Source organism: Schistocerca cancellata, chromosome 1, assembly GCF_023864275.1.
Source record: "Schistocerca cancellata isolate TAMUIC-IGC-003103 chromosome 1, iqSchCanc2.1, whole genome shotgun sequence".
Classification (NCBI taxonomy): domain Eukaryota; kingdom Metazoa; phylum Arthropoda; class Insecta; order Orthoptera; family Acrididae; genus Schistocerca; species Schistocerca cancellata.
The window spans coordinates 1,075,824,271-1,075,968,449 of record NC_064626.1 but is presented as its reverse complement, the minus strand read 5'-3'; the positions used below and the strand labels follow the sequence as shown (position 1 = coordinate 1,075,968,449).

General features: G+C 43.0%; 1 protein-coding gene across 1 annotated transcript; it reads right to left on the bottom strand.

Moving 5' to 3' along the window:
- Positions 1–44,688: 44,688 nt before the first annotated feature.
- Positions 44,689–123,033, bottom strand: LOC126128290 (uncharacterized). The gene is made up of 3 exons (XM_049915151.1): positions 122,902–123,033; positions 67,429–67,692; positions 44,689–44,940 (listed from the first exon to the last, which is right to left on the bottom strand). The coding sequence occupies exons 1-3, from the start codon at positions 123,031–123,033 to the stop codon at positions 44,689–44,691; spliced, it is 648 nt and encodes a 215-aa protein (XP_049771108.1).
- Positions 123,034–144,179: the final 21,146 nt, after the last annotated feature.

Genomic DNA, 144,179 nt, shown 5'->3' with positions numbered 1-144,179 from the left:
ATATTTCATTGACTTTGCGTAAAATTTTGAGTAATGACATTGTTCAAAAGGCAGTGAACATGCCCCCAATTTAAGTAATTAATGTAGGTAATCAGTTTCCTTAATGTTTCTATATGTTTATATTTCAATTTTGATTTTTATAGGGAGTTAAACTGTACTCTTGCTTCCCTTTTTGTAATTAAATTTTTTTTGCATTCATTAACATTCATAAACAAAAAAATTAAGTAGAGGGTGATGTAGGGAAGCAGCCTACTCACGCTGTAATAAATTCACATCAGTTTCCATTGTGTGCCAGCCAGTCTGATGTAACTAGCTCTGACGTCATAAATGTTGCGCAATACCTTAAAAATCAAGCAAATGACCTAAAACTTTTCTAGCATGTCAGGAATAACACTAAATTAATGTGTGTTAAATATCAGTTCGATAACTTCAGCCATTTTCGAAATTTGGACGTTTTTCTGAAAAAATCATTGGCGCAACAGAAAAGAGCTAGAGACTTCAAAATTTGTATTTAGATTCATCTTTCATAATGATTTAATAAAAACAGTACTTTGGATTTCACAAAATAAGACTTTAGTGGAAATTCATGATTTTCTGGTTTTCGTCTCAAAACTGAAGGAAGCAAGATAGATTAAGTAGGCTAATAAATAAGGATAGGATGTTTAGATTTAAATAGGTTGGAGGTCCGCTATGACTATGAAGATGTGAAAAGTTTCTTTTGAATACCTATAAAATTATAGCGATAACGGATCTCAAAGGGGCCAGTTCAGAGCTCATCTGCTGCGTGCAGCGTAATTTAATTAATTCTCTCGCCCAAAATATTTAACTTAGCCACGTCAAAATTTTATTATCAATACTTACCTGCGTGCTGAATGCACGTTTAAATTAAGAGCTTCATCGGCCATCAGCAAAAGAAGCTATAAATTATTATGTAACTTGAAGTGGTGCGTAACTAGCCCAGCGGCTAGTCGGGAGAGCCGATTTGAGCAGGCGTTCCCTTCGCCGTCCGCACCGTGGATATATATATAAGAGCGCTGCGCGAGGAAGGAACGCCCCAGTTCTCTCCAGACGCTGAATAGTACGTCAGCTGTGTCGGGAGCCGCTTCACTCGGAAGCACTGCTACAAACAGCCTCGGGTGCCGTATTAAGTTACTAGAGATACGCGGAACCGTGAAAGCATTCCAAGTGAAGGATTAATTCTGAGATGATTTGCATTATCTAGCTTCAGTTTGCGTATTGTCGTATTTTCACGTGCCGTCGCGGGACAGACATTCTACCAATTATTTAGCGTGGCGTTTGATGAAATATTCTCATCAAATTTTGGCGAGCATTCTTTTAACATTTAATTCGGACATTTATAGTTGCATCAGCGCATTAGACTCTGAACTGCTCTGTTAGGTAGGTTGTAGGGATACTTGTGTTTGTTATCAGTGAATTTCAGAATATACTCAACTATTTTGGAAAATCGTTTTTGATTAGAAATCCCGAACAATCTCCTAATTCCTCAGAGCTATAAGCTGCAGCTATAATGGTATTCTCAGATGAAGTGGGCACTAGGAACTCTCATTTCAGGCTCCACGTTTTGTTAAATCACTTTCTGGGTGCTAAAAAGTAAATAGAGAGCCAGTGTTGAGAACGGCGAAAGACAGCATTAACAACATTCAAACATTTTGTAATTGCAAGCATTTATACAGCAAATTAAATATTATCGATTGTAAACCTCGCCGCCCCACAACAGGATTCGGCAAGAAATTAACATGCTAAAAGAATTTCTGTGGAGCCGCAAATATCCAAAGAAAGAAAGAAGGGGCATATGCAAACCATGGTAGAAAGTATACTAACATAGGGTGCAGAAGGTTGGACCCTGGGAGAGTGGCAGAGAAATAGAGTACAGGCAGCAGAGATGGGTGGAATAAAGAGGACAGCCAGGATATCGAGAACAGAGCGAAATTTGTAAGATGATGGATATGGAACAACCAGTCATGCAAAGAATTGAAAATAGAGCTCTTCCATGGTATGGCTACTTAAGTTGAATGGAGCAATCCGGGAATGGTCACCTCCAGGGAGGAAGAAGCGTCGACGGCCGAGATGAACATGGAGAGCAGGAGTAGTTGCAGTGATGAAGAACTGAAAGAGGAAGACTGCCATGATCGTGAAAATTGGTGAGTGGGAATACAGGCAACTGCTGAAGAATGGAGAAGCCCTTAAAAGCAAGTTCTTGTCCTTAGTATTTGCACATTTTATTTATTCCTTATCTTCCTTTACAACTTGAGCAATTATTTGTAGTACCCTTGTATATTTTTTGTGTCTTCCTCATCGCTGTAAGGCTTCATGCATTCTGAGAGGCAGAGAATTTTACTGTTTGTTATGTTGTACTAGGTACTTACTTTTTCTTTTTCGTGCTCGGAGCTGTCAACTCAGGTCGTTTCCGCTGCCGCGCGGCTCCTCTCAACTTGCGCAGTCATTGCCACTCCCATCATTTAAATAATTTAAAAAAAAGACTTTTAAATTTTAACTACTGCTTTCACCTGATGACGGTATATTGGACGTGAATGGCGGGGAGTGTCTACAGGGCAACGTTCAACGTTACTATGTTATAAATAGCGTGTATTGCTTGAGGCTTTTCTTTAAAGGCTGGAGACCCTTCACGCTCGCATCGGAATCGAGACGATCACAAAAGCTCTGCTGTCACCTCTGCGTTTGTTTTAATCTAGGAGATTACATAATTCGGGCCTGTGATATGTTCCATGCGTCTGGGTGGAATTACCCATTACCATTGAGGTGACAGAAAGTGGTGGCTCGTTTATATGGCCTAATGATCATGTCCACTGCTCGCGAAAAGCAGGAACTTAAGCTTCGAATTCCGATCTGGTACAAATTTTCAGTTCTCAAGCTATGTTCGTTGCATTCGAGGTTCAGTATGTCTGAACAGTTTGCACTGATATTTTTTCGTGTTAGTACATGTTCCTTGATTTCCTCGCCATCGATACTTTCACTTCATTTCAGTACATTTAACACTTTCGAGACGAGTCTCGACTACCATAGTTGGAACAGCTGGACTGCTGTTTCTAACACATTTTACGACAATCATAGCAATGTATCTGTAAATGCAATACGTTCGTGTGCTGCGCGCAGTGGCCGCACGGTTTGAGGCGCCATGTCACGGACTATGTGGCCTCTCCAACCGGAGATTCGAGTCCTCCCTCGGGCATGGGTGTATCTGTTGTTCTTAGCATAAGTTCGTTTAAGTTAGTTTAAGTAGTGTGTAAGACTAGGGGGGCGGGGGGTGACCTGAGCAGTTGCGTCCCTTAGAGATAAAAAAAAAAGTTCGTGTGATGTGTCATTAGAAACGAAGAAACTTTTAACTATTAGGAAAAGGTGGATTATGACATAGTAAAATTATGATATACAAAGAGTGTTACACATAATTTGCCTCAAAGTCGTATGTTTCGAAACATTCAGGCATACACGGAGCTAAATCATGATTTGGACACCACCAGGACGTTTCTTTTGGGTAGATTTTCCCTTGTAGATCTTACTGACAGGCGAAAGTAGTGTAGATGCAACGCCAAGCAACAACATACAAGGCGTGTATTCGACTACAGAAAGGTAACGATTCTAACTCTGTGTGGTAAGGCAATGCACAGACGCTTCCTTGTGCTGTCTACGTGGTTTCCGACAGAACGAAGGAAGTACAACGGCAGCTAGGAAGCTTTACGCACTGTACGAGCAAGACTAGGCGCCGCCTAACATCCGCCTAACATCCGCTGCACGAGTCCTACTCGGGTTCCATCGTGGAAGTGTTAATTCACTTCGTGTTATAAATTTTTCGAAGTCCCTAGAAAGTGTGTAATGCTCGGATGGCTCAAGCCCAATGTTCTGTTCATTTGTTGCCCCCCTAGTAATCTCATCCGTAACTTCCCTGGTAGGCATTATACTCTGAAGTCGCTGGTACCTGGAGAACCCGCAGGGTCGAAGACGCCAAGAGAAGCCGTACCGCGGCTATTAGTCAGCAAGCTAAGCTCAGCCGCGGTTTAACCGCGGTGCTACTCCGGTGTGGCTGAGTCCGAAAGCAGTAAAGGCACGCGCCTAAGAGCGCTCTAAACTTCTCCCCGCGAGCGTGCTAGAAATGTATGATTATGTGCTTTTAATGACTCGGGAGCGAGCAGAGCGGAGTGAGGAATAAAACACGCCGCGATAATCGCGCGGGATCGAGGTGCGAGCTGTGCCGTGCCTGCTCGTTATCTCCGCTGTGCGCCGGCTACCCATCCCGAGGGGTACCGCAGCCGCCCAGGGACCGCACAGTCTGCAAATTGCCGCCCGGTCGGGCGATACGGCCGCGCTAAATCCCAGCACAGCACTCCTGTTTCTTCTAAGTGCTGCTAGGAACACACATCGCGACTTCCAGGCCTATAGTACGCAAACACCACACTACGGCAAGCTTTGGTGCTGCTAACTGACACGACGAAATTCGCGGGAAGACGTGAAATGGACGGAACTCGCTGCTTTAATTCCAAAAATCTGCTGAACCGAGACAGTTATGTCACAGTCATGTGCAGGAAACAAGCAAAGATGAAACTCAAAGAGTTATTAAATCACTAACGGTGAAATAGCACCCGTGTGTATGACGGAACATCGTGTTGGCTAACTGAAGTCTTTGCATAATACGTTAGTTGTGTACACAGTCACCTGAGCAACATATCTTTCAACTGTGGTTTGTTTCCTAAGAGATTAAAGCACTCGTTAGTGAACTGTTCAATAAGAAGAGACGGAATGCTACCAGCGTTTTCTGAAGTTTTTGGGGAAGGAATATGTTAGAGAGCAGTGCACTTTTTAGGGCACGTAATTTGTTACCGTGCCCGCTATCTGGGTTCAGGAATGGGGTTGAGCTGTGCGCGGCTCGGTGTTCATTCCGTTTATTGTTTGTCATCTTCTCTTATCGTACTGCCGCCTCCTCTTCTTATTCCTTTTACTGGCCTCACTAACTTCCTGCCTTACCTGTCCGTGAGTGGCAGCAGCAGCGCTTATCGACAAGTGCTCTGTCGTACCATCTCTGGAGTGACCGATAGTATTTCCGGGTCGTCGTGTGTCGGGAGTTCAGTTGCGGACGCACCAGCAGTGGTAGTCAGTCGGGGGCCGGATCAGCACTGAAGTCGGGGACGGAGCGCCGATGAGGTGCGGTCAACCAGCGCTCGAAGACCGCTGGCAACATAAATGAACTGTCCGATGGAAGGAGATTGGAGCGGGACGACCGTTGCTTGGTCGTTCGGTTGGTCGTCTCATCGGGCGACGTGTATTTGGTCCTTTGACCGTTTCTGGGCCTCGTCAGTTGGTCATCTTGCCGGACGTCAGTAGGTTCCTTCCTCGTGCAGAGATGTCGTGGCCAATGGGCAAGAGTTACCTCTGCATGGTTGGGACCGAGCCAGTGTGCCAGTGTTGCGCTGGCTGCCTGTCTCGCGTAAACTGTTGTTAGAGTTTCCTCCCCAGGCCGACCCTTGGGACACTTCTGAGTGCCACTGTTTCTTGTTCGTGATTGTCATTTTATTTCGTTGCAGGTACTCTACCAGGCCTTCAGCCGTGTATTAATATTGTCTGTTTTATGTTTAGTATATGGCCTTCAGCCGACTTCATGACAACTATTTTAAGATTAGGCCTTCACCTGTGTTTTATTTAAAATTCTTGTTGCTCTGCATTTAGGCCTTCAGCCGTGTTTGTTTCAGAATCTATGGCTTTAATACGTAAATCGTTGTCTGTAAGGTTTCACTTTAATTATCTTGAATTCTTGAAATGGCCTTCAGCAGTGTTCTGTAAATGTCTATTTTAAGGTGGTCTTTAATTATTTTTGAGTAATTGTCTGGGCCTTCAGCGATAAAATCCTTCAAGTTTTCTTAAGATTTTTTGTTTTACTGTGTAAAAGCATATCTTTAAAGCTTCTCTTTTATTATGTAAAAAAAATTTTTTTTGCCTTCCAGCTTAAGAATTTATTTGAATTTTCCTTAATATGGCCTTCAGCTGAAAATTGTAAATGCTTGGTTCGTAAAGAATTTCCTTAGCTGATCTGAAATATTATTTTGGCCTTTAGCCGAGAAGATATTGCAATTTTACTTAAGTAAGGCCTTCAGCCGTTACTCTAAATCCTGGTGTTTTAAAAGCAATCATTTAAACTTATTCTGGAGAAGTTACTTGGGTCCTCGGCCGTGAATTGATCTTTGTTGCTTTAAAGAGAAAACTGTGCATTGGTTCGAGCAATAAGGTTGTATGTTCTTGTATAAGTAACAGTAATTTACCTTGGTCCGTTTCCGCAACCTGATCCGCTCTGTCCTGCGACAACCAGGATTTAAGGTCTATCTGAGGAAAAAGTAATTTATTCTTGTGTGTGTGAGGCACTAAAAGGGCTGCAGAATACGTTTCCTTTGATTATGTGGTCCATGCAATATTTTTGTATAAATTGGAGAAAAACTCACCAAAGATTCACTTCGCATTTGAAAGGTAAGAGCAAGTAGGTTGTTCTGCAGTGTCAACAAATGGGAAGCAGATTTGAACGTGATCTTAGTCACGTGAAAGTGCTATCTGGTTCTGTTGTGGATCCGTTGCTTTCTTCGATACAGAGATTGGAAAGAAATACAGAAACATTACGAGGAATTCATACTTGAGCATAAATGCAGAGGCTACCCAAGCCTACAGGTGACGCTGTCCTATTTGAGCACGGACGTCGATGTTGCAATGTCGGCAATACGTTGTACTTGTCAGTGGTGGTTATAACAGAGTTCTGTGTAGTTGTGAGTGCATTACGTCGTAACTAAGTGACTTCTAACAAGAGTAAATTGACGGCGCTCGTATGGTGTGTGCTTCCGTAGCCAAGGAACCGAAGTATTCGATATTTCAAGAGGCACCATATCGAAGTTTTATACAGCATACAGGGAAAGTGGAAAACATCATCCGCTAAGTCACAAACAGACGAAAGTGTGTGTTGAGTGATCGAGACAGACCGTCATTGAAGTCACTGCATACCTGAATGTCTCAAAACAACAGTAAAGATCTCCATAAACTGCAAAGGGCGAGCCAGAATTCCGAAACTACTCATCACTGACGCAAATGACCGAAGCAGGACAACGTGATATCGGAGACGCAACACGTGGACTATGGAGCAATGGAAGAAAGTCATTTGCTTGTATGAGTGTTCTTTCACTTTTTTTCTTTCCAACTTCTGGCCGAGTTTACTTTACAAGAGAGAAACATGGTGGGGATTTGGTGATGATTTGGACAGCCGTATTGTGATGTTCCATGGGCCCCAGTTACTCTGCAGGGTCGCGTTACTGGCAACTATTACTTGATCATATTGGCTGATCATCACCTGGTACAACAGTTGCTCCCCAATGGAGACAGTGTGTTCCCAGTCGACAAGAGCTCTGTTCACACAGCAAGCATCGTAGATGTCGGATTTTGTGAATAAAATTTCAGAAATGAAAAAGACTGATATATACTTTTTTATTGTAATGGCATGGTAATATTTTTTGGAAAGCCAAGCAAAGACACATTACAAATAAATAAAACATTTTTCTCCAGAAATAAAAAAAGAAAATGAAAAAGATTCAAGTACATTTTTTATTATAAAAATCTGAATAATTTTCTGCATTGTTTAGTCACTTAATGTTTTAAATAAGTACAGTCCGTTAACGCTAAAAACTATTTAATGTTCAAATCAGAAATGAGATACAAATGATACATTTCGTCCTAAGATCTACATTTGCTATATTTACAAGCCCCCCCGCGAGCCATGGACCTTGCCGTTGGTGGTTAGGCTCGAGTGCCTCAGAGATACAGATAGCCGTACCATAGGTGCAACCACGACGGAGGGGTATCTGCCGAGAGGCCAGACAAACGTGTGGTTCCTGAAGAGGGGCAGCAGCCCACTTGTAACACTAACCAAAACGGCCTTGCTGTGCTGGTACTGCGAACGGCTGAAAGCAAGGGGAAACTACGGCCGTAATTTTTCCCGAGGGCATGCAGCTTTACTGCATGGTTAATTGATGGCGTCCTCCTGGGTAAAATATTCCGGAGGTAAAATAGTCCCCCATTCGGATCTCCTGGCGGGGACTACTCAAGAGGACGTCGTTATCACGAGAAAGAAAACTGGCATTCTACGCGTCGGAGCGTGGAATGTCAGATCCCTTAATCGGGAAGGTAGGTTAGAAAATTTAAAAGAGAAATGGATAAGTTAAAGTTGGATATAGTGAGAATTAGTGAAGTTCGGTGGCAGGAGGAAAAAGACTTCTGGTCAGGTGAATACAGGGTTATAAATGCAAAATAAAATAGGGGTAATGCAGGAGTAGGTTTAATAATGAATAAAAAATAGGAGTGCGGGTAAGCTACTACAAACAGCATAGTGAACGCATTATTGTGGCCAAGATAGACACGAAGTCCACGCCTAACACAATAGTACAAGTTTATATGCCAACTAGCTCTGCAGATGACGAAGAAATTGATGAAATGTATGATGAGATAAAAGAAATTATTCAGATAGTGAAGGGAGACGAAACTTTAATACTCATGGGTGACTGGAATTCGATAGCAGGAAAAGAAAGAGAAGGAAATGTAGTAGGTGAATATGGATTGGGCGTAAGAAATGAAAGAGGAAGCCGCCTGATAGAATTTTGCACAGAGCATAACTTAATAATAGCTGACACTTGGTTCAAGAATCATGAAAGAAGGTTGTATACATGGAAGAAGCCTGGAAATACAAAAAAGTTTCGTATAGATTATATAATGGCAAGACAGAGATTTAGGAATCAGGTTTTAAATTGTAAGACATTTCCAGGGGCATATGTGGATTCTGAACACAATCTATTGGTTATTAACTGTATATTAAAACTGAAGAAACTGCAAAAAGGTGGGAATTTAAGGAGATGAGACCTGAATAAACTGACTAAACCAGACGTTGTACAGAGTTTCAGGGAGAGCATAAGCGAACAATTGACAAGAATGGAGGGAAGAAATAGAGTAAGAGAAGAATGGGTAGCTTTGAGGGATGAAGTAGTGAATGCAGCAGAGGATCAAGTAGGCAAAAAGACGAGGGCTAATAGACATCCTTGGGTAACAGAAGAAATATTGAATTTAATTGATGAAAGGAGGAAATATAAAAACGCAGTAAATGGAGCAGGCAAAAAGGAATACAAACGTCTCAAAAATGAGATCGACAGGAAGTGCAAGATGGCTAAGCAGGCATGGCTAGAGGACAAATGTGAGGATGTAGAGGATTATTTCACTAGGGGTAAGATAGATACTACCTACAGGAAAGTTATAAAGACCTTTGGAGATAAGAGAACCACTTGTATGAATACCAAGAGGTCACATGGAAACCCAGTTCTAAGCAAAGAAGGAAACGCAGAAATGTAGAAGTATATAGAGGGTCTATACCAGGGTGATGTACTTGAGGACAATATTATGGAAATGGAAGAGAATGTAGATGAAAACGAAATGGGAGATACGATACCGCGTGAAGAGTTTGACAGAGCACTGTAAGAACTGAGTCGAAACAAGGTTCCGGGGGAGAAGACAACATTCCATTAGAACTACTGACTGCCTTGGGAGAGCCAGTCCTGACGAAACTCTACCATCTGGTGAGGAAGATGCATGAGACAGGCGAAATACCCTCAGACTTCAAGAAGAATATAATAGTTCCAATCCCAAAGAAAGAGAGTGTTGACTGATGTGAAAATTACCGAACTACCAGTTTAATAAGTCACGGCTGCAAAATACTAACGTGAATTCTTTACAGACGAATGAAAAAACTGGTAGAAGCCGACCTCGGGGAAGATCAGATTGGATTCCGTAGAAATATGGGAACAAGTAAGGCAATACTGACCCTACGACTTATATTAGAAGAAAGATTAAGAAAAGCCAATCCTGCGTTTCTAGCATTTGTAGACTTAGAGAAAGCTTTTGACAATGTTGACTGGAATACTCTCTTTCAAATTCTGAAGGTGGCAGGGGTAAAATACAGGGAGCGAAAGGTTATTTACAATTTATACAGAAACCAGATGGCAGTTATAAGCGTCGAGGGACATGAAAGGGAAGCAGTGGTTGGGAAAGGAGTGAGACTGGGTTGTAGCCTGTCCCCGATGTTATTCAGTCTGTATATTGAGCAAGCAGTGAAGGAAACAAAAGAAAAATTCTGTGTAGGTATTAAAATCCATGGAGAAGAAATAAAAACTTTGAGGTTTGCCGATGACATTGTAATTCTGTCAGAGACAGCAAAGTACTTAGAAGAGCAATTAAATGGAATGGACAGTGTCTTGAAAGTTGGATATAAGATGAATATCAACAAAAGTAAAACGAGGGTAATGGAATGTAGTCGAATTAAGTCGGATGATGCTGAGGGAATTAGATTAGGAAAAGAGACACTTAAAGTAGTAAAAGAGTTTTGCTACTTGGGGAGCGAAATAACTGATGATCGTCGAAGTAGAGAGTATATAAAATGTAGACTGGCAATGGCAAGGAAAGCGTTTCTGAAGAAGAGAAATTTGTTAACATCGAGTATAGATTTAAGTGTCAGGAAGTCGTTTCTGAAAGTATTTGTATGGAGTGTAGCCATGTATGGAAGTGAAACATGGACGATAAATAGTTTATACAAGAAGAGAATAGAAGCTTTCGAAATGTGCTGCTACAGAAGAATGCTGAAGATTTGATGGATAGATCACATAACTAATGAGGAGGTATTGAACAGAATTGGGGAGACGAGGAGTTTGTGGCACAATTTTTCTAGAAGAAGGGATCAATTGGTTGGACGTGTTCTGAGCTATCAAGGGATCACCAATTTAGTACTGGAGGGCAGCGTGAAGGGTAAAAATCGTTGTGGGAGACCAAGAGATGAATACACTAAGCACATTCAGAAGGAAGAAGGTTGCAGTAAGTACTAGGAGATGAAGAAACTTGCAGAGGATAGGGTAGCATGGAGAGCTACATCAAACCAGTCTCAGGACTGAAGAGCACAACAACAACAACAACAACGATATTTACTAGAAGAATGAATTAATTGTAGCAGTTTATTGTTAGACAGAAATAATAATATTCACTTGTAAATAATAGATTTCAGCTATCAGTGGTCATTTTTAAATTTAAAAAAGGATGACTGATAGCTGAAATCTATTATCTACTGGTCAATATAACAGTCGCTAAATGCAACAGCCTTCTGAATGGAAGGTAACGTGATAAATAATAATATTCTGCCCGCATCTCGTGGTCGTGCGGTAGCGTTCTCGCTTCCCACGCCCGGGTTCCCGGGTTCGATTCCCGGCGGGGTCAGGGATTTTCTCTGCCTCGTGATGGCTGGGTGTTGTGTGCTGTCCTTAGGTTAGTTAGGTTTAAGTAGTTCTAAGTTCTAGGGGACTGATTACCGTAGCAGTTAAGTCCCATAGTGCTCAGAGCCATTTGAACCATTTGAATAATATTCTGAGCAAGACAGACTTAAAAGAATTTTGACAATAATAATAGCTGTCATTGTGTCCAAAATAGTACGGTGTTTCTCATCATGCCAGTACATATCAACAGGCTGAAAACCCTTTCTACTTCAACATTTATACCTGGAAGGCATTACGCAAGATTAATAATTTTTCATACATCATCTAAAGAAATATTTTTTCGCATTTTAAAACATATTTCACTGACTCTTCCTACAAGGGGCAGTTTCTTTGTTACTCAATATTTGTTGTGCTGTTCCATTAAGTTCTTAACGTGTTCATACTCATCGAATGATGAATTCCTATTCAAAGAGGACAGAGGAATATCACAATGAACATGAGTGCAGTGAGGCAGGTAGTCGCAACTAATTCAAGACAGATCCTGACCGTCTGAATACTGACCTGAACTCTCCCTTTTATGTAAGTCACTCAGTCATCAGAAAATGTTTGGAACGATTTTAGAAACTCTTGTTCACTAATAATTTTTTTTCTCTTTTTTAACATTTTGTGCTATTGTTATAAATCTGTAGATCCTTAACTCGCAGAGTTCTTTTAAGACCGTGGTTCTGACAGTAAATGTGTCAAAATTCTAGTAAATTTTGAACAGAATCACCACAACAGCAATTTGCAGACCACCTGCTGCTGATTTAATTTTGCTTGATGTTTGTGATAAACATTCCGTACATTCCATTACAATCCCCTCAAAAAAAAAAAAAAAAAAAAAAAAAATTAGCACTACTTTCAGAAAATGCCATTACTTCGCCTATGACATCTTTATGTGCCAAAATTTTCCCAATAATGAATCAGCTGTTTCGTTTGGAACGTAAGTAACACCCAGACTTTTGATTGTGATTTGATTCATCAGCCATTACAGAAATATATTTTGCTTTTTGCAATTCATTAGCTGTTACTGCAAGATGAGGGAGGAGGCGGAGGAGATTACTGTTTAACGTCCCGTCGACAAGGAGGTCATTAGGGACGGAGCAGAAGCTCGGATTAGGGAAGGATGGGGAAGGAAGTCGGCCATGCCCTTTCAAAGCAAGCATCCCGACTTTTGCCTGAATCGATTTAGGGAAATCACGAAAAACTTAAATCAGGATGGCCAGACGCGTGTTTGAACCGTCGTCCTTCCGAATGTGAGTCCAGCGTGCTAACCACTGTGCCACGTCGCTACTGCAAGAGCATAGGGGGTGGAGCAAACATATTAAAAACGATTGCGTCACTTTCAATTCTAGCACAACAACGTTTAGATCTGCCGAAAAGCTTACAACTCGGAAAAGTATTACAGTCGTTTGGTTGAAAGCTATGACTGCGGTAAACAGGATGATATGCAAACATACCTGTTTCAGCTGGAAGTTGTAATTCAGGCATTCCTAGAGTGTTTCTCTTAAATAATGAGTTCATATGTATGAATGCATGGTCTTGTGGCGATATGATTTAATAAAATTTTCTCAGTCTTCCAGCTGCGTCAGATGGTTAACATCCCACAAGTTTTACACTGAGCTCTCCACGGCCATTGGGAAGTGTTAAATGACTGCCGTGTTGCTGTGGCCTCATCACAGTATTGCATCACTGCTGTGTGTGACCCTCTCTGACGCTTTCTTCCTCAACAACTGCAAAAATATTTTTGTCCTACGTCCATCATGCTCGCTTCAACCTCGGAATGGCAGGGTTTCAGGCTGTGCTAAGCTGCAAACCGCCGTCCTTGGTGTTTTCAGATATTTTTATTTCTACCACTTTTTTATGGTCTTCTCCCAAAATCCCTTCATCTTCCAAATGACAGATGTTTCACCAAATAGGATTTTCTGTCGATTTTCCAAACTGTGTTCTGCACTTATAGTAGGGAATTCCGAGTGGGTATCTTTGAGTTTATCTGTGACAGTATTTTTTATCTGGTCTTTTTAGAATGTATTTTTTATGTTTCTCAGTGTTTGTTTGATGTGTTTCTAACCTCCACCTTCCTTTTCGCCTTTTTTTGTTGCTGATAGTGTTTTTTTTTATATAATCTGGAATCTTATTATGAACTAGACATTTTTTATTAAAATGTATATTAAGGACTGTCTTCTGCAGTTTCATTAAGGTGTACCAAACACGGCAAACACAAGAGCAGCATGTCCAAATTATGAATATTTCATAATGCAACTAGACTTACCCAGGAAGCTCCACAAAAATACAGGAATCTTGAGAAGACAACCCTTAACATACAGTTCAATAAAAATTGTCCCGCTCACAATACAATGCAAAATGTAATGTAATATAAAACGTTCTGTGAATAGCATGTCAACTGCACCAAGAAAAGTGAAAATGGAGGAAGAGGTCATGTGGTTAAAACAAGACATTAAGGTACTGCATCCTAAGAAACAGTTGCTCAACACTGATCTTCGCAAACCACATCTAGAACTTTGAAGAAATAACACACACACACACACACACACACACAGAGAGAGAGAGAGAGAGAGAGAGAGAGAGAGAGAGAGAGAGAGAGAGAGAGGGGGGGGGGGGGGAGAGAGAGAGAGAGAGAGAGAAGGCACACATACAAAGAATAAGAAACAAAACGAAAAACTTAACAATCATATGCAGCACAAGCACACCTGCTTAAAATAGTAATCATTCTCAATAAAATAATTTCCATGACAGAACCACCTACCTAATTGACGTAATCTCACCATACATGACAAGAGTCTACTAGGAAAGGCACCAAAACAGTAACAACATACATATATCACACAAAACAACAGAAGACCTTATAACAGATTCTAAACACATTATAAATGAGCAAGAAAGACTGAGCACACCAAATTTTAATGTGACCTTAACAACAGAATTAATAGCTGCCGAAACAACACAGATAATCAGAACACACAGATCCATCGTAATATCTGATAACAGGATACCAGAAGCAATCACATCTAAAGAGCCAAAACGCAAACTAAAACAAAGCAGGGCCACACTAACAAGAACAGACAAAGGAAATGTTGTGATACTTATGGATGAAAAGGAATACATTGATAAAACACTAGATTTTCTGAAGGTCAGCAATATCATCAAACTGACCAATGCCCCAACAACAAGGTACCAGAGAATCATTCAACAAACACAAAAATAAAACATACATTTTAAAAAAGCCAGATAAAAGGAAGTCACAGAAAGAACCAAAGGTACTATGTCAGATTTCCCTACCAAAAAGCACAAACAAAATATTGCAATAAAACGAATCATTAATTTCAAAAATGCTCCATCCTATCACCTAGCCTATTACACAGATTACTAAAGAAAGTATACACTTTTGAAAATAAAAGGAACTTTGAAAACTCAAAGGGATTAACATACAGAATAAAGAATGTAGACATACCAGACATAGCAAGCCTTAAATCATTTGATGTCACATAAATGTAAACTTGTCTTCCAATAGGTGAAAGAATCGGCATCATCACAGAAAGACTAAAGCAACGAAGAAAGTGCCTCATCAACAAATGACATACACACACAAAACAGCTACACAGTGAAATAAACAATTTACACCCAAGAATTCACTTCGTATTATAATCAGAGACAGATAATACACTAAATTTTCTGGATCTCACCATACAAAAAAATAAACAATAATCATGACTTCAAAATATCCAGGAAACCAACAACCCAAGCACCACCATTCACAATCTATAACGCCACCTGTTGCACACAAGCAAGCAAGCTTCGTATTCTTGCTTCACAGATTAAGCAGAATATCCATAAGCAAACAGAACACCCATAATCAAACTGAGCTACATTCAGGAACTGTACACAATAAGACAAATGACAGTGGAAATCGATTATGATACCCATATCATAGAGAAGCCAACCAGCAGATGTGTAAACCGAAAGGGAATAAACACCCCCCCCCCCACACACACACACACACGTAACACATACCCACACACACACACACACACACACACACAGAGAGAGAGAGAGAGAGAGAGAGATAGAGAGAGAGAGAGAGACAGACAGAGAGTGAAAGAGAGAGAGACAGAGGGAAAGTAAACAAAAATTCAAATTCCGAGTCAAATTCACTTAAGAACAAGTGAACGGCGACTGAGGTACGACACAGTAACAACATTTGCACTGTGGGTTGAAAAGTGAAAAGTGTTTGTTGCAGACAAAATTCTGATAATAGATATAGAATTTGTGGGTTCTTTTCAATAACTCACAGGCACACAAAAGAAAATCGATCTGCCAAAACAAAATGTAAGTAACAGGCAAATATATGCACGAAATCTTTTGGCGCAATAAAATTACGTTAAAAGATGAAGTGATGTGTTATCTCGCCAACCAGATTCACATTAACATCTTTTGGTTGAAGATGACATGTAACCACTGTATGTTAATGAACAAATGGTCCTACGGGAGTGTATAAAGTAAAGTTGAGGTAATGACAACTCAAACAAAAAGTTTTTGGGCCTAATTTTCGGAGAATAGTTATCATTCGAAACATGTTTATATTTCAGAGGTTTTAATAAATAAAACCTACTGATGATGGCACAGATATGCTGAAACGTATTTGGGTCACATGAAAGAACAGTGTTTTGCACAACAGGTGGCTTTCACATCTAATAAAGTGGTAAATTGTGCTTGTCTGCATCATCTTCGTTCTCAATAAACAGACAAAGTCACATTCCAGGACCAGCCAATGACTTTAAAGTCAAGACAAAAGTATTTTCAATTTGTTTCTTTAAGACTGGCGACCTGTTATTACTGTATGTTTATCAAGTATTTACGTAAAGTATGACTTTACACTTTACTGCGCCATTTCTGAATACTGACACTGTTGTTTAGTGGACAGCATAGAATTATCTTAAGGGTAACGTAAGGAAGCATTGCAAAGTTTGCGAAGCGTGCTGCTACAATGAACAGGCCTACACGCGTATTCCATTATTCGAATTTCATTTCACAATAAAGCACGGAACCCAAAGACGAGGGATATTCAGTGATGAGGCTTCGAAAATTTGAATCAGAAACGCATTTGATTCCATCGGAGGAGATGTACGCCGTGACTGGGGTACATTTCACAACAGGAAAAGGAATTCAGCAATCAGTCGCTAATCCAATCTGTATTTTATTGCAGATCTACGTCAAATACTGAATAGATATCTTCAGTGCGTTTAAACCGAGTCATACAAATTGTCAAGTTTGTGACAACACATGTTATGATATGATTTTAACGCATACGCGGCCAGAATCTGGCTAACTTGCGTTGTCACAATCTTGAGGAGCCTTTATGACTCAGTTAAAACGCACCGAAGATATCTATTCCAGTCTGAAATGTAGACCTACAATACAGGTTGTCTTTGAGACTGATTGCTGAATTCCTCATCGTTTTTTGATTTGAATTATAGCTTTTATCGCTATCTCTTACTAGGTGATAATTTTAGACATAAGATTTAAACACATCGCTTCTTGGAACTTCTCGTAAAAAATGAATAGCCGTTGGTGAATTCAGAGCAGCTGTTGAGGAAATAGTTCACTCAGAGGGCGTATTGTTATCGCTGCCGCTCTTCAACTGTTGCACGCCTTTTTCTTGAAAATGATGGATCGATACGACACTCCTATTCCGTTTGTCGGAAGCAAACGAGGAATTCTTAGAGGACAGTCATACTGCAATTTTGTCATCGCAATGGCTACTTTTATCGGTGTCTCAAGATTAATAAAAGGTCATTAGTGAGATCCGCGAACCCCAAACTTATTATTTTAGATAGAAATCCTAATATCATATTCTCATTCATATTATATATGTCGATCATTACCTGTGATATTGCCACTGTATGGTAAGTTGAGTTGATGGAAATACAAATTAGAGACTGCAGACTTTTAGTAAATTTTTCTTTCACTATTTACACCAACTACAAAATTTGTTACTATCCATCAGTTCTAAAAACACGTACACGCATTACAGTCAATATGACAATTCCCAGCCACGGAGACAAAACTTAACATAACAATACACGCAATAATTAAACTGTCTCCGAAAAGCAAAGGAAATATACAATATATGTGAAACAAAATAATTAGCGTATAATAACCATTACGTTCACCAGAGAAATATTATATATCCTGTACCAAATTTTTTTAAATGCTAATTGTGGGTTATCTCCATTAAACTCGAAGGCCTTGGACATGAACGCATTTTTTCCCTAAATTGCATTGTAAGATGACTGAGTCTTGGTAGTTATTCAACTAGAAGTATTATCAAAATTTAAATCTCTTTTCGTTTCTTTTTTTTTTTTTAATAGCTCACGGTCAGAAGACGGTAGTGGATGTGACACTACTGCAAAGCCACATTTGTGGATTTATGGATAACATGGTGGAGGATAATGGGAGGCGAATGTAACCTACCTTTTCCCGGCTGAGTTGGTGAAACTAAATCAGTGTGGTAAATGTCATGCTGGCGTTGAAGTGTGAATATACTTTTCCTTTCTTTGTATTTAGGTGCTATGTAACAAAACAGATGGGTAAGTATAGTGTTGAGTTAAGCGACCTTGGAGCCCAGTCGTGCAATGCAAGATCTATATGCTCCCCTACTGTCGCTCGACCGCTGAGGCAGCTCACTGTTAAGAAACGCTCTTACATGAAGATGTCATTGCGGACGAGTTCCGTACTGTTGAAACATGGAGCTGCCACCAAGGCTGACTTTTGGTTTCGATGATGATGATCATCATCATCATCATTTAAGACTGATTATGCCTTTCAGCGTTCAGTCTGGAGCATAGCCCCCCTTATACAGTTCCTCCATGATCCCCTATTCAGTGCTAACTTTGGTGCCTCTTCTGATGTTAAACCTATTACTTCAAAATCATTCTTAACCGAATCCAGGTACCTTCTCCTCGGTCTGCCCCGACTCCTCCTACCCTCTACTGCTCAATCCATGAGTCTCTTGGGTAACCCTGCTTCTCCCATGCGTGTAACATGACCCCACCATCTAAGCCTGTTCTCCCTGACTGCTACATCTATAGAGTTCATTCCCAGTTTTTCTTTGATTTCTTCATTGTGGACACCCTCCTGCCATTGTTCCCTTCTACTAGTACCTGCAATCATCCTAGCTACTTTCATATCCGTAACCTCAACCTTGTTGATAAGGTAGCCTGAATCCACCCAGCTTTCGCTCCCATACAACAAAGTTGGTCGAAAGATTGAACGGTGCACAGATAACTTAGTCTTGGTACTGACTTCCTTCTTGCAGAAGAGAGTAGATCGTAGCTGAGCGCTCACTGCATTAGCTTTGCTACACCTTCCTTCCAGTTCTTTCACTGTGTTGCCATCCTGTGAGAATATGCAACCTAAGTACTTGAAACCGTCCACCTGTTCTAACTTTGTTCCTCCTATTTGGCACTCCATCCGTTTATATTTCTATCCCACTGACATTACTTTCGTTTTGGAGATGCTAATCTTCATACCATAGTCCTTACATTTCTGATCTAGCTCTGAAATATTACTTTGCAAGCTTTCAATCGAATCTGCCATCACAACTAAGTCATCCACATATGCAAGACTGCTTATTTTGTGTTCACATATCTTAATCTCACCCCGCCAGTCTATTGTTTTCAACATATGATCCATAAATAATATGAACAACAGTGGAGACAAGTTGCAGCCTTGTCTTACCCCTGAAACTACTCTGAACCATGAACTCAATTTACCGTCAACTCTAACTGCTGCCTGACTGTCCATGTAAAGACCTTTAATTGCTTGCAAAAGTTTGCCTCCTATTCCATAATCTTGTAGAACAGACAATAACTTCCTCCTAGGAACCCGGTCATATGCCTTTTCTAGATCTATAAAGCATAGATACAATTCCCTGTTCCACTAATAACACTTCTCCATTATTTGCCCTAAGCTAAAGATCTGGTCCTGACAACCTCTAAGAGGCCTAAACCCACACTGATTTTCATCCAATTGGTCCTCAACTAATACTCGCACTTTCCTTTCAACAATACCTGAGAAGATTTTACCCACAACGCTGATTAAAGAGATACCTCTGTAGTTGTTACAATCTTTTCTGTTTCCATGTTTAAAGATTGGTGTGATTACTGCTTTTGTCCATTCTGATGGAACCTGTCCCGACTCCCAGGCCGTTTCAATTATCCTGTGTAGCCATTTAAGACCTGACATTCCACTGTATTTGATGAGTTCCGACTTAATATCATCCACCCCAGCCGCTTTATTGCACTGCAATCTATTGACCATTTTTTCCACTTCTTCAAATGTGATCCTATTTCCGTCATCATTCCTATCCAATTCTACCTCGACATCTGAAACATTACTGATCGCATTTTCACCTACATTGAGCAACTCTTCAAAATATTCCCTCCATCTGCCCAAGGCATCCACAGGATTCTCCAGCAGTTTTCCTGACCTGTCCAAAATACTTGTCATTTCCTTCTTACCTCCCTTTCGAAGACTGCTTATTACACTCCAGAATGGTTTTCCAGGAGCTTGACCCATAGTCTCCAACCTGTTTCCAAAGTCTTCCCACGATTTCTTCTTGGATGCTGCAATTATCTGTTTGGCTTTGTTTCTTTCTTCAACATAACTTTCCCTGTCTACCTGGGTTCTGGTATGTAGCCATTTTTGATACGCCTTCTTTTTCCTTTTACAGGCTGCCTTGACTGTATCATTCCACCAAGCTGTTTGCTTCATCCTACTTTTACACACTACTGTTCCAAGACATTCTTTAGCCACTTCTAGTACTGTGTCCCTGTACCTTGTCCATTTCTTTTCCAATGACTGTAATTGACTACATTCAACTAACTGGTACCTTTCTGAGATCGCTGTTATGTACTTGTGCCTGATTTCCTTATCCTGAAGTTTCTCCACTCTTATCCTCCTACATATGGACCTGACCTCCTGCACTTTCGGCCTCACAATCCCAATTTCACTGCAGATTAAATAATGATCAGTGTCATCAAAGAATCCCCGGAATACACGTGTGTGCCTCACAGCCTTCCTGAATTCCAGATCTGTTATTATATAGTCAATGACAGATCTGGTTCCCCTGCCTTCCCAAGTATACCGGTGAATGTTCTTATGTATAAAATAGGAGTTTGTGATTACTAAGCCCATACTGGCACAGAAATCCAAGAGTTGTTTCCCGTTCCTGTTGGCCTCCATATCCTCTCCAAATTTACCCATAACCTTTTCATACCCTTCTGTTCGATTTCCAGTCCTGGCGTTAACATCACCCATGAGCAGAACACTGTCCTTGTCCTTTACTCTAACAACTACATCACTGAGTGCTTCATAAAAACTATCCATCTTATCTTGATCTGTCCCTTCACAATGCGAATATACTGACACAATCCTAATTTTCTTGCTAGACACTGTCAAATCTATCCACATCAGTCGTTCGTTTACATACCTCATTGCAACTACGCTGGGTTCCATTTCTTTCCTGATGTAAAGCCCTACACCCCATTGTGCTATTCCTGCTTTGACTCCAGACAGGTAGACCTTGTATTCTCCCACTTCCTCTTCTTTCTCACCCCTTACCCGAATGTCACTAACAGCTAAAACGTCCAGCCCCATCTTACTTGCAGCCTCTGCCAGCTCTACCTTCTTCCCAGAGTAGCCCCCATTGATATTAATAGCTCCCCATCTCATTACCATTTGTTTGCCAAGTCGTATCTTAGGAGTCCCTGATTTGTCAGTTAGAGGTGGGACTCCGTCACCTCCAAAGGTCCGAGGCATTTTGCTCTGATTGTTGCCAGCATCATATTTAAAGTACCAGGGAAGCAGGTTGCTAGCCTTACTTGCCCCGAGTCCCATTGGGTTTTACCCCTAACGGCTGAGGGACTAACCGGTGGATTTGGTAGTCTTTGCCGTATGAGCACAAAGGTGACCACGACTCAGAATATGTCCGAGATGCCCAGCCTTATTCCGAAGTAACCGGTATGCCGACTGTCGGGACCACTAACTTGGCCACTCATACGTTGCCCGTGGTTCATGAACTAGGACATGACTACAGGAACCCACACCATGAACCACTTGGTTTCGATGCGCTAGTTAAAATTCAGCCCAAGTTTAGTCTTCATTAGTGTAGAGGACATAGTCTGGTGACTTCGGATTAATGCTTTTGAAACAATTTACACTGTAAGGTCCAAAAAGTCCACGAGCTTCATAATGCTATAGTAAAACGCCAGTTATACAGACATATTTACAAAATGATTTTACAATATTTAAGGCTACACGATACAATATGGCAATGGTCCTCCTTGTCAAGCAAGACTGAACTAGATCGTATCGTAGTCAGTTTATTTTCATTTCCTTATTCAGTTGTACTCAGTTTGTAGAGACTCAAAGATACACCAACCTGTCATATACAGTATTTTTTGGATTACACGAAATATTTCGGTTCTGTGTTTTGCTATATGGGGTATTGTGCATCCTTGTGTTGCTACAGAGTGCAAGTGAGTATAATTGAATGAAGAAATAAAAATAAACTAACTACGATGTAACCGCTAAGAGCCTCCAATACGACTTAATTATTGCGCTATAATACATTTTGGTCGATGTAATTAGTTCAGACTTGCTCGGTAGGAATATCCAGTGTCATCGAATATCGTAAAACCTTAAATATTGTTAAAAACCTTCTGTATATATGTCTGTACTATTGGCATTACGAAGCTCGTGAACTGCACAAAACATTGTTTCAAAAAGATTAATCCGATTTCAGCAGACTATACCGTTTACGTGATCGAAGATAGAAACATGGGATGAATTTTAACTAATGCGGCGAACCGAAATATTAACTGTCGCAGTAATTGAAAGTTACAACAGGACATATCCACACCATAATGGCAACTGAATGTAAGAGCATTTCTTACCAGTGAGCAGCCTCAACCTTCGGTCGATCGTAAGGGGTACAAATAAGATCTCTCATTGCTCTACTGACCCAACGCTGCCTAACTTGAAAATAAGCAATTTTTTTTATTTTTGTTGTGATTTGTGAAAGAGTACGTCTCTATCCCTCCCCTTGGGAACAGCTTTGGATGAACTGTGACGTCTCACAGCAACAGTACTGCACTACAATTGTCCGGCCAATACAGTGGGTTCCTTCAGTGCTGTAGGAGATCTACATCTACGTAGATATTTCGCAGATCACTGTGCGGTGCGTGGCAGGGGATACCCTGTAACACTGTTTGTTATTTCCTTTCCTGTTCCACTCGTAAATAGAGCGAAGAAAAAACGACTGTCAGTATGTCTCCGTATGAGCCCTAATTTGTCGTATCTTATCTTCGTGCTCCTTACGCGCTGGGGACAGTAGATTTGTTAGGCAGTCACCTTCAAATGCCGGTTCTCTTAATTTTCTCAGTTGTGTTTCTCGAAAAGAATGTTGCCTACCTTCCAGGGATTCCCATTTGAGTTCCCGAAGCATCTCCGTGACGTTTACGTAATGTTCGAAATTACGGTAACAAATCTGATAACCCGCCCCTATTGCTTCACTGTCTTCATTCAATCTGATGTGGTATGGATCCCAAATACTCGAGCAGTACTCAAGAAGAATAGGTCGCACCAGAGATCAGATATGCGGTCTCCTTTACAGGGAACCACTCTTTCCTAAAATTTTCTGAACAAACCGAGGTCGACCGTTCGCCTTCCTACCACAGACATTTAGTGCTCGTTCCATTTCATGTCGATTTGTAACATTACTCCCAGATATTTAAACCATTTGCAACGTTACTCCCAGATACACACATAAAAAAAAGTTTTGCATCACGTAGGTTCCGTGAATTCCGGAACCTGTACAGAAAATTGGAATAGAGATCAACATAAACATCATTTACGCCCTTTTTATTGCTCATGAAAACTACACATTGCATGTTGTACCACCATACAGGAGAGAATTTCAGTGGTTGTGGTCCAGATTGCTGTACACACCGGTACCTCTAATACCAAGTAGCACGTTCTCTTGGACTGATGCGTGTCTTTATTCGTCGTGGCATACTATCCTCAAGTTCATCAAGGCACTGTTGGTTCAGATTATCCCACTACTCAAAGGCGATTCGGTGTAGAAGCCTCAGATTGGTTGGTGGGCTACGTCGTCCATAAACATCACTTTTCAGTCTATCGCAGTCATGTGTGTTAGGGTTCATGTCTGGAGAACATGCTGGCTACTCTACTCGAGCGATGTCGTTATCCGAAGGAAATCATTCACAAGATGTGCACGATGGGGGCGCGAATTGTCGTCCATGAAGACGAATGCCTCGCCAATATGCTGCCGATATGGTTGCACTATCGGTCGGAGGATGGCATTCACGTATAGAACAGCGGTTACGGCGCCTTCCATGACCACCAGCGGCGTAGGTCGGCCCCACATAATGCCACCCCAAAACATCAGGGAACCTCCACCTTGCTGCACTCGCTGGACTGTGTGTCTAAGGCGTTCAGCCTGAAGGGGCTCCCACCAAACACGTCTCCGACAATTGTCTGGTTGAAGGCATGTGCGACACTCATCGGTGAAGAGAAAGTGATGCCAATTCTGAGCGGTCCAACGGCATGTTGTTGGGCCCACTTGTACCACGCTGCACGCTGCATGGTGTCGTGGTTCCAAAGATGGACCTCGCCTTGGACATGGGGGGGGTGGGGTGAAGTTGCGCCTCACGCAGCCTATTGTGCACAGTTTGAATCGTAACACGACGTCCTGTGGCTGCACGAAAAGCACTATTCAAGATGGTGGCGTTGCTGTCAGGGTTACTCCGAGACATAATCCATAGGTAGTTGTCATCCACTGCGGTAGTAGCCCTTGGGCGGCCTGAGCAAGGCATGTCATCGACAGTTCCTGTTTATCTGTATCTCCTCCATGTCCGAACAAAATCGCTTTGGTTCACTCCGAGACGCCTGGACGCGATCGAACCGCGGTATTGACCGTCTAGCCATGGTTGAACTACAGATAACACCAGCCGTGTACCTCCTTCCTGGTGGAATGACTGGAACTGATCGGCTGTCGGACTCCATCTAATAGGCGCTGCTCATGTATGGTTGATTACATCTTTGGGCGGGTTTAGGAACAACTCTGAACAGTCAAAGAGACTGTATCTGTGATACAATATCCACAGTAAACCTCTATCTTCAGGAGTTCTGAGAACCGGGGTGATGTAAATTTTTTTATGTGTGCATTTAAACGACTTGACTGTGACAATAGAAGACCAGGAATAACGTATTCGAACATTACAGGTTTGTTCTTCCAAGTCATCCACGTTAAATTACAGTTTTCCACTTTTAGAGCTAGCTGCCATTCCACACCAACTGGAAACTGGCCCATTTTTAACCACAACCGATGAAATATTAGTTCATTTATTACATGAATGAATAAAACCATTTACTTAATTTGAGGCAGTTCTTTGCCACAGGAGAATGTGAAATATTTACGGCTGTCACTGATTACAAAAGCATCACTTGATGCATACAAACTATCCTCTTGAAAAATAACGTATAACATTAACACAACTACATGTCCCACTGCGACTTCGACTCACGCTGTTCCACTAGCAATGTTGATTGCTGAACCAGGGGTCACAAACTGGGGCAGAGCTCTTCCTGGTTCGGCTCTATGTTTACCTCAATACGACGGCGTTGCAGTGCTGAGTGGGAGATGTGGTCTTCCAAGGTACGTTCCATACGTAATTGTGGATTGCAGCAAGCCCTATGGGTGCCGACTTTGTGTGGCACTGCATCTTTGGATGCCACCACTATGAGTGTATGCAAAAGATATACACCTATAAAATCTATTTGTTAGTTTTTAGTATGCCATTTACCCAAAATTTCTATCTTCATTTACATAGAGGGTATAACCTTGTAAAATCGGACGAATCTTCTTGAAACAAACATACCGAGCTAGGTGGCGCAATGATTAGCACACTGAACTCGCATTCGGGACGACGATAGGTGAAATCCACATCTGGCCATCCAGATTTATGTCTTACGTAATTTCCCTAAATCTCTCCAGGCGGATTCTGGGAAGGTGCCTTTGAAAGGGCACGACCAGTTTCCTTCTCCATTCTTGAACCGTCCTAGCTTATGCTTTGTCTCTGATGTCCTCGGTATCGACAGGACGTTAAACTCAAATCGTCATTCCTTCCTTCCTTTTTGAAACACTCTTTGTGACGAGAATACATTTGAGCGTTGCATTAAACCCGTACATATGAAAGTGTAGACAGCTGATTAGTCACATTTTAGCTTCTTAGCTGTCTTTTTAAGGTATAGTAAGCTCTAGAGATGCTAATGCACGAAACATATTCGACCACGGTCTTTTTTCTTTTTTCTTTGGGTATTTCCTTTAACAGCGAAGTACGCTAAAACATGGAAGGGTGGCATTCGACAGCGCATGCTAGTGCTAGAAATGTAGAACACATTGCAGCGACGGGTGGCTCTTGTTCCCCCCCTCGTGTGCGACTATGACCTCCAGAGCAATTGCATTGCCAACAGTGCTGCAGGCGACTACCCGGGCGTCGGTCCCGCGGACGTAAAGGCGGCACGGCCGCTCGTCGCGCGGGCCCTAAATCCCTTCGCAGGGTGCGCCCTATCTGTCGCTAAGTGCCAGGCTGCCTCCCGTATGCAGATGCAATTATTGGCAGCAGCGGCGGCGCGGCCGACCTCTAACCTCGGCGGCGGGGCGCCTAATTGGCCTCTCGAAATGGAAACCAGACTAATGACTGAGATAACAATGGCAACTGAAGGCTTAGCGTCGCAAATGAAGATAAACTGTGATGCAGTGTAATTGTCGCGCCGGCCGGCAGGTGGCGTTGGGGTGCGCGCGCCGCCGGAAGCGATAGATAGCGCCGAGCCGGGACGCCACCGGCCAATTATTGACGGCGTAAATTTGGTGCCCCTCCCCTCCGTCCCCCCCCCTCCCCCCCCGCCCTCCGCCGCCCATCAGCATCCCCTGGCCGGCAACCGAGCGGGCTGCAATATTCCGACCCAGGGGAGTGGGCATTGAATTTTTGGGGGCGCACTGACCAGTAGGGGGACCTGTTGGAATTAAACGCGCGTTTCTCCGCCGCGCCGCTTAACAAACAGCCCTGCTGTCGACTTCTTTTCGCTTCCAGCGTGAGTACGGCGGGTAGATCGCGTAAAAATTCACTTCGCCCGCTTTCCCACCTCCTGCCTACGTGTGCTGCGATTGTGTTTCGCGGAGAGATATCGCTGTTACTACAGTGGTTGACAATGTCCTGCCGCCGCTTTAGGCTGTACGGTGCGAAATCTCTCTCTGCTTAGAGTTAAGCTGGGTTGTAGCTTACAGTGTTTTCCGGTTACTCGAAGAGGGAATTTGCTTCTTCATTTCCAGAAGAATTAACCATGTTATGTATCACCGAAGCCTATTAAAGAACAAGCCAGTAAAACATCGATTTCTTAAAGAATCGAATTTTCATGTACAAAACAGTTTCACATTTTTGATTAAAAATGAGGTAATATGTTAAATATTTGACGTTAAGCACGTAAGCGAGAAACCTTTTAGAAATGGTTTGTTATTATGCTTAAAGTTCGTTGGAATTCGTGAAATCTTCTCGGGTGATCAGCCGAGTAAAGGCGTCGTCTTCTCGCAACGTTTCGAAGGGTTTCGTACCCATCATCTTCAAGCGAATCACTTCGCTTGAAGATGATGGGTACGAAACCCTTCGAAACGTTGCGAGAAGACGACGCCTTTACTCGGCTGATCACCCGAGAAGATTTCACGAATGGAATACGCCGAGAAAGTCTCAAATCACAGTTCGTTGGAAGTCTCCAAGCGCTCTCATCATATAACACTGGAATAAAATAGTCTAAGTAATTTGCATGTTATTTCAAGCAAAAGGAACTTTTTCACACATCTCAATGTCATGCATCGTGAACTATATGTCGTACCATGATACAATTTTGCAGGTACATTGAGTCATATACATTCTACGAAAAAAGAATGGTTACAATTTCAGAAAAGTTGGGTGATTTTTTTCAAGAGGAAGAGATTCACAAACTTGGCTCTGGCCAAGCAGTTATTCGGCTTGGCATTGATTGACAGAGTTGTTGGATATCCTCCTGAGGGATGCAATGCCAAATTCTGTCCAATTGGCACATGAGATCATCAAAATCCCGAGATGGTTTGAAGGCCCTGCCCATAACGCTCCCAAAGTTCTCAACTAGGGAGAGATACGGCGGCTTCGCTGGCCAAGGTAAGATTTGGCAAGAGTGATGACAAGCAGTAGATATTATCGCCGTGTGCTGGCGGTCATTATCTTGTTGAAATATAAGTCCAGTGTGACTTGTCGTGACGGACAACAAAACAGGGCGTACAATATCGTCAACTTATTACTGCGCTGTAAGTGTGCCGCGTATGACTGCCAAACGGTCCTGTTATGACAAGAAATGGTACCCCAGACTATCGCTCTTGGTTGTTGGCCCTTATGGTGGATGACAGTCAGGTTGGTATGCCACTGCAGTGTGGGATAGACGTCCATACATGTCTTCAGTGGTCATCGGGGCTTAGGTCGATGCGAAACTCATCACTGAAGACAAATATACTCCACTGAACGAGACTCCAGGCCAAAGGCGCCCTGAACAGTTAAAAACAGAGTTTTTGTCCTGAAGCAGGGTAACTGACCGAGCGCAAATACCAGGACTTTATTTATCCGGTATGTAAGAGTGAAACCACTTAGTGACTTCCAATAAACCGCGTCCACAATTTCAAACCATTTACGCTGGCGCTCCCAGCAAAATGATCAAATGGAAAAAGTTTATCACTTACTACATTTTCGTTGTTCATGGAACAATTCAGCATCGGACACAACTTTTTAGTTTATTCCTTATTTACTACCTACTGTATTTGCAACACCGTTTGTAGACAAAACCCATATATGCCACTGAACGTACCTGCAAAATTATGTCATTGTGAGATTCCCTGCTATACCTGCAGGACAGGACAGATAGTTTAAGTTGTGGGAAGGGGCCAAAATAAGTGGCTGTTAGTTGCACTCGAACATACTACTTTATTTATTTGACAAACATTACAAGAGTAAAGAAAACATTAGAAACAGAGCAAGCCAAACATTAATTTTAGAACTTAATTCCCGGCTAAATGCGCCATTCAATCTCACGCCTCAAGGGCAAAACAACTTTAATTTAAAACCGGCTGAAGGCCAGTCACTTAAGACGGGAAGAAATTGAATTTTAAAAGGCAGAAGGCCTCATCTTAAAAAAATGTATCTAAATTAGGCTGAAGGCCCAAACAATCTCACGCCTTAAGGGGAAAACAACTTTAATTTAAAATCGGCTAGAAGCCATACATAAACAAACAACAGGGACAAATAAGGAAAGGCAGCACATCCAACGGCGCTCAGAAGTTTCCAAGGGTCGGCCTGGAATTCAAACACTAGTGCTTGCTTAGGTGAGACAGGCAGTCGGCTCAACAAATTCTCAATCCGACGGCAGCCCAACCGACTGACAGTCAACGGACCAAGCGACAGGATAACTTCCACTCCACCCGACCAGCACACAACAGGGAGTTAAATGAAACAACAGAGAAAGTATCGGCGCCCGCAACGAATTACACATTCAGCTGTCAAACTACACGCTGTGCTGGACAGCCACAACACGACAGGGAAAATACACTACCTGAATTTACGTCAACGGCCAGGGCAGGTAACCGCAACGTAACGGCCATAAGGCAGAAGATTCCGCTGTTGCACTTTAATTCAAAATAATCGAGTTAAGTTAAACCCCACAGGAGGGCGGCTAGAATTTCGCCAACTTGAAAACTTGTTGCTTGCGGGAATGTCCCATAAGCCCACAACGAAATTCAAAGTACACAATGTGGTAGATCAAGTAAATGTGGTAGACACTTTCGTGTCGGTGAGCCACGGGCCTCGTAGTAATGGGAACAGCCCCTCACACTCCGACCGCACATGGACGCTGCCAGCGGGCCTGGCCAGACACGCGCCACGGAGACTTCCTCCCTGCTCCACGCCAACCAACCAACTGCCTGCACACGGCGCAGCTGGAAACTACACTCCTGGAAATTGAAATAAGAACACCGTGAATTCATTGTCCCAGGAAGGGGAAACTTTATTGACACATTCCTGGGGTCAGATACATCACATGATCACACTGACAGAACCACAGGCACATAGACACAGGCAACAGAGCATGCACAATGTCGGCACTACTACAGTGTATATCCACCTTTCGCAACAATGCAGGCTGCTATTCTCCCATGGAGACGATCGTAGAGATGCTGGATGTAGTCCTGTGGAACGGCTTGCCATGCCATTTCCACCTGGCGCCTCAGTTGGACCAGCGTTCGTGCTGGACATGCAGACCGCGTGAGACGACGCTTCATCCAGTCCCAAACATGCTCAATGGGGGACAGATCCGGAGATCTTGCTGGCCAGGGTAGTTCACTTACACCTTCTAGAGCACGTTGGGTGGCACGGGATACATGCGGACGTGCATTGTCCTGTTGGAACAGCAAGTTCCCTTGCCGGTCTAGGAATGGTAGAACGATGGGTTCGATGACGGTTTGGATGTACCGTGCACTATTCAGTGTCCCCTCGACGATCACCAGTGGTGTACGGCCAGTGTAGGAGATCGCTCCCCACACCATGATGCCGGGTGTTGGCCCTGTGTGCCTCGGTCGTATGCAGTCCTGATTGTGGCGCTCACCTGCACGGCGCCAAACACGCATACGACCATCATTGGCACCAAGGCAGAAGCGACTCTCATCGCTGAAGACGACACGTCTCCATTCGTCCCTCCATTCACGCCTGTCGCGACACCACTGGAGGCGGGCTGCACGATGTTGGGGCGTGAGCGGAAGACGGCCTAACGGTGTGTGGGACCGTAGCCCAGCTTCATGGAGACGGTTGCGAATGGTCCTCGCCGATACCCCAGGAGCAACAGTGTCCCTAATTTGCTGGGAAGTGGCGGTGCGGTCCCCTACGGCACTGCGTAGGATCCTACGGTCTTGGCGTGCATCCGTGCGTCGCTGCGGTCCGGTCCCAGGTCGACGGGCACGTGCACCTTCCGCCGACCACTGGCGACAACATCGATGTACTGTGGAGACCTCACGCCCCACGTGTTGAGCAATTCGGCGGTACGTCCACCCGGCCTCCCGCATGCCCACTATACGCCCTCGCTCAAAGTCCGTCAACTGCACATACGGTTCACGTCCACGCTGTCACGGCATGCTACCAGTGTTAAAGACTGCGATGGAGCTCCGTATGCCACGGCAAACTGGCTGACACTGACGGCGGTGGTGCACAAATGCTGCGCAGCTAGCGCCATTCGACGGCCAACACCGCGGTTCCTGGTGTGTCCGCTGTGCCGTGCGTGTTATCATTGCTTGTACAGCCCTCTCGCAGTGTCCGGAGCAAGTATGGTGGGTCTGACACACCGGTGTCAATGTGTTCTTTTTTCCATTTCCAGGAGTGTATAAGCGCGAGGCCAAAGATAGTACAAGGGTGCGAATATCGATACACGCTGCTGCTGCGGCTCGCGGAGAGAGAGGTTAACAGCATAATCGCGATAACCGCGGGAGACCAATCACAGAATAGTAACCAAGGTGTAATTCAAAGCATAACACGAGCCAGCCACGGCTCACATTGTACAACGCATAGTTCATGAGATGACGCCATAGACATTTAGATGCGTAGAAAACTGGCTTCTGCTTGAATGTCGTGCAATACAGCTTTAACATCAGAAAAAAACATTTTTACTGCCCCCCCCCCCCCCCCCCCCACATATCGCCCGACAACTAAGAATCTTAGTCTGGAGTGCCATTTCTTTCATAATAGGACCCCTTTGGTTGTCATCCGCTGCAGCCCTACAGCACAACAGTACGTCGACGATATTCTATGCCCCGTTCTGTCGCTTCTCATGGCAAGCCATCCTCGTCTTGCATTTCAGCTAGGTAATGGCCGCCTGCACCCTGCAAGAGTTTCTACTGCTTGTGTTCGTGTTCGCAAAACCCTACCATTCCATCGTGGTGTGTTGGTTTCTTTGTCTTAGCGTGTATATGGGTATTGTCTGTAAAGTGTGTTGGGAATAGAGTTAGCGGTAACGAAGTAATAAATTAAAGCGTCATGCCTGATGTTAAAGTTGTACTGCCCTTCATTTAAACAGAAGCTAGTTTCCTACGCATCTAAATGTCTATGACGTCATATCTCTTGAAACAGGGGCTGTACAATGATATAATTTTGCAGGTATATTCAGTGGTCTATGTGGCCACTGTCTGCCAACGGTGTTGCGAATTCAGTCGGTAGTAAAAAAAGAATAAACTAAAAAGTCTTGTCTGATGCTGAGTTGTTGCATGAACAGAGAAAATGTAGTAAGTGATAAACTTTTTTCCTTTCATCACTGTCAGCGAGAAGAAGTTTCGTAAAGGGTTTGAAACTATGTGTACGGCTTATTGGAAGTTACTAAGTGGTTTCATTCCCACATACCGGGTGAATAAAGTCCAGGCATTTGCACACTCTCACTTACGCTGCTTCAAGACAAACACAGTGTTTCTAAGTGTAATCTGTCTTTTTTTGTTAAACTTTTAATATCAGATTATACCTCTTAATGAGCAGCTTATGACAGCGTTTTAAATTTTTAAATCTGTTCAGTAACTACGCGAAATATAAAAATAAAATTTTTGTTGTCTCCATAAGCCGTTAGAAAGGCAAACTGCAACTAGAAAAGGATTTCTAGTTCCGGATTTTATTTTCCGGGTTCTGGGATAGTCGTTTAGTAATATGGATAACCTAGTCAGAGAGGCTGTAGCAATACTTAGTATTAAATGATGAGTCTAACAGTTGTAGGTAATAAATTACTGGAGATCTTGAAAATTCGTTCATATCTGAGCGTTCCATTTCGAATTGGCTTCCCTACAATAAAATTGCTGTTTATTTCACAATACAAGTTAACAGAACCTTGGGAAAAGGCGTCGTTCACCAGCATATGCGTAAAAAGTACCAGTTACGCGATTATTTTTATGGAGGTACACCTCACCTGCCCCCCTCCCCTCCACCCAACTTCCTCTTGGTGGCATCCATAGTAGGCGTGGCCATTCAGTGTGCCCTTGAAAGTACCTGACATACCTCTGCTTACAGGTGTAATCAAGCAGGCAGTTTGAACACTGGTTAATCGAAGCTGAGCACGAAGGGCAGAACCAATATCACAACATTGTACAGAGACCAAATTTATCTCATTAATTGAAACCTATTCTTCATTTCAGATTTAAAGACAAACAGAAAAATGGATATTAAGCACTGAAATCGAAAGGAAAGAGGGCAGTAGCGTCCAGAGTTCATATGTGATTAAGCTAAAGTCAGTGGCGCAAAGCTGTAACTGGACTGTCGGCCTGATTCCAGGTTGAGTGCAGCCCTTCTACCCGTCGAACCAATTGGAGGGTGAGCGATGACGGATCGTGAGCCCTCGTGAAGGCTGAATGGACCTGCCACAGTCGTGAAGGTTTAGAACCATGAAAAAAATCATTGTCCATACCAGGGATTGATGCGCGGACTTCCACTGCCGGACTATATTTGTCTACCTGCTAAACCACCACACAGTCATCAAGCATTAACTAAAAATTAAAAAATGAGATCTTGGAAGCCACTATCCTGGTGAAGGGAGCGAGAGAAATAAGTACCTGTACTGAAGCGAACTTTTGCTTCAAGCCTAATCAGCTTAGTCAATAAAATTATTTAGTGTATGTGACCACATTGTCAGTGTGTCAGATTATCCGACGTTTCGGGGACTGTTGCAGATGTCCTTCAGGGTGTTTTGGCTAACACATATGAGCAGACAAGGGAAATTCCACCGTTGTGTTGGACGTGGCAGTTTATAACAGTGGAGGATGCTCTGAGTCAACACATGTATAAGAAACTTGAGGGATCCGTCGTCCAAGATAATCATATAGATACAAGCACTGCTTAAACAAACAAGAATGAACTCGACACGGCCAGAAGACTCATCCTACAAGTCCCACAGGGATAAATGGTGTACCGAAGGTATTCTTTTACGGTCCATTGGGAATAGCATTAATTCACCGACCTACAGTCTAGCGAAAGAAATGACTTCGAAGCTTCGACATTTAATGAGCCACCCAGATTCGTACGGTAAAGTCTCTATCTATTTTACAACACTTTTAAGAGAAAAATGCTTCTCGCCTAGTGACCAGCTTCGACGTGAAGTCTTTATTCACGAATGTACCAACATTAGACACTGTGAACATCTTAGAGGGACGCTTGACACCCGATGTCTGTGAGACAGCGCGCCGCTGTTTACGGCCACCTATTTCAGACGGAAAGAGATAATCTGTGGACAGGCAGGCGGTGTAGCTATGGGTTCCCCTCTCTCGCCTCTTACAGCAGACATATTCATGGAAGCATTTGAAGAAACAGCAGTCCATTCCGCACTATTACGCTTAAAATGCTGGCTCGGATACGATGCTGACAACTTCCTTATTTGGCCACATGGAGCAGAAGAGCTGTAGAACATCCACCAATTACCTAAATCAGCAGCACAACAAAAGCCAATTGACCATGGAGATAGAAGAGAATGGGATGTTGTCTTTTCTCGACGCCCAAGCCTGATGGTGAACTTGACAACAGATATAGAAAGCCCAGAAGCACGGACAAGTACCTACGTTCCTCCACCCACCGTCTCCCTACGCAGAAGAAATTCGCCCTGCAAACTTAACCGAGAAGGCCACAAGATCAGAGATGAAAAACAACTATAGGCTTAACTACAAAACCTCGGGGCCATTTTGGAGCGAACGGTTATGGGATAAAGATGACAGATGAAACTATGGCGACAAAGGCTTAAGGCAGTAGGTAAAAACGGAACGAAGCACAAAACATCGCCCTGCTACCATATGACCAAGGGGTGACTGAATGTGCGGACAAGATTCTCAGCAGATTAGGTATCAAGCCGGTTTCTCGAATCAGCAACAGAATGAAATACACTCCTGGAAATTGAAATAAGAACACCGTGAATTCATTGTCCCAGGAAGGGGAAACTTTATTGACACATTCCTGGGGTCAGATACATCACATGATCACACTGACAGAACCACAGGCACATAGACACAGGCAACAGAGCATGCACAATGTCGGCACTAGTACAGTGTATATCCACCTTTCGCAGCAATGCAGGCTGCTATTCTCCCATGGAGACGATCGTAGAGATGCTGGATGTAGTCCTGTGGAACGGCTTGTCATGCCATTTCCACCTGGCGCCTCAGTTGGACCAGCGTTCGTGCTGGACGTGCAGACCGCGTGAGACGACGCTTCATCCAGTCCCAAACATGCTCAATGGGGGGCAGATCCGGAGATCTTGCTGGCCAGGGTAGTTCACTTACACCTTCTAGAGCACGTTGGGTGGCACGGGATACATGCGGACGTGCATTGTCCTGTTGGAAAAGCAAGTTCCCTTGCCGGTCTAGGAATGGTAGAACGATGGGTTCGATGACGGTTTGGATGTACCGTGCGCTATTCAGTGTCCCCTCGACGATCACCAGTGGTGTACGGCCAGTGTAGGAGATCGCTCCCCACACCATGATGCCGGGTGTTGGCCCTGTGTGCCTCGGTCGTATGCAGTCCTGATTGTGGCGCTCACCTGCACGGCGCCAAACACGCATACGACCATCATTGGCACCAAGGCAGAAGCGACTCTCATCGCTGAAGACGACACGTCTCCATTCGTCCCTCCATTCACGCCTGTCGCGACACCACTGGAGGCGGGCTGCACGATGTTGGGGCGTGAGCGGAAGACGGCCTAACGGTGTGTGGGACCGTAGCCCAGCTTCATGGAGACGGTTGCGAATGGTCCTCGCCGATACCCCAGGAGCAACAGTGTCCCTAATTTGCTGGGAAGTGGCGGTGCGGTCCCCTACGGCACTGCGTAGGATCCTACGGTCTTGGCGTGCATCCGTGCGCTGCTGCGGTCCGGTCCCAGGTCGACGGGCACGTGCACCTTCCGCCGACCACTGGCGACAACATCGATGTACTGGGAGACCTCACGCCCCACGTGTTGAGCAATTCGGCGGTACGTCCACCCGGCCTCCCGCATGCCCACTATACGCCCTCGCTCAAAGTCAGTCAACTGCACATACGGTTCACGTCCACGCTGTCGCGGCATGCTACCAGTGTTAAAGACTGCGATGGAGCTCCGTATGCCACGGCAAACTGGCTGACACTGACGGCGGCGGTGCACAAATGCTGCGCAGCTAGCGCCATTTGACGGCCAACACCGCGGTTCCTGGTGTGTCCGCTGTGCCGTGCGTGTGATCATTGCTTGTACAGCCCTCTCGCAGTGTCCGGAGCAAGTATGGTGGGTCTGACACACCGGTGTCAATGTGTTCTTTTTTCCATTTCCAGGAGTGTATGTTCTAGCCCCAGCGAGAGATGCAGTTGACAAGCTACATGCCGCAGGAACGTACGAAATCGGTTGCGAGCGTGGACTACAGTATACAGGACAGACGGGGTGACCGGTCAGCACACGGATTTCCTAACATGAAAGATATATCCGACTAAAGCAACACACCGAATCAGCGGTGGCAGTCACCACGATGAGTGCGCCAAGAGTTAGAATTTCGAGAAGTCCTCGTACTAGCAAACAGCCTGTCACCTTCAGGAGGTGATAGAAACAGCCAAGCGACCCACCAACCCTTCTTGGCTGCCCGCAGTAACAGCGCTACTGAACAGCAGCTCATTCAAAGCAACACACAGAGGCTCGGGGGTGACTACAGTACTGACACACCTCGGTTGGCAGTAGGCAGCAAGTGAACAGCCCTCTGTCACAACCAGAGGTGTACAAATTCTCCTTCCAGCCAGGTTGCTGCTATTTCCAATAAAGCAACTCAACCCGCGGCAACGGTGATACAAAGAGTACATGTGTACTTAAGCACAGCGGTTAAAGCATGCAAGCTTGGGTTTTCGCTGGCTTGACAAGCTTTTATGTTGCCCGCTCAGCCTGCTGTAACTGACAACAAGATGCGCTATCAGTCCAGTTTGACTAGCCAGCTATGTATGTGTTTCCGTACGGAGTATCCTTGCAGCTCTTGCATCATAACGACGGCAGCAGGAAAATGGACAAACCAAATTTGAAGGAGATTCGGGAGAAATTAAGAACTGAGGAATATAAACGAGTCACGAAACAGAGCTCAAGACCAGCGGAGGAAACTTTGCTGTATGTTTGTGAATAAGCTTGAAATAAATCGATTGGTGTCTCACAATGCAAGTTGTGTAAAGAGTTACTAAAAACTCATTCGTCAACCTCGAGTATGTCTGTAAATTTTACCAACTCCATAAATATTTTGAAAGAGGACCATGACTTAGTGGCTGGTAAGTGTGTGGAAACATGTGCTATAAGGACTTAAGGCCATTTAGCAGTACATAGCTTTTTTAAATTCAGAGTAAATATTAACTTAAATAGGAAAAAATATTGTGGATATTATCTGGTAGTATAAACGTAGTGCGAAGAAAGCTTCGTATGAAGACAAAACTTCTTCTTTCAGACATACTAAGAAAAACGAAATTTGTTTGTGCTAAAATGCATTTGGGCGGTTTTTAGTGAGCCATGTGGGCCGCACAGAATGAATTCAGCGAAACCGCAATGCAATTCCTGAAAGAAATTGAAACTGGTGTAACTGGTGTCATATTTGGCTGTAACACACAAAAAACTTTACTTCGGTTTGCATTGCAGTGTAACAATCATCTCAGGTTCCCAGGTGCAAAGGATCTCGACCTTCAGAAATGGTACTACAGGAAACATGTATCAGAGGTGACCTGATGATGGTTCGAATTGATAATAGCTAGTATAAGTCGAAAGAGGAGGAAACTTGCAGAGAAAACTGCTCATTTCGAAATTATATAAGCCCAACATATACCGAAAAGGAGAAAAGGACAGATAAAATCCAACATTTTCTGGTCTGCAGTGACCCAGAGTGAATACATATTTCATTACGCTGAGTCTTGTGATACTCTGGTGTTTTTATCAACTTCCAAACCCTACTGACAACGCTACAGCGAAAGCGTAGACAACAGACTGTTACGTGGCGTGGCGCAGCGGGAAGACTGGCAGGCAAGCAAGACTCCCGTAGCCTGCTTGGGATGAGCATAGCTCGAGTTGGATGGGAGTAAAGCAGTCTGCCCGTTCTGCTCTAACGAGCGGCAGCTTGCCTGCCTGGCTAACAGGCAAGCATGGGCAGGCTATAAGGGTAATATGTACACCTTTAACTACTTACGTGTTTGGGGTAAACCTTTTTTATTTTTCTACATGGTCTCCTTTTAGACTTATACACTTCGTCCAACGCTGTTCTAATTTGTTGATGCCTTCCGAATAATAGGAATGGTCCAAGTCTGCAAAACAGCTATTAGTTGCTGAAATCACTTCCTCGTTTGAATAAAATCTTTGTCCCGCCAGCCATTTCTTCAAATTGGGGAACAAATAGTAGTCCAAGGCAGCCAAATCTGGAAAATAGGGAAGATGTAAAACGAGTTGGAATCCTGTTTCCATTAATTTTGTGACCACAACTGCTGAGGTATGTGCTGGTGCATTGTCGTAATGGAAAAGGACTTCTTTGCGCTCCCATCGCCGGGGTTTTTCTTGCAGTTCCGTTTTCAAAAGGTCCAGTGACGCTGTATAGTATGCACCTGTAATAGTTTTACCTTTTTCAGATAGTCGCTGAGGATTATCCCTTTCGAATCCCAAAAGACAGTCGCCATAAACTTTCCGACCGAAGGAATGGTCTTCGCATTTTTTGGTGCAGATTCTACCTTGTTAACCCATTCTTTAGATTGTTGTTTGGTGTCAGGAGTATAGTAATGTATCCATGTTTCATCCACAGTGACGAAACGACGCTTAAAGTCCTGCGTATTCTTCCTGAACAGCTGCAAACCATCCTTGCAACACTTAACACGATTTCGTTTTTGGTCAAGCGTAACCAATCGCGGAACCCATCTTGCGGATGGCTTCCTCATGTCCAAATGTTTATGCAAAATATTATGCACCCATTCATTCGAGATGCCCACAGCACTAGCAATCTCATGCATATTTTTTCTTTCATAAAGTGATGTTTAATCACCACACGAAACTCTTTTTCGTCCATTTTTTGATAATCACTCGACTTCCTTGATTCACACGAATGCCAAACACAAAGAAATAGACCAATGTGTGCGTTCTTTCCAAAGTTTCTACTAACGTAACATGAAATCGATACGCGCCGGTGGTGCTATCTCTCGGACTTTGCATGGAATTTTCAAACGCCCCTCGTACAACCAACCCATCCCACTGATGTACACAGTAACTCTCACCAGAAAACTAACACGGAACGCACATCTCCTTACCATCCAACACAAAGCCGTAAACCGACTGAAACAGCCAGCAGGTGCCTACATTCTTCTACCATTATCCTCACCTATAAATACCTCATCTACCTCATCCTAACGAACGCCAACGTTGCTTGGATCTCTGCTGCGCCTGAACTGCGTAAATCCTTTGAAATCTTGGAGAGACATCCACTCCGCATCGCCTTCCAGAACAAGCATAAGAAACCTCGCCTTCTGCGGGCTGGCGTTATCTTGCTGAAATGTAATCCCAGGATGGCTCACTATAAAGGTCAATAAAACGGTGTATGGAATATGCTTGAAGTACCTAAATACTTCAATGGTGCAGCAGACGACAACCAGAGGTCAAGATACAACTTCGCTGGTTATCGGGACTCAGTTCGAAGCGGAACTCATCACTGAAGACAATTTCACTCCGGTCGATGAGATTCCAGGCTCTCTCAATCAATATCAAGCCGAGTAACTGTTTCCTTAAGGGCCAGAGGCGGCTCAACGCGTTATTCACATGCTTGATTTGCGAAACTTCTTCTCTTGAGTAAACCATTCAGTTTTTCAGAAACTGCAATCATTTGTTTGTCTGTAAATGTTCCATACGTGTATATATTTCCGTCCTATTCGGATAATTCCTTCGTGGCTTGTCCCTTTTTTTTGGTCTGTAAGTATAATAAAGTACAGTTAAAACCGAGACACATGGAAAACTAGAAAGCCCTTACCATCCTCCATGTAACCACGATAGCTTTTACTACACTACTGTCCATTAAAATTGCTACACCAAGAAGAAATGAACATGATAGACGGATATTCATTGGACAAATATACAGTATTATACTAGAACTGACTTGTGATTACATTTTTACGCAGTTTGGGTGCATAGATCCTGAGAAATCAGTACCTAGAACAACCACCTCCGGCTGTAAAAGCGGCCATCATACGCCTGGGCATTGGGTCAGACAGAGTTTGGATGGCGTGTACAGGTACAGCTGCCCATGCAGCTTCAACACGATACCACAGTTCATCAAGAGTAGTGACTGACGTATTGTGACGAGCCAGTTGCTCGGCCACCATTGACCAGAAGTTTTCAATTGGTGAGAGATCTGGAGAATGTGCTGGCCAGGGCAGCAGTCGAACATTTTCTGTATCCAAAAAGGCCAAGTACAGGACCTGCAACATGCGGACGTGCATTATCCTGCTGAAATGTAGGGTTTCGCAGGGATCGAATGAAGGGTAGAGCCACGGGTCGTAACACATCTGAAATGTAACGTCCACTGTTCAAAGTGCCGTCAATGCGAACAAGAGGTGACCGAGACGTGTAACCAATGGCACCACATACTATCAAGTCGGGTGACAGGCCGGTATGACGATGAGGAATACACGCTTCCAATGTGCATTCACCGCGATGTCGCCAAACACGCATGCAACCATCATGATGCAGTAAACAGAACCTGGATTCATCTGAAAAAATGACGTTTTGACATTCGTGCACCCAGGGTCGTCGTTGAGTACACCATCTCAGGCTCTCCTGTCTGTGATGCAGCGTCGTGGGTAACCGCAGCCTGTCGAACTGTTCGTGCAGATGGTTGTTGTCTTGCAAACTGTTGACTCAGGGATCCAGACGTGGCTGCACGATCCGTTACAGCCATGGGGATAAGATGCCTGTCATCTCGACTGCTAGCGATACGTGACGGTTGGGATCCAGCACTGCGTTCTGTATTACCCTCCTGAACCCATCGATTCCATATTCTGCTAACAGTCATTGGATCTCGACCAACGCGAGCAGCAATGTCGCGATACGATAAACTGCAATCGCGACAGGCTACAATCCGACCTTTATCAAAGTCGGAAACGTGATGGTACGCATTTCTCCTCCTTATAAAAGGCATCACAACAACGTTTCACCAGGCAACGCTGGTCAACTGCGGTTTGTGTATGAGAAATCGGTTGGAAACGTTCCTCATGTCAGCACGTTGTACGTGTCGCCACCGGCGCCAACCTTGTGTGAATGCTCTGAAAAGCTAATCATTTGCATATCACAGCATCTTCTCCCTGTCAGTTAAATTTCGCGTCTGTAGGACGTCATCTTCGTGGTGTAGCAATTTTAATGGCCTACCGGTGGTAGGCAGAAAACATCTTCCGAGATTGTCCTAAATGCTTTCTCCGAAAATTATTTCGAGCAGTTAGTCCACGAACCCACGCGAATTGTAAATGGTTGCGAAAACACACTTGACCTCTTAGCCACAAACAATCCAGAGCTGATAGCATAATGACTGATACATGGATTAGTGATCACAAGGTCGTTGTAGCTAGGCTCAATACCGTTTCTTCCAAAACCACCAGAAACAAACGCAAAATAATTTTATTTAAAAAAGCCGATAAAGTGTCACGTGAAGTCTTTCTAAGAGACAATCTCCATTCCTTCCGAACTGACCATGCAAATGTAGAGGAGATGTGGCTCAAATTCAAAGATATAGTAGCAACAGCAATTGAGAGATTCATACCTCATAAATTGGTAAGAGATGGAACTGATCCCCCAAGGCACACAAAACAGGTTCGAACGCTGTTGCAGAGGCAACGGAAAAAGCATGCGAAGTTCAGGAGAACGCGAAATCCCGAAGATTGGCTAAAATTTACAGACGCGCGAAATTTGGCACAGACTTCAGTGCGAGATGCCTTTAATAGGTTCCACAACGAAACATTGTCTCGAAATTTGGTAGAAAATCCGAAGAAATTCTGGTCGCATGTAAAGTACACAAGCGGTAAGACGCAGGCCATACCTTCGTGCGCAGTGCCGATGGTACTGTTACCGATGACTGTGCCGCTAAAGCGGAGTTATTGAACGCAGTTTTCCGAAATTCCTTCACCAGGGAAGACGAATGGAATATTCCAGAATTTGAAACACGAACAGCTGCTAGCATGAGTTTCTTAGAAGTAGATACCTTAGGGGTTGCGAAGCAACTCATATCACTTGATACGGGCAAGTCTTCAGGTCCAGATTGTATACCGATTAGGTTCCTTTCAGATTACGCTGATACAATATCTCCCTGCTTAGCAATCATATACAACCGCTCGCTCACCGATAGATCTGTACCTACAGATTGGAAAATTGCGCAGGTCGCACCAGTGTTTAAGAAGGGTAGTAGGAGTAATCCATCGAACTACAGACCTATATTATTGACGTCGGTTTGCAGTAGGGTTTTGGAGCATCTACTGTATTCAAACATTATGAATCATCTCGAAGGATCGATCTATTGATACGTAATCAGCATGGTTTCAGAAAACATCGTTCTTGTGCAACGCAGCTAGCTCTTTATTCGCCCGAAGTAATGGCCGCTATCGACAGGGGATCTCAAGTTGATTCCGTATATCTAGGTTTAAGGAAAGTTTCTGACACCGTTCCTCACAAGCGACTTCTAATCAAGCTGGGGGCCTATGGGGTATCATCTCAGTTGTGCGACTGGATTCGTGATTTCCTGTCAGGAAGGTCGCAGTTCGTAGTAATAGACGGCAAATCATCGAGTAAAACTGAAGTGATATCAGGTGTTCCCCAGGGAAGCGACCTGGGACCTCTGCTGTTCCTGATCTATTTAAATGACCTGGGTGACAATCTTAGCCGTTCTCTTAGGTTGTTCGCCGATGATGCTGTAATTTACCGTCTAGTAAGGTCATCCGAAGACCAGTATCAGTTGCAAAGCGATTTAGAAAAGATTGCTGTATGGTATGGCAGGTGGCAGTTGACGCTAAATAACGAAAAGTGTGAGGTGATTCACATGAGTTCCAAAAGAAATCCGTTGGAATTCGATTACTCGATAAATAGTACAATTCTCAAGGCTGTCAATTCAACTAAGTACCTGGGTGTTAAAATTACGAACAACTTTAGTTGGAAAGACCACATAGATAATATTGTGGGGAAGGCGAGCCAAAGGTTGCGTTTCATTGGCAGGACACTTAGAAGATGCAATAAGTCCACAAAAGAAACAGCTTACACTACACTCTGTTAGAATATTGCTGCGCGGTGTGGGATCCTTACCAGGTGGGATTGACGGAGGACATCGAAAGGGTGCAAAAAAGGGCAGCTCGTTTTGTATTATCACGTAATAGGGGAGAGAGTGTGGCAGATATGATACGCGAGCTGGGATGGAAGTCATTAAAGCAAAGACGTTTTTCGCCGCAGCGAGATCTATTTACGAAGTTTCAGTCACCAACTTTCCCTTCCGAATGCGAAAATATTTTGTTGAGCCCAACCTACATAGGTAGGAATGATCATCAAAATAAAATAAAAGTAATCAGAGCTCGAACAGAAAGATTTAGATGTTCGTTTTTCCCGCGCGCTGTTAGGGAGTGGAATGGTAGAGAGATAGTATGATTGTGGTTCGATGAACCCTCTGCCAAGCACTTTAATGTGAATTGTGGAGTAGACATGTAGATGTAGATGTAGATGTAGATGTAGTGTACACTTACCTCACTGTGAGACAAGACGGTAAGTGACTTCATGGAAAAATGTTCACTGTTGCCTACGGAACCATGGTTATATCCAGACGTGCACCTCTTCGAAGTAAATCGACGTCCAAGAAAGTCTTCCTTGAGAGTTCCAAAAATATGACAAAACTCTTGGGGAGATATAGGAATTATGTGGAGGATGGTAAGGGCTTTCGAGTGAAAGTTTATCAGGCGTACTCAAAAAAGCCTTGGTAACTTGAGGGTGGGCATTCTTGCAAACAGAATTATGCCATCCGTCAGCATTCCTAGGTGTTTGGACTTCTTGATGGAGCACTTCAATTTTTCCTAAGTGTCCGCACATGTCGCATACCAAGATGCTTTAATTGTGGGGCAGTGTTCCAGGAGGTCAATGAACAGCTCATCTTTTCAGTCAAAGAAAGAAGCCATCATGAGTTTTCCGGAGCTGGGTTGGATATCCCGTACGCGTGCTGTAGTAAATCTAGCAGCTCGCGTCTTATTTGGCTTGTAATGTTTATAAACACAGAGTGATAAGCGGCTGACCAAGGTCAGTGCTCACACAGAGTATTTCCAATGAGGCTCATGCAATAGCTTTATTAATTATTTATGTTATTGTGATATACTTTTTTGGTAGGGACAAGGGTAGGGAGTGAAGTTTATTTAATCTCTGTAATAATGAGTGAGGTCACCGACGAGTTTACTTTTTTACAATTATCAGCACCTTTAATTAATTATCGGCATCTGGTAAGAAGGCGTCAGTCTTCGTGCAGCCGCTCGAGCAACAGCATTGGACCGCTCACACAGAAGATGCCACGATTTTATAGGAGAAGAAGGCGTACGCGCTTACAGTTTATAAAGCAATAGACAATATTGCAATTAATACGGAGAACTATGCAGTTGCACAAGTCATCCTGCATGGTCCATCATTGGTCTGTGGTGGAGTTCTGAACTTTACTATTAGCAACAATGATACCCTGCAGCAAGGTAACGGATGGGTAATCGCCGCCCTCGTCCGCGGACCTAAAGTCGATAAAGTCCCAGGGCTGGAAAGTTTTAACAGCCGTGACGTCATCGCATACCGGACATTTCACTTTGCAGAGGTCTACAATAGAGATATGGATAAATCATATTACCTGTCGACCATTCCGTTAGTTCTCAGGAAGTTTATCTGGGAAGCCCTCAGACATCCCCCACGAAAGTCCCAATTTGAAAATCCGGCAGTGCTCGTTGGAGCTCTTATTACTTTCATTTCATTTCTGCCTTTCGCATGTGGTAGTTCCTATTGACACGACTGAAGCGATGTGCTCTACTATGAGGTAGCAGCTGTCAATTTGCAGAGGTCGTATTACATGAGGCGGCAGCCGGGTTTGTGCAGCAGTCAGACCGACGCCTGTCCAGAGGCGTCCGCCTGCACGCGGCGGCTGCCGCTTATTACGGCGTCGCAGCTAATTCGCTGGAGGCGACGGCGGTGGCGCCGACGGCGGCGGTGGCGTCGAGCCGTCTGAATTAATTTGGTCCGGCCAGCCGGAGCCATCGCGGACACCTGTCGCCGCCACCGCCCCTGCCGCGGCCGCAGCCCGCAGACCACTGCCGCGCTGCGCTGCCCATACGCCGGCGCTACACGGGCTGTCGCGTCCGCTGGCGAGCGGTCCGCCGTTTGCCGACGTTCGGCCGCCGCTCTGCGCACCTGCGCTCCGCTGACACGCCGCAGACCCGGGGCGCGCCCCAGCCCGTGGTTTCGTTACGAAATATCCACTGCCATCGCTTTTTCCCTACGGCCTGTTACGTTCACGCTTCGGCGACCGTTGTCACGCACAGCGCTCTACTTTCGAAAGCGAATGTCCACCGTAGCTTTTTTTCTCCCTCCGGTCTGTTACGTTCACGCTTCTGTCTTTCCCACAGCTATCAGAAGAAATTTCAGTAAAAGGGCCAAATACACGGACAAAATTAAGTTTTTTACCACCTGCCAACTTGTCACGACTTTGATTCAGAGACACCAGGGCGTTAACCTTATCAAACAATGAAACATACAGCTTTACTGAAATTATTAGTCTAAAATTTGAGCGCGGCAAGTATGACAGATTTTTCTTATCATTGTATAACCTCGCGTAGAGTACTGTTCATCAATATCAGAGAACTGAACGCAAAATAGGGAAAATGGGAGAAACATCAACTTCAATAATCAGCGTCTACGTATGTAGTTATTCGTAGGTATGCCCGTGTTAATATTAAACAGATATAAAAATAATATAGAATCGATGACTTATGTAACTCAATTATTTAACCGTAGAGGCCACCATATATGGGTGCATGAAGAAATTAGACAGACGTTCAAAAGAAATGCTTTGCTTCGCAAAGATATCTCTTACATTTGAATGTTAGGAAAATTTACATTTGAGAAAAAATCTACAGTTGAAAACTCGGTAAATCTCATAAACCAGATTAACGATGCTCATATCCCAGGGAATGGCAGATTGTTTTCCTTAGATATCACTATCGTGTACACGGGATAGTAGAAATTGTATCCGTAATCAAAATGAATTTATCCAAAATTATTAAAAGATTAGTTAACTGAAATTGATATATATATATATATATATATATATATATATATTTATATATATATATATATATACTCCTGGAAATTGAAATAAGAACACCGTGAATTCATTGTCCCAGGAAGGGGAAACTTTATTGACACATTCCTGGGGTCAGATACATCACATGATCACACTGACAGAACCACAGGCACATAGACACAGGCAACAGAGCATGCACAATGTCGCCACTAGTACAGTGTATATCCACCTTTCGCAGCAATGCAGGCTGCTATTCTCCCATGGAGACGATCGTAGAGATGCTGGATGTAGTCCTGTGGAACGGCTTGCCATGCCATTTCCACCTGGCGCCTCAGTTGGACCAGCGTTCGTGCTGGACGTGCAGACCGCGTGAGACGACGCTTCATCCAGTCCCAAACATGCTCAATGGGGGACAGATCCGGAGATCTTGCTGGCCAGGGTAGTTGACTTACACCTTCTAGAGCACGTTGGGTGGCACGGGATACATGCGGACGTGCATTGTCCTGTTGGAACAGCAAGTTCCCTTGCCGGTCTAGGAATGGTAGAACGATGGGTTCGATGACGGTTTGGATGTACCGTGCACTATTCAGTGTCCCCTCGACGATCACCAGTGGTGTACGGCCAGTGTAGGAGATCGCTCCCCACACCATGATGCCGGTTGTTGGCCCTGTGTGCCTCGGTCGTATGCAGTCCTGATTGTGGCGCTCACCTGCACGGCGCCAAACACGCATACGACCATCATTGGCACCAAGGCAGAAGCGACTCTCATCGCTGAAGACGACACGTCTCCATTCGTCCCTCCATTCACGCCTGTCGCGACACCACTGGAGGCGGGCTGCACGATGTGGGGGCGTGAGCGGAAGACGGCCTAACGGTGTGCGGGACCGTAGCCCAGCTTCATGGAGACGGTTGCGAATGGTCCTCGCCGATACCCCAGGAGCAACAGTGTCCCTAATTTGCTGGGAAGTGGCGGTGCGGTCCCCTACGGCACTGCGTAGGATCCTACGGTCTTGGCGTGCATCCGTGCGTCGCTGCGGTCCGGTCCCAGGTCGACGGGCACGTCACCTTCCGCCGACCACTGGCGACAACATCGATGTACTGTGGAGACCTCACGCCCCGCGTGTTGAGCAATTCGGCGGTACGTCCACCCGGCCTCCCGCATGCCCACTATACGCCCTCGCTCAAAGTCCGTCAACTGCACATACGGTTCACGTCCACGCTGTCGCGGCATGCTACCAGTGTTAAAGACTGCGATGGAGCTCCGTATGCCACGGCAAACTGGCTGACACTGACGGCGGCGGTGCACAAATGCTGCGCAGCTAGCGCCATTCGACGGCCAACGCCGCGGTTCCTGGTGTGCCCGCTGTGCCGTGCGTGTGATCATTGCTTGTACAGCCCTCTCGCAGTGTCCGGAGCAAGTATGGTGGGTCTGACACACCGGTGTCAATGTGTTCTTTTTTCCATTTCCAGGAATATATATATATATATATATATATATATATATATATATATATATATATATATATATATATATATATATATGAGACCAGTTTTGGCCAATTAAATTTGCCGTCTTCAGAAAAGAGCTATTGTAATAACCGTTATTCGCTATAAAGAAGAATTTCTGATACATGTAGCCCGCCGGGGTGGCCGAGCGGTTCTACGCGCTACAGTGTGGAACCGCGCGACCGCTACGGTCCCAGGTTCGAATCCTGCCTCAGGCATGGATGTGTGTCATGTCCTTAGGTTAGTTAGGTTTTAGTAGTTCTAAGTTCTAGGGGACTGATGACCTCAGAAGTTAAGTCCCATAGTGCTCGAAGCCATTTCTGATACCTGTACATTCTAATGCCATCTACATAAATTGGGCCACGCTATGCAGTGCATGGTCATTTAGTCGTGGACAAATTTGGAGACAACTGTAATATAAGTAAAAACTGTTGTGGAAAAACCAGCCTCAAAATATAAAATATAACATGCCTTAGGTGAACATATCTCGCTCCAGTGTAACGTTATACATTACACAATAAAACAATTAACAGTGCCAGACGCTCACGCAAGTTTCTGATCAAATACATTTCGCTCATGGGATATCCGTGTTGACAGTTAACGGCACACTGGCAGCAGCACTGTCAAATAGGAAATTTGGGGGTGATATGCCAATCAAGGACAAGAAAGAAAAACTGCTCACAAATCGAGAAACCAAGTGCAGAGGTGGAAACAACTTTTTGAGAACGTTCTGAACCGTGAAACTACAGATGACAATGTAACTTCACTGAGTGTGGACGGAGAAGGACTCCCACAAGATATGTCAATTAACATAGAACCGCCATCCAAAGAAGAAGTCGCTAAAGCAGTGCAACAAATAAAAACTGGTGAAGCTCACGGCCTGGACATCAGTCCAGAGTTACATAAAGTAGATTCCTCTATAACAGCAAAAATTTCACATCCACTCCTGACAGCCGTGTGGAGAAATAAAATAGTACCGAATGCTTGGAGCAGAGACTTGCTCATTGAGTTGTCTATGGAAGGAGACCTATCTGTTTGTGATAACTGGAGAGGCTTCACCCTGCTGTCAGTCCCAAGCAAGATCCTCTCACGAATAATCCAAAACAGGATGAAAGTCGATGTAGATAAGCTAGTACAAAGAGAACAAGGTCGCTCTTCATAAGCTACGAGAAGGTAGATTACTATTATTTATTTATTTATTTATTTATTAGATTACTGGATATCCTAAAAGAAATAGAGGTATACATTCACAAGACGAAACACCATGACAACGTCCCTAAAGAACAAAAAAAAATGGTTCAAATGGCTCTGAGCACTATGGGACTCAACATCTGAGGTCATCAGTCCCCTAGAACTTAGAACTACTTAAACCTAACTAACCTAAGGATATCACACACACCCATGCCCGAGGCAGGATTCGAACTTGCGACCGTAGCAGTCACGCGGTTCCCCTAAAGAACAGACAGATAAACAACTTGGTAATAATTGCTGAACATTCATATGAATACCAGTCACCGCTTTATATACTGTTTCTGGACTATGAAAAACACCTTCGACAGTGTAATTAGAACAAAAATATGGAGCTCACTGCAAACTTTTGGAATTCCCAAGGAAATGATTGCACTTGTCAAGTGCATGTATGAAAACTACACGTGCCAGGTTCAACATCAAGGCCTGATTTCAGATCCAGTAGCGGTGTTACGCAAGGCTGCATGCTCCTGTCAATACCATTTGACATAATACTCAATCTTGAAATGACGCAGGCAACAAATAAAGTAAGAGGAATAAAATGGAGCAATGGAACACGTCTAGAAGACCTGGATTTTGGCAGATGATCTTCGCCTTCTATCCCACAGCCTCAACGACATGAAAGAGAAACTAGAAGATCTTAAATCTGCGGGGAAGAAAGTCAGTTTGAAAATTAATGCCCAAAAAACAAAAGACGTGCTGGAAAATGCTAACAACGCCGCAGAGCTTAAATTTGGGAACCAGGTAATTGAAACAGTGGAGAAATTTTGCTACTTGGACGCATGAATACACCATATAGTGGTGCAACAGAGGAAATTAACGGACGCATTAACAAAGCCAAAGGAGCTTCACCAACTCTCTCCTCCATCTGCAGATCGAAGTAAATAATATTGAGGATCAATTAGCGGATATTTGAAAGTAAAGTAAAGTCCGTGCTTCTATATGGACGTGAAACGTGGACAGTGACGAAGTAGCTAACCCATAAGCTGCAGACAATCAACAACAGATGTCTGAGGAACATCTTGGGGATACGGTGGCCAGATGTCACCTTTAACGAAACACTCTGGGAAAGAACCAGTCAGAAACATGATTGAGCTGGAAATAAGAAGCAGGAAGTGGAGGTGGTGAGGACTTACTCTTAGGAGACCAAACTAACATTTGGCGAAGGAAGCACTTTATTGGATCCCGCAGGGACGACGGAGACGAGGCAAACTGAGATTGACGTGGAGACGATCAGTTGAAGCAGAAGGTCAACAGCAAGGAATATGATGGGAAGAAGTGAAAATACAAGCAGAAGACAGAACAGATCGCGGTCCTTTGTTACAGCCCTATACTCCACATAAGGAGTTAAAGGAATTATTAAAAAATAATATAACCGTCATCCATTTATGTACGAGATGTATTTATTATTTTCCTAAATGATCATGTAAAAGACTGTTGCCACCTGATGATACCCCTAAACACTATTTAGTCCGTTTGACTACTGCCTGGCAGTGTGCCATCAGTTGTCAACACGGACACAGCAGGTAATATTCTATGAGCCAAATGTATTTGGTCAGAAACTATTTTACGTGTTTGGTACAGTCACGGTCTTATTGTACATAATGTATAAAGCTACACTGGAGCATCTTCTTCTGTGTACACCTCAGGTGCGTTATACTTTATATTTTTGACGTTTGATTTTCCATAATTGTTTTTACTTATGTTACAGTTGTTTCCAAATATGTCTATGACTAAATAACCGAGCACTACGTAGAATGGCACAGTGGTCTGCGTATGTAGGTGGCATGTAATACGTAATTTCTTCTTTATAACGAATAACGATAATTTTTTGTGTGTGTGTGTGTGTGTTTGTGTTTGTGTGTATGTGTGTGTGTGTGTGTGTGTGTGTGTGTGTGTGTGTGTGTGTGTGTGTGTGAGTGGGTGGGTGGGTGGGTGTGTAGAGATCATTCTCCTGCTGACAATGTGAAGTAGCCATAAATTGATGAATTAGGTGATCTCATCGAGTTAGTCCTATCTAAGAACTACCTTACAGTCAGTGGCTACTTATGTGAAGACAAATATCTAGCAATCGGAAACACGACAAAACAAGTTTAGGATCACTAGATCACGCTGGAAACGAAGTGTTTGAACTTTGCAATGACCTGACTGAAAAAGTATACCCTGTTGCTGTTCTGTAGGTGACACACTTGTCCTCTTCGATGGCACTCATAAGAATCTAATTAATGTTACTAACAGCATATATTATATAAGAATATTACTGTCATCATAGAGTATGAGGACAACGGGTATAACAATTTTTTGGACCTGAAGGTCAAAAAAGAAAGTCATACTCATCTGTTCAATGTATTCCGAAAACCCTCTACATCTTCTTGCATTATTCACAACAGTTCTTACCATCCACAGTCCCATAAAGAAGTATATTTGGCTTCGCTAAGCTTCTTTAAGTGGGAATCATATCAGTGCTGATTTACATGCAGTGCGAAAGATAGCATCTAACAATGGCTTTGACCCAACACTATTTATGAGATTATACACAGGAGTACAGAAGGAACAAACTGAGACTGAAGATAAGGTTACATAAGAAAGTAGTGTACGAAATAAATAAATTTGGGTCTAGTTTTATCTTGTTGCGTCACATTTCCTATAAGATTTACGTTTTCTAAAATGAGGCTGCAAATTGGCTGCATGGCAGAACACTAGGCTCACGCATTATACACAGTGTAAATAAGAGTCAGGCTTATGACATGTCAGGAGTATATATACTATGTAGTGACGTAAGTTTTATATTGCGCAAACTGATAAAAATTCAAAAAGAGGATTAGAGAAGTTGTTAACGTCAGTGAATCCAATCCCAAAGTATTCAGTGCTAATTTGAGAGAGTGCTTCATTAAAAACATCACCATTCTTCATAAGGCACGAGAAGGTAGATTACTGGATATCCTAAAAGAAATAGGGGTATACATTCACAGGACGAAACACCATAACAACGTCCCTAAAGAACAGGCAGAGTAACGAAATGAAATGTGCGTACAGAACTTAAGTGTTTTAACCGAATAGACTTCTGTTTTGTCTCCTATCTGTAAAAATTACTAAATCTGACAAGATACACTGGTTCAACCCTACATCCAGATCTGGTGTAAGCTGGAGAAATCTGGCCTGACAATTCATATTTCATTTAGTTAGTACGGGATCTCATTTTTAGGTTGGTGTATCGAATTATTAAGCCTTTGTTGGTTGATACTGGGTAGGCTCGTATTACTCATGTAGAGGCACATGTTTTGAGCGTAATTTCACACTGGCTCTGACATGAGGGAGAAGGTGGGAATTGGCAGTCCTCATGGTCGACTTGGAATAAGAGCTGCAGGGAGGGCTGTTTTATGGCTCTGAAAAGAGAACGCCGTGCGTTTACTACCTAAAGCCGCCGCCCCGACGTGAGACCAGTGGAAAAGGACGTCTCGCGACGAACTTGTGGTCGCTAAGTTGGAGGCGAGACGATGCTCGAAGCACGAGCCCGCAGGGACAGCATCTTACGAGCACCGCAACCAGCCTTTTTTATCACGAGTATTGCATGCGGAATGCTGCCGCAGATGCAACCTAATGGTCGCAGATGTTCTCATGCCAGACAGAAGGGGTTTTGCCGCCAAAATACACAGAAACGTATCTGATTGGCTGTATTGCACACACGTCACAATTTCTTCTCGAGTTCCTACCGAACTGAGTATTAGCTGAAGGCGGTTGGATGTTAGCCTCATGAGGCGTAGAGTGAGAAGTATTCCGTTTGAAAAGAGGGCGGTGATTGGCTGTGAGGAGAGTTTAAGCTAACGAAGCGAGTTTTATTCGAAACGAGACAAACATCCGAAATTTAAACAGACGCAAAATCCCCAAGATAGGCGATTTCTTACAGAAGCTCGAAATTTAGCTTGGCTTGGGAGGAAATCCAAAGAGATTATAATCGTATGTGAAGTATGTTAGCGGCAAGAAACAATCAATACCTTCTCTGCGCGATAGCAATGGAGATACAATCGAAGACAGTGCTGCCAAAGCAGAGTTACTAAACACAGCCTACCGCAATGCCTTCACAAAAGAAGACGAAGTAAATATTCCAGAATTAGATCGAGAACAGCTGCCAACATGAGTAACGTAGAAATAAATGTCCTCGGAGTTGTGAAGCAACTTAAATCACTTAATAAAAGCAAGTCTTCCGGTCCAGACTGTATACCAATAAGGTTCCTGACGGAGTATGCTGATGCATTAGCTCCATTCTTAACAATCATATACAACCGGTCGCTCGACGGAAGATCCGTACCCAAAGGCTGGAAAGTTGCATAGGTCACACCAATATTCAAGAAAGGTAGTAGGAGGAATTCACTAAATTACAGGCCCACATGGTTAACGTCGTTATGCAGCAGGATTTTGGAACATATATTGTGTTCGAACATTATGAATTACCTACCTCGAAGGAAACGGTCTATTGACACACAGTCAACATGGATTTAGAAAACATTGTTCCTGTGAAACACAACTAGCTCTTTATTCACATGAAGTGCTGAGTGGTAATGACAAGGGATTTCAGATAGATTCCGTATTTCTGGAATTCCGGAAGGCTTTTGACACTGTTCCACACAAGCGGCTTGTAGTGAAATTGCGTGCTTAAGGAATATCGTCTCAGTTATGGGACTGAAATTTGTGATTTCCTGTCAGAGAGGTCACAGTTCGTAGTTATTGACGGAAAGTCATAGACTAAAACAGAAGTGAATTATGGCGTTCCCCATGGTAGTGTTATATGCCTTTTGCTGTTCCTTATCTGTATAAATGATTTGGGAGACAATCTGAACAGCCGTCTTAGGTTGTTTGCAGATGACGCTCTCGTTTATCGACTAATAACGTTATCAGAAGATCAAAAAAATTGCAAAACGATTTAGATAAGATATGTAAATGGTGCGAAAATTGACAGTTGATCCTAAATAACGAAAAGTGTGAGGTCATCCACATGAGTGCTAAAAGGAATTCGTTAAACTTCGGTTACACGATGAATCAGACTAATCAGAAGCAGTAAATTCAACTAAATACCTAGGTATTACGATTGCGAACAACTTGCATGGGAAGGAACACATAGAAAGTGTTTTGAGGAAGGCTAACCAAAGACTGCGTTTTATTGGCAGGACACTTAAAAAATGTAACAGATCTACTAAGGGGACTGCCTACACTACGCTTGTCCGTCATCTTTTAGAATACTGCAGTGCGGTGTGGGATCCTTACCAGATAGGACTGACGGAGAAAATCGAAAAAGTTCAAAGAAGAGCTGGACGTTTTCTATTATCGCGAAATATGGAAGAGAGAGTCACAGAAAAGATACAGGGTTTGGGCTGGACATCATTAAAACAAAGCCGTTTTTCGTTGCGACGGAATCTTCTTTAGAAATTCCAGTCACCAACATTCTCCTTCGAATGCGAAAATATTTTGTTGACACCGACCTACATAGGTAGAAACGATCACCACGATACGGAAAGATATAGGTGTTTGTTTTTTCCGCGGGCTGTGCGAGATTGGAATAAAAGAGAATTGTAAAGGTGGTTAGATGAACCCTCTACCAGGCACTTAAATGTGATTTGCAAAGTATCCATGCAGATGTAGATGTAGATGTAGAAAGTGGGATTTTCACTGCGGGGGACGCTCTGGCGGCTGTCGTTAGGGCACACTTCACCGGACAGCGTGTCGAGACATTGTTGGCAAGTCGTCAGTGAACAGTCTCATCATTATATTCGAAAGGGTTCATTTCCCCTCTAGGAACGACATCGTTCGTTGCTCTGAGAGTGGAGATACGAATCTGTGCTTCTTTGTGGACACTGAAACATTACGAAGAGCTTCTTTACGAGCACGCACTAGAGTCAAGTCTCTGTTGCTGGTTTATAGCAAGCAGAATTCTTGATTCATGTCCAGCATTGCACGGAAGTAGCTTCGAACACAGGAGTTTGCGGACACCATTAGACGCCCTTTGTGTAGTCAGCTACTCGACGAACGTCGTCTGACGACCGTCAGCAGCAGTGATCAGAGCACCCCTGCAGAATTGCTCTTCACAGCACCGAATTCTGTGATATACACACCACGGCGCAGCAGATAGGCAATCTTTAACAATAAAAGTGTTAAGTTCCATTTGTTCGATCGCAGAGACCTTCACTGTCACTATGGAGGCTTTCTTCGATGCTGATCAGTATCAATCACTTTACGTCATATAAACGGGGGCGTGATTTCGAGTCACGTCATACACGTTCACCCACTCTCAAATCTAGATTAATGGGAAGGAGTTTACGTTATATGTCTATACTTGTTCACTTTGCGTATATTTCTTTGAGAGTTGCTTTTGTAATAAACATATTATCAATATCCAGCTGTTCTACTCGTCCGAGAATTAGACTCCATTACCGGACCTGACCAAGGTAGAGTGTAGTGTTGTCGGCAAGTTGGGTTCAAAATGGCTCTGAGCACTATGGGACTTAACATCTATGGTCATCAGTCCCCTAGAACTTAGAACTACTTAAACCTAACTAACCTAAGGACGTCACACAACACCCAGTCATCACGAGGCAGAGAAAATCCCTGACCCCGCCGGGAATCGAACCCGGGAACCCGGGCGTGGGAAGAGGGAACGCTACCGCACGACCACGAGCTGCGGACCACAAGTATTAGCCCACGAGCTAAGAGGTACTCTCGGTTTCAGTTTGTCAGTGGCAGGGTTGATTTAATTCACTTTTTAAGCGTGACCACACCGTTCCGAACACGACATTGGCACATAGACACACACAATTAGAGGGGGCCGGCGGGAGTGGCCGAGCGGTTCTAGGCGCTACAGTCTGGAACCGCGCGATCGCTACGGTCGCAGGTTCGAATCCTGCCTCGGGCATGGATATGTGTGATGTCCTTAGGTTAGTTAGGTTTAAGTAGTTCTAAGTTCTAGGGGACTGATGACCTCAGCAGTTAAGTCCCGTAGTGCTCAGAGCCATTTGAACCATTTTTGAATTAGAGGGGATAATGTACTGTGTTGACACCCTCTTTATATAACAGACATTGGTTATGTTCATCTTGCACAATTTGTTGTTCGTGACAGTTAACATCAGTCTCATCTCTTTCTATATTATCCCCTTATCCACTTTACTTGACAGGCGTTCAATAAGTAGCGCAATACATGTCTTTCTCGGCCAATTTGGGCTGAGAAAACTTCGAATTTGTTAAGGATATCATGGAATATTCACGCTTCAGGTAGTTTCATGAAGTTCCAATAGTTGGCGGTGCTGTGCGTAGCCTTCAAAGCGGCGTCTCTATCGGAGCTGCGTTCCAAGCAGGAAACTGTCACTGAGTTTCTTTTGGTGGCAAACCGGAGCATCGCACATATTCATACCCGTTTGCAGAATGTCTACGGATACCTGGCAGTGAACAAAAGCTCGGCAAGTCATTGGGACGGGCGTCTGTCAACATTGCAAGGTCACGCCAACCTGTCCGACCACCCGCGTACCGGGGCCCGCACACCCTTGTCACCCCTGCCATGTTGCAACGTGCGGACACCCTCATTCGACTGTTACTTAAAATATAGTCGTAGATAGCACAATGTTCTTAGCTTCTTAATAAAGAACATTGTGCAGCCTACGACTATTTTTTTTTTAATACTAGCAACAGAAGGTTGCTGTGCCCCACATCAAGAGGGAATGGAATAATTTTTGCATTTACTCGAGGTGATTCACGAATCACGATCCAACACATAGCTGCCCAAATAGACGCCTCAGTTGGCAGTACTCACACACTCGTTCACCACTTAGGGTACACAAACCTCGCAGGGCTGTTCGCCACCTGACCAATTATGCGGAGCTGCTCGTGACAATTTTTTATCAAACATCTCCACACGCGATGAAACATGGGTTCATCACAGTCGGATTGGAAACAAGCGACAATCCATGGAATGACGCTGCATGATGTCTCCTTCGAAGAAAAAACTCAAAGCCGTGCCTTCAGCCAGTAAAGTCATGACGACTGACTTCTGGTACTTTGAAGGTGATATACTGTTTGATATCGTCCATCATGGTGCAACGATCGTGTTTTGTACTAAACTCAAGAAAATTCATGAGACTTCAGAGTGTTCGTCACAAAAATGCAAACGAAATTCTCCTTCTCCATGACAACGCAACGCATTACGCAACTCTGCACACCCGACAGGAGTTCGCAAAACTTCAATGTGCTGTTCTTTCTCGTCCACCCTACAGCCCGTATCTCGCACCTCCCGATTTCCATGTGTATGGCCCAATGAAGAATGCACTCTGCAGGAAGCAGTAAGTGCACGATAGGGATGTTATCGATGTAGGAAGTCGTTGGCTCCGACGTCGACCAATAGAGTGGTACATTTCTAGCACACAGGCCGTCCCAGCAAAATGGCGTAAGGGTATCTTATTGAACGGAGGTTATGCTGAGAAACAGGGTTCTGTAGCCAAAAGAATTAGGAATAATATGGTGTACTGGAATCGTAAATGGAGCCAACCTGCTGTCGGAAAAAAGTGTTGCATTAGTTATCGAAGGTGTCCCGTATATTCTATACTTCTCTCCGTCCATCTTCTCCTATCCTCCCCTCTCTCTCCATCTCCTCCTGCCCCCTCTTTCAGTTCATCACCTCCTCCCCCTTTCTCTGCCCATCTTCTTCCCAACCCTCTCTCTCAGTCACCTTCTGCCCATTCTGTCCATCTCCTTCTTTCCGTTTTTTTCTATTTTCCTACCACTCTGTCCGTCTTCTCCACCCCCCCCCCTCGCCCTTTCTCTGACCTTGAACCTTGTTTATTATTTCGGTCAGTAAGTGACTATCCTCAGAGCCTGCTTCCATGATGGTATCGTATGGTACTGAGCAGCTGACTTTCGTGGAGTCATAACATCTGCTCCGCTCACTGCCACCGTCTGCCATAATGATATAAGGTCAAATACTAATCCAAACTAGTAACCATTGAAATAAATGTTTTATTGCGGTGGAGACAATTTGTAATCTATTATTAATAGTAATAAAGGTTTCTCTCGTAAGTATATTTGACTTTAAGTGTGGTATTCTACTTACTGATGTTATTAATTAAACAGTCATTAGACTGGATAACGTTTTCATTTGTTTTCCTAAGACAATTATGAGGGACGTAAATTAGGTATCACAGTGGTGAACATTACAATTTTGTTACCAGGGAGGATAATAAGTTACAAGATTGTCCTAATTGTGAGCATAAAGTACAACACGAAAAATATATGTTTTAGTTTTTAGATGATTTGGGGATATTCTAAGTGCCAAATTTAGTACGCAGTGGTGTTGATAATGCTTCTAACAGGGCATCGAGTTTAACTGACCTACGGTGACAGATACGGGTAGGACATTCCACGTTGCTTGACCTCTGTACCAAATGTCATCAACTGTAATGGCTGGTGAATGGTGGCGTGCTATTCCCTCAGCATCCCATGACGGCATATTTTCAATATAGCGAGATTTGAATAAGTTGATGGCCAGGGTAACAGTCGAACACTCTGTCCATCGAAGCAGACCAAGTCAACACAGGCAACATGTTGTCTTGAGTAACTTTGCTGAAACATGTCACAGACAGCTATCAGATGGGCACAGCTACAGGCCTCAACACGAAAGACATGTAATGGCAACTGTCCGAATTACCGGTCATGCAAATCAGAATATAATCTTTCATTTTTTTAATTCTGAACTGTAACATCGCTTCTGAACCTATCTTTTATTTCCACCGTTGGTTCTTGCACGTGCCGTTTGCACAGTAGGGAAGAATGCGTCCCACTTTTAGGACCTTAGGACCTTTTTCTCTGACGAAAAGGAGAGCAGAAGATATATTTAAAACACCATTAATCTCTCACATTCATTAAATAGAAAATTGACCCAAACACCATCGAATAAATCATTAAAGTTCCCGCTCTAAAATCCCACCAACTTACAAATGAATCCTATTTGTGTACCACATCTGTATTCATTAAATAAGATAGCGCTGTATCATCAATACACCATCATCTACAAATTATAATAATCTAGCATTTCATTTTAGATAACTGTAGATACCACGAACTGACAAATATATCATCTGTGATGTGAGGGGATACAGTAGACGGTGCTTCATACTCATATCAATGGTGCAAAATACACCAACTGTGATACATTACAGTGAAACTTTATATGTTGGAGACACATGCTACATCTTAATTTCCAAGGTTATAACAGCTCATGTACCTGACTGCTTCTTGGTGTGACATGAAAATAGTCCCTTAGGTCGGATCTGCTAAGTAATGAGATATCAGTACATTTTAATATATGACAAAAGCACACTGCCCGACTGGAATCATGTTTAAATCATGCTGGGGAACTGAAAGTAAAGAAATTGATCTGTAGGATATGTGACTTAGTGAAAGTATAATGAGGAAATTGATTTCTAGTACTTTACCAGACTTATGGTGTTGTCTTTTATTATAAGTTTTCATATCTAGTATTTTTATATACCATTCACTGTAAGTCTGTAATAAAGAGTTCTCTTGTCGGTTTTATCGTCTTTTTTCTGTACATCTGTGTTAACATTTTGTATCTCCAGGAATGACAACTCATGTCAATACAGAAAATATTTGCTCTAGAAGATTGTGGTTATCTTAGTTGTACAGTGTACCTCCTTCTATTCTCGTTAGTGTTCTCGAAGACTTCTGGTTGGTGCGGGATAAAGAACTTCTAAAACATGAGCTCAGTGATGATGGCAAGGAGACTACTGATGTGGAAGGTATACAATAAAGGTACTGACTCAACAGTGAATACTACCACAGGACTCATGGACGGTATCTTGCTGTCTATTGCTTCCACCACAGGTGTCATCCTCATATACTCACTACCAATACAATATATGCTGCATGTCACAACTGGTTTCATGCTGTCAGCTAAAGTATCTTCTAAAATTTTAGAAAGCATTCTGTAGTTGGATCAAAGCAGCCATGGCAATGAATTGCTAAAAATGAAATAAAAACTTTCTCGACCGCGTTTTCATATTTTTATTCGTTAGCAACCGGTTACGGCCCTTACCTCAGACCATCTTCGGGGTTTTTACTGCTGCAGTACCGTAATGATACATATTCAGTATAGAGGGATGAAAAGATTTTCATTTATCTATACTGAATATGTATCATTAGTGTATTGCTGCAGGGAAAACCCTGAAGATGGTCTGAGGAAAGGGCCGAAACCGGTTGCTGACGAATAAATATCTGAAAACGCCATCGAGATTATTTTTATTTTATTTTTAGTAAAGTATCTTCTGCCATGAAGATTTGTCATTGCTGTGGAGGGTAACTGATTCCAGTTGATTGTTCCATGGGTCGACTGAGCGAGTTTCTATTCCCTGTGGAGCTACTGTCCCATCATTACCCCTCCACTGAGGGCATACTGGCCATCATTTCAGTAACTCTACCAATTAAATCTCTTCGTATTCAGACTTTTCCTAAATGTATTCCTTCCTTGTCCATCATCGTTGTTAAGGCAGTTGACGTCTATTATTCCGTCTCCGGACCTACCATGGGCCACTGAAATGTGAAGAACGTCCACATTAGTATCAGTGTGACTCTAGTGTGTGTTTCTGACAAAGGCACAACGTGTTGCTGACGAAACCACATAGCTCTTCTAACAACCCTACCACAACAAAGGTCAAAATTTTAATAACGATTGTGGTGTTGCTCACGCTGCTAAATACTGCATTTTCGGGCAACATCAGTCATATTATGTGGCAGGTGTCATTAGAGCACAGTTAATAGTCATTTTATGTAATAATGGAAAAACTAGGCACTCATCTTTTTGTGTTTCCCACGCTGGTCTCGTATTATCATGGCTGAATCGTTGAAAATCTAGGTGATTATGATTCCAAGCTCGGATGCAAAGAGGCCTAGGTTTTATTCTGCTATATTCAAAAGTTTTTTATATGCGCTTCACAAACCACTCTTGAAGATTACACTTTAGTAGGACAATGGTGATGTAAAGAACAATCAGCAATCCGAATTTAAGTTACACTTCCTGTTAACTGCAATATCACGTAAACACAAAACATCACTTCACAATACAAAACATACTTGAGAACATCTTCCTCACATTTTATAAGCCAACTACAATATGCATCTTTCTAACATGATATCCAACACTTGACTTTCTCAAGGTTCGACTCTCTAACAAGTTAACAACTAACTAACAATCGCTTACGCGCCCAACAATCAGAGTTACAAGTACGTTAAAGATCGTAGTGACAAAAGAAATAATACACATAAGAATAATATCATTGCAATATAAACATATCGATGTATCAAAAGTGAAATCAAATCTGAATGTTGTCTCAGAAATATGTTAAGTAGTTAACAGAAATACAGTAGAATATTACTGGTATCGAGAGGTTCAGGTGAGGTACCATAATTCTTACGTAATTCAAGGACCATTACAATCTGAAGATAAGCCAGAAAGATCTAAATATGCCATGTATTAAATATTGTGCGACTGGGACTGAATAATAAAGATACGTTAAAACTCTTTTAAGTATCAATACTGTTGCTGTTGTCTCGCTACGAATATGTTGACTATAATGAATATAAACATAAAGCTATAACAACCAATAGTTTTTTTAATAAAATATATGGACGCTGTGGACCTACATATAAACAAAATTTATTACAATTGTCTTATATTGCTGTTGGGGTTTATAAATAATTGCTAAGTCTTCACCTGGTTTTCTGTTTTCGCCTCCTGTGAGTTCTGATGCGGACTGACTGTACTGACCATAAATTTGCACAGATGTCTTTTCGTAACTGTGCAAAGAGCAGTTCAAGCAGTGCAAAATGTATTCATGTGGAAGAAAGTGCTGCGTTAGAAACGCGAGACTGTGAGTGTAATGTGGCACCAGAAGAGCTACAAAATATACCTGTGACACTTGGTGAAGGAATCAGGGAACAGAACGCAGATCCTTGTTCAGAGGGACAGGAATATGTAGCTGTTTATTAGGATTCTGAGCTTCCCAGCGCTTGCGCTATTTTGTGGTTGGGAAGTCCAAAAGTCGCTTCTCAAACATCTGATAGAGGTTTGCATAGCGTGTAGAGTCCCTCAACCTCGAATGCAGTCACCGCAGATATGCAAATAGCCGTGCAGGATATGCCAGTCAGTGAGTTTGACAGGTATTATTCTAGAATGTGGTTTATCAATAGCCTAGTTCCCAGTATCGGAGAGATAAAGAACCAGAATGAAAGTTTAAGGGGAGAGACTGACAACCAAAATGAAAATTTGAGTGGAGGCGTAAAGATACAGAATTAAAATTAAGACAGTTTAAGAGAAGAGGTTGAGAAGCAGAACGAAGATGTGAGCGAGAGAACAACTGCATTCGCGTCAACAGGAAGCTTGTGCGAACGAATCGTTGAAAAGCTAATGTGTAAGATCAATGAAATATGGGACAGTTTTGATGAAAGATTTCAGAAACATACTATTCAAATTTGGAGTGAATTACGGTCTGAGTACAAGTCTAAATTCGCGAAAGTCGACAACAGAAAAGCTGTAGTGGAAAGTGAACAGGTTAAGTTGCACGAGGAAGCTCAGACATGAGGGGAAGAGGTACTGTGTCATTTGGCCAAACTGAGAGAACATCAGAAAGAAAAAGATGAAATCTTAGTTAAGATAGTGGTACCTCAGTGTTTATAGAGCAAATTTCGGACCAAGGTACTGTGACGCAGGCACTGGGCAATAAACTGTACGCATTAAAGTTACTTATTAGGTAGGAAAATACAAGTCTAAGGAATCATACATCTCCTTAAGATTCTCGTGATCGATGTAGAAAAAAAAGCACACACTCAAACTCAAGTGAGGAAAAGCGTGACAATGCACTGCTAAATTTGAAGTGAGGAGCAAAACTCAGAAGAAATCTATACGCAAATGTGTTAGGAAATTGTCTTCCATGTCAGAAAAAAGATCCTTGTGCATTCATATAGGTCATATTGCCACATGAAAAAGTTTTTAAGAGTATTTGATGGCCAATATTTGGTATCTTGAATTACCCTCTGCAACGACATCGAAGTGGAAATGATACACAAGTGCAAATCGCGAGGAATACATTATGTAGCGAATGTGAAGCTCTTGCTCGATTATTGTGATGAAATATTGTATGTATGAGTGATCCTATTGTTGTCTTTTCTTTCTTCCATGTTGGTGACCAAATTAAGTGACATAGACATGATTAAGGAGAGTTTTGTTTCTTTTTGTGAGGTACATGCATGTCGAGGGCTTGTGTGAAGGGTGTAATCTGCACAATAATTTTTTTGTATTGTTCGAAATAAGGATTTTGTAATTAATAGTGTATTTTTACTCTTTTTTGATCATCAATAACGTTTTGTGGAATCATTTGCCTATTTGGAATCAAAAGAAAACGTGAGAGAATCCTGAGATGACATTAAGATTACGTACGAGTATGTTGATTAGAGAGGATTTTTTTGTTGTGTTATAATGTGCAATGTTACATTGGAATGGTGTGTATTAGAATACTTCTTTGTATGCCTAACTGTTAGCGCATAATTTGTCTTGCAGTAAGAAACAACCAGATTGGATAATTCTCAGTATACAGTGGATAAAGGAAAATGGATAGTAATAATAGAATAAGGATTCAGTAGAATCAGGAAGCGATGTCGGTATGGCAATAAGGATGTGTTATGTATATTATGTAAAGATTTTCAGAAGATATGAGGAAGTAAGCTTCTAGCTTTTTCAGATATGATTGAAGTGACTAGCAGATGAAATATTCTGTGTTGTATTATAACATTTGTGATTTATATGTTCATGATCCTGTTAATGCACTTTTTCTGTTTTTTTTTAAGAACGTTTTGTGTAATTTTGCTGACTGACAGACAGATTTGGCAAAGGTTAAACAGGTGCAAATGATTCATTATTGTAATCCATAATCATAATGTTGTTGTGGAATCTGAAGCAGTTACTCAATGTTTTTTGACTAATTGATTTATATCGAATATTGACACAAGAATCTGTAAAGAATGATTTAATAATAAGTATACAGTTTACAGGTGACAATCAGTAAGGACTTTTTTCTGTTTAAAAGGTCTAACATATATTTCTGTACAATTTGTACATCGTTCATTTGAGTTATTCATGTATGAGAATATATAACGAACTAATGGCTTTTCTCAACAGATCAAGGAATATTTTGTGCATTACAACCAATGCCAGATTACGCAAGCTTATATTTCAGGACAAGTGGGTGACAACTGAGAGACGTTCTGCGTGATGGGTGGTGTGTAGACCTATCAGGTTTTAAAAGTGGGTACGATGAGTTGCAAATTGCTGTGTAGTAGTCAGTCATTGTATAATTGAGGTGTTTTGTAAGTAGACAATACCTGGGATATGTTTGGTGCTGGATATGGTGCACCATGGCAAATTTGCATATGACATTCTACGACGTGTCTGGCATGCCTATAAAGATGCTATTTTAAGTCCTTAGAGTCATCTCAACCGTTGTAATAATATATGTCTTGTCGGAACTAAGGGTCCTCTGATGGTAGAGTTCATGTTTTTGTAACTTCATTCAGCTTATGCACCGAGACACATAAATGGCCAAAGCACACTAAAAAGATCTGAGAAACATACATGTATGTGAAAATCAAATTTATAGACAATCGACTAGTCACACAGGTCTTAATTGCTTTTAAGTAAGTCTCAACAACCTATAAAACTAATGTGCCCACTTTATAATCTAAAATATTAATTAATATTTAAGATTATATTTATTATGAGGGTTGATTTACAAATTCCCTTATATTAGCTAGAGACACTAGTGTATTCTGACAGTTGCAAAATTTGTACTGATGTGAAACAAGAATCACAACATTAAGAATAGACACTAAATTCACCACACACACTATTATGACCTATTCCAGTACCTTGTAATCATCATTCACATATGCGAGCTTGAGGTTCAAATGAAACTGCCTCCGCTTACAAAGTGTTACTACTATGTACATGACATGGGCACTACATTATATTGTCAACTCTATAAAACATCTGAGCAATGTGTAGCAACAAAATTATACTTTGTGCTGAAAATGTTAATGTTCTGAATACTGTCTCCGCAAAGTAAAAAACAAAGGGAGTAAAAAAATCACCTTTCAAGTTCAGTTGCATTAATAAGATTAAAATAATAATATATTCATTAATGTCAACACTACTTAGATATATATATTCTATAAACTGACTCGTGTAAGCAAATGATTGTGGTTTCTATGGGGGATGGAAAACTTTTACTAACGTTAATTCACCATACCTCTAAATCTTCAAGTCAATTCATAGCTAATGTTCATGGTTCATGTGGTATTGATTTAGTTTTATCATTTTACCAATTTAGAGTACCTTTTTGCCAGTGCCTTTGTTTTAGTAACTTAACACATGGCCTTAGGTTCGTAGACGAATCGACAATTTCATTTGTAATATTTTGTCTGTATTACTGTAGCATTAAGACACTTACAGGTAGAGACAGTTAGGATGATTATGTATCTCTCCTGTGCTACCTGTAATTTATATTCCGTTACGTTATTAAATGCAAGAATAAAAATTAGGAAACCAAGTTTCCATGGCATCATGTAACCGCCACATCCTTATCTAAGTTGCATGAGTTCAATATTTACGTTACCCTTTGCATGCCAGAAATGTTTCACTTAGCAATTGCAGCTACCATCAATTTCTAAGTTATCCGTATAATAACTGAGTATAAGAATCGTTTCACCAAAATAAAGTATGAGAAAATAGTTGGCACCTCATTGTCGATGAAATGATATCTTACAATCGACGCCCCTGCCTAAAAGTCTAGCAACCTTACATTCTCGCATGGAAATTATGTGTCAGACCCCTGACAAACTATTTGTCGATAATATCTCATTACAAAATTTTCGACCCTTTGTTTGGTTCTTTCCTAAATCAATGAAACCTTGGGAAGTGCTTGTAGCTATTTTTTCTCGCTCAATCATTTTCTCTTTTATGCGACTGAAAAAAAGCGTTTTCTTTTATTCTCTGAACTACAATTTTTAATTATTTTTTTACTTTCTCGTTTGATCCATCTAAGGAAAGTGTAATGGAACTGCATATTATCACACATGCCTGATTTTAAAGAACTTTCGTTGCCATTGTGGTGGCGAAGAGTGCAGTACCAAGCAGTGTAATAAAGCAATAGCAGAACGACAACCGGCAGTCAACTGAGGTGGCCGCTCCTACGGAACAAACACGTGAAGCTGCACAGTGCTCAGGAGAGAATGATTTTCTGCGCCTGTGCCATATTATTGTGAACCCACAGCAGTTTCCGTCTGTTGGAACGGTTTTATGTACTGCAAGTAAGCTCACATACGGATGAATTTTATTCAGTATATGCCAAAGGTACTGAGATAATGGAGCATCAGTTTGGAAGTGTAGGGTCAAAGTGTTACATATTCCATTTCTGTTAGTGTAATATTCTTTTCCAGCAGTTAAACTGGGAACTACCAGTGAATTTATAAGGTCTGGCGCAAAGGAGAAAAAAACTCTCATTGTAGCTCACATTGTTTACCTGTAAGTATGCCACTACGCAGTGCTTAGTTACGGTGGTTATCGTTGAAACAACCGGTTTTCGGTTATATCGCTTTCTCCACGCCAGTTTCACAGGACTGTTAAAACCGCTCAAAATAACCGGTTTCTGAAATAACCAATTTTCGATTTTTACTCCTATTACTTTCTATAACAAACATAGAAATCAAACAAAGATTGAAAAATTTTGACTCTGTTTCAAGATACATAAAACTAAAATGTTAAATACAATAGACAAACAAAGGAAAACTTAGTCTGCCTACGATTCGCTGCTTTTCTCGAGACCTGATAAATGGTTGACTACTAATAAAGGATTGATTCTAAATTTTCTTAGAGTGATGTTGTAATCGAGGGTCATACCACTATGAGCACATTACCAACACTCAACGCTAAAGAGTGAAAATTGAGGTCGAAGAACTCTATTTTTGTATTAATTTGTTCATTTTCAAAGGCTAAAAGTGAATGAAGGCATTTCGAGTAGACGCAGTCAGTAGATCAACAGCTTTCTGTTTTTGTGGAGACTATGAAGGAATTATGAAGTTTTCTCCTTATATTATGTAGCAAGTTTATTGTGTTTGCCCCCTTTTTTAAACTTTTAATGCCCTTTTGCGACAAATTGGATGTCCGGTGACAACAACGAGAAACTATCGTATAGATCAGGTAGTGGTAAGTCTTCCATACTGCACGTACAGGTGTACCTTAAGCCACGACACACGGCAACAGGGACATTATTGTCTCAGCAATGCTGTACCAAAGCTTATGCTCTGTTTCTGTTGTTTGTTACCGTCGACATTGTTATTAAAAAAACACTGATCACTTTTCCGGATTTGCTATCATGACACAGTATGGAAATTTTACGAATAAAAACTACTCGTTCTTTAAAAAAGTTTATTTAAAAATGAAAAATTTTAGCACTGTTGCTGTGGCTAACTAATATTTCATTTTTTAACCTGTTGTTAGTAAAAAAAACACCTGCTATAACCGAGAGCAAACAAGTACCGAAAAGTTCCAGGTACTCAGAATGAAAATACCGGTATCGGTTTTAACCGGACGGTTTTTTCCCATCCGTACCGGCACTGCCCAGATCTGCGGAACGAACAACACGTGTCACAGGCTCTCGATCGATCAGTCGACTTATGCGGGTGCACGCCACCTCTCGTTACGCAGGAAGTAATGCGGGGCACGCTCCCAGCGCTAATTGAAGCAGCACTGACGCTCCCGGCCGCTGCCGCCCCCTCGCAGCGAGGTTCCCGAACCCGGGGATCGAACACGGTCCCGCGGAACGAGGCGCGCAGTGCGTAGGCGGGGCGGACAGTGAAAGTGTAGGAAGCGGCCCTCCCTCGAGGAGGGGCGGCGGGCTCCGCCAATGGCGCACCTGCCGGCCGTGCATGCGCGCCCTGCGCCCTGCGCCCTCGCTGCACGGGACAGTCGCAGGGCTGCCGCGCCCGCGGGAACACCTGCCCCTGCGGGCCGCTCCGCTGCAACCCGGCACACAGCAGGGCACGCCGCTTCTATCGGTCGCAGCTGTACCGTGACTGACGAACAGTCACACTGACTGGGCTGCTCCTACATGGGGGGGGGGGGGGGGGGGGAATGTTCTGAGATGATGATAGACTTTATCACAAACTATGGCAAAATTACTTTTCCTTACGTAGATTAATGACCTTCCACCTACCATTCAAAAAGTGAAATTGGTACTTCTTGCAGTGTTATATTAAATCCCATTAGAGAGGAAGCAACACAAGAGTTAGTAAAGGATATTTTCCACAGATTTATTAAGTGGTTCTCTGAAACTGGGCTTCCCATAAATTTTGGAAAAAAGATTACTTTGAGTTCTGTACAGCAAATAGCCATACCAACAACTGATGTAGCATATGAGTAGGAGTCAGTATGTAGAGCGGAATGCTCCAAATTTATTTGGATGTACAATTGATGAAAACTCTAACTGGAAGAAGCATATTACTGAGCATGTTTTGCTCTTCATGCAGTTGCTGATCTTCGAAACAAACATATCAACCTACTGACACATTTTGCAATTTCCACTCACTAATATCGAACGGAATAATTTTCTGAGGCAACTCATGATCATCATTTAGAAAGAAAATATTGATTGCAAAAAAGTGAGCAGGAAGAATACTATACGGTCTCAATCAACGGATGTCATGTAGGCACCTCTTCAAGGAACTAAGTGTTTTAACTTTAGCGTTATAGTACATATTTTCGATAGTGAAATTCGTCATATATCATCCGTCACACAGTTTAAGAAGATCGCTGATGTACATACCTACAACACCAGAGGGAGAAATCCATTGTTAAAGCTGGCCGGCCGGAGTGGCCGAGCGGTTCTAGGTGCTACAGTCTGGAACCGCGAGAGCGCTATGGTCGTAGGTTCGAATCCTGCCTCGGGCATGGCTGTGTGTGATGTCCTTAGGTTAGTTAAGTTTAACTAGTTCTAAGTTCTAGGGGACTGATGACCTCCGAAGTTAAGTCCCATAGTGCTCAGAGCCATTTGAACCATTTGTTAAAGCTGTCAATAACTTAGGTTGCAGTATGCAGCAATACAAATTTTGGATCATTTGCCCAATAACATAAAATGTCTGACAGGCTGCGAATCAAGGTATAAGTCTAATTTAAAATCGTTTCTCCTGGACAGCTCCTTATACTCCACTGACGAATTTCTACTTAAAAGCTGGCAGCCAGAACAAAACCATTGTTGTTGCATCAGTAGGTATAAAATGATAAATTGTCCATTAATGTTGACACTAACCACTTACGTATATCCTATAAACTGACTCGTTCCACATCACTTCGATAGAACAACCGTTCAAATGATATATGGGGCATGTAACTAACTAACGAATCCTGGGCCAGTAATCACTATGTTGAAGGTACATTTGCCATTATGGCACGAAGCAATTGCAAATGGAGAGAATAAAGTGTCTTACTCAGTCTCACTTGACATGAAAATGTATTAACATCCGTTTTCGGATGGCAAAGATTGATTATCAAGTTTTTTGTTACTGACATTAACATACGTGCTCTACGGGAAATCTACTTAGATGTGTTCGTTTTCTCGACACTCGAGGGTGGGACTGACTTGGAAGCTGCACAAAAAGCCACTCTGTAGCCACAAGAATTTGAATTAATACACATAGTCATACTTGCATTAATGAATTATACCATCACTCATTGGTGGAACAACAGCATTTTAAAATAAAGCAAAGCGCTTTAACCCTTTGAGTCCCTACAATACGAAAACAAATTCGATATTAAAATTGTTGCCAAAATACCCAGATTAACGTAGAAAGCAATGAATAGACCAATTAGTTGGCAAAAAATAAACAATCAGTTGTTTGAAGAAGGTGGTTCGACTTATGAATCACTAGGTCATACAGATTTCAACCACTCATTATTTCATGTGACATATTTGAAAGAAAATTCGCACTTTTCCTACAAGTAATCCCACTTCTGGATGGTGATGAGGTCCCATACTCCGAGGAGCGTAGGGGACGATGCGGGAAACCCGCACCGCTGTACTGGGCAAGGTCCTAGCGGAGGTGGTTTGCCATTGCCTTCCTCCGACAGTAATGGGGATGAATGGTGATGATAAAGACGACAAAACAACACCCAGTTATCTCGAGGCAGGAAAAATCCCTCACCCCGCCGGGAATCGAACCCGGGACCCCGTACGTGGGAAGCGAGGACGCTACCGCAAGACCACGAGCTCTGGAAACTTCCATCAATTCATAATGCCTGAAACAAATTGTAGTCCTAAATAACATGCAAAAATGGGCATAAAATGTTATAAATTATGTATCGAAACTACATAATGACCCACTGGTTTCGCTTTTAAGCTATTCTAAAATCAAATTAAAATAAACTTTAGATTACTTGCTTTCACTGACAGTGATCTCCTCCACATGATCGCTATAAAAAAAAGAAAAATACAGCACCTCGCTGTCTCCTAAATTCACTTAGCACGCTCTCCTTTAAAGCTATCAGTGATTGCTATAATTCACTACATTCGTAGAAGTACCTCAGCGTACTACTAGATGTCTTTGTCTTCCAACCGCATCAGTGGTTTCATGCTGAAGGCACTGGTAATTTAAAAAAATATTAATTACATGGTCGGTGTTATTTGACATTGTAAAACCGGGAGGTATACGATCTGTTATGCTAAAATATGTAGATAAAAAAATTCTAGATCAGAATCGCTATTGATAAGTGTCATGGAATGGAAGTTTAATTGTAAAATGTATTAGGCTATTGTCTATTTCTGTTCTGCAATTTCCTGTAATTTAGATCTGAAGATGGCTCTTCAGTGAGCTAGAAATAGTTATCAAATAACCGATATCTTGACCTTGAATTTTTAATCTACTAATTTTAATAAAGTGGTGGCTGTAGGCAGAAATCATTGTTACTAAAAGGTTTAAAAGTGCAGAAAAGCATAAAAGATTTAGAAAGTGTTTGGAAATATTTTACTGATGATTCTACGTTGATGATCTTTTATAAAGTTTACTCGCAAAACTGATGATTCACTTGCTCTAAAAGAGGAACGACCTGCGCTGAGGAGTTGAGTGATTCTAGTGGTGTCATGGTGTCATATATCGATGCAGCGTGGAGACTGATATTTACGAATGAGAGCAATAAGAGATAGGGGGAGAAGGGTGGGAGGTAGGCATACATTGAGTTGGGAAAAATCATTAGGTACCTCATAATATTGTATCGGAGCTCCTATCACGCGATGTTGTGCAGCATCTTGACGTGGCATGAGATCAAATGGTTCAAATGGCTCTGAGCACTATGGGACTCAACATCTTAGGTCATAAGTCCCCTAGAACTTAGAACTACTTAAACCTAACTAACCTAAGGACATCACAGACACCCATGCCCGAGGCAGGATTCGAACCTGCGACCGTAGCAGTCCCGCGGTTCCGGACCGCAGCGCCAGAACCGCTAGACCACCGCGGCCGGCTTGGCTTGAGATCAACAAGTCGTAGGAAGTCCCCTGCAGAAATATTGAAGGTTGTTGCCTCTATAGCCGTCCATAACTGTGAAAGTGTTGCCGGTGCAGGATTTTATGCAAGTACTAACTTCTCGATTATGTGCCATAAATGTTCGATGGGATTCATCTCGAGTGGTCTGAGTGGCTAGATCATTCGCTCAAACTGTCCATGATCTTCTTCAAACCAATGGCGAACAATTGTGAGCCGATGGCTTGGGTTATTGCCACCCATAAAAATTTCATCGTTGTCTGGGAATATGAAGTTGTCTGCAAATGGTCTACAAGTAGCCCAACATAACCATTTCCAATTGATGATCGGTACAGTTGGGCCTGATGATCCAGTTCTCTCCATGTAAACACAGCCCACACCATTATGGAGGCACCACCAGCTTGCACAGTGCCTTGTTGACGACTTGAGACCGTGGCTTCGTGGAGTCTGCGCCACACACGAATCCTACCGTCAGCTCTTACCAACTGAAATGGCGACTCATCTGACCAGGCTACGGTTTTTCAGACGTTTAGGGTCCAGTCGATACAGTCTCGAGCCCAGGAGAGTCGTTGCAGGCGATGTCGTGCTGTTAGCGAAGGCACTCGTGTCGATCGTCAGCCGCCACAGCTCACTAACGCCAGATTTCACCGCAGTGTGCTGACGGGTACGTTAGTCATACTTCCCGCATTGATTTCTGCGGTAATTTCACGCAGTGTTGCATGTCTGTGAGCACTGACAGCTCCATGCAAACACCACTGCTCTCGATCGTTAAGTGGAGACCGTCGGCCACTGAGTTGTCCGTTGTGAGAGGCAATGCCTGAAATGTTGTATTCATGGCACACTCCTGACAATGTGGATCCCAGAACAATGAATTCCCTAACTATTTCCGAAACTGAATGTCCGATGCGTCTAGCTCCAACTACCATTCTGGGCTCAGTGTCTGTTAATTCCCGTCGTGTGGCCATAATCACGTCGGAAACCTTTCTCTGATGAATCACCTTAGTACAAATGACAAACCCGCCAATGCTCTGCATTGAGCCGAGCCTTCTTGCAGTCTTGTATTAAATCCCATTAGAGAGAAAGTGTTATCCTACTGGCGCCTCTTATGCACGCGTTCCATCGACTCTGACGCTTGTCATATCATCTTTGCTGGATTATGTGTTTCCTTCGGGGCTATGTGATGGTGAGTGGTATGTCGGACACGCAGCTGCACGTGTATGCCTGAGTACTCGGCGTTCTGATGATTGCAGCAAGTAACACCGTTGATCGTTGGGCTATGGGGACCGCGTTTTCCTGTAGCGTTGACCGTCGCTACTGGCGAGTTTAGTGGGCAAGGAGCGGCTCTCGTCGCGTGCAACCCGGCTACGATGTGCATCAGTCAGTTGTGGCGTGCCAAATACGCCGACATACAGGGTGTTACAAAAAGGTACGGCCAAACTTTCAGGAAACATTCCTCACACACAAATAAAGAAAATATGTTATGTGGACATGTGTCCGGAAACGCTTACTTTCCATGTTAGAGCTCATGTTATTACTTCTCTTCAAATCACTGGAAACACACAGCAACAGAACATTTCAGCGTGACTTCAAACACTTTGTTACAGGAAATGTTCAAAATATCTTCCGTTTGCGAGAATACATGCATCCACCATCCGTCGCATGGAATCCCTGATGCGCTGATGCAGCCCTGGAGAATGGCGCATTGTATCACAGCCGTCCACAATACGAGCACGAAGAGTCTCTACATTTGGTACCAGGGTTGCGTAGACAAGAGCTTTCAAATGCCCCCATAAATGAAAGTCAAGAGGGTTGAGGTCAGAAGAGCGTGGAGGCCATGGAATTGGTCCGCCTCTACCTATCCATCGGTCACCAACTCTGTTGTTGAGAAGCGTACGAACACTTCGACTGAAATGTGCAGGAGCTCCATCGTGCATGAACCACATGTTGTGTCGTACTTGTAAAGGCACATGTTCTAGCAGCACAGGTAGAGTATCCCGTATGAAATCATGATAACGTGCTCCATTGAGCGTAGGTGGATGAAACTAAAATGAGCTCTAACATGGAAATTAAGCGTTTCCGGACACATGTCCACATAACATATTTTCTTTATTTGTGTGTGAGGAATGTTTCCTGAAAGTTTGGCCGTACCTTTTTGTAACACCCTGTATATTGAACAATTTGTTAGCAGCCAGGAGCCGCAGGTATTATCAGGTGCCTACCTGGAGTCCTACAGCTACTGGTCTCCTTGACATTTGTTTGAAATTATCTATGAAGACTATTTAGTACGTTCTCTGCTTAAAGACTGTTAATTCTGCCCGGTGTGAGCTGGCCAAGAATCTAGTTTCTTTATGCCTTTCGGTGACCGCTCTTGGGGCTGTGTGACTCAGTCTGAAGGTTCCTGCATGCGCCAGGCAAGTATCTTACAATGTTAATCTTGAAATCATGGTTTACTATTTCTGAATATTTTATACAGCTGATTGTAATTTCTGTTTGTTGTAGCTCTCACGATCCGGTTCTTCCAGGGGCGACTTCTTGGATTTGGCATGTAACTAAAGTTGTGTGTGCTCAGCCTTCGCGTTATAGGTGTACAGTTTAACCGGCCATCTTCCATTTGATGCGTATCCCAATTACCGTGTTTATTAGCTCCCAAGACACCCCAGTAAAGGTACAGCTTGCTTTTTTGTTCCAGTCTCTGATCAGAAATGAATTCTTCAGACGATGACCGGTTTCAGTCTGTAACAACCTTCCTCAGATCTTTTTTACACCATGTCCTAAAGATCTGAAGATGGTCATTACAGACTGAAACCGGTCATCGTCTAAAGAATTCATTTGTGATCAGAGACTGGAATAAAAAAGCATTTTACAGTATTGGATCACTGTTTGTACACGCGATTATGTCGCAGTTGGTGAAAGGTACAGCTTGAACTTTCAAATCGTGCTTGAATTATTATGTAATTATTCTGTTAAATGGCCTTGTACTCTGCTTCTTGTTATTGCTGGGCAGGTTAACTTGCAATTTTATAAGCATGCCGCATCCATACTGAAGTTTTAATAGTTGAATGATTAATTGCTCGTTTAAGCATTACCGTGGGTGTTAATCTTTATCAAACTTATTTGCTGTTTATTGTTTGGTATATGTTTACAGCCTTGCATCCGCAGCGGTTGACGCATTGCTGTTCTGCTGATCCGGGCACGGACGCATTTACCTGCTGTTTCGGCGGCTTTCCCGTCATCGCACGAGGCCTACTTGTTGACGTGTCACGCATGATTCTGTGGATCTCCCGTTCCAGCCTCAAGTTGGGTAGTTTGTTGTTATTTTTTTGGTATCGTGCCACGGTGGCGGTTTCACAGGGTTAGGAAGTACTCAGTATTTCTGTTATTGTAAGGACGTTGTAGGCTGGTAATGAAAGTCTTTGGCAAACTTAGCATCTAGTTTCTTGATTTCTTTAAAGAATTGAGGGTTTGATGTCGCTATCATTGTGTTTTAGGTGCTCGGTAGATTCTTCAAGTACTTAACGTGATTTATGTGGAGCAGGTTTATGGCCAAGCAGTGGAGTACTATTATTGCTTCGGTCTTACATGTGAGTATATTTCGCGCAGCTTGGTCATATTTTGTCTACATGAGAGCAGAGTAACCAGTGAAAACGTATGCCTTTTAAATGTCTTTTCTTTAATGTTTATTGAACTTATACTCAAGTCCTGTTTTCAGCCTCTGTGACCGAGCGGTTCTAGGCCCTTCAGTCTGGAACCGCGCGACTGCTACGGTCGTAGGTTCGAATCCTGCCTCGGGAATGGATGTGTATAATGTCCTTAGGTTAGTTAGGTTGAAGTAGTTCTGAGTTCTGGAGGACTAATGACCTCAGATGTCAAGTCCCATAGTGCTCAGAGCCATTTGAACCAAGTCCTGTTGTTGGTTAGCCCACATCTGTGATCTAGTTGCGGGGACAGAGTGCCGCCGCAGGTTTATTTAGTTAATTAGCTGTTTGTAATCGGGCCACTATTGTTTTGCACAGTTGACATTTTTTAGTACTATTTGTGATTTTATGTATAATGGAAATGTCCTGATACACTGTGAATTTAATTTACAGATATTAGCTGTTTGCATGTATTTCACAAGAAACTTGGCAACTGTGTTACTCATGGTAGAACCGTTATGAAATAAAAATATAAGAACCTTCAACATCGCAGCGCGTCAGCAATCGTTGCTTAATATATTTAAAAAACAAAAAAACTAAAAACCTGCCTCGATTGCGAAAAAAGCACCTAGTGTTAAGTGTTAACCCAGGTTTCGGCGCAGATAGCTACACCTTCTTCAGAACAACAATAAAACCCACAAGTGCCTAAGAAGACATAAAAATATGTTTTGGGAATGATAAATGACACAACAAATTGGGCCACCTTCCAGGTGTTTTCCTTAAATTAATCCGGATCCCTTTGTGACTTGTGTACGCTATGCTACTGCCATTTATATTTGTGCATATCGCTATTCCATTGTAATTCGAATGGACATTAGGAAATGGCTATGAGGAGGAGAGAATAAAAGAAGATGTTTTGTTGTTGTTCTTCAAAATGGTTCAAATGGCTGTGAGCGCTATGGGACTTCTCTGAGGTTATCAGTCTCCTAGAACTTAGAACTACTTAAACCTAACTAACCTAAGGACATCACACACATCCATTCCCAAGGCGGGATTCGAACCTGTGACCGTAGCGTTTGTTGTTGTTGTCTTCAGTAGGAAGACTGGTTTCATGCAGCTCCCAGGCAAGTGAGGTTCTTTATCTCTGCGTAAGGTTCTTTATCTCTGAAGAACTACTGCGAACTACAGCCGTTTGAACCTGCCAACTTTGCTCAAGCCTTGGTCTGCTATTTATATTTTACCCATCACACTTCCATCCATATCAAAAGTGATAACTCTTTGTTACCTCAGGATGTCTTGTCAATAGATCCCACGTTTTTGTCCCGTTGCATTTCTTTTCTCCCCGGTTCTCTTCAGAACCTCTTCATCAGTCCTAGGGCCTTTGTCTCTGTCACTTCTTTCCCTTTTGACAGCGGCCGTTATGTGAAACACGCTGAGTAGCACTGTAGTTCGAAATCCATGTTGAACAGTAGGTTCCCATGGTTCGAAAATGGGAATAAGCCAACAGCATACCACCTCCAATTGTACCATGTATAGTACAGCACCGTATGTTCAAACCATCTTTCGTGTTGACCGTTTACCTCTCCATTATTTATTCACTCTAAGCATCTACTATTTAACACTCTTCCGCAACATCAAATTTCGGACGCTCCTTTTCTCTTCTTATCTGAACTTTTTACCATCTATGTTTCACGTCCATACAAGGCCACACTCCAGACAAATGTTTTCAGAAAGAAACTTCCTAACATTTAAATATATATTCACGGATAAATTCCTTGTTTCCAGAAATGCTTTTCTTGCTATTGCCATTGTGCGTTTTACACTCTCTCTGCTTCGGCTGTCTTAGTTACTTACAGAGAGAAAAACTGATCTGCTACTGTAGTGCCTCATTTTCGTTCAATTCAATGCTCTCAGTACCGCCTGATCTAATTCAACTACATTCCGTTATCTTCGTTTTACCTATGTTGACATTCATCTTATAACTTCTTTTCAGTACTCTACCCATTCTGGTCAAATGTTCTTCCAAGGACTTTGATGTCTGTGACAGAGGTACATTTTCATCGGGAAAAGTTAAAGTTTTAATTTCTTAATTTATTCTCCCTGAACTTTAATTACCTTTTCAGTTTTTCCATTGACTTCCTTTGCTGCTTGCTACTTACACTGTTTGCATAATTCTCACCTTAGCCACTCCTTCCTTCTCATGTACTTCGATCCTTCTACCTGCAGTCTGGTTTCTGTCCAGGTAGTAGATTTACGATTTCTCACCATGCTTTATCGCTGCTACCTTCATGGTTCCAAGAGTTGTCAAACGCTTTCTCTAAATCTACAAATGCACTAAAAGTAGGTTTGCCTTTCTTCAGTGTATCTTCTAAAATACACTCCTGGAAATTGAAATAAGAACACCGTGAATTCATTGTCCCAGGAAGGGGAAACTTTATTGGCACATTCCTGGGGTCAGATACATCACATGATCACACTGACAGAACCACAGGCACATAGACACAGGCAACAGAGCATGCACAATGTCGGCACTAGTACAGTGTATATCCACCTTTCGCAGCAATGCAGGCTGCTATTCTCCCATGGAGACGATCGTAGAGATGCTGGATGTAATCCTGTGGAACGGCTTGCCATGCCATTTCCACCTGGCGCCTCAGTTGGACCAGCGTTCGTGCTGGACGTGCAGACCGCGTGAGACGACGCTTCATCCAGCCCCAACATGCTCAATGGGGGACAGATCCGGAGATCTTGCTGGCCAGGGTAGTTGACTTACACCTTCTAGAGCACGTTGGGTGGCACGGGATACATGCGGACGTGCATTGTCCTGTTGGAACAGCAAGTTCCCTTGCCGGTCTAGGAATGGTAGAACGATGGGTTCGATGACGGTTTGGATGTACCGTGCACTATTCAGTGTCCCCTCGACGATCACCAGTGGTGTACGGCCAGTGTAGGAGATCGCTCCCCACACCATGATGCCGGGTGTTGGCCCTGTGTGCCTCGGTCGTATGCAGTCCTGATTGTGGCGCTCACCTGCACGGCGCCAAACACGCATACTACCATCATTGGCACCAAGGCAGAAGCGACTCTCATCGCTGAAGACGACACGTCTCCATTCATTCCTCCATTCACGCCTGTCGCGACACCACTGGAGGCGGGCTGCACGATGTTGGGGCGTGAGCGGAAGACGGCCTAACGGTGTGCGGGACCGTAGCCCAGCTTCATGGAGCCGGTTGCGAATGGTCCTCGCCGATACCCCAGGAGCAACAGTGTCCCTAATTTGCTGGGAAGTGGCGGTGCGGTCCCCTACGGCACTGCGTAGGATCCTACGGTCTTGACGTGCATCCGTGGGTCGCTGCGGTCCGGTCCCAGGTCGACGGGCACGTGCACCTTCCGCCGACCACTGGCGACAACATCGATGTACTGTGGAGACCTCACGCCCCACGTGTGGAGCAATTCGGCGGTACGTCCACCCGGCCTCCCGCATGCCCACTATACGCCCTCGCTCAAAGTCCGTCAACTGCACATACGGTTCACGTCCACGCTGTCGCGGCATGCTACCAGTGTTAAAGACTGCGATTGAGCTCCGTATGCCACGGCAAACTGGCTGACACTGACGGCGGCGGTGCACAAATGCTGCGCAGCTTGCGCCATTCGACGGCCAACATCGCGGTTCCTGGTGTGTCCGCTGTGCCGTGCGTGTGATCATTGCTTGTACAGCCCTCTCGCAGTGTCCGGAGCAAGTATGGTGGGTCTGACACACCGGTGTCAATGTGTTCTTTTTTCCATTTCCAGGAGTGTATGTCGTAGCGGCAATATTGCCTCGCATATTCCTGCGTTTCTCCCGAACGCTGTCTTACCACAGGTCTGCTTCGTCCAGTTTTAGCGTTGGTCGTAAATAATTCATGTCAGTATTTTGCAACAATTACTTATTAAAATGATAATTCTGTAATATTCATGCCTGTCTGCAAGTGCTTCCTTTGGAACTGGAATTACTACATCTTTTTGTTGCGCTGTTAGCAGTGTTGTCCTTAATGTAAGTTAGTTTAAGTTAAATCAAGTAGTGTGTAAGCCTAGGGACCTATGAGCTCAGCAGTTTGGTCCCAAAAGAACTTCCCACAATTTTTTAATACATTTTTCTTGAGGCCTGAGGGTATATCATAAATCTCGTATGTCTTGCATAGTACGTGGAATGCTTTTGTCTTGGCTGGCTTTACTAAAGATCTCTATGATTCGGTGAGAATGTCATCGACTTGTTCCTTATATCGTTGTTGGTACGGTATAATAAATTGTGAACAACGTAGTGTAGGAAAAACCGTTTACCGTGTAGATATGTATTATCAAGGTCGGGTATAAGAAATTTCACTAATGCCCTGCTTATGAGCTTCGCACACTTACGTTGTTCCAGCCAGTGTTCGATTTGTGCTTTTACCAGTGGGGGGGGATGTCTTAGGGGGTTAGTATAATTATATATGTTACTAGCTTCGACCGTGGCATTACCCATGGTTAAACAGTTATTTATAAATAGATGTTACTGCCGAAACTCACTATTCACGCTTAAGCGCTATCAGAAAAGCCATCCCTTGTTATATCTTTAAAAGTACATTATAGGTAAAGCTTATTTACAAAATCATCTACATACAGGTATACGAGGGGAATTCAAAAAGTAAAGGCACATTTGTGAAAAGCTGTACTTATTCTGATGATAGAAAACTGAAACTGCGTTATTTTTCTACGTAACCTCCCTGGACTTCAATGCAGTTTTCCCAACGCTGTCCCAGTATCTCGACGTCTGTACCAGAATCCTCGTGCGTTCATACTACATGGCGTGAGTTTCCGACAAACAATGTTCAGTGACCGACGACTTGCTCGGATACATCAGTCGAGTGCGCCTCTGGTGTTCTCGGCATCGATCCTCGACGGTACGCATCGTCTGACCAATATACTACTTGCCTCATTGACACGGAATCTGGTACACGCCGGCCTTCCTCAAACCGAGGTCATCTTTGGCGCTCCCCAGCAGTGCACGAGTTTTATTCGGAGGACAAAACACAGTTCCGACCCGGTGTTTCTTCAAAATGCGGGCGATTTCCCCCGAGAGTGCGCCTGTATATGGAATAAACGCATTGCCTACCCCTCCCTCGTGATTTCATCCATCTCCACAGGTTGTGCTGTAGTGGTGGGGCGGAGAGCACGTTCAATCTGCCACTCTGAGTACCCATTTTTTCGAAATACAGTTCTCAGATGTTCCAATTCCTGGGGTAGACTCTCTGCGTCAGAGATAGTGCGCGCCCTATGTACTAGAGTTTTAAGTACCCCATTCCTTAACACGCCGTCGCAATCTGTTCCACCTCGCGAGCGTTGCGCGGGGCGCGGACGGCGGAGGGAGAGCGGCGCGGGCGGAGGGTATTTAAATCGGCCGCCGCCGCGACCGAACCCAGTTCCCCCTGAGCAGCCATAGCGTACGGATCTCCGTGCCGGCACGTTCACAGGAGCTCAGTCCGCCAGTTCACCTGATGAGGCGACATGTATGATCGCCGAAATATTGTGCCCGTTGACCACTGTAGACCGGCAGTACACCCGTGGATATTTTGATCATAAATAATATGTCATGTCCTAATCACACAGCTAAACAAATATCGTTCCATTTTAGGTAACCAGTGTAAGAAGAGATGGAAAGACATCAGATATAACTACTGGAAAACAGTTCGAAAAGAATAACTGCAAACCGGTTTTGCAGCACCAAGTTCAACAACAAAATTGACGTTGTTCAACAGACTAGGCTTTTTGAGAGATGTAGAAAGGAGCGGTCGTCTTTTTGTAGTGTTCCGCTAAAGGAGCCAACAAGTGTTGAAGAACTGCTATCTGATGAAGACGGACAAAATATCAATGAAACAGGGCCTGACACCCCACAAGCCATTGCTTCCCTGTCCTCTAGTGACGCACCTGTTGCCAACTCTTCCATCTCAGCTCGCAGATCGAGGAAAACACACTGGGATTCAATCAACCAAAGGGACCAACAACGATTGGAATTGCTGCAGCGCTTGGCTAATAATCGGGAGCCGGAAGATGATGTGGGGCTGTTCATGAGAAGTATCGCAGCGTCCATTAGGAAACTACCACTCACCCCACTAATAAAGCGAAAATTGACATTTTAAGCTATCTTACGGGACTTGACCTTCAGAATCATCTCTTGTGCCACTATTAGCATCTTGTAAGGTGCCTCTTACGTGAGGAAGACATTTTTACCAGTTTTAATAAATTATTGTCTCTTATTGAGGTATTCACGATAGTTAGGAAGTGATGTAGTCCGTAGCCGGCCATGAGTCGCAGAGTATTTCCCACGCTGGCTGGCTAGGTGACGAAGCGACCATATGTCGCGCGTAGTGGGGTGGGGCACGGCGCTGGATCGTAGCAACAAGCGTTAGCCTGGGAAATATACATGACGGGAAGTACCGCCATCTTGGCGCCAAAGTCACCGATTTTGTTTATTTATATTTAATAATTAAAGTCATTTATGACTACGTGAATACTAGGAGGAGCCTCTGGATGTTTAAAGCTATTTATCATAATTTTGCCTCGTTAAAATTCACACCCGTTCATTAACAAATGCATATCTTAGTAAGTACGAACTTGATCGGAAATCCACGAACTGTGATGAAACTAGTAAGAGACACGGACTGCGCGCAAAAGTCGGCGTTAAGAGCTCTTCCTGTCTTGTTCGATGGTAGCCATGCTCTCGGTTACGAGTAGTTTGTGACATGAGTGTTTCATTATTGATCTAATAGGAATAAAAGTGATATAACGGCATTCCGAATGTTAACCCTCTAGCAGGCGCGTCAACTTTCATGACGCCACTAGTCGCGATGTATCTCGTGGATACATGCGAAGATTTTTGTGGTTTTTTGTTTGTTTACAGGTTCTTTTTCTTTTGTTTTTGTTTTAAATTGCAGTTACCTTTATTGTTACAGATTTTACAAATACAGAAGTGAACATCAGGCTCATTAACTTTCAAATTAACAGAAATGTTTGACGTTTTGTAATGGAGAAGTACATGAAATTCTTTTAAAAATTGATTTTATTATAGATACAAATAAATTACTGAACTAATCAAAGCGCGTCTCTTTTTACTGATTGCCCTCTACAGAAAGACATTGTTCACAAATTATTTTTGCGTGCTTTTGCAAACAAAGATGTGTACCGTATTTTTCACATGTATACTTGCTGAGACAAGTCTTTTTTGTCTCCCTGTAGCATGACCGGCACCTTCTTCTTTTCTTGTTTTCTGATTCCAAGGATTGTTCAGCGTTTTCTTGCTCTTTTCCTTTAGGTTTGTACTTTACTAGCATTGACTTTATATCATCAGGTAGGGTCATAATAAGAGCTCTTCTTTGGAGACGATCTTGCAGTAGAGTCAGAGCCAAAGTTTTGAGGTACTCGCGCCGATTTGAGTATTTATTCTTGTTGCCCAAGAAAATTACTCTTGAGTTGATGCCTGCAATGTTCAACAGGTGGAAAAAAATCACCATAGGCCATCTTCTTGTTGACCTAGCTACATTGTAGGTTGCACAGAGTTTGTCAACTACATCAACTCCAGATTTGCTGTCATTATAGTGTAGAATAATTGCTGGTTTTTTCTCTAAACCTTCCGAAACCTAACTTGACGATACATGCATACTCGAAAGGAGGACTACAGGTTTCCCTTTTTTCGGGACATACGACACAAGGGTTTCATTCTTGCTGTAGCCAAATACGCTATCATATTGCTGTCTACTTTTTGGTGCTACGAAATTCGATGGCAGTTCCTTCTTGTTTTTTTCTAATTGTGCCTACAAACTACAGTCTCCTTTTATGCAGTTCTCTTACTAACTCCAAATTAGTGAACCAGTTATCTGCTGTAATGTTTCTATCCGTCCCATATATTGGTTCGGCAAGTCTCAGAACTACTTCTTTGGTGGAGTTGTTATTCTGAAAGGGTCCTTCTGGTTGTAATCCACAATATATTTCCATTTTGTAAGTATAATAAAGCTTGGCATCACATAGGCAGAAAATTTTGATGCCATATTTAGATGGTTTGGATGGTATGAACTGGCGAAATCCACACCGGCCTCGAAATGCTGGTAGCTGCTCATCAACTGTGGCGTTCTGACCGAGGGGGTAATGTGTCTTGCAGTTATTCAAACACATGGTGAACATTTTCCTCACGGCTGCTAATTTGTCTGTCTTGCGCCGTTCTTGTCTTGTGGCTCCATCATCAAAACGAACACATCTTATTAGGAACAGGAAACGTTTTTCGGACATGGTCATTCTAAAAATATTCAGACCAAGGTCATCTGCTGTCCAGAAGTCGTGAACATTCTGTCGCCCACCACGGAACACACCAGCAAGGTATAACAAGCCAAGAAAGACTTTTATTTCGATTGCGTCTGTGTCCTTGCAGTCACTCTCGCGAGCAAAGTTTCCTTTTAGATCAGCTATACGCCTGTTAGTGTTGACCACAATTAGATCTAGGATTACTGATGAATAAGCTCCAGCAGTCAATTTCAGTTACCATTTTCTTTGCGTCTCCAACTACCCCAGGCAGTTTGGTTAGTATATTATGAGGCCGTGTCTGTGTTGCTTTCCAAGGCACTTTCCTCCATTTAGTTCCATCCTTACCTAAAATAAAAAAATAAGTACATTACACCATTATTAGATATTGTTATTATTACATATGAAAGCATATTTATTGTCTTTTCTACGCACCAAAATAGTAATGTTCATCAGTTTCCTGCGCTTCATTATTTTCCTCTTCATCCAATTCATGATCTGTGTCTGAGTCTACAGATGTGTTTCGAGTATATCTTCGGTTTCTGAATCAGTTTCTGCAAGATCATCTTCATCTTCAACGGATACTTCGTCGTCGAGAAGAAGGCGATGTACTTCTTCCAAATCCTTAGGATTTTCTAGATGATTTTGAAAGAGAGTACACGTAGCTACAACGATACGTTGCTTCATTTAGAAGACAACAACGCAACTGCCGACTTGCGTACGCTGCAAACAATGCAACAGCTGCAGTCATTAGCGGCGACAAAGCGTTAGGCCGGTATTACACTATCAAATTTCTTTGTCCAATATCTTTGTCAAAGATATTTGATAGTGTAATAGGGACTTTGTCAAATGTCGTCCAATATTTGATCAAATCTAGGGCCTCGCTGTATATTTGATCAAAGAAACCGCTTGTCTTCTGTTCACTGCAATGTGACATGTTACCACATGGAGCGCTAGCATCGCTGCAGCGTACTGTCGTCTGTAGTGTTTTTATAACCATTGCCAGTAAATACAATTGGTGTGTGCCGACAACTACAAAATTAATAGAGATGTCTGAAGCTGATGAGGCGCTTTACAACGTGAGGCACCCAGAATACAAAAACAGATTAAGAAGATTGGAGACCTAACCTGACCTAACCTAACCTAACATAACCCTCTCCTGTAGCAAGGAATCGGAGTGTTATAGTGAGCCTGTCTTCTGAAGATGTAGCAGTTGTTAAGTGAATATTGTGCTATGTGATATGAGGATACATTTCATTGAGCACATACAGAAATGTATTCTCATCCATTCTTAAGTAACTGATGTACGACTTGACGTCTTCCACTGTAAGGTCACGTAACAAGTTTTGTTGAATGCTTTTATCGTGTCGTCGTAAAACCCACGGCTTCACCCAGATTAGATTAGTTTTTTGTTCCATAGATCCGTGCTGAGGAGAGCCTCGTGGACGTAGAACATGTCGATTTTTTTAAGCTGAAATAACAATAATAATAGTATGAATAAATACAATACATCATTTGTTTCTATTAAAAATTTCGCCAATGGAGTAGAAGGAGTTGGCCAGTAGTAAGTCTTTCAGGCTCCTTTTAAACTGATCTTTATTTCTAACTAAATTTTTTATGTTTCCTGGCAAATTATTGAAGATGAGTGTTCCTGAGTAGTGGACCCCTTTTTGAACTAAAGTAAGTGCTTTTAAGTCCTTGTGCATTTCATTATTGTTCCTGGTATTGTATGTATGAACTGAGTTGTTTGTTGGAAAAAGAGATATATTATTTACGACAAATTTCATTAAGAAGTAAATATACTGAGAGGCAGTAGTTAGTATACCCAGTTCTTTGAAGAGGTTTCTGCAGGAGGTCCGTGAATTTACTCCACAAATAATACGTATTACACGCTTTTGGACCTTGAAAACTTGTTTGACTTCAAGATTTACCCCAAAATATTATCCCATATGACATTATGGAATGAAAGTATGCAAGCTTTTTCATTTTTATGTTGCCTATGTCTGCTAACACTCGAATTGCAAATACAGATTTGTTAAGGCGTTTCTGCAGTTCTGTGGTGTGCTCCTCCCAACTGAATTTATTATCAAGTTGTAATCCCAGGACTGTTAAGACTGTCAACCTCGTATGTATGGTTCCATTTTTTCCCCCACTTCTTTTTCGCATGTGCACACAAAGCAATTGGAGTACGTAGAACTACTGCGGTTAATAACAAGTTGTTGTCAGCCATCTTGAACTTTGACGAAAAATTTGATGACAGTGTAATACCCCCTCTAGCGCTACGTCAAAGATCTTTGTCAAATATATTGGACGGAATATTGGATCACATCTTTGATCAAATCTTTGACAAAGAAATTTGATAGTGTAATACCGGCCTTACCCGAGTAGGCGCGCTGTATCTGAGAGATACAGGCAGTACTCGTTCCCACACCTGACTCATTTATGACCTTGTCAGTATCGGGATAAGACTTAAATTCCTGTGAAGCAATAAGAAAGGTATGACACAAGATGTCGTGTGCCATCAAACCGTTATCACTGTTCATTGCGGTAATATAAGAGAAAAAGTAGGTCATGTATCTCACAGATACATGCGCGACTGTCGGAGGGTTAATTTCGAGTAAACAGATACCCCACAGTTGATCGACAGAAATTTCAGATAATTACCTTCCACCGACAGAGTCATCCAATGCGCCAATGAAGAATCTGCACGGGACGGCATTTACGAGAGCTGCACCGCGCACAGGTAGGAGGAAATCCGACGACACGACCCACCAAGGCGGATCAAGGAAGGTCCGACTTACACTCGCAAACTCCGGGTGGTAATGCTGACCAGTCATACTGTACGTCACATATACCACCTTCTACGGACTCGCCGCTTAGCTGAGTAATAACAGTATCAGTTCAGAAGCGAGGGATCTTGCAATCTGTGCTTCCGGCTCGTCTTCCCTTTCATCCCCGTTCGAACGAACTTCATCGGCCAGCCGGTGTGGCCGTGCGGTTCTAGGCGCTTCAGTCTGGAACCGCGTGACCGCTACGGTCGCAGGTTCGAATCCTGTCTCGGGCATGGACGTGTGTGATGTCCTTAGGTTAGTTGGGTTTAATTAGTTCTAAGTTCTCGGCGACTGATGACCTCAGAAGTTAAGTCGCATAGTGCTCAGAGCCAATTGAACCATTTTTGAACTTCATCGGTGGGAAACGATACGTACTCTTTCACCCCATTAATAAACGTCGAACCACAAGCAGGTGATACTACTTTTGAAAATAAATACTAATCATAATGTAAACACAGTGTAAAGATAGTTTAAAAATAAACAACGAACTGTACAGGCCCTGACTCGTTTCCAAATAAACCTATTATTTCAATAGAAACTTATGTTTCTTCATAGAGATACAAAATTATCCATTTTAAATCATTGTTGATGAATACGTATGTTTTTATATGGCTATTTACGCAAAGTCACTGTCATTTTTTCGTCGGCTTCTATTGGGATTTGCACTGCACTGGTAGCTGTTCCTGCTATATCTTCTTTCACCAGACTTATCATCGTTTCGCAAGTGACCGGTTACTAAGCTAGCATAAATTCCTTCACTTTTCCGTGTTTGTAAAATGCTGTGGGGGCAAGATCTTGTAAGCATTGCAATAATTTCCTCTTCTTCTTCCTCGTCCACCAAAAAACCTAGAATGGTGTTAGCATCCATGTTGCGAACTCGCGTTCGTGTTCCTTTCACAGAGGTAACTCAGTGAGTGGCGTGGCCGCTGCGGTCAGCAGTCTCAACGAAATACACAGGCAGCGACGGTCGGCAGTTACGGCTGGCTGTAACTGCCCGCCGCTACGGCGCGCAGTCGCAGCGAAATAGTACCTTAAGAATTATTCGAACAATACAATGGCAAGGTACGCAAGTCCTTTGCGGTGCACGGCACGCTGAACAACTGCAGTAGTAATAACTTTGCTAGCGCCCTCTTAGCACACACAGACCTTTCCTACTGTAACGAGAACGGCGTTCGTTTGTACGTGACTTGCTGCACTTAAGTATTCGGCAACAGTGTACGCAGCTGCAAAGATCTATCACAACCACCCGTTGCTCTCGTTCGGCTTAGCAAATTATTACGTGACCTTCCTTTCTGATTCGTGCTCACGTTCTGTGCCTGAATAACCACCGATTTTTCGCTAGAATACACTCCAAAGGAACGAATAGAGACGACTCATTTTGAACTCGTCTTTTTCAGTGCAGTGCGTAGCGCTTGGTGCTCAGTTAGGAAGCATTCTGCGGGCCGTTGTGGCCATACGGTTCTAGGCGGTACAGTCTGGAACCGCGCGGCCGCTACGGTTGCAGGTTCGAATCCTGCCTCGGGCATGGATGTGTATGATGTCCTTAGGTTAGTTAGGTTTAAGTAGTTCTAAGTTCTAGGGGACTGATGACCTAAGATGTTGAGTCCCGTACTGCTCAGAGCCAATTGAACCATTTTTTGAGGAAGCATTCTACTACTTCAACCACCTAAGCAGATTCCTTGTACAGTTTTCACTTTAATACCTGGGGTCTTGTGTTGAAGTTTGGGAATGAAAGATTGTAAAATGAATATAAAAGAAATGTAAAACAAGATAATGGGGTATAGTGAAATTAAATCAGATGATACTGAGCTTCGGAAATGAGATACTGAAAGTAGTAGATAAGTTTAGTTACTTGAGCAGAAAAAAAGATCGAAATAGAGAATATTTAAAATACAGGCTGGCAACAGCGAGAAAAGTATTCTCTAAAAGAGAAATTTGTTAACACCGAATACAAATTTAAATATTACGAATTTGTAGTATCTAGGTTCAAATGGATGTAAGTTGCAGCAGCTGCGCGCATCTGAAGAGGCCTTCAGAGGGTAGACTAACGTGGAGAGCTGCGCCCTATCAGCATCCGGACTGACAAGGCACACCACACCACCAACAACAGCAACAAGCAACAACGATTCGTAGATTCGATATTGCAGTGCCTGTGTTATCCCGAATTACGATGCAATGTTCCTTAGAACACGCATGCATGTCCAAAGGAACGGGCACTGTAGCGACTGCAGGACTCGTAGATTCTCTTATTCTTTTGACGTAACTGTCACATAACATTTTTAGATTCGTAAGACCGCCATTTCAGAACCAGGATTGCTTACCGTAAATTGATATTTTTGCGTTCGGTATCATCAAATGGTTCAAATGGCTCTAAGCAATATGGGACTTAACATCTGAGGTCATCAGTCCGCTAGACTTAGAACTACTTAAGCATAACTAACCTAAGGACATCACACACATCCATGCCAGAGGCAGGATTTGAACCTGCGGCCGCAGCAGCAACGCGGTTCCGGACTGAAGCGCCTGGAACCGCTCGGCCACAGCGGCTATTAGTAAGGAAAAGTATAGGCTGTACTTACTGTGTTTCTTCCTAATAGATCACGATGTCTGTCCGTTCAACACCTTCTCTTTGTGCTATATCCGTCCATAACAGCATTGTTTTTCAGATCGCTGGCGCTAGGACAATACGCTGAACACCTTCCTGATTTCTCCTGTATTATGCAAAATTTCTGCGAAAGAATAGCAGGTTATACTTGTCTAATTATGTGTTTATTTTTACGTTCAAGAATACATTGAAGAAATGAATATGGCAGTCTGTACAAAAAAGAGAATTTCTATTTCTATTTGGGTCTATGATCTATTTTTCTTTAACTTAGCGACATTTCTCCACCGAGAATAATGTGAAATATGTCAAACTACACATTTAGCGTCCACAATGAACTATACTTCCCCTGTAACAGGTTTAGTATGTCATATAAGAGGTCGGAGGGAGGCATGGGTACACAATCGCCAATAGGATCGTTCCTAATAAAGCGCTGCGGTATTCACACCAGCGTTAGTGTATAGGTTAGCCCTTTTTTTTAATCTCTCTCTTCTTGTTGAAACAGCTCTTTCAGAAACTACTTTTTTACCATAAGCATACTGATTGTGAATGAAATATGCTCGTTCGTTTCTGTGATGTCGCCCAACAAGTGATAGTGCTTTCCAGTCCAACAACGTTTCTGAATCAAGGCGACCATCGAAATGCGAAATCATTGTCACACAAAGAGCTGACGTACAACTGTCTGACTCTGGCCTCAACAGTGGTTGTTCAAGCCGATGTCTTCACCGGGGACTAGTTTTCGAATGACACACATACAAGTCAGATCCTTCAATGCACTATAAATACCTTGTTTCCTACACATCAGGGTTGAATCATTTAAGGCAATGGACTGCTTTAGGAATCTATACACGCTATCGCAAAAATAATTTCCCTTTCAAACTAGGTGTTGTTGTTTTAGGATTCACCTTTGACGTAACCGTCAGTACAAAAGTTGTGTAATGAACAAGTGTGATGAAATCGTCCGAAATGTATCAAATTTATCCACTGCATTATAAATTGAGAGGGACTTATATGAAGTTGAAGATCGCTGATTATAGAACACTTTGTTATGTAAGAGGTAAATGTGTGAATAACAGAAGGGATCTATACGGTTGGTAGCGTTGAGAAGAAAGAAATACCTCGGCTGACAGCCTCGGCATGCCCTCCCCGTCAATACCAGAGATCCGGATTTAGGCCGCTGTCTGCTTTGTGTTCCGCAGTCTTCTGTGTCAGAACGCGATGTCCGTTCCTGTATGAACGTCCGTCTGGCATCTCTGATGAGACCCATAAATCTCGCACTTTACAAAATAAATGTCCCATAGCCTTTATATTTGATCATGCTGCTCATCCGCACAGCCATTGTTTACGTACTAACTCGGTGTTTTCATTGATCGCTTTCTACATCCTCCCGTTCTTCTACCTAATGAAATAACTGCCTGCAGCTCTGAATAGTTACACGCCGGCCTTAACGATCGCTGATAACGATAGACACAATGTTTCGGTGAATTTCTGGTCTCCTTCATAGGCGTGTCCACCGTCTGCCACGCAACCTTCCGTTTCCACGGATTGAAGATAAAAAACGTTCTTAAAATCGTTTCACAAGATTCACTGCTAACAAAGTGTGTGATCTTTCTATGAACTATGCTTACATTGTCATGATGCAAGAAGCTTAATGTAATAGGCGTCGTGAATTAATACAAAAATTCCTGTCCCATTGTTGTCGAAGCAAAACTAATCGGAAAGGGCTTCCTTCCTCTGTTCACAGTGGCCCCTTTCCACATGGTCTGTTAAGTCTGTCTGTTGAGTGTAAGCGACCGCAATGGGTGTGTGTACGACGTGGCGCCACGTTTGTGTTACATGATGATGAAATAAGGTACAAGGTGAACTCAGCTGCAGTTACATAGCTTACTCTTTTCGAATAGCACCAATGGGATCGTCGAACTCAATGAATTCATTCAAAGTACATAGCCACTGTTGTTCGTCGGAAATGGTTTTACTTGTGTGAAGTAAACCTAATTTGTCCTGATATGAATATGCTACGTCTTATGACGGTCCCAGTAAAGAACCACGTAATCCATACCAATTATAAAAATGGATGTGTGTGTGTGTGTGTGTGTGTGTGTGTGTGTGTGTGTTTGCGTGTGTGTGATGTTCAACATCTCCTCCTAAACCAATGGACCGGTTTCGAGCAAACCTGACACACATATACCTGACTCTCAGGCGACAACCGTTGTGGGGGTAAGAACCACCTATCTATCAAAGGGCTGGGGTTGGAGGTGGAAAAAAAAGCTATCCCGCGACGCGTGAATTTCCAGATTTTATGCATCTAGTATTTGAGAATGTGAGAAAACGGTGACTTGTGGCAAACTTAGCCATAAATTCAAACCCTTACGTAGTTGTTTTTTGTCAGCGAGAAAAACAAAATGGTCAAAGGAAAAATGTTTATTACTTACCACTTTCTTGATATCCCTGCAGAAAAATTACCGCGTGAGGTATGACGTTATAATTTATTACCTCTTTATTACAAACTGTACTCGCGATACATTTTACAGACATTATGTACATACACCACTAAATATGACTGCAAAATCATATCACTGTACGACTAACATTTCAGGAGATCCGACGTCATTAACATAAAGTACAAGGCCAGAGGCTACGTACTACGGGTGTGGACGCACAGCTACAAATAAATATCTGAGCAACACCGGGCTTCTCCGCTAGTTCATTAACAATAGCCGTTTGACTGTAACGAAGCATTGAAAGTTAAGTGGCAAAACAAACTTACAAATAGTCGCACAGCGTACAAGGAGTAGACATAGTGTCATTGCTTCAATAAATTAAAAACAGAAAATAATTTATAAGGTCCTAGAAAGGTTTAATGTCCATGATTCATCAGGATATACTAGAACAAAGTGCAAAGAATCATTTATGCGTAATCGGTTGTAAAATACTGGATAGATGTACTTTTGTAGAAACACGAACAGCGTCTCTAGGAGCAGCATCTGCGTCAAATCTTACCTCTTTGGCTGTACGCTCAGTAGCTCGGTACGGGCTTTTGTTAAAGTTTCGAGAACATACCTTCACCGAAGAGTCAAGCAGTATATTGCTCCCTCCTACGTATATCTCGCGAAGAGACCATGAGGATAAAATCAGAGAGATTAGAGCCCACACAGAAGCATACCGACAATCCTTTTTTCCACGAACAATACGAGACTGGAATAGAAGGGAGAACCGATAGAGGTACTCAGGGTACCCTCCGCCACACACCGTCAGGTGGCTTGCGGAGTATGGATGTAGATGTAGATGTAATATTCGTGAAAAGAATGGGAATAAGTAATACCTAGCATAGGGGTTGCTATCTATGATGCGAAGTGTTACACCAAAGTTAGCAGATGCATCAGTTATTGGAGATATACGGGTTTCTTGCAACAAGTGATGATGTAATGGCGATAGAATCAAAGTTATGCGTATAAAGTAGATATCAAATCAATGGAAAAAGACGTTTCCGTGAAAGAAAGTATGTAATTTCTACGTCGTATTGTTAAATAAATGTCAAGTGAGAAGGATAGCACGTAGACTCCTAACGACATTTAGATGAGTGCTGCGTAAACACCGAAAATGCATTACAGTTCATAGGCAACGAATAACCTTTAATAAACTAAGTAGAATGTGTTAGTGATTAAGGTGACTGTAGTACTTTAAGGACTGAATGGATGAATTCGGATTCTGTATCACAGGTCACAACTACAAATCTTGCAAGACAATAAAATATTAACTGGAAGCCGAATACGTTTCACTCACAGAAGTGCAGCAAGTTCACTGTTTACCTCCGTGAAAACCTGACGTATACTTTAAATATCTTGCACGCCTGATGACATCGCATCGCACCCGTGGTCGACGGGCAGCCTCTTTGTTTAGCAATCAAAGCGCCCTAGGTCTTGGGTTCGAAATTCACCACTGCTTGTATTTTGATAAATAATCAGCATTGGCGGCCGACGACTTCTGTCAAAGGCCTTCTCAAACTGGTCAGAGGAGCAGACAGAGCTTCAGGGCATTCTCTTGTCCTTGGGATGTGACACCGCCCCTAAGGACGGAAGAATCAGCAATGATTAACGGCTTGAGGATCCAGAAGGCAATAGAAACCACTGCACTAAAGACACATAACGCGCATCCACAGGACATGTGGCCTGTAGTTGAAAAAAATGTCATGATTATCTCTCCAGTGGCAAAAGATTCCGAAATTGTCTCCCATTCGCATACCAGGAAGAGGACTGCCAGGGGGGAGGACCATAAGAAAAAGATCGAATAACCAACGAAAGGACGGTGTTCTACGAGTCGGGGCGTGGAATTTCAGAAGTTTGAACGTGGTAGGGAACCTAGAAAATCTAAAAGGGAAATGCAAAGGCTCAGTTTAGATCTAATGGAGGTCAGTGAAGGGAAATGGAAAAAAGACAATGATTTCTGGTCAGATGAGTATGGGGTAATATCAACAGCAGCAGAAAATGGTATAACGAGAGTAGGATTCGTTATGAATAGGAAGGTAGGGCAGAGAGTGAACAGTTTAGTGACTGGGTTGTTCTTATCAGACTCGACAGCAAACCAAAACTGACAACGATAGTTCAGGCTACATGCCGACGTCGCAAGCAGAAGATGAAGAGATAGAGACGGTATCTGAGGATACTGAGAGGGTAATACAGCACGTACAGGGAGATGAAAATCTAATTGTCATGGGGGACTGGAATGCGGTTGTAGGGGAAGGAGCAGAAGAAAAGGTTACAGGAGAATATGGACTTGGGACAAGGAATGAGAGAGGAGAAAGGATAACTGAGTTCTGAAACAAATTTCAGCAAATACTCTGTCCAAGAATCAAAAGAGGAGGAGGTATACTTGGAAAAGGCAGGATGGTACGGGAAGATTTCAATTAGATTACGTCATTGTCAGACAGAGATTCCGACACCAGACACTGGATTGTAAAGCGTACCCAGGAGCAGATACAGACTCAGATCACAGTGTCGTAGTGATGAAGAGTAGGCTGAAGTTTAAGAGATTAGCCAGGAATAGTCAGTACGCAAGGTGGGATACGGAAATACTAAGTGATCATGAGATATGCTTGAAGTTCTCTAAGGCTATAGAGACAGCAATAAGGAATAGCTCAGTAGCCAGTACAGTTGAAGAGGAATGAACATCTCTAAAAAGGAAAATCACAAAAGTTGGAAAGAAAAGTATACGTACAATGTAGGTAACTGCGAGGAAACCAGGGGTATCAGAAACAGTACTTGAGCTGACCGACGAAATAAGTAAGTAAAAGAATGTTCTGGAATAGACAGGAATACGGAGCTACAAGTCACGTAGGAATGACGTAAATAGGAAGCTACGGCGAAATGACTGCTTGAAAAACGTGAAGAAATCGAAAATGAAATGATTGTCGGAAGAACTGCCTCAGCTCAAAGGAAAGTCAGAAAAATCTTCGGTGAAATTAAAAGGAAGGGTGATAACATTAAGAGTGCAACGGGAATTCCATTGTTAAATGCACAGGAGAGAGCGGATGGATGGAAAGAGTACACTGAAAGCCTGTATGGGGGGGAAAGATTTGTCTGATGTGTTAGAAGAAGAAACAGGAGTCAATTTGGAATGGATAGGGGAGCCACCGTATTAGAATCAAAATGTAGGAGGACTTAAGTCCAAATAAAGCAGAAGGGATCGAGAACATTCCATGAGAATTTCTAAAATCATAGGGGAAAGTGGCAACAAAACGACTCTTCACGTTGGCGTGTAGAATGTATGAGTCTGACGACACACCATCGGACTTTCGGAAAAATATCATCCACACAATTCCGAAGACTGCAAGAGCTAAGAAGTGCGAGAATTACGTATCGCACGATCAACTTAACAGCTCATGCATCCAAGTTGCTGACAAGAATAATATATAGAAGAATCGAATAGAAAACTGTGGATGTGTTAGACCTACATCTACATGTACATGGATACTCTGCAAATCACATTTAAGTGCCTGGCAGAGGGTTCATCGAACCACCTTCACAATTCTCTGTTATTCCAGTCTCGTATAGCGCGCGGGAAGAATGAACACCTATATCTTTCCGTACGAGCTCTGATTTCCCTTATTTTATTTTTGTGATCGTTCCTTCCTATGTAATTCGGTGTCAACGAAATATTTTCGCATTCGGAGGAGAAAGCTGGTGATTGGAATTTCGTGAGAAGATTCCGTCGCAACGAAAAACGCCTTTCTTTTAATGATGTCCATCCCGAATCCTGTATCATTTCTGTGACACTCTCTCCCATATTTCGTAATAATACAAAACGTGCTGCCTTTCTTTGAACTTTTTCGATGTACTCAGTCTGTCCTATTTGGTAAGGATCCCACACCGCGCAACAGTATTCTAAAAGAGGACGGACAAGCGTAGTGTAGGCAATCTCCTTAGTAGGTCTGTCACATTTTCTAAGTGTCCTGCCAATGAAACTCAGTCTTTGGCTATCCTTCTCCACAACATTTTCTATGTGTTCCTTCCAATTTAAATGACGATCAGATTGGCTTTAGGGAAGGTAAAAGCACCACAGAGGCAATTCTAACGCTGCGCCTAATAATGGAAGGAAGGCTAAAGATGAATAAAGACACATTCATAGGATTTGTCGACCTGGAAAAGCGTTCGACAGTGTAAAATTTGAAAAGCTGTTAAAAATACATAAAAATAGGAGTAAGCTATAGGGAGAGACAAGTAGTATACAATATGTGCAAGAGCCAAGAGAGAATAATAAGAGTGGACGTCCGAGAACGAAGTGCTCGCATGAAAAAGGATGTAAGACATGAATGTACGAGTAGGCTCTCGCCCCCACTGTTCATTCTGTACATCCAAGAAACAATGATGGAAATAAAAGAAAGATTCAGGAGTGGAATTAAAATTCAAGTTGAAAGGACATTAATGATACGATTCGCTGATGACAATGCTATCCTGAGTGGAAATTGGAAATTTGTGGTAAGGTCTTATGGGACCAAACTGCTGAGGTCATCGGTTCCTAAGCTTATGTACTACTTGATCTAACTTAAACTAACTTCCGCTAAGACAACACACACACCCATGCCCGACAGAGAACTCGAACCTCCTACGTGGGGAGCTGCGAGAACCGTGACAAGGCGCCCAAGACCATGCAGTTACCCCGCGCGGCTATCCTGAGTGAAAGTGTAGAAGAATTGTATGATGTGCTGTATGAAACGAACAGTCTAATGAGAACAGAATATGGATTGAGAGGAAATCGAAGACAGACAAAATTAATGAGAAGTAGCAGGAATGAGAACACCGAGAAATTTAACATCAGGATTGATGGCCATGAAGTAGATGAAATTAAAGAATTCTGCTACCTGGGCAGCAACATAATCAGTGACAGACAGAGCAAGGAGGACATCAAAAGTAGACTAGCACTGGCAAAAAGGGCATTTCTGGCCAGGAAATGTCTACTAGTATCACACATAGGTCTTAAGTTGCGAAAGAAATTTTTCAAAATGTACCTTTGGAGCACAGCATTGTACGGTAGTGAAACACTGACTGTGATAAACCGGGAAGAGAAGAGAATCGAAGCATTTGAGATGTGGTGCTACATAGGAATGTTGAAAATTAGGTGGACTGATAAGGTAAGGAATGAGGAGGTTCTGCGCAGAATCGGAAAAGAAAGGAATATAACGAAAACACTGACAAGGAGTTGGCACAGGATAATAGGACGTCTGTTAAGACGTGAGGGAATGACTTCCATGGTACTAGAGTGAGTTTTAGAGGGTAAAAACTGTAGAGGGAGACAGGGATTGGAGTACATCCAGCAAATAATTGAGAAGTGGTTGGCACAGGAAAGGAATTCGTGGCGAGCCGAAACCAGTCACATGACTGATGAAAAGAAAAATAGCCAATGCCCATATATAACCGCATTAATCTGATCCGTCACTCCAAAACCGCTACACCGAGTGAGGTGGCGCAGGGGTTAGCGCAGGGGTTAGCACATTGGAGAGGACGACGATTCAAACCCGCATCTGGTCATCCTGAGTTAGGTTTTCGGTGATTTTCCTAAGCCGCTTCATGCAAATGCCGGGCTGGTTCCTTTGAAATGGCGCGGCCGACTTCCTTCCCGATCCTTCCATAACCCGATGGGACTGACGACGTCGCTGTTGACGACGACGACGACGACAACAACAAAACCGCTACCCCCCCCCCCTCCCCCTGCGACGTCGCGTTCATACAAGGAAGACGGAAGACATACATGCCGCGCAGAACTAGGTAGGAGAGTAGTTGGAAAAATGCTTCCAAATCGCGTGTTCGATTGGCGCCTACCACGCTCATTGGCCAAAGCAGAATCCACAAAACCTCAGAGGGAGGACATTTCAGAAATATTGACTGTTTGCAGTCGATGCTGGTACAGAGTCGTCTTTGCATAGCTCCTGGAATGACTGCTTCTCGAATTAAAGTGATAACGTTAACAGAAACTGAAAACGGCTATTTAACAGGGAAAATTTTTAAACTAACGAATCGCCGTCATCAGTGCTACATAGTTCACTTCATCGTGCACTGTGGAAACTGACCCAAGACTGACGCTAGGACTGATGATTAATCACTTAACTATTCCTTGGCGGCCAAATATAGATGGCAGAAATTGGATTGAAATCACCTAATTTTGAGTAGAGCACTACCGCACGGGCGTGCGTTAGCGACCTCGCCATGGATTTGGCACAGAAGACCAGGCGTTGTGATATCTCTTCTGCTGAAGACGGGATAGCGGTTTGCGTTGCGGTTATCTTTTACGATTTAATCGAACTCATGTTAAGATGACTGTCGAAATTCATAATATGGTGTAGTATATCAGAAGACATTTAGTCTTGACAGAAGGAGACATGGAGGCTCCAGCTTGGCGTTTTGCTAAACTGACACGACGTCACCAGTTGTGAGCAGTGTTCGCGCTTACTATTGGCTAAGCATGGTTCCACTACGTATATTATTACATAAATCTCTTTGCTGTGATTGGCTAAAAAGCGTGAGCCATAAGCTCTCTTGTGGGGCAGGAATTCTGTTTCCTTTGCTTAGAGTGTCAGTCTGATACGACAGTGGACGGAACTATCGGTGGTGGTTTTCGTCAGTTTTTATAAAAAAAAGCAGTAATTGTTGATTAAAGAGAATATCAGGGTGACGGACAAAGTAGATGGTCACGTTGTTGTTGGCAACAACCAGTTATTATTAAATATTAGATTATTAGACATATCGTAATCGGATGCGAAAGTGAAGACCAAAATCACCGACGAGCAGAATCAGTTTTAACTAAAGCATCGCCAAGGACAATGTTTTTACTCTAAATTACGGTTAGCCAGTACAGGATTAACGTACCAGCAAGTGATACATATGACTGTAATCAAAAAGTGCATAAATAACTTTGTCTGAACACAGTGCTGTGGCAAGACATACAGAACGTAATGAAATGCGACAACATGGCTTTCCTTAAAATATTTATTTATTTATCTATTATTTAGCCTGGTCATACTGGGCCTTAAGGACGCTTTCTAAATCCGACAAAGAACACATACAAAAAATATTACATAACAATCACAATAATAATAATTAGCATTGATAATAAAAATGAGAAGAATAATAATAGTACCACTGATAATGATGAAAAGATAATGAAGGAATTAAGAATGATATTAATTGTGTTGTTGTTGTTACATAAAACTCACTAATAAACATTTGCTTTATTAACAACAATACGAATTAGCAATAATATAATAGTAACAATAATCATAATAGTAAAATAATGGAGACATAAAGAATATTGATTAAATTAGCACTTTTGAAGGGCGGTTTACTATTAGAAGAAGTGGAAGAGACGATAAAAGAGGAGAGGACTGAAACGGAAATAACAATGGTTGCTAGGTTCAAAGTGGCTCTGAGCACTATGCGACTTAACTTCTGAGGTCATCAGTCGCCTATAACTTAGAACTAATTAAACCTAACTAACCTAAGGACATCACACACATCCATGCCGGAGGCAGGATTCGAACCTGCGACCATAGCGGTCGCTCGGTTCCAGACTGTAGCGCCTAGAACCGCACGGCCACTCCGGCCGACGGTTGCTAGGAAAGAAGAGAATTTCTTTAGAGATTTCTATAGACAATGGGGAGGGGAATGTGATGTGAAGGAGAGGGCTGATGACAGTGAGATAGCTATTGTGATAGAAGGTGGGCCATTAGCTGTCTTTTGGAGTTTGGAAGTATTTTGAAGAAGACTGTTCTAAAGTCAGGTTCCTGATAAAGAAAATGATTTAGAAAAGATGGCAGTGTTGTGTAATGGAAAGAGAGGATTTTACTTTGTTGGGTCGGTCGAACACTGTACAGCCTCCGACCGAACCGCTGAATCTTTCCATCAGTAAATGGGGTATGTTCTCCACTGACTCGGTTGTTTTAACCCCCTCCACTGACGGAATGACCCACTTCCCAATTCCGTATGTATAAAACCAATACGGACTTGTAGCTGTCACGCCTTTGCGCTTACTGCTACTTATTTTAACTGTAAATAGCTCAGTCCCAATGGTAAGAGGCAGTAGTGAATTCACGTAGTTAATATTTGAATCTAGCACAGCTGCCCCAAGCTCAGCTCACTTTTACTCCACTCCTACCCTCGCCATTGCACCACATTAACTAGGTGCTACGTGGACCTCGCTAAATTCACTTGCGTATACATTTTTGACCGTTACTCGCCAGTATTTACCTAATGATTAGTACACTCCTAACCGGACTATTTCCCTAAGAGCTGTGATGATTGAACGGGTTCGATCCACGGCGTACAGTGCCCTACAGTTCACACGGTAACACTGCCTACCTGACCCACTTAACTTGGTAGTGAGCTTATGTATCCAATCACCACTGCTAGCAGCAGTGGATAATCCTATCAGCACGACGAGAGCAGCAGACTTACCGTCGAATCCTCCTGAAAATACTTATAACTACGGTCGCCAGCTCTGAAGGAGCAAAAGAATAAATCAATTTTTGGCTCGTTTCAAAGTGAAATGGCTTGAGTTGAATTTAAACTTAATTCTGAATATTACTATTTCTGATCATTCTAGATGATTCTACAAAGCAAATACTCTCTCAATTTCTGTGAGTTGACTTGGTAATTACTACCAAGACAGTTTATGCAACTTCGGTTAACAAAATTCTATCCTTCAACTTATTTAATGATTTTGGATATTACTCTTTGGACCATTGATACAGAATTAGTTAAGTGACTTTACTTGAAAGGTTGCTCAGAAAAATTTAAGTAACTATAAATAGGCGACTCATTCTGGTGTGACCATTGCTCTTTCCAACATTCTTATACGCTAAAGTATTCTACAACCAAAAGAATTGTAAATGAAAGAGGCGATGGTGGCCTCAGTCTGATTTCACTATACTATGTTTGAGGTTACTACACTTTACAGTGAACAACATGCGTCGTAATTTTACTCATTACTATATTCTGTCCTCTGCACTTGCATAAAAGAAAACTGGTATTCTCCTTTTACATGTATACAAAGTTCGACTTAACAATTGCAAGCAGTCTTGCCTTGGGTAGACGTGTCTGTGCTGGTGGTGAGATGCATGTGGCTAACGCAGCTCTTCACGCCTCATGCCCTTAATGGCGGCTGGAACTATGAGCTGTAGCACTCGTATAAGCTACTGCACGTCCGCCATAAAATCTGGGCACAGGAACTCTTACAATCAGCCCCAGTGGCATAAAGGCGGCTTCAACAACCATTCGTCGTGTTTTACTCCAAAAACGGCGACGATATTCGCCTGTTCGCTGTTGCACAATCACTTTTGCGTGAGCACAGTTACGCACGTCCGATCACGTCAACACTCCCCAGGCCATTCCATTGTTCAGTCCCTGTGTCTCCAGCTACCCCTAGCTACGCTCGTATCACCAAGAGTGGGGGCGTTCCCCTACCACCTTTTTACCGAAATCATTTAGTATTTAAGAATATTTATATTTACTACCCTGGAGTCCATACCAGTCATAATAATTTACTACTAACGCTTTACAACATTAAATTATACAGTAATAACTTATAATTACCAAGAAAAAGAATACATTTGACTCCGAGAGCTTAGTGCATTGTCTGACAGGCAGCGCTAATTCCCAGTTTCGCCAATAGATGGCATCAGGGTGCACTCCCTGGCAGTCTCACACAAGCGCGCCCGTTTCCGACGCGCGGGCTTCAAATTACTGTCAGCCCACCATCATTTCAGTTCCGTTACAAGCCCTTTAAGAAAAGGTTTTACTTTTGTGTTTAGCAAGTATAATGGCAAAGTCGATAGTGTCGGAAGTTTTACTGAAATCCAAAAAGTTAGAAACAGTCGTCTCTTGTTTGTCCACAGCTTATTTCAGTTCACCAGTCACCTTTAAAACAGTAGTCGTCGTGCTGCTGTTTTTCCGGGAGTCAGATTAGTATTCATCCAGAAGGTTATTTGAGGTTACGTAACTGGTAAGCAGGTCATGAACCACGTATTCTGAAGCCTTAGACAAAGTTGGTAGAATGCAAATGGGCCTGTAATCAGAAGATTCCCTTTTGGGTAGAGGTTTAATGAATGCCTTTCTCTAGGCCATTCGAAAGATGTTGGAGGTAAGAGGATGGTTAGAAATATATCTTTTTATCGTTGGAATTGGATCGACGAGGAAAATGAGCATTTATATTGTAATGTTGTTGTGTTCTGGAGCTGCAGAACGAATTCGCGCAATTGACTTCTAACTTTGCTAAAGATTACCGGCAGCAGAAAACAATCTTAAGTTTTTGCCGACCGCAGATACTTCAAGGTATTCGATGGTTTGCGTCCTTCTGCGTTAGTCAAGTAGAGATGTAGGAGATACGAACGAGAGGTTCAGCTGCAGATTGAGGTTTTCCTATTGCTAGCCGTCGTAGACGTTTTCAGAAGACGGAGGGCCTGTGTGAAAGCTCTCAGCTAAGGAGCGGGCGTACCTATATTTCGCATTTCTTGCTGACTGGCAAACTCGGTTGCTTATCGCTTGTAGGCGAGATGATTCTCGAAGATCGGATGCCGTTTCCATTTCCTGTGAGCTGCGTCTCTGATACTCATAAGGTGTCTGAGTTGATCGACAAGCTGTGGAGCTGGTTTCCTCCTGACTCCTGTAGTTTGTATCGGAGCATGTTTATCGCATATATAACTGAGTCTCTCAGTGAAATTAGATACTTCATAACTTACATCGAAGTTATTTGCTGTCTTCCCCTGCCACGAGATATCACAGGCAACAACTGTAAGCTAAGATATATTCAAGCCGTACAGTCTCAAAAAGAGACCACTTGTGGTTTATTTTTTGGGCATTTCAACGAATAATTCATGATTATTCCCCCATGAGCAGATAAGCGAGATGTAGAAATCTGATCAGTGCAAATTACTCTGTTTGGAGACTTAGTTAAGAAAATATCGATAAGGTATGAGTTGGCCCAAGTGGAATCAGTGTAAAGTTTTAGCATGCTAGCATAAAAAAAATGGCTCTGAGCACTATGGGACTTAACTTCTGTGGTCATCAGTCCCCTAGAACTTAGAACTACTTAAACTTAACTAACCTAAGGACATCACACACATCCATGCCCGAGGCAGGATTCGAACCTGCGACCGTAGCAGTCCCGAGCATGCTAGCATAAAGTTTAATTTTGAAACTGCAGCACTGCTGCCTATAAAATTTATGTTTACATCTCCGGATAAAATGATGTGTTCCTACAAAGATTTAAACCTGAGAATGCGGATTCAAAGCTAGAGAGCTGTACGGATTTGGGTGGATTGTATATTACACAGATAAGACACTTTTTGTTGATAAGTTTAATTTCACTATGCTCTTTACTGCAGACAAGTTCCTCACTTTCCTACAATTCTAACCTAACGAGCTACAACATATCAACGACGGGGCCAAGATCTGGTGCTATCATCTGCTGCGAAAGAGATATCTTTAGAGGATACCGGGTAGGTATCCCCCAGAAATCTTTTGCGAGACGTGACAGATTTACACATCTCCAACCACAACCCTCACGTGTATGGCTTCTCTATTATACCCATACGGTTGGGCATGTACTTGCTAACACAAAGTGAATGTTTTAAAGTGCTCTTCTAAGATCTATCCTCCGCCACAGGGAAAAGGATATAATTCCTAAAATATTTTAGTAATTCGGCAGCTATACACGTTACAATTATTCGCAAATGTCGGAACTTGGCTGAAATGGTACCTCGCTAAATTTACGCATTCTATATACGTTTGGGAAGGCCTGTTTTAGCAGCCCTGTAACGCCAACTGCTGGTTGTAGTCAATATAACTAACACAGTGTAAGGCAATGAGCTCGCAAGATATGCGTGAGTCATACATGGCCAGCCAGCTGTGGCGCCGGTCTAGTAGGAATAGTTTCCGGCTGGCGCCAAGGCGCCGCATTCCAGAGGTGACTTGCTCGAAACAGCCGTTGCGAGACAGGCAGGCAGTTCCCCCATCCACTAACGTTCGAAAGTAGGAATATTTTTTTAAGGACACTGTAACCGTGAGGCTAGGCCAGGCAGCGAAATAGCAAGTTCTTAAACTACGAACTGCTTTACTAAATAAAAATAAAAACAGAGAGGTAAAAAGGATTCCTAATTAAGGAAGGACTACAACTCGAGAAAAAAATGACAAAATATTGTTATTTTGCAACGAAGATTTGTGATTTGGCGATCGCCTATTTATTCAGTTCTAAATTGAACAGCTGGAGGCAATATGGACGTCAGCCTGAAACAGAACGTCATTTTCAGTTGCATCTTGCGTGACGTCGCACGTGCCCCAGGACTGATATAGTGCGAGCTGACTAGTCCCACGCAGTGCTGTTCCATCACAGACGACTAATGAGTCTTAGATGCAACTATAAATGGTGAATCACCTAATATTTACACCGCAAATACTGGGCAAACGGGATGTGCCATTGCTGAGCGGTTTTCGGGAGTTCGTATTTTTGGCCAATAAACGGATTGTAATAACATTTATGGCCGTACCGTAGGTGCAACCAGAACGGAGGGGTATCTGTTGAGAGGCCAGACAAACGTGTGGTTCGTGAAGAGGGGCAGCAGCCTTTTCAGTAGTTGCAGGGGCAACAGTCTGGATGATTGACTGACCTAGCCTTGCAACATTAACCAAAACGGCCTTGCTGTGCTGGTACTGCGAACGGCTGAAAGCAAGGGGAAACTACGGCCGTAATTTTTCCGGAGGGCATGCAGCTTTACTGTATGGATAAATGATGATGGCGCCCTCTTGGGTAAAATATTCCGGAGGTAAAATAGTCCCCCATTCGGATCTCCGGGCGGGGACTACTCAAGAGGACGTCGTTATCAGGAAAAATAAAACTGGCGTTCTACGGATCGGAGCGTGGAATGTCAGACCCATTATCCGGGCCGGTAGATTAGAAAATTTGCAAAGGGAAATGGATAGGTTAAATTTAGATATAGTGGGAATTAGTGAAGTTCGGTGGCAGGAGGAACTAGACTTTTGGTCAAGTGAATACAGGGTTATAAACACAAAATCAAATAAGGGTAATGCAGGAGTAGGTTTAATAATAAATAAAAAAATGGGAGTGCGGGTAAGCTACTACAAATAGCATAGTAAACGCATTATTGTGGCCAAGATAGACACGAAGCCCACGCCTACTACAGTAGTACAAGTTTATATGCCAACTAGCTCTGCAGATGATGAAGAAATTGAAGAAATGTATGATGAGATAAAAGAAATTATTCAGATAGTGAAGGGAGACGAATATTTAATACTCATGGGTGACTGGAATTCGATAGCAGAAAAAGAAAGAGAAGGAAATGTCGTAGGTGAATATGGATTGGGCGTAAGTAATGAAAGAGGAAGCCGCCTGGTATAATTTTGCACAGAGCAAATCGTAGCTGACACTTGGTTCAAGAATCATGAAAGAAGGTTGTATGCGTGGAAGAAGCCTGGAAATACAAAAAGTTTCATATAGATTATATAATGGTAAGACAGAGATTTAGGAACCAGGTTTTAAATTGTAAGACATTTCCAGGGACAGATGTGGACTCTGAACACAATCTATTGGTTATTAACTGTATATTAAAACTGAAGAAACTGCAAAAAGGTGGGAATTTAAGGAGATGAGACCTGAATAAACTGACTAAACCAGACGTTGTACAGAGTTTCAGGGAGAGCATAAGCGAACAATTGACAAGAATGGAGAGAAGAGAGTAAGAGAAGAATGGGTAGCTTTGAGGGATGAAGTAGTTAAGGCAGCAGAGGATCAAGTAGGTAAAAAGACGAGGGCTAGTAGACATCCTTGGGTAACAGAAGAAATACTGAACTTAATTGAGGAAAGGAGAAAATATAAAAATGCAGTAAATGAAGCAGCAAAAAGGAATACAGATGTCTCAAAAATGTGATCGACGGGAAGTGCAAAATGGCTAAGCAGGGATGGCTAGAGGACAAATGTAAGGATGTAGAGGCTTCCCTCACTAGGGATAAGATAGATACTGCCTACAGGAAAATTAGAGAGACCTTTGCAGAAAAGAGAACCACTTGTATGAATATCAAGAGCTCAGATGGAAACCCAGTTCTAAGCAAAGAAGGGAAAGCAGAGAGGTGGAAGGAGTATATAGAGGTCTATACAAGGGCGATGTAATTGAGGACAATATTATGGAAATGGAAGAGGATGTAGATGAAGATGAAATGGGAGATACGATACTGCGTGAAGACTTTGACAGAGCACTCAAAGACCTGAGTCGAAACAAGGCCCCCGGAGTAGACAACATTCCACTGGAACTACTGACGGCCTTGGGGGAGCCAGTGCTGACAAAACTCTACCATCTGGTGAGCAAGATGTATGAAACAGGCGAAATACCCTCAGGCTTCAAGAAGAATATAGTAATTCCTATCCCAAAGAAAGCAGGTGTTGACAGATGTGAAAATTACCGAACTATCAGTTTAATAAGTCACAGCTGCAAAATACTAACGCGAATTCTTTACAGACAATTGGAAAAACTGGTAGAAGCCAACCTCGGGGAAGATCAGTTTGGATTCCGTAGAAATATTGTAACACGTGAGGCAATACTGACCTTACGACTTATCTTAGAAGAAAGATTAAGGAAAGGCAAACCTACGTTTCTAGCATTTGTGGACTTAGAGAAAGCTTTTGGCAATGTTGACTGGAATACTCTCTTTCAAATTCTAAAGGTGGCAGGGGTAAAATACAGGGAGCGAAATGCTATTTACAATTTGTACAGAAACCAGATGGCAGTCATAAGAGTCGAGGGGCATGAAAGGGAAGCAGTGGTTGGGAAGGGAGTGAGACAGTGTTGTAGCCTCTCCCCGATGTTATTCAATCTGTATATTGAGCAAGCAGTAAAGGAAACAAAAGAAAAATTCGGAGTAGGTATTAAAATCCATGGAGAAGAAATAAAAACTTTGAGATTCGCCGATGACATTGTAATTGTATCAGAGACAGCAAAGGACTTGGAAGAACAGTTGAATGGAATGGACAGTGTCTTGAAAGGAAGGTATAAGATGAATATCAACAAAAGCAAAACGAGGATAATGGAATGTGGTCGAATTAAGTCGGGTGATGCTGAGGGTATTAGATTAGGAAATGAGACACTTAAAGTAGTAAAGGAGTTTTGCTATTTGGGGAGCAAAATAACTCATAATGGTCGAAGTAGAGAGGATATCAAATGTAGACTGGCAATGGCAAGGAAAGCGTTTCTGAAGAAGAGAAATTTGTTCACATCGAGTATAGATTTTAGTGTCAGGAAGTCGTTTCTGAAAGTATGGAAGTGAAACATGGACGATAAATAGTTTGGACAAGAAGAGAATAGAAGCTTTCGAAATGTGGTGCTACAGAAGAATGCTGAAGATTAGATGGGTAGATCACATAACTAATGATGAAGTATTGAATAGAATTGGGGAGAAGAGGAGTATGTGGCACAACTTGACAAAAAGGAGGGACCGGTTAGTAGGACATGTTCTGAAGCATCAAGGGATCACATATTTAGGATTGGATGGCAGCATGGAGGGTAAAAATCGTAGAGGGAGACCAAGAGATGAATACACTAAGCAGATTCAGAAGGATGTGGGTTGCAATAAGTACTGGGAGATGAAGAAGCTTGCACAGGATAGGGTAGCATAGAGAGTTGCATCAAACCAGTCTCAGGACTGAAGACCACAACAATAACAACAATAACGTTTAGAAAGTGTAGTTTTTTTGCAAACATACACTTTTTTACATGGAATAATGCCTACTGACAGTAACACACTAAAAGTACAACAAATTATTACAGAATATTAGTGGTGTTTGTTGCGGGATTCGAGTGAGAGGCTTTTAAGAGATATCCTATTTTGACAAGTTCAAACACAGATACTTGTGCAATACCTGTGGTAGCACGCACTGAGGAGCAACACAAGTGCATACACTAGTTGTGTGGTTTCTGGCCAGCAACGAGACAACTGACCATCATAGGTTGAGTTCAAAGCGGTCATCAGTTGCGGCAGTACATGCTGTCTGGTATGGAACGACTGTTGCACACTTGCTAGCATTTTACCGGAGGCGTCCAAACAAGCTGCAATAATACGTCGATGCATATCATCGGATGTAGTTGGTATGTCCTTGTAGATAACGTTTTTCAGTTTTCCCCACAGAAAAAAAGTCTCGAGACGTCGAACTGGGTGACGGGCCGACCAAGGTACAGGTCCTCTGCGTCCAGTACAACGCTTTGGAAACACTTAGTGAATGCTTGCTGTAGGACTTCGTGCACAATGGCCTGGACAGTCATTATGCTGGTACCACAGTTTCCTCTTAGTCTGCAGAGGAACGTCTCCTAGCATCCGTGTAAGCCTGGCTGTTAGCAGGCTGCGACACTTTTGGGCGTTCAGTGTTCCGTGTATTCAAACGGGCCTATGAGCCGATAGTTCAATATCCCCAACCCGGATATTGTCAACAGATCAATAGTGCATGTTTCGGAGGTTTATATGGACGTGACTGGTAAATGCGGCTTCATCGCTAAACAAGATTCATGATACACCTGGAGTATCCTGTCTTAATGCCCATATATAGAAGTTAACAGATACGATTCTGATAATCGTTTCCATGCAGGTCTTGATGGAGAAAGTGATAAGGATGGAAGCTATGTCGATGGATAATGTGTAGGTCACTTACCTGACTCGTGCCGCTTACTCGTACGATTGCGCGGGAGCTAACGTGCGGATCAATTGCAACAGCAGCAAGAACATTAATTTCCCCCTCCTCTGTCGTCACTTGTTTCCTTCTGTTACGTTGTGTCGGTGTTACACTACCACTTTCACATAACTGCCTGAAGAGATCGATAAATAATTGCCGAGATGGTTGACGTCTGTTGGGATGTCTTCCGCGTACGCCGTACACGAACGAATTGCGTCCTCCCTACTCTCTCCGTACACCATGAGCATGTTGGCTTTTCCTGCGTTGGTAAATCTCATCGTCCACTCACAACACACTGCTTACACTTTAGGAACGTATAAGCACACTGTAAACAAACTTACTGTAACAGCATCTTACCCAGCCATTACACAGGTTGATGGCACAAACAAGTATCAGTTTGGAAACTTTTCAAAATACGATATCTCATAAATAACTCCCACTAGAACCTTGCTACAAACACCACTGACATTCTAATTTACACTACTTTCAGTTTGTTAATATCAGTAGGTATTGTTCCATTTAAAAAGTCTATGTATGCAAAAAAATACACTTTGTACATATTATTACAAATTGTGTATTGGCTAATAATACGACCCTATGACTACCAGTCCATTCTGTGAAAACCGCACATCAGTAGCGCTTTCCATTTCCTCCATATTTGCGATGCAAGTTTCATATGATTCACTCTACATACAATAATATGGAAACACCAAAAACACAAAACTTTACGATACCGCATACGGTGCACAAAAACCGTCGACATACAAAATAACTTCCAGCCGTCTCGGAATGAATAAATTCAGGTCCTGTGCGGTTTCCAACGAAATCTTATACCATTCTTCCTGCAAAATAGTGGCAGGTTCAAATCACGATGACAAAAGGCTTAATAATACTGAGATTTTATGACTTTGATTAACAGGGCAGATGAGACAATTCATCCTCGTGCTTAGAGAAGCAGTCCAGGATGGTGCGAACTGACGAATCAGGAATCCTTTCGTCTCGGAACACAGTGTCGCCACTGGGGGAAGAAACACTGTACCATGGGATGGACCTGGTCAGGTAAAATGGTCATACAATCCTTGGCAGTAGTGCGACCTTGCAGAATAACCATGCAGCTCACGGATTACCATCATCGGGCTGCCCAGATCATCACCGAATCCCAGACATACACTCCTGGAAATTGAAATAAGAACACCGTGAATTCATTGTCCCAGGAAGGGGAAACTTTATTGACACATTCCTGGGGTCAGATACATCACATGATCACACTGACAGAACCACAGGCACATAGACACAGGCAACAGAGCATGCACAATGTCGGCACTAGTACAGTGTATATCCACCTTTCGCAGCAATGCAGGCTGCTATTCTCCCATGGAGACGATCGTAGAGATGCTGGATGTAGTCCTGTGGAACGGCTTGCCATGCCATTTCCACCTGGCGCCTCAGTTGGACCAGCGGTCGTGCTGGACGTGCAGACCGCGTGAGACGACGCTTCATCCAGTCCCAAACATGCTCAATGGGGGACAGATCCGGAGATCTTGCTGGCCAGGGTAGTTGACTTACACCTTCTAGAGCACGTTGGGTGGCACGGGATACATGCGGACGTGCATTGTCCTGTTGGAACAGCAAGTTCCCTTGCCGGTCTAGGAATGGTAGAACGATGGGTTCGATGACGGTTTGGATGTACCGTGCACTATTCAGTGTCCCCTCGACGATCACCAGTGGTGTACGGCCAGTGTAGGAGATCGCTCCCCACACCATGATGCCGGGTGTTGGCCCTGTGTGCCTCGGTCGTATGCAGTCCTGATTGTGGCGCTCACCTGCACGGCGCCAAACACGCATACGACCATCGTTGGCACCAAGGCAGAAGCGACTCTCATCGCTGGAAACGACACGTCTCCATTCGTCCCTCCATTCACGCCTGTCGCGACACCACTGGAGGCGGGCTGCACGATGTTGGGGCGTGAGCGGAAGACGGCCTAACGGTGTGCGGGACCGTAGCCCAGCTTCATGGAGACGGTTGCGAATGGTCCTCGCCGATACCCCAGGAGCAACAGTGTCCCTAATTTGCTGGGAAGTGGCGGTGCGGTCCCCTACGGCACTGCGTAGGATCCTACGGTCTTGGCGTGCATCCGTGCGTCGCTGCGGTCCGGTCCCAGGTCGACGGGCACGTGCACCTTCCGCCGACCACTGGCGACAACATCGATGTACTGTGGAGACCTCACGCCCCACGTGTTGAGCAATTCGGCGGTACGTCCACCCGGCCTCCCGCATGCCCACTATACGCCCTCGCTCAAAGTCCGTCAACTGCACATACGGTTCACGTCCACGCTGTCGCGGCATGCTACCAGTGTTAAAGACTGCGATGGAGCTCCGTATGCCACGGCAAACTGGCTGACACTGACGGCGGCGGTGCACATTGCTGCGCAGCTAGCGCTATTCGACGGCCAACACCGCGGTTCCTGTTGTGTCCGCTGTGCCGTGCGTGTGATCATTGCTTGTACAGCCCTCTCGCAGTGTCCGGAGCAAGTATGGTGGGTCTGACACACCGGTGTCAATGTGTTCGTTTTTCCATTTCCAGGAGTGTACTTCACTCTTTGGACGTAAACTCAGACAGAAGTTGGAAACAGTGTGAAACAGGACTCATTCGACCAAATATCATTCTTCCATTGCTACATGTTAATAGTTTCAGCACTACGTTGAGAACTTTCATTCTAATAAAGAACGTTAATAATTGAAATCTATACAATCCTGCAAGCTCCCGGCCGGAACAGTAACTGGAAATTGGTGACTATCGCCAGCGACCCGTGAGACTCTAACGATTTCTCTTCCGGGTGACGTCCTCTGCTTCGTTTCTCCTCTGGTCGTCCGGTGGCGAGTCTCCTTTGGACACCGTTGGAGGGAAGTTGGGGCTCCGAGCTGAAGCGATCGGGACGACGGTTCGCCGATTGTGCGAGAAGTGAGCAAAGACAATTGGTTTTCAATCGAAAGTGCGTTGCCGCCGACACCATTTGTATTGCCGACCGTCTAAATGGCCTCTTGGTAACAAGCTGTCAGTTGGCGATTCGCTTGCAACCTTTTCCCTTGTCTGTGATTTCATCTTGAACGACCGTTGGTTGGTCGGTCGATTGGGTCTTTTGGCCGCTTCTGGGTTGTGTGTGCCCCTGATTGCTTGCAATTTGTCCCTGCTGTTGCACAGTGACTAATTGTAGTATTGTTTGAATTGCTTATGGTATTGTTGTTTGGTGGATCTGTGGAGGGGTCGAACTGATAGGAGTCCTACTGTGATATACAGGGAATTTATTACGCGACGTACTTAAACTCTTTCTTTTAATGGGTGTAGAACTAAATTGGGCATCCAATGGGGTGTCCGTAAGCCCTACCCGCACAGGGAGACAGCTGTCACGTAGGGGACACTGTGTATTGTTGATGAATGCCCTAGGTTGGTAAGGTTTAGTATTTGTATCTAGCGACGTTTTTGAATGAGCAGTTAGTCGTATCGGTGTCCGAGTACTGGATTTATGTGGGCGACTTGTTGTAATTACCTTGAATTGATCTTGGGTTTCAATATTCCACTCTAGTTTAAATGTTTGTCATACACACTCAAGAGCCAAAGAAATTTGATACGCCTGCGTAATATCTTGTAGGGCCCCGCGGGCACGCAGAAATCGCGCAAAACTACGTGGCATGGACTCTAATATTGTCTGAAGAAGTGCTGGAAGGAACTGACACCATGAATCCGGCAAGACTGTCCATAAATCCGTAAGAGTACGAGGGGATGGAGATCTCTTCTGAACAGCACGTTGCAAGACGTCCCAGATATGCTGAGTAATGTTCACGTTTGGGGAGTTTGGTGGCCAGCGGAAGTATTTAAACTCTGAAGAGTCTTCCTGGAGCCGCTGTGTAGGAATTTTGGTCGTGTAGGGTGTCGCATTGTCCTGGTGTAATCGCGCAAATCCGTCGGAATGCACAATGGACATGAATGGATGCAGGTGATCAGGCAGGATGCTTACGTACGTGTCACTTGTCGGAACCGTATCTAGACATATCAGGGGTTCCCTATCACGCCCCACATCATTACAGAGCCTAGACCAGCTTGAACAATCCACTGCTGACATGCAAGGTCCATGGACTCACGAGGTTGTCTCCATAATCGTACACGATACAATTTGAAACGAGACTCGTCAGACCAGGCAACATGTTTCCAGTCATCAGCAGTCCAATGTCAGTGTCGACGGGCACAGGCGACGAGTAAGCTTTGTGTCGTGCAGTCGTCAAGGGTACACGAGTGGACCTTCGGCTCCGAAATGGCATATCGCTAATGTTTCGTTGAATGATTCCCACGCTGACACTTGTTGATGGCCCAGAATTGAAATCTGCAGCAAGTTGCGGAAGCGTTAGACTTTTGTCACGTCGAACGATTCCTTTCAGTCGTCGTTGGTCCCGTTCTTACAGATCCTTTCCCGGCCAAGCGATGTCGGAGATTTGATGTTTTACTGGGTTCCTGATATTCACGGTACACTCGTGAAATGGTCGTGCGTGAAAAAGTCCGTTTCAGCGCTACCTCGGAGATGCTGTTCCCATCGCTTTTGCGCCGACTATAACAACACGTTCAGACTCACTTAAATCTTGATAACCTGCCATTGTAGCAGCAGTAAGCGATCTAACATCTGTGCCAGACACTTGTTGCCTTATATACACTCCTGGAAATGGAAAAAAGAACACATTGACACCGGTGTGTCAGACCCACCATACTTGCTCCGGACACTGCGAGAGGGCTGTACAAGCAATGATCACACGCACGGCACAGCGGACACACCAGGAACCGCGGTGTTGGCCGTCGAATGGCGCTAGCTGCGCAGCATTTGTGCACCGCCGCCGTCAGTGTCAGCCAGTTTGCCGTGGCATACGGAGCTCCATCGCAGTCTTTAACACTGGTAGCATGCCGCGACAGCGTGGAGAGTGAACCATATGTGCAGTAGACGGACTTTGAGCGAGGGCGTATAGTGGGCATGCGGGAGGCCGAGTGGACGTACCGCCGAATTGCTCAACACGTGGGGCGTGAGGTCTCCACAGTACGTCGATGTTGTCGCCAGTGGTCGGCGGAAGGTGCACGTGCCCGTCGACCTGGGACCGGACCGCAGCGACGCACGGATGCACGCCAAGACCGTAGGATCCTACGGAGTGCCGTAGGGGACCGCACCGCCACTTCCCAGCAAATTAGGGACACTGTTGCTCCTGGGATATCGGCGAGGACCATTCGCAACCGTCTCCATGAAGCTGGGATACGGTCCCGCACACCATTAGGCCGTCTTCCGCTCACGCCCCAACATCGTGCAGCCCGCCTCCAGTGGTGTCGCGACAGGCGTGAATGGAGGGACGAATGGAGACGTGTCGTCTTCAGCGATGAGAGTCGCTTCTGCCTTGGTGCCAATGATGGTCGTATGCGTGTTTGGCGCCGTGCAGGTGAGCGCCACAATCAGGACTGCATACGACCGAGGCACACAGGGCCAACACCCGGCATCATGGTGTGGGGAGCGATCTCCTACACTGGCCGTACACCACTGGTGATCGTCGAGGGGACACTGAATAGTGCACGGTACATCCTAACCGTCATCGAACCCATCGTTCTACCATTCCTAGACCGGCAAGGGAACTTGCTGTTCCAACAGGACAATGCACGTCCGCATGTATCCCGTGCCACCCAACGTGCTCTAGAAGGTGTAAGTCAACTACCCTGGCCAGCAACATCTCCGGATCTGTCCCCCATTGAGCATGTTTGGGACTGGATGAAGCGTCGTCTCACGCGGTCTGCACGTCCGGCACGAACGCTGGTCCAACTGAGGCACCAGGTGGAAATGGCATGGCAAGCCGTTCCACAGGACTACATCCAGCATCTCTACGATCGTCTCCATGGGAGAATAGCAGCCTGCATTGCTGCGAAAGGTGGATATACACTGTACTAGTGCCGACATTGTGCATGCTCTGTTGCCTGTGTCTATGTGCCTGCGGTTCTGTCAGTGTGATCATGTGATGTATCTGACCCCAGGAATGTGTCAATAAAGTTTCCCCTTCCTGGGACAATGAATTCACGGTGTTCTTATTTCAATTTCCAGGAGTGTAGACGTTGTCGATTGCAGCGCCATACTCTGCCTGTTTACATATTGAGAAGCACCCACATGCCTTGCTCATACTGTGGCATCAAGCAGTCAGGCCTGCAAGATGAGTGATCTGCCAAGCGAGTGGATTCATTCTTATTTATCGAGTAACATGAGCTCTAGTATTCACAATTAAGTTACAAATTATTCTCCTGTTTGAATATTACGAAACTGAAACGGATAACGCACATCTGACTATTGGTAATTTACACAACTCTGATTGTTCACTACTCTCTGGCAATACCACATTTTCATTCTTACCCAATGGCTTTGACCAACACGTGACCATCGCACTGAATATGAATGGCGCACACATTGTAAATTATGGGTATCATGACTACACACTACTCGAAGAACAAGGCCACCAATCTTATTCTTTTCACTATCATTTTTATTCCGGTAAATTATATTATGATTCAAAGATTAAACACACGATTACATTTTATACAACAATTACACGTAAGAAACCCCGCCCAGCGGTCATGGCTTTACATTGGTGATTCTCTATCTTATGGTCTCGTAATTATCTAACACTACAGTGCACTTTCTGGACAGGATGGTGGATCTTTTGCTATATCTCACACTTCGACTCTCACACCCATCGTCACGAAAATTTCCTCCAGACCGAGCGGTACAAAAAGGAACATGCATAACCCACTGCCTCTGAACCTATCTTGCTACTCACCTATGCAAACCACACATACTTAAATTACATGAAATACACCACACTGGCAACATGAAATACAACACAAGGAATAGTCACAACGTTATGATCACATCACTTTCAGCTTTCCCACTTCAATTAGCATTCATCCCAGTTTCACACGATGCTGCCCCACTTCGTAACTTTTCTTTCCTACTATGAACTCTGGAGGATATATGGACGTCTTCCTGTGCAATGCAAGCCAAGTGGCGTTGCTGGATAGACGGCTGACTCACCTTGCTTCACTCTCGGAGTATCATAGTTTGAATCAAGCGTCACACGGAAACATAACACGCAAAGTAGTATTAAGAACATATTCGTTATACACGCGAGTCCTCAACTGATACCATGGACGAGCACGTCTTTTTATCCTTTGTCTCATACACAGATTGAGACTCACACAGTACTCACCACGTGGAAGTACTCGTTTCTAATTTCAAGTCCTTCACACGCCATTTCTTAAATATTTCCAACTTATAGTATACACGCCAGTAATTCAGCTTAACTTATGCACTCGGGAGTATTTCAACTTATTGCTACACGTGGTTTCATTGTGACCATTGGTCACTTCCGAAGATTACTATGATTCCCTTAGTATTACCTGCCTGACATTTAATTCTCCCCACAAAAGTTCCTGAAATAGAGAAATTATTATTCCAAACTACTCTTAAGTATTCCACATGTATACCATTCTCTCCACTCTTTTGTCTTTACGGAGCACACCTAAGACAGGTCTTACAAACACAAGATCCAGCGCCCTAGTGCTGAAACATGGCCGTTCTTCAGGTCATCTCGCACCTCTGTCGAGGTGGGGGAAGACCTTGCTACCGATTGGTCAGCCACATTTCAGGCGCTCAAAGCTCAGGTAAATTTCATCTCTTTGGTTCCACCAAAGGTGACCAAAGGACCGTCTCAAAGATGATCATATATTGAACATTCACTATATGCGGTTAGCAGACGACCATGCATTCATTCATTTCGTAGATCTCACCAAATTGGATGTAGGGATTTATTTTGTAGGGGGGTGCACATGTGATCAATTAAATAAATAAATTGTCTTTCTTTCCTACTCTGGTATCCGGCTTCGGTGTGTTAAGTGAAATTGAGTTATTATTACAAGAAATATGTTGTTCTGACAAGAATAACGGAGAATGTTGTACCTATTTTCAATGTCGGGCGGTACTGTACCCTTTCAATATCTCTGTATTTGAATACGCATGTCTATACCAGTTTCTTTCGCGCTTCACATATATTCAGAGTTCTGGGGACAAATAATAGTTTTACGGGAGTTATCATTGATTACTTCTTCGGTTTAAGTGTTATAATCTTATTTAGTCTTTGTCACTCTTTTTTTTAAAAAAAGGGGGTTCAAATGGCAGAAGGTTCAAGTGATGAATTATTCTTGTTTTTTACGTGGTTTCTGTTGAAGTTGATCTAAACTGATATCAGGTTGTCAGTTTTGCAGTCTGGGCTAGTTTGCCGTATTGTATGCTGGCCCAGCTTCTGGTTGTCCGACTGGCCAACAAATTGTTCCGATGTGCGTCACCAGCCGGCCGCCTTGGCGACGGGAGAGGAAGCGTTTGTGGTTCTGGGCGGAGGCCAGTACTAGTTTATGTTTATTGGGACGCTCTGTCCTGGAGTCTTCTGAATTTTCCGTTCTCTGATAAATTTGCCCTTGCCTGCCTTCCCCTCCCGGAATCAAGCCTCAAAATTGTGCAAATAGGAAGCTTTCGAGCCATCAGACAGTTACTAAATTTCACGAAGCAAAACTCTATTGCAAGTTTTGCCAATTTGCCAAACGTTTAAGCTCTACAAACCAGCTTTGCTGTCACCTGCCACGTTAGATGAGAGCGCTTATGTGCTGCTTCCTGGACTCGGGTAGAGGCGCCGGGCCCCGTCGAATCACCCCGGTGGATTACCGACGAGGGCCGGTGCTGGCCATCATGAAAGTGGTTTTCAGACGGTTTTCCACATCCCACTAGATGAATACCCGGCTGGGCCCCATGTCCCGCCTCAGTTACACGACTCGCAGACGTTTGAACGTGTTCGCACTATTCCATGCTTTACACTAGATGCGAACAGTTGGGGTACACTCGTTCCATCCCGGGGGTGAGGGGGGGGGGGGGGGCACAGGAAGGGTATCCGGCCCAGTTGGGGTACACTCGTTCCATCCCGGGGGTGAGGGGGGGGGGGGCACAGGAAGGGTATCCGGCCACCCCTTAACATTAACCATGCCAAATCTGACCTTAACCATGCCGACCCTGCGCAACATGTGGGAAAAGGCACTAGCACTTGCTGTCACTGTTTTCTATTTGTTATTTTTCTCGTAGCTATCACCGTGGCCTAGTTGTTTTGAAGTGGTGCATTTACCCTCTTAAACTGTTTTAGAGGAATTGTAGAATATCTTGATCTTTTTCTGTTACAGTGTTTTATTTCAATTTTTAAAGGGGCTATTTGCAGGCCTTCTGGGCCTTTGAATTGATCTTGACATGTTGTAGTACTTAAAAATTTCAACGCAGTTTCCAAGCCTTCTGGCGCTTGGTGATTATTGATTTTGATCTTGTTGAAATTTTTTTAAAGGGATAAATTTCAAAGCAAATTTTTAAGCCCTTCTGGCGTTTTGTGTTGTTAACTGGATTTTCACTTTATTCCTGTGTAAAGGAAAATTTTAAATGTTTTCACGGTATAAATGTAGATGTTCTCAACTGCATGCGGTACCGAAACTGGGGCTTGGCCCTTCCACGAATTCCTGCCGACAACAATGAAAGAATTTTTCAACCATAAGTTCATACATTCAGTAGAAGTGCAATGAAGCTGAGATAGGCGATCGTCCTGGAATCCACAAGTGTGAAACTGAATCGAGATACTCTGCCGGTAATGCGAATTATGCTCACCATAAATCCGACTGCGATGTGCCGAGCCGTACGCAGCAGATGTGCTGGCCCCTTCGTGGGGATGATGTCGTCATCTCCGTGTTGTAACTCTAAAAAGTTGCGGTCTCAACCGCATTGTCACGCCTACTCAATCGGTCATCTATTGCTACCGTACCAGGATTCGATGTTGCACCTCCTGTCCTAAGCTGAAGTCGATGCACACACCTCTGTGTCCTAAACCCAAGAGTCTCTCTTGTGGCGCTTTCTTACGCCCTGTCAATTCCTCCCCGGCAAACAGTGCCAGTTCTCAGGCAGTAGAGCACTTTCCCGCGAAAGGTAAAGGTCCCAAATTCCAGTCTCGGTCCGGCACACAGTTTTAATCTGCCCGGAAGTTTCATATCAGCGTACACTCCGCTGTAGAGAGAAAATTTCATTCTAGTGCCAGTTCTTAATTACAAAGTTAAGAAGCACTGCCGCCCTATCACAAGGTTTCCCTCCAATTAGAGAATCCTGACAAAATATCGCTTCTCCTTTAGACATCATTCACAACATAAAAATTCCTCTACTTCAGCGCTGTGCCCTTGACGTCAAACACTATTACGCCAGCCGCACGTTTTCTCGCTTATGTCGTTAGCCTTTCAATTGATGCTATAGGAATAAATAAACAACTGCTACGAGGCCAGACGTTGTTTTCTGTAGCCCATGCTTACTGCAGAAGTGGTCTGCAAAACATGGAAAGGCGCTCCCGACCCCCGGAGTTGTCGCTAGAGTGACCTCTAGCCGGACGTTAAGCTGTGCAGTCTTATAGGTGGACGGATGCTTGCCATCCCTTGGGGAAACTGGGTAACCTCAAAGAATCCACCACCTGGGTCGCCGGTCTTTGCTACTGGTCGGTCCTACTCGGCCGTAGCTTTCTCTACTCGTTCATACCGAGCGAGGTAGCTCAGTGGTTAACACATTAGAGTCGGATTCGGGTAGACGACGGCTCAAACCGGCTTCTCGATAACCCGATTTAGGTTTCCGTAATTTTCCTAAATAGCTTAAGGAAAGTGCCGAGATGGTTCCTTTGAAGTGGCACGGCTGATTTCCTTATCCATCCTTCCCTAATCGAGTTTGTGCTTTGTCTTGAAGGACCTCGTTGTCGACGCGACGTTAAACATAAATCTCCTCCTCCGCTGACCCATCTGAAATCCAACGCACTGTATACTCTCATGCACACCAGAAACATAAGTAAACCAGTTAACCCACCAACTTGTTAATAAAGGAAAGAGAAAAAAATTACGTAGAACACCTTATTGCCAGTCATTGTGATTTCATATCAACAAGCCACATTCTCATTCCAATTTGCCCTGTTGTCAGTTTATTAATCACAGACTCACACTTTAATTTTGACGACAGCGGCATGCAAAATTGCCTGCCATGTTTCATAACAACCCGCCTTATCCCCCGGTCTATTTAAAATTTTGCACAGATGAAACTCCCACTTGCTATAGTCTGGGAGACGAGTCTTTGGTATTGACAGCTCGGTAGCGTCTTTCCGTTGCCTAGCGACCGCAGGCAGGCAGCCAATGACGGCCTGACTTCGAGCGGGTAGCAAGGGCCACGTTGCCGCTCTGAAACCCGGTCGCGCGCGCTTATGAAACTTACCAGTGTCTCGCGTGCAGGCGGTGCGGTCGTTCGTCGTTTGTCTGAAGTTGAATTCGCAGTTTATTTCGTTTTTGTTGTTTTTAGTGTTTCTTTGTTTATGTTTCGTTGTAAACAATGTCTAGTGCGGCGGGTAGTACCAGCCCAACACAAGAAGTGAAACGGAGGAAGAAAAGTGTGCTACACACCCAGGCCCGTGAATTCGTGTGCTCTGTGAGGGATTACTTTGAGAAAGAAAAGGACAAAGGTGGGCCCTTAATTCCTGTTGTTCAGGTTGTGAAGAGAACTGCAGCAGCATTGAAAATAAGTAAGAACACTGTTGTAAAGATAGGGAAAGAATAGTATAGTGTAGATTGTGACGAGAGTGGCACAACAAAGCTGCACACACCAGGAAAGAAGCGACCGAGAAATAAGCAGGTGACAGCTTTGGACGATTTTCAGAAAGACGCTATTCGTCGTCATATATACAGCTATTATAAGAGAAGGGAACATCCCACTCTATCTAAATTACTGGTGTCGCTTCAGAAAGACGATCTTTTTAAAGGGAGCAAATTTTCATTGTGTACAGTGTTGAAAGACATAGGCTTCAGCTATTCACTGTTTAACGGACGCAAAATATTAACGGAAAGGACAGATGTAGTTGCATGGCGGTGCAGATTTCTGCGCAGGATCATGGGTGTGGAATTCGAAAGTATAGTGTGGTTAGATGAAACTTGGGTCAATGCCAGCCATTCTTTACGTAGAGGCTGGAATGATGGAACGCCCGAGGGACAATGGCAGTGCCTGTTGGCAAAGGAGGGCGTATTATTGTCTTACATGCAGGAACATCGAAAGGTTTTGTGCCAAACTGCTTGAAAATGTTTCTGTCAAAAAAGACGGGAGATTACCATGAAGAAATGAACAGTGTAGTATTTCAAGAATGGTTCGAGACATCACTTATGACGAATCTGCCAAGTCCATCAGTGATTGTTATGGACAATGCGCCTTATCATTCCGTTGTTCACGATAAGGCACCAACCTTGGCAACAAAAAAAGACGATATCATTCAGTGGTTGAAACGGCGAAAAGTAGATTTCAGAGAAGATTTAAGGAAGGCGGAACTGCTCGAAATTGTGGCACAAAAGAAACCCCAATTTTCAACATATGTAATTGACGAGATTGCTAAAAGGCACGGGCATGAAATCGTTCGGCTTCCTCCATAACACTGTCACTTCAATGCAATTGAAGGAGTGTGGGCGCAGATAAAAAATTACATTGCTGCAAACAATAAAAAATTCACGATCTCTGAAGTGGAAACTCTCCTTCCAGCAGCTATCAGTAAAGTGACAAGCGAGACGTGGGCTAAAATTGTAAACAGCACTGCAAGTGCCATCAGAGAGGCGGCCAAAACCGAAGGGGTTGTGGAAGAATGCATCGAAAATTTAATTATACATCTGGGAGAGAGCAGTGATAGTTCGAGTAGTGCTGAGGAAGACAATGTCAAATCAGATTCTGACAGTGATGTGAGTGGTGTTTTTCCATTACAGTAACTACAACGTATTCAGGAATGTAAGAAGGGAGTTTGCTATCGATCTACAACCAGATCATCATATTGTGAGTACTTTCTTCAGATTATAACTCTTAATACACTGACTAATTATTCTGTAGCTTGTAGTAGAACAAATTAATAATGCTAGTAACAATGGAAACCAAAACTGCTAATGTTCAACAACTTGCGAAAATAGTTTTCATTTCAGTTGTGAAGTTTAACAAATAACTTTATTATGTTTCAGCATCTTAGATACTTGTACTAAATAGCTCTTATCAGTTTTCGAGTTAATATACTTCAAGCATCAACTTTAAATAAATTCACGCGTACCAATACGACTTGTATTTTGTCTCGCTTTTATTTCTGCTGCTAGAGAATGCGTGTAGCAGACAGGGCGCCGCGTGCTGTGAGCCACGTTCGGCAACAGCGCCGTCTGCCCGCCGGAACTGTCAGTACTAATCACTCGTCTCACGGACTATAGGTGGTGGGGCAGCCACAAGCAAAATGTTGTTACCAATAAATCGACTTATTTATTCAACCTCTGGTCTTTCTGTAGGACAGCCCATATAATGAACCTTCAATAGATACAGCAATCCTTAATATTTCATCTGATCACTATACCACATTCAATCAGATTCAGATTCAAGGAGATCACCCTAATCTTACATTTATTATTTGGACTGTGTGCAAAAGCATGTCCTTTAACATTTTGCCATCTTAACAAATAAGGACTGATGATCCCTCAAACAAATTAAAGCAATTCTCGATTCAGATTTCAGAGTTAATATTATGTTAAACAGCATATCATGAAACTTACTCTGCCTGACATTTACATTGACCCCTTGCCCACTCATACTACAAATTCATCCGACTGAATGTCATTCGTATTTGTGTCTAAGAAATGTATAGTGCGTAAAGTGTAATTTCTAAATTGACATTGAGAACATCTATAACGAAAATTTGTGCATTCGTACATTTAGCTATGATTGAATTTATGGTGACACTGACGAAATATAAAACAAAGAAATCCAAAGCTGAAAAACATGGCTTTAGCCTTGTTAACATTAAACGTAATACTGGCATTAATAAATCATGAGATAAATTTCCGGATTGCTTAAATAATTCTGTTAATGTTGTATGCAGTGTGTGTACTTAATAGCTACATGGTCTGCAGAAACATGGTGAGTGTCTGTGGCAGATACAGCAACAACATAGGGTAATCAAGAGTGTGCTTTGGTGGTATTCTTATGATCTAACTTGTGTAATTTGGCATGCTTGATACAGTTCATTGACAAAATATATATGAGGCGTGAATTCATAATATAACAAGCTCAATAAGCATAATAAACATTTTACATACATTCAAATAAAAATGAGCCTGATCTGCGTTTTAGAAAACTTCCATTAAACGTCATGTGTGCAATGGTTCATTGACACACGAGTATAGTGAGGGATCACTCAGTGAACACAGAACTTAGGATGGGTATGAAGAACAGTCCAACTGCAAGTGCTTGATGCTGTCTTGTGACAGGGAATGCAGGGTCTCCTTCTAACCCCACAGTTCACAGAGGGGTGAATACTGCACCATGACATCACCATTATTTACTAATTGTGGCTAATATGCTCCATTATCACCGTTCCTGGACCACAGGTGTGTTATCTGGAATAGCAATCATCAGTAGACCCAAAGTCTGTCCAGACGCAACAGGTGCTGATCGTTGATAACACTTAGCTGTGCTGTGACAATGGTGATTGTGCTTGCCTGAGCAGAACAGGTATTTTACAGACTACTTGGCCGACAACCCACCAGCCAAAGATTTGCTATGAAAATGAGGTAAGCTGATCTGTACCGTTATCTGTGGCAGATAGCAAACAGGAAGTTGTCTGTACGAGAATAGAGGTTGTATTGATTGAAGCTGGCTACAACGAAATGCTTGGCGGTGCAATATGGCTGTAAGATACCGGGTTTCACCGCGAGTAGTGGATATTGAGGCCCTCAGGCTGTAGCTAACCCATTCTGTTATGGATTGCTGACTGCATAAGGTTTATGTGTGCCGGTGTACCAGAATACCAGTCATAACAGCTCTCATGGGTTGAGCGAATCCCTTCGACGATGTGCTCCATCGCAGCAGGCTGATATCTACCTTAGCCGCCACGTCAGCTGTAAGACACCCTGCAGCTGGAACTGGCTGACCTCGGCCGCGGCACGCAACTCCTGGACGCGCACCCAGCTTGCCTGATGCTTGCTCTGACTGACGTCACTGCCTTCCGCTGCTTCTTCCTTCTGTTGCGCCAGGGTGCCAGTTGGGCACTGCAGTGCCAACATTCCTACTCCTCGCTGCCATGTCATTCTACACAATCCATTGCGAGTAGGCTCAGCACACTGATTTTCTCATTATCTGTTACACCTTAATAACTATTTCCTCAATGTTTTCTGTGATGGGATTACCGCATCAGTCAGAGCAAATAAGGAATTAAAATGACAGCAATGGTTCAAGATTATTAAGTTACATTATTGACCAATCTTCAAACAATCTCTTTAAATTAATGAACTTAATTACTATTCAATGTTGCACACTATGCTGTTGATGACGAAAAAATTTATAATTCACTCAGTCGTTCACTTTACACTTAGGGACAGGTTAGTCACATCTTGTTTCTCCCCATACTATTGTGGTTACTTACCACTCCATGAAACTCTTGCATGCACAGCCTCTATCCAAAAGGCAACTATGAAAGTAATCCTTAGCAATGTTAACATGATAGTAATTCTCATAAATCTTAACATGCAAATATAGCTATTAAATCTTAACATGCAAGTACAATGATGCGAATGTATAAAATAATGTTCTAGATCTTAGGTACCTGTAAGTCATGTTCGAATTTCCAAACGAGGCTTTCTGCTTCACAAAGTTCTCATATCTTCTGTGGAAAACATCGGACTCAAAGCTATCATTTAGTATTCAGACATGGATTCCTACGTTGAGTAATTTACTAAGACGAGTTCAGATGCTATTATTGGCTTCTGTCCCTCACTGTTCCATACCTCCATTCTCACAATTATACATTTCCTCTTCCCTTACGTTGGACTATCTATCTCAATTGTTATTCAGTCAATCACTCCTTCGATTTCCCCTTTTACTCTGTTCTCAGTGATCATACCGTCATCCATCATTTTCTTTCTGCTGTAGACTGAATAACATAGAGCACACATCGTGACATCAATCTACCATAAAACCTCGATCGAAACAACTCCAATCTAATCCGAAATCACTCCACGTCTCCACATTTTACATTTCAAATTTTGATACTTACGCTATAGATATATGAGAAAAACAGAACGAAAGATTCCTGAGAACAGAGAAACATGTATACATATTATATTACACAATCTGACAATGAACAAGCATATAATCGTGTCCTGCTCATGGTCTTGAGTAAATATTTATTTTAACTTATATTTTACAATTCAGTAATTATCTTGACATATGTACAGCTACCTCTGCACTCTTCCTTTACCTCCACATACACTACCATTATATGTCTTGGTATCTTCTTGCCCACGTTATCCCTCTCATCCACATTGGAGTGTTACCATTTGAATATCCTCCATGCCTATGAAACAATACTCCGCTGCTCTCTTTAATTGCATATCAGAATAGGTGGCTCATTTACACGGTCCAAACTGCGTCACATTTAAATACCGACTTCTTCCTACATCTCTCTCCTCATATTCGTTTCACCACATCCAGAATGTGTTAATATTATCCTTACTTTTCCCGACTTCTTCCTACATCTCTCTCCTCATATTCGTTTCACCACATCCAGAACGTGTTGATATTCTCCTTACTTTTACCTGTCAGTGCTAATTTACATTCCTTTGAGAGCTTATTTTCGCATAGCCAAAGGATTTCGGTGTCGGAGAAAGGTTCGTCCGCCTGTATATTTTTTTCTGATGTTCGTGAAGTATTCGAGCTGGATTTTCGTATCTAGACTCCTTTAGTGCTGATAATCTTATCATTTAATCTTTTATCGCATCCTGTTTCGAGCGTGGCTAGTAAGTGTTTAGGAACTTCTCTAGAAACTTCACAAATGATTAACGTTTCTTGGGGACTGGTGTCAGTTTGTTCAGTGCCTCTATGTCGAGGTGTATCTCTGCACAGTCGATGTATTGTCGACCCTTCCATTTTGGTGGTCAGTAACGGTCAAATTGACATACCCAAACTACCAGCTGAATTTAAGATCCGCCGTCTTTAAATTTTGTGAACCTACAGAGAAGCGGTAATTTCTCCTAATCGATTTTCGCCTATTCATTCTGTGTAACAGTGGCATGTGCCACACTGTTTTCTTTCGTATTTACCATTTCGATATGCCTGTTCCTAACCAACCGTCCCTCAGGCATTCAGCGCCTCCAACCTAGCGTTTGTTTACCTTCGTGAATGTTATCTTATTCAGGGTCTTTGTAACAAACAACAGTTGTATAAACATGCTGGATGCTGGAAAAGTTTCGCTATCACAGTGTAAATGTATACAGATTGTGTAACAGTGCGTGAAGTGGTGTACCAACTGGCCATCAAAATAGAATTAGATAGATGGACACTAACAGAAAAAGCCGCACATACTTTCACAGTAAGTACAAAACTAAAATTTAGCATCCGTATCGACAGATAAACAATACTCATGGCGATACATTGAAGCATGTTCCATCTTTGTCACACAGTCAGCACCCAGCATTATGCTAGAAATAGTTATGTAACTTCCAGGAAACCAACAGAAGATGAACCTGAAAAGGCTCGAAAACTGGTTCATGGAATAATAAATAACTAATCAAAAAAGTACCTGGTTTCAGTTCTATGTATTTACATTTAGTTAACAGTTATGAGTTCTAAATATCTGTGCCCGCATCTCGTGGTCGTGCGGTAGCGTTCTCGCTTCCCAAGCCCGGGTTCCCGGGTTCGATTCCCGGCGGGCTCAGGGATTTTCTCTGTCTCGTGATGGCTGGGTATTGTGTGCTGTCCTTAGGTTAGTTAGGTTTAAGTAGTTCTAAGTTCTAGGGGACTTATGACCACAGCAGTTGAGTCCCATAGTGCTCAGAGCCATTTGAACCATTTTCTAAATATCTGTAACGGATAAGCACAATTTTTAAAACATTTCTGAGAGGCCCTTGTGTCCTTCTGGATTTTTTTTTACAAGTTCTATTCTACTGTTTTCAGCAATTCATATGTTGGTTTAAGGGTGTTTACCCATAATATTTATGTGATTTTTCACTACAGTGAATCCAGTAGTGTTTTCTTCTCGTGAAATGTGCCATTGAAACGAAACAAGTGCGCAGCTCATAGTCAAGCAACTGTAAAAGAAAAACTTTGCATGAGCGTATGCTATTCGTTTATATCGTATTCTCTGAGTTCTTTTCTTTTTTACTTCTAAGGGTGGAGGTTTTAGCCCGCCTGAAAGCAAAGAAAAGCGGATGCACTTACGAAAAGTCTTCGGTTGGAACGAAAAATCCGTACCATTTACACTGTGTTTATAAATTAAATTAACACTTCCGTACCGCAGAGTAATTAACGTCCGTTGCCCTGAAGGTACGCTTTCTGTCATGACCGCATTGTGTTGTACTGTGGTGGTAAATATCAATTGTGCGAAAGCACTGTATCATTACTCTATAAAGCGCTTTGAATTTTGAAACTGTCAGTGTTCAACTCTTTCGCCGCTACTAACAGATGGAAGTTTCGTTTGCTAAACGTATTGAAACATATATTCTTCGTGATTTGATTGGTCAGTAATAACAATACGGTACCATATCGTCCTCTGAACTTGAATGCGTACTTTGACGCTTTGAGTACAACAAAAATGATGACAAATACTTGTTACTAAAGAACTATGTTGATACAGTTATGCGGTTTTTAGCAAATTGCAGCTTAACTCACGGAGTTATTGTGGTTACATTTCTTCATTTGCTCGGAGAGCGTCAGTTACGGGAAACTGAAGTATGGGTAACGATTCAACAAGATGGTGCGTATCCAGACTGGGGGTTATTCGCTCGCCAATTCCTGGAGGAAAAGTTTCGGGACGGATGGATTGGTAGACGGGAGTAGGGGTCCAAAATGATCGCCACCGCGTTCACCAGACGTAACCCTTTTTGACTTTTTGAGGAGTCACTTTAAAGGTAAAGTTCCTGATATACAAACTCTTGCAGCACAGATACGAGATGCAGTTAAGGTGGTGACGGAAGAGATGTTGACGAAGAAATGAGAAGAGACTGAGGATAGCTTAAGTGGTCTATGGGGAGCAAACGGAGCACATGTTGAAGTGTGTCCATAAGAAAATTTTATGAGGTAAGCTATCATTTGCAACAAACTGCATACCTTTGTCTAACGTAGTTCCCTATAAATACATTTTTGAAGTCAGAATGAGCCAGGTACTTGCGCCAAAGACGGCGTAATCAAATGCTGCTGAGTGGAAGGACTGGATCTCGGGTAATTCAAAACATCATTCACCATTAAAAGGAACAACACCTTTATTTCACGTTCAGAATTCAAGAGGACTGACAGTAACCATTTGATATTTCAACAAAGTTAAAAATTTTCCGTTTGCTTTACTGTTCAAGAGAGCAGGGATTGGAATCAATTTTTAGAAGGTTGAAATTACATGAGTATCGTTTTAACTGTCCTAGTGAACAATAGATCGCCTCTAATTTATAACAGCTGGAAATTACATAAACAATAACTGCGCCCAGTGCAAAACCATGTAAAATAAAGTAAGTATTAAACGCTCAAAATACTCATCCAGGTAGAGAAGCACATTTTAATCACAGAAACAGTCGTAAAATATCAAGAGTTTTAAAATTAGATTACGAGTTAATTCCTTTGGTGGCGACAGCACGGCAGCCTGAAAACACTAATTTGCAGAATACACGCAGCCCATGCTGCCTGAAATGAGGTTGACCTTTCTAACACAGTTGCTGCCTGTGCCCAAAGATCAAGGTGCTGGTCTTACAGGTGATGGACTTATAGCAGCTTTGAAATTCACTACCTAAATTTAATTATTACTGTGAAAATAGTTCATTAAAACGTTTATGGCCACATTATGAGAAAATATATCAATTAGGGTTAGTCTATGTAGAAGTTTCATTTTGAATCAGCTATTAATGACACTTATCAGCAGATAGTATACATAACAGTAGTGCACTTTAAAATGTAGTACGCCACCGACACAATAAACCAATGAGAGCGATTTCATATAATAGATAATTATGCACCCAATGACGGCTTGGTAATCAAAACCTACGTACTGAAAACAAACACTTCTAATAATATTAGTCCAACTAAATAGCATTAGCCTACAGAGGAGCTCAAACATCGAAATTGAAACAAGCTACATTTAAGTAACTAAAGCCACGTAGAAGCGTTCTACTTTTAAAACCGAAATGGCTTACAATTTTCAACCTGCTTGCCTTTACCCAGTAAAAGGGTAGGTACAAATAAAGACATACCCAAAGCGAACCATGCCCCGGCACGCTATCGGAGATCATACGAAAACAACTATAACACGCTAAAATTGTAATATAGCACATATGACTCAAATGGCTCTGAGTACTATGGGACTTAACTTCTGAGGTCATCAGTCCCCTAGAACTTAGAACTACTTAAACCGAACTAACCAAAGAACATCACACACATCCATGCCCGAGGTAGGATTCGAACCTGCAACCGTAGCGGTCGCGCGGTTCCAGACTGTAGCGCCTAGAACCGCTCGGTCACTCCGGCCGGCTATAGCACGTAGTTCAGTCTGAGTATTATAGAAAGAGCTCTTGTCTTATCTAGACTAAGTATACACCTCTCAACAGGGAGCTTAAATAACACCCACAAGAACTTCAACTAATTATTATTATTTTTTAAGAGATAACATACACTACATGGAAGTTCGAACCATGTATAGCGGCTTAAAAAACACTCTCTAGATCACACAAAGAAAAGCGTCACAAATAAAAGCAGAAGAAATTGGGTGGCATCGAGTGAGAGATTACCCACATATAATCTGCCAACTTGACAAAACGAAACACTTGTCTTTCCAGCTGGCCCTTGGCTAAGGCGAATGCGGGACCAAACCACGTTCCACAACATGGCAACGCTCAAGAAGGTACTACGTCAGGACCACCACGAGCCCGAGCATGTAACACCACGGCCAGGCAAATGCCAAATCCAAGGGTCCGGCCGTACGGAAAATCACTCCGTGTCTCTACTCACTTTGCGTAAACGTTCTCACTTGCCACCAGTACTTTCCACAACACTCCTGCCGCCGCCGCGAGTTACCAGCCGGCAACCAAAGAGAGCAGCTCTTATCGAAAATAGGATCCATACGAGCCACCTGGACTCGCAGTGAAAGAATGATTACCCTGTATGTTCGAGCGTTCCGTGTCGTCCACCACTCGTATAGTCGTTTACTGCAGTCTCTGGCACTTCAGACTAGCACCGTATGCGGAACTGCATTACCACCCAGCCGGTAGCCAGTCAGCTATTTAGGTCACCGACAAGTTTGGTTCATTTCGAATGGCTCCGTACTCCAGTGCGTCTGCTGTAACGTTCTCCTGGGACTGCACGCTCTGCCCACCATTCGCGCCGCTCGGCCCCGAGACCGCAGACTACGCCAGGCCCGCCGGGCGCCTTCGGCTGCGGTCCCGGCAGCAGCACGCCTGCCGGTGGGACGGGCCGCGGCCCTCCGCCGCCTGCCCAGGACACGCCCCCGCCGCCGCCCCCGCTCCGCGGCGGCCCGCCCCGCGCCGCCCACCGCCCACACACGCCCCCGGCGCGCACCAGGCCAGCAGCCGGCGCCTAGAGGTCGTCGCTCGCGCGCCTGCCCTGCCTGCCTTGCCAGAGCCGTCCTGCCGCTACGCCGCGCCGGCATCGATCGCGCGGCCGATGCACCGCGGAACTGGGCTGAAGAGGTGGGCTTCCGCCGCTCTCCCCACAAGTCCGACGCCGCTCTCACGTTCGCTGCCACAACAGAATTATTGGGACGTTCCCTATCAAACTTTTTGTTCCTAATGTTTCGTCCAGAGCTGAGCTGGACATCTTCGGATGTGCCGCAAGCCTTGTCGACTGACTTGTCTACGTACTTGAATATTGACGATTAAATCGAACAGCTGTATTGTGATCCAACGTCAATTATTCAAAACATGTTACCAGTTTCGAAGCCAAGAAAACGTCATCCTCAGGACCCACTTTTAATCTGCCATCAATATACAAACCCCAATGACAAAGACCAACGGAGTCTTCAACTTACCAAACATGTACCCCAGCATGTGCAACCAATAAACCTGAGCCCCGCGCGGACGTTGGTGGGCTTGTTACTGCTACGAAAATGCGAAATCCAGAATCCAGCTGATTTCGTCCCCGCTGCTTTCGGCTTTGTTGGTTGCACATGCTGATGTATTATTCCTTTCGACACATTGAAATTAAACACATAACCAGTTTGTAGTTGCCATACACTTCTTTTTTACAAACACACGCTCTTAATGAAATTAACAATAACAACTATTATAATAAAAGGCACCTGCCCTACAGAACCAAGAACAGGACTCAACTTAAAACATTAATCCATTTAAGTCCGATAGACACAAATCTTTCAAGATTTACTCAACCAATTTTCACTAATTAAAACTATGTTCATATAACCACCATTGATCAAATTTAAGTGACATAAATGAATCACACTCTTGTGTACATACACTCCTGGAAATTGAAATAAGAACACAGTGAATTCATTGTCCCAGGAAGGGGAAACTTTATTGACACATTCCTGGGGTCAGATACATCACATGATCACACTGACAGAACCACAGGCACATAGACACAGGCAACAGAGCATGCACAATGTTGGCACTAGTACAGTGTATATCCACCTTTCGCAGCAATGCAGGCTGCTATTCTCCCATGGAGACGATCGTAGAGATGCTGGATGTAGTCCTGTGGAACGGCTTGCCATGCCATTTCCACCTGGCGCCTCAGTTGGACCAGCGTTCGTGCTGGACGTGCAGACCGCGTGAGACGACGCTTCATCCAAACATGCTCAATGGGGGACAGATCCGGAGATCTTGCTGGCCAGGGTAGTTGACTTACACCTTCTAGAGCACGTTGGGTGGCACGGGATACATGCGGACGTGCATTGTCCTGTTGGAACAGCAAGATCCCTTGCCGGTCTAGGAATGGTAGAACGATGGGTTCGATGACGGTTTGGATGTACCGTGCACTATTCAGTGTCCCCTCGACGATCACCAGTGGTGTACGGCCAGTGTAGGAGATCGCTCCCCACACCATGATGCCGGGTGTTGGCCCTGTGTGCCTCGGTCGTATGCAGTCCTGATTGTGACGCTCACCTGCACGGCGCCAAACACGCATACGACCATCATTGGCACCAAGGCAGAAGCGACTCTCATCGCTGAAGACGACACGTCTCCATTCGTCCCTCCATTCACGCCTGTGGCGACACCACTGGAGGCGGGCTGCACGATGTTGGGGCGTGAGCGGAAGACGGCCTAACGGTGTGCGGGACCGTAGCCCAGCTTCATGGAGACGGTTGCGAATGGTCCTCGCCGATACCCCAGGAGCAACAGTGTCTCTAATTTGCTGGGAAGCGGCGGTGCGGTCCCCTACGGCACTGCGTAGGATCCTACGGTCTTGGCGTGCACCCGTGCGTCGCTGCGGTCCGGTCCCAGGTCGACGGACACGTGCACCTTCCGCCGACCACTGGCGACAACATCGATGTACTGTGGAGACCTCACGCCCCACGTGTTGAGCAATTCGGCGGTACGTCCACCCGGCCTCCCGCATGCCCACTATACGCCCTCGCTCAAAGTCCGTCAACTGCACATACGGTTCACGTCCACGCTGTCGCGGCATGCTACCAGTGTTAAAGACTGCGATGGAGCTCCGTATGCCACGGCAAACTGGCTGACACTGACGGCGGCGGTGCACAAATGCTGCGCAGCTAGCGCCATTCGACGGCCAACACCGCGGTTCCTGGTGTGTCCGCTGTGCCGTGCGTGTGATCATTGCTTGTACAGCCCTCTCGCAGTGTCCGGAGCAAGTATGGTGGGTCTAACACACCGGTGCCAATGTGTTCTTTTTTCCATTTCCAGGAGTGTAGTTCCGCGTAGTCAGCGCGTACACAATTTTCCCACTAGTGCGCGGCCCGCTAAGCACAACAGCGCAGGCGCAGCGCTCGTCCGTCTCCGCACTACGAGATGGCGCTGTCTTAGAGACGGACCAAATTCTGCTTCCGCCGATCCGCGTATTAATATGGAACGCAGCCAATGAGATTGCTGCTAACGTAGAACCTTTTCTCCTCGCAGATCACACTCGCGCAGTGATACCTGAATGCGCGAGGTATTATAACGAGTGTACAGACCTCCGATTAGTCAGTCTGCATTAGTCTGCACCAGTCTGCATCAGTAAGCATTACTCTGCATTTGTCTGCATTAGTCTGTACCAGTCTATAGCCAAGTTTCAGTCTGCACCTAATAAGATTACCATATTCCTGTACATAGCCATGAAGAGGAATGTATAGACACTTTGTCAAGTATCAGAGATATGTGAGAATAAGATTAACGTACCAAGACCAAAGGAACTTCAGATTGTTAATTGTAAACAGCATCCAGAATCAAGTTACGTAATATCTATGATTATTATTATTTTAATAAATGTGATTGAAAATTAATCAAGTTCTGTTTAAAGTTGGTCACCGTCAATCTGCTACTCTAAGCGTGCAAGTGGCATTTCTATCGTCTGACCTAACGGCAGAAGATAAACACGCCACGCTAAGACCACGAGACATATTGCTGACACTCGCCTACTTCGTTAGAGCGCCAAGTCAAATAATCTGATGGTGTGTGTACCGAAGGTCTTACAGTACGCACACCACACACACAAACTTTTTAAACATGCTTCATGACTTACGTAGAAACTGGCTTTCACATGACTCATAACAACTAAGACATTTCCCATGGACTGATCTTAAGCAATTCTAACAAATTAAATGTATTATCAGATTAATACACTGAACTAGGCTTCTCTTTAGTATTACTTACAGGTATGAGGTTCACATTTCATCCCCAGAATATAATAATAGCATATTAAATAGTATTAAAATGGGGCCGTTTCAACTTTACGTTGAAAATTAGTGATGGACGCGAGCGGACCAAAAGTTTCTAACAGATACAGGAGATTCACGGACCAGAAGGTGAAGTAGAACTATACTCAATTTTGAGTTAAAATTAAGCTTCCGGGAAACCACAACTCTCCACCGGAAACATAGAATTGCATGACACTAATAACGTAACCATAGACACCGATCCAGGTCCTTAAGTTTCCCTCTTTAACCGCGATACCCCGATCGGAGTTTGCTCTATCGACCACTGCCAATTATCTGAAACATAAACACATCAGTGGCAGACAACATTCTGGCGCATCAGATACACAAAATATATCTGCCCAACTGGTTATAAATAAACCTTTAATTATACACGGCACAAAATGAACCCAAGCAGAACTAACCTACATGATCACTTGTCCTGTAACGGCTCTTAAAATTTGATTAGAACAAACAAATAAAATAATAACACAGAAAAAGGAAACAGGGAACGGCACGCTCTTGAACGCCAGGCACAGACTTACGCACTACTTGGTATGACCTCTCGCTACGCATTAAGCACGGCTTCTGTCTATTTGTTGTGCGTAGCTAGCTACATAACCTATTCATCTCAGAGTAGCACTTGCGAGTTACGTCCTCAATTCCAAATTACTTGCTGGATGTATTCCAATCTCTGCCTTCCCCTACAGCTTTTACCCTCTCCTACCATGGAAGTTTTTCTCTTGTGTCTTAACAGACGTCCCGTCATCCTGTCCCTTCTTCTTGACAGTCTTCCCATATGTTCATTTCCTCGCCGATTCGAGGAGAACCGCCCCATTTCTTGACTCAGCAGTCCATCTAATTTTCAACAGTCTTCTACAGCACCACGTCTCAAAGGCTACCATTCTCTTCTGTTCAGGTTTTCCCACATTCTGTGTCTCACCATCCTAGAATGTTGTGCTCCAAAAGCACAGTCTCATAAATTTCTTCCCTAAATTAATGCCTATGTTTAATATTAGTGGACTTCTTTCCGCGAGGAACGCCCTTTTTGCCAGTCCTAGTCTGCTTTTTTTGTCCTCCTTGCTCCGTCCGTCATAGGTTATTTTGCTACTTCTTGATCACCAATTGTACATTATCCGCCTTTCTCTATATCTTACCTCTATTTTTCTCAGAATTTCGAACAAGTTGTACCATTTTATAGTGTCGAACTCTTTTTTCCAGGTCGACAAATCCTGTGAACGTATCTTGGTTTTTCTTCACCCATGCTTCCATTACCAGCCGCAGCGTCTCTGGTGCATTTGCTTTTCCTAAAGCGAAAGTAATCGTCATCCGACAGATAATCAATTTTCTTTTCCATTCTTCTGTACATTATTCTTGTCAGCAGCTTAGATGCATGAATTGTTAAGCTGATTGTGCGGTAAATCTCGCATTTGTCGGCACCTGCTATCTTCGGAATTGTGTGGATGATGTTTATGCGGAAGTCTGATGGTACATCGCCAGTCTCATACTTTATACACACCACCGTGAAGAGTTGTTTCGTTGCCACTTCCGCAAATGATTTTACAATGTTTGATCCCAAATCCTCCATATCAGTTTTTAAGTCTGAGTCTAATGCTGGATCGCCTATCTCTTCCCTATCAACTCCTGCCTCTTCGTCCATCACGTCATCAGACAAGTCATTCCAATCATACAAGCCTCCAATGTACTCTTTTCACCTATCCTCTCTTTCTCTTCTGCATTTAACAATTGAATACCCATTGCGCTCTTAATGCTACCGCCATTGCTTTTAATGTCACTAAAGATGGTTTTGACTTTTCTATATGCTAAGTCAGGCCTTCCAACAATCATTTGTCTTTCGATTTCTTCGCAGCCCTTTAGTCTTAGCTTCCTATTTACTTCATTCCTAAGTGACGTGTATCTCTATATTCCTGTCTTTCGTCATTCAGCTCAAGTGTTGTTACTGTAATCCCTGGTTTCCTCGAAGTTATCTACGTTGAACATATGTTTTTCTTTCCAACTTTTGTGATTGTTCTTTTTACAAAAAAAAAAATTGTTCAAATGGCTCTGAGCACTATGGGACTTAACATCTGAGGTCATCAGCCCCTAGAACTTAGAACTACTTAAACCTAACTAACCTAAGGACATCACACACATCCATGCCGGAGGCAGGATTCGAACCTGCGACCGTAGCGGTCGCGCGGTTCCAGACTGTAGCGCCTGGAACCGCTTGGCCACTCCGGCCGGCGTTCTTTTTACAGATGACCATTCCTCTTTTACAGAAATATTCGTTGTCGCAGTATCTACTGTCTCAGGAAACTTTAAGGATAACTCTTCATTCCTTAGTATATCCATATCTCATTACTTTGCACTTTGTCTCTTCCCGAGTAGTCTCTTCAGCTTTTCTTCGTCATTACTAAATTGTGATCTGAATATATGTCTGCTACTGGGTACGTCGTACAATCCTATATCTGATTACGGGATCTCTGTCAGGTGAGACAAACAAGCAGAAACTCCACAAAGCATTATACCTCTCCGAAATCTGTGCTCTTGTCGGTGAGGAAAAAAGGATTTACATGCCTGTCTGAAAGATTAGACACTGCTGACGATCCACAGCTGTGCGAAATATTTCGAAATTAGTTCATTAACTGCGAATTCCTTGACAAATGGTGTATTGGTATAGGTCTACTACCCAATAGTGACATGTGGAACTGGCCGGCCAAAGTGGCCGAGCGGTTAAAGGCGCTACAGTCTGGTACCGCAAGACCGCTACGGTCGCAGGTTCGAATCCTGACTCGGGCATGGATGTGTGTGATGTCCTTAGGTTAGTTCGGTTTAAGTAGTTCTAAGTTCTAGGGGACTTATGACCACAGCAGTTGAGTCCCATAGTACTCAGAGCCATTTGAACCATTTGAACATGTGGAAATTAGCGCTTATCACGAGCGGTCGCCTTAACCACTTTGATTATCCGTGCATGTTTCCTGGACTGACCCAAACCTCCATATGTCTACATCTTTATATCGTAACCCAGTAAAATCATTACCTAATGCACCGAAAATCACTTGTATTTCCGCAACCGCGAGAATGAGTCAATGAGAAACTAATGCCCCCACCCCTCCCGCCGGATCTTGTAATACTAACATGCATGGCAGAAACTGTTGCATGGGGGCTTAATTTAAATAACTATTATGCAAATATTTTTTTTGCTGTAAGTCCGATTACGCTGTGTCGTAAACGGCTGGCCCTGACTAGTTTTAGTACGCAATCTGACTGCTTAGAATGACAACAAAGAATGTAAGAAAATTTCTGTTAGCACAATTAATTAATTAAGTCCCCAGTAACTATAAAACCTACGAAACAACAAACACAAGTGTAGCTGTTCTGTATGTGGTAGTATGACTCAACGCACATCTGGCACGGTTCTTCTTCAACAAGACAAGAATTTTTAAATACCAATTATACTGACGTGATAAAAGAAAATTAGAAATACTATAATTGCGCAAGAAAATCAGAATTACACTCTAATACAAGAACACACGCCAGATGCTTTGTTGACTGAACCTGTAATGACACATTATTCAGGTCACTGAAAGAATAAAAGAATAAAAGAAAATACCTCCATATATATTGACGAAATGCACTCTGACCATTACAATATCTCCATTAGAACAACATCTGCTATCTCTCCCATCAAATAACTGCATAAAACATGGAACAAACACTCCTTACTACCACATATCCACTCCGAGTTCACGACAAGCAGTGTCCACCACAACTTCTCGGCAAGCACTGCCTGCCGCTACGTCTCAATAATCACTGCCACTGGAGGCGGCGGAACAATACTCTCTGGCGCGCTCTTGGCGCTGTGGCTCAGTGTAGCCACCTTTCATACGCCCCTCCTCCACGGGCTAGAATTTGATGGTATTTTTGCCAGCATTGGTGGTGAAAATACCACCAAATTCGTCAAAAAAAATACAGACAAAAATAAAAGATAATATTAATACGTAAATATCATATAACTAGGTAAAATTTTGGCTTTGCACTGACCTTTCAATAGCCTAATATATAAAATACACTAAGCAATGCAAATTCTTTCATACATGTGACTTTACATAATAGTTTACACAAGTATTATGTGGTTAAACAGTTCAATCAATAGCGTCAGCAATGACGAATATGTACAGGTAAGAGTCTCATAACTTTTCACAAACAGTAATACACAAAAAATCAGTTTATACAAATATTCACATAAAATGTTTTCACAACAAGTGGTTGACAGTTCCAGCAGTAGCACCCAGCAATGTGGAGCAGGTGCAGACTCCAACAGGTGACATCATTTCAGTAGAAGCAGTCCATCAGTGGCACCCAGCAATGTTGAGTAGGTGCAGACACCATCAGGTGACATCATTTCAGTAGAAGCAGTCCATCAGTGGCACCCAGCATTGTGGAACAGGTGCAGACTCCATCAGGTGACATCATTTCAGTAGAAGCAGTCCATCAGTGGCACCCAGCATTGTGGAGTAGGTGCAGACACCATCAGGTGACTTCATTTCAATAGAAGCAGTTCATCAGTGGCACCCAGCAATGTGGAGCAGGTGCAGACTCCAACAGGTGACATCATTTCAGTAGAAGCAGTCCATCAGTGGCACCCAGCAATGTTGAGTAGGTGCAGACACCATCAGGTGACATCATTTCAGTAGAAGCAGTCCATCAGTGGCACCCAGCATTGTGGAACAGATGCAGACTCCATCAGGTGACATCATTTCAGTAGAAGCAGTCCATCAGTGGCACCCAGCATTGTGGAGTAGGTGCAGACACCATCAGGTGACTTCATTTCAGTAGAAGCAGTTCATCAGTGGCACCCAGCAATGTTGAGTAGGTGCAGACAGCAGTCCATAATATTCACTATCACTGATCACACGGTTCATCAGCAGAAATTAAACATGTCCTAGTGGCACCAATCATGTAGAAAAAGTACAAGTAACAGTCCATAATATTTACTATCACTGATCATACAGTTCATCAGCAGAAATTAAACATTTCTAAGTGTCACACATCATGTTGAAAAGTGCAGGTAACAGTTCATAATATTCACCATCACTAATCAGACAGTTCAAGCATGAACAATAGTTTGAATGCACATACAAATGCTTTTACAATGCTCTTACACTAAACATACAAATCATAACAAACACACAAATGATGTCAGATAATTGTCATATTAACTATTACAAATACACAAACATCAGTAAACCTATAATATTTATGGGTGTCAGTGCAAGCCACTACAAACAAATAAAATAATATTTAGGAAATAGGTGGGTAGGATTAGGAAAGGAAAACACACAAAACACACTCTCTCATCTTTCATCCACATTAAGTACTACTGTGTAATTGAATAGTGTTACTGTGTAAATGCAATTCTGTCAAAGGTTTGATGTTCATCATGTGTATCAAGTGGTAGTGGCAGCAATGTATAACAGTCAATAATAGTTAAGTCAACGTCATAGTCATCATGTCAAGACCAATGTTTGCCAAGCCAGATCAAAATGTACGGTTGCTGAACAACTGTCAGTGTGCCAAGATATGCAATGCTTCCTCTCTCCAAAACTAAAAGGTACATACTGCTTAGTGATTTAACAAAGTGTGTGTAGACAATCTTCCTTCCATTTTAGTGTTCTAGTCTGCTATCTTCATCCTCCTTGTTCCATATAGACCAACACAAAAAAAAAAATATGCACCTCACTTATTTTACCTCTTATACACCAAAACTCCCATCAACTTCATATAATCTCAATACCTCAATAATACCTCTTCAATACGTCGATACATATAAACCTTATTGCCAGTTTCATTTCAGTTCCATAACAACTCTTTCCTCTAGTCAGTTTCCTCGAATAAGTACAGATAAAATCCTAATGCAAACCTCATCATCCCATACAATCCGAAGACACACTGTCAACACACAACCTCTGTGTAATCCATCTGACCACAATCTTCTACTCATTATGAATTATAAACAAAGAATGCATACATGACCTCTAACAGACTTAGTTCGAATAACTCTCAGTAATTAAGTACGATTACGGAGTGTGAATGATCCTAATTTTTCACAGTGTGGACACCACTTCAAGAATTATGGCAAACAGAAGCAAACATGTGGAGTATTTCTTGTGTCAAGTGTCACTACCTATTTCAGTTGCTCACGAAAAATGCAGTGTAATAACTGTCAATGGTCTAAACCAAGTTTTGGTATGTCATATCGTTAGCTTCCTTCCTATTAGCATAAATTTATACAGCTTCCATAAAACCTCCAGCTCATGTGACTTCTGTGATATTTCTTGTACTAAAGTCGCTCGTCGAATTACTGCAGTTCATTTTCTTATGTTAAAATATAAAGCACTGAGCGTAAGCAAAACAAGCAATAGCGAGTAAATATACCAGTAGTGAACAGAATGTCAACAAGTGGATGCAGCACAATTCTTACAACAAGGCTCTGCCAGGCGAACAATCTGTAATTAATACAATAGTGTGACCTAAACTCTATGTTTATACTCAGTATATCAGCATTTCTATATACCAAATTAAAGAGTAGTTGTGACGACAAACAGAGATGTATAAATATGCAATCCATACGCATAGCAGCAAACAGGTAATTAGCATCGTATCATCGTAAGCAAATAAATGTTCATATGTAATCTTAATAAATAAACATGAAGGCGAGAGCAGATAAATCACAAAGTATAACTTACATACCTAACCACATCAGCACAATTAATCAGGTGACAATTATAATTTAAATAAATAAGCACAGCAGGCACATAATTAAAAAATATGACATCAGTGAAAAAGCAGTGCAGTCAAGCGATGCATAATATACACAAGTTACAACCCAGTTCATTAATAATCATTGTCAAAATCAGTTAACGTACGCAAGCACGTCGCTTCACAAGTAAATTCATAGAACATGAAATTAGTACAAAGTATGAATCACGTAATCGCGAGCAACAAATTATGTCTAAAGTACGTACCTAAGTGGAAATATGTTACCTGAAAAATAAACTCAATTAATAGTTACCTTTTTTTAGTTTGTTAGTTTCTTCTTGGAAATTACATTCTTCCTGAAAATTTCTCGATAGCAAGTCGTCTTAACGTCGGAGACACACAGAATTTACCTGAAGTTCTTAAATATCTTATAGAACCGTATCCTGAAAAATACTGAATGTTAATACATAATTCATCAAGTCATTATAGCTTTATACTGAATTTAGTCGGAGAAATTAGACTGTGTATTTATTTACAGCTGTCAGTGCATTCGCACTGAGCGCTCGATCAGCTGTAGGCGCGTGACGTAGAAAGGAATTGTTTGCGGTCAACGACTGCCTTGTGCGGCGCGCAGACTTCACTGTTGCTTTGAGTATATGCCGCCGCCAAAACACAGCGCGGTATCCTTGTACTCTCCACATGTTTACATGTAGCTGTTAGTTTCTCACAAGTATGTCATTCTACAAAAATTTTTCAAAAGTATATCATTCCACAAAAATTTTAACGTTAGATATATGATGTATTCCCTTAGAGCGTCGTGATTTAAGAGTTTCTACTTCAACAGTGTTATCATGAATAATTTTGCGAATCCTATATGGGCCGTTATAAAGCAGAAAAAAATTTGCGACACAAGCCTTTTCCTTTGTGAGACAATCGATGAGACTTAATTAACACTTTTTGACCAACTGACAAGATTTTTAAACGACCAGGATGCTTAGCTGATTTCTCTCTTCTAGCAGCCGCAGATGCAATATTTTGTAGAGCCAGGTTGATAACTTCAGAATGCCACAGTTTCCGTGAAAGCGGAAAAGGAACGATTTCAGAAATGCGATTTGCCGGTCCTTTGTTTTTTAATATCAGTAAAGGCGGTAAAGAAGTTGAATCATTAGGGAGTTCATTTAGAATGTTTTGAAAAATATGAAGATACTGATCCCACGTTCTGTGATTCTGATGACAATAAAGACGACACAATTTATTGATTTCCTTCATCCATCTCTCTGAAGCGTTAGATTGAGGGTGAAAAAGTGAAATGAAAATTGGTTTAATCTTACGATGCCGTACAGTACGAAGCCAAATTTTAGAACGAAACTGTGATCCATTATCTGATATAACCTTATCAACATGACCAACTTCTTTAAGAAAATGGTTAATGAAAGCATTAGATACTGAACGAGCTGTTGCTTTGCGTAATGGTGTAAAACACACATATTTTGATGTCAACTCCACTGCTACGAAAATGTACGCAAAACCATTAGTAGAACGAACCACCGGACCGAACAAATCAACTGCAGCCATGTCCTTTAATTTCGCTGGAATGATAGGAAACAACGGTGCTCTGTGAGAAACTGTTGGCGGCTTAGCCTTTTGACATAATTTGCATTTGGCAAGAACAGATCGAATACGTTTTTCCATATTACTGAAGTAGCAATTTTCCCGTAATTTATGAAAGCATTTTCTGGGACCAAAGTGTGCATAACTGAAATGCGTATACCAAATCAGCTTATTAACCCACTCATCAGGAATACAAACTAACCAAACAGAGTTGTCGACCGATTTTCGTTTGAAAAGAATGTCATTGCTAACTAAATAATGCTGTCTAATCGCTACGCTTTCCTTTCTCCTCCACTTCTCCTTAATGTCCTTCCAGATTGGATCCTTATTTTGCTCCTTAGCAATGTCCTGGAGCGAAGACGAAATAAAGTTCTCAAACGCAACACCTTGAATATACATCAAACAATAATTGTTTTCCTTGCAGTCCTCTTCAGCACTTTGTTTCAAATCCATAGGTGCACGTGATAAAGCATCAGCAACAATATTTGAAGAACCCTGTATGTAAACAATACTAAAGTCAAATTCCTGTAGGTACAACGCCCATCGTGACAATCTGCCATGAGTTAATTTTGTCGGCATAAGAAATTCCAGAGCTCGATGATCGGTGTAAACCTTAGTATGTCTGCCAAACAAAAATGTGCCTAATTTTGTAAAAGCCCAAACAACAGCCAAAGCTTCAAGTTCCGTAATCGAATAATTCTTTTCTGATTTCGAGAGAACACGACTTCCAAATGCAATAGCCTTTTGTACTACAACGCCGTTTTCTTCTATCTCTTGAAATAAATGTGCACCTAGGCCTTTGTATGATGAGTCCGTTGCCAAACAAAAATCTTTAGATAAATCCGGATGTGAAAGAAGTGGAGCAGCAACTAAAGCATCACGAAGTTGTTCAAATTCCGACTGAGCTTCCTCATCCCAACACCAATTAGATTTCTTTCCAGATAGTTCACATAAACGAGGTGTGGCCAAATCGTCCAATCTGACAAAGCGTCTAAGAAAATTACAGACACCAAGGAAACTACGAACATCACGTTTTGTGGTAGGAACAGCATAATTACGAATAGCGTCAAGTTTTTCTGGATCAGGAAGAATACCTTCTGTAGAAATAATGTGACCGAGAAATTTCACCTGTGAACGACCAAATTCAGATTTCTCCAAGTTCACAGTAATGCCAACTCTTGCAAAAATACGTAACAATGAATCCAAAATTTTATTGTGCTCACTCCAAGAATGTTTAGCAATAAGAATGTCGTCAACATATGAAGTAATATTGTCACGAAGATAAACAGGTAAAATTTCGTTTAAACTACGAATAAATGCTGCTGAAGATACAGTAAGTCCAAACGGTAATTTCCGAACCTGGTAACAGTTACCAAAGGCTAAAAAGGCAGTATATTTTCTACAATCAGGGTGGAGTTCTATTTGCCAAAAACTTGCGCGCATATCAATCGTGGATAAAACTTTAATTCCATGAAAATGTTGAAGAAGTTCATCTAAATTTTGTGGGCGGTCAGTTTCAGGAATGATGATATTATTTATCTGTCTGGAATCCAAAACCAAACGAATTGACCCATCCTTTTTAAGAATAACGTGTAATGGGCTAGTATAAGGACTGACTGCAGGCTCAATAATGCCCTGATCTAACATGTACTGAAGTTCATTCTTAACCTTGTCTCTGTAAGCCAAAGGAATAGCGTACATTTTCCCGCGAAATGGTGTGTGTTCTTTTACTTTAAATAAATATTGTAAGCCTTGTATAGTTCCCGTCTGATGACTAAACACTGTAGCATGTGAAGTCAAAATTTGGTGCAGCTCTTCTCTTGCAACGTCATCTGGCACTTCAGCTTTCTTAACCTTTTCATTAATTAGTTCTTCGCTATTAATTATATCATCCATCGCGTCTCTGTATCTATTGTCATTGTCATGAATAAACACATTGTCGTCATAATGCTCAACGAAAACATCAGAAGTAAGAAACCTTAAACATTTTGTATCTGACTCAGATCTTGTTAAACACTCGAAAAATTTCAAACATTTCGGCATTCCGGCAACAGTCAAATTCACACTTCCTTCTTTAAAGTTCAAAATTGCCTTATGTGCGTTAAGAAACTCCATACCTAATATAATTTGTGTACTGAGTAATGGAACAATAATAAAATTAGCAGAAAATTCGTATCCTTGACAATTGAAATTTAGGTTGGTCTGTTGTTTAACTTCTACACTTTTTCCAGAAATCGCTCCTCGAATTGTAGTTTTAGAAATAGGTAACACAGGACAGGCAATAGTTCTTTCACATATACGAAAAACTGATTCACTAATGACATTCAATGGGGTCCCAGAATCTAAAACTACAGTGAACTTATTCTTATCCACACATACTTCAATAACAGGATGTAAAAATGCGTCTACATTATTTTCCTTTTCGTCTAAGAAAATGTCTCTCATGTCTTCCAGGCGTACGTAGTGTAAAGTCGTAGTGTCATTACTTTCTGAACCGTCTATATTGCTGCCAGAAGCCGAAGCTGCAAGTCATTGTCGATTGTTTGCGTCACGTCTTTGAGTATTCGCGTCATTCCGCGGATCTATTTCTACGATTTGCACTTGTCTCTCTGAAGTTCTGTCACGTCGAGGATGCCAATTAGGTCCCTCCTCTCTGTTAGATACAAATTCTTGGTTGTGTCTGTTATTAAAATTTCTGTTTTCCTGTCTGTCTGCATAACTACTTCTTGTGTAATTTCGACTGTCACTTCTGAATTTATTGTTGTATCTACTACCCTGGTTATTTCTGTAGTAAGAATTTCTATTACTGTATGAATAATTTCTGTCTTGATGATACCGATTACTGTTTCCGTATGATTGATCATTCCGGTAGGAATTACCGTTATTATAATTGTCTGTGTAATTTCTGTTAGAACGTCTGTTATTTTCATAAGGCTGGTATCTATTGTCCTGTCTGTTACGTCTGTCATTGTC

What these genes read in the sequence shown, in the direction of transcription:
- LOC126128290 (XM_049915151.1), bottom strand. Translation starts at nt 123,033, where the DNA reads ATGTTGGCACTGCAGTGCCCAACTGGCACCCTGGCGCAACAGAAGGAA. An exon ending in AGTTGCGTGCCGCGGCCGAG is followed by an intron (nt 67,693 to 122,901) that starts GTCAGCCAGTTC and finishes GCCGGGTTGCAG; the next exon opens with CGGAGCGGCCCGCAGGGGCA. An exon ending in GGGCGGCAGCGGCCGGGAGC is followed by an intron (nt 44,941 to 67,428) that starts GTCAGTGCTGCT and finishes GCGGCGTGTCAG; the next exon opens with CGGAGCGCAGGTGCGCAGAG.